Genomic DNA, 144179 nt, shown 5'->3' with positions numbered 1-144179 from the left:
AGATGGATGGTCGCTTTGAACTCAGCCGAGTGCTTCTACTCTCCAGCAGGTTCAGAGGAGAGCACAGGGCAGCAAGGCCATCATAATTCAGAGCAACAAGCCTCTGTTAAAGCCATACAGGAATTCAGTGGGGGACCGGATTTATTGTGATTCCCCACAGGTCACATGCAGAGCAAGGGAGGCTACTGATTATTCCAGAGGCAACATACATTTGGCAAGGCTAACTCATAGTTCAAAACAACATGGGAGGGAGGCTTCTGATGAAAGTGGTGGGGAGGGGATTTACCGTGACAACACCTAGCAGGTCAAATTACAGGGTCTTTTGTGGAGGTACTTCATGTATTTCTGGTTTCAATGTTTTAAAAGTGGAGGTGAACCATCCAATTTGATGAATTCCATACATTGCTATTATTCCGTCATTGCAAAGTTACGGTATTTCACATATCACCTGTCTGAATGACTGTTTGTCAACTGGTGTTCCTAGTGTCTCTTCCATTTGAACCAACAATTGACAGTCCGATTGTTAGAAATTAAAGTTTAACAACGGCAGTCTCCCAGAGGATCAGACACAATTTTCCACACAGATGTCCCATTCCCATCTGGTAGCTAATGAAACATACATCTTCTGTCTCTACTCCGTGACACCTGCTTATTGGAATCAGCCTGAGGATAGAACACAATGGCGGGAAGGAAATACACTGTCTGCGAAGTTGGACACCATGGAAATTGTGAGATTTTCTGATATATTACAAACATACTGTCAATCAATAACTAAGACTCCTGCTCCTGTGGGGAGAGAGAGCGCTGTTGTTGCAGTTTGTGACACAGAGATGAAATATACATTTGCAACGATAGAGGACAGTGATGGTGGGAGTGTTTTTGTTTATTTAACCTTTATTTAAGTAGGTCATTCCGTTAAGATCAAATTCTTATTTAAAATGATTGCCTCTCGTGAGGCCTAGTGTGTGGTGAAACTCCTAATGTGTCTTTAAGATAATAGTCTATAGAACTTGACATGCCAAACTAATGGTACAAAATGTATCTGAACTGTTCTGCTGATATTTAGTAGGGCACAATAACAAAGGGCAGTAGTAATCAGCTGTTTGTCAAAACTTCAACAGCTGTAATACAAATGTATCTCACTTAATATAAGGCTTAGAAAAGGCTTAAAAGACTACTTCTTATTTTTCCAAATCACGTAATACTTTTTTTCTCTGCCAAGAACACTGCTCTAAGATAGCCTCCAATACAGGAGCAGATTACATAGTTTCTCCCTCCCTTTCTCTCGGTTTCTATTTTTCACTCTCTCTCTTCCTCTCGCTCTCTCTGAACACGCTGATGGCTTTCTTGCACAATCCATCAGCTCCTCCAGCCAAGAGGGGTGACCAATCAACACAATTACTCCAGAGTTGCGCAATCCACTCAGTCTCTGTTACATTGTTGATGAACCCCCCCCCCAACTCACTGCTCCTGGAAACACAGTACCATCACGCAGCCCCATTTGGTCCCATGCGGGTCTGACGGGTTGGCCATTGAGTTCTCACAGACCCCTGCAGCATTTCAATTAGGCTCAAAAGTGGCTGGTTTTGTACTTTTAGTAGTTTCCTGTCTCTTAAGGCCACCAAGCTCCTGTTGGTAGCAACTATACCCATCCTCTCGTGGAGCTTTTGGTAAAGAAAATAAAATATGTAAGTCTAATAATCCATTGGATACTTCTTTACTTGAGTAAATACAACCAAACAAAGAGAGTATCTGAAGTGTTACAATCGAGTTTGCAGGGAAATAGCTGTTTATAAACACAGGAAATTTAAAAACTATTATGAAAAAAAGGAGAGGAACACATTTCTGACCGCCCCCACCCACAAAAACATTGCAGTTTATTTCATAAGCACGGAATTCCCGAAGATATAAACAACTTCTGCTCAAAATGTATTTCATATGTCAAAACTGCACTTTTGAAATAACTTGTTTATTGTCCTACTCCCTAGCAGTAAGCACAGTTGGAATGGAAGACAGGACTGGTGGAAGTGAGGAAACAGTATCGTATAGTGTTATTTTTATTACTATTTAAACCAGTGGTGGAAAAAATACCCAATTGTCAAACTTGAGTTAAAGTAAAGATACCCTAATAGAAAATTACTCAAGTAAAAGTGAAAGTCACCCAGTAAAATACTACTTGAGTAAAAGTCTAACAGTATTTGGTTTTAAATATACTTAAGTGTCAAAAGTAAATGTAATTGTTAAAATATACTTAACTATCAAAAGTAAAAGTATAAATCATTTGACAAATGAAATTGAATCATTTTACATTTTTGTCTTTTTTTTAAGGATAGCCAGGGGCATGCTCCAACACCCATTTACAAATGAAGCATTTGTGTTTAGTGACCCCACCAGATCAGAGGGAGTAGGGGATGACCAGGGATGTTCTCTTGAGAAGTGCATGAATTGGACCATTTTCCTGTCCTGCTAAGCATTCGAAATGTAACAAGTACTTTTCAGCGTCAGGGAAAATGTATGGAGTAAAAAGTAACATTTGTGAAAAATATAAATAGTAAAGTACAGATACCCCCCAAAAATACTTAAGTAGTACTTCAGTATTTTTACTTACAGTGCCTTTGGAAAGTATTCAGACCTCTACTTTTCCCACATTCTTTTAGATTGCAGACTTATTCTAAAATTGATTACATACATTTTTTCCTCATCGATCTACACACAATACCCCATAATGACAGAGCAAAAACAGGTTTTTAGAAATTCTTCTCATTTATATAACAAAAATAATTAAAAAATCGGAATTATAACATTTACATATGTTTTCAGACCCTTTCCTCAGTACTTTGTTGAAGCACCTTTGGCAGCGATTACAGGCTTGAGTCTTCTTGGGTATGAGGCTACAAGCTTGGCATAACTGTATTTGGGGAGTTTCTCCCATTCTTATCTGCAGATCCTCTCAAGCTCTGTCACGTTGAATGGTGTTGTGACTTTACTTTCATTATTAATCTGATGACTGTTATTTTTCTCATCAAATAAGTATGTTTAATTGTTACCATTAACTCATTACAAATTGGGGCACCACGAGAGCGGTTCTTTAAAGAGTTACCATTTCCCAAATTAAATTCTAAAGGTCTTTACCCATTACATCCATAAACAGTCATCTTATTAATCGTAACCTCGTATCATATCATCATTCTGAAGAGTCGTAACCTCCTGCATCTGCAAAAACCCCAGCCTTACTTATGACTCAGTACTACACAAATGAGTGTAATTATTTATTTACAAGCTAGGTAAATGGTAACAAAGGATAACAATACACACTTAATACATTAGAAACAAGTCCCTAGTGAACTGACACAATATAGTGGCTTGTTACAAAAGACATGGAGAGAGAGAGAGAGAGAGAGAGAGAGAGAGAGAGAGAGAGAGAGATAGAGAGATAGAGAGAGAGACTTAACGGTGGTACATTTTAGAAACTACTCTCACAGTAATCAAATACTCGGCCCACGAACCTCCGCCCGTTTGCTGTAAGAAATCATGAATGTATTTACGTGTAAATGTCTTGATTCTTCATGCATTTCTGTCAGAAAGGTTTTTGCAGCATGCTTGTAAGGCTTTGATTGTCCAAAAGGGGTTCACACCCATCTTCTACTGTTGCTCTCCTCTGCCATCGCCCGTCATCACGCGACCTGTCGTGTAGTCCTGAACAGAACTACAGAGCGAGCTCACGCTACTTTCGCTCTAGAAGACCTTTAAGTCTTTATTGAAGACTCATCTCTTCAGTAGGTCCTATGATTGAGTGTAGTTTAGCCCAGGCGTGTGAAGGGGAACGGAAATGCACTGGAGCGACAAACCGCCCTGGCTGTCTCTGCATTGCCGGCTCTGCATGGCCGATTCCTCTCTCCACCGGGATTCTCTGCCTCTAACCCTATTATGGGGCTGAGTCACTGGCATACAGGTGCTCTTCCATCCCGCACCTAGGAGGGGTCCATCACTTGAGTGGGTTGAGTCACTCAAGTGACTCAACCCACTCAAGTTGGTGGTTTGAAGATATGGTGTGGTGGTGTGGGGGCTGTGCTTTGACAAAGTGGGTGGGGTTATATCCTGCCTGGCCCTGCCCGGGGATATCGTTGGACAGGGCCACAGTGTCTCCCAACTCCTCCTGTCTCAACTTCCAGTATTTATGCTGCAATAGTTTATGTGTCGGGGGCTAGGGTCAGTCTGTTATATCTTGAGTATTTCTCCTGTCTTATCCAGTGTCCTGTGTGAATTTAAGTATGCTCCCTCTAATTCTCTCTCTTTCCCTCTCCCTCCTCTCCCGGTGGACCTGAGCCCTGGGACCATGTCTCAGGACTACCTGGCCTGATGACTCCTTGCTGTCCCCAGTCCACCTAGTTGTGCTGTTGCTCCAGTTTACACTGTTCTGACTGCGGCTATGGAACCCTGACCTGTTCACCAGACATGCTACCTTATCTCGGACCTGCTGTTTTTGACATTCTCTCTCTCTACCGCACCTGCTGTCTCTAACTCTGAATGCTCGGCTATGAAAAGCCAACTGACATTTACTCCTGAGGTGCTGACCTGTTGCACCCTCTATAACCACTGTGATTATTATTATTATTTGACACTGCTGGTCATCTTTGAATGTATGAACATCTTGGCCATATTCTGTTATAATCTCCACCCGGCACAGCCAGAAGAGGACTGGCCACCCCTCAGAGCCTAGTTCCTCTCTAGGTTTCTTCCTAGGTTCCTGCCTTTCTAGGGAATTTTTCCTAGCCACCGTGCTTCTACATCTGTATTGCTTGCTGTTTGGGGTTTTAGGCTGGGTTTCTGTACAGCACTTTGTGACATCAGCTGATATAAGACGGGCTTTATAAATACATTTGATTGATTGATTGATTCGTTGAAGATAGGCTAGCCAGCCATGTCGAAGTTTCTCAGTGGGGGGATGAGAGTAGCGTACTATGGTTAAAGAATAGTAGTAGAATAGTCCCACTTACATTTGCTTTTCTAGATACTTTACTTAGGACAGCTAATCAGCCATACCAGCGATAGTCCGGGAGGTAACTTTATCGTCTCTACCTCGTGTTGAGACTCAAAGTTTAAACCACTTAAAACATGAGCTGCAGCTCGAAGTCTTTCTGGTCTGATATGTTCATTCTTAACCCATCGTTTATACAGTTCGCTCAAAAGGGGCAGTTCGTGAGGCTGATACACTCTCTGACCTCACTCAAGGGGGCGGTGACAACCTACTTGTACAAAGTTAGAGAAACAATTTCCTCTTATAGTTTCTAAAATAACGTCCCTCTCTTGAGGTTAACAAAAACACTTACATAATTTTTGGACACTTCACTCACATAGTTGGTATACTTTCCAAGTTACAGTATTTCCTTCATAACATTTTTAATAACTTCACAAAATAACACCTGAAATGTAATTAGTGTTCTTTTAGGTCACCTCTGCCCATTCCCCATGTTCTATGCTAGAAATATTGTTCCAGTATTCGCTTTAGAACGTGTTAGAGTTTTGGCGGGAAAATATCTGTGTAGACAAAGGCACATTCCTTCAGTGAATTTGGAGATGAAGACAGCTGAATAATCTGTCCTTGATTTATGGACGAGCTTCAATGCCATACAACTCTCCTTCCGTGGCCTCCAACTGCTCTTAAATGCAAGTAAAACTAAATACATGCTCTTCAACCTCTGGCCGCACCTGCCAGCCCCGTCCAGCATCACTACTCTGGACGGTTCTGACTTATATGTGGACAACTACAAATACCTAGCTGTCTGGCTAGACTGTAAACTCTCCTTCCAGACTCACATTAAGCATCTCCAATCCAAAATTAAATCTAAAATCGACTTCCTATTTCGCAACAAAGCATCCTTCACTCATGCTGCCAAACTTAAAGTGGGGCAAAAAAATATTTAGTCAGCCACCAATTGTGCAAGTTCTCCCACTTAAAAAGATGAGAGAGGCTTGTAATTTTCATCGATAGGTACACTTCAACTATGACAGACAAAATAAGAAAAGAAAATCCAGAAAATCACATTGTAGGATTTATTATGAATTTATTTGCAAATTATGGTGGAAAATAAGTATTTGGTCAATAACAAAAGTTTATCTCAATACTTTGTTATATACTCTTTGTTGGCAACGACAGAGGTCAAACGTTTTCTGTAAGTCTTCACAAGGTTTTCACACACTGTTGCTGGTATTTTGGCCCATTCCTCCATGCAGATCTCCTCTAGAGCAGTGATGTTTTGGGGCTGTTGCTGGGCAACATGGACTTTCAACTCCTTCCAAAGATTTTCTATGGGGTTGAGATCTGGAGACTGGCTAGGCCACTCCAGGACCTTGAAATGCTTCTTACGAAGCCACTCCTTTGTTGCCCCGGCGGTGTGTTTGGGATCATTATCATGCTGAAAGACCCAGCCACGTTTCATCTTTAATGCCCTTGCTGATGGAAGGAGGTTTTCACTCAAAATCTCACGATACATAGCCCCATTCATTCTTTCCTTTACATGGATCAGTCGTCCTGGTCCCTTGGCAGAAAAACATCCCCAAAGCATGATGTTTCCAACCCCATGCTTCACAGTAGGTATGGTGTTATTTGGATGCAACTCAGCATTCTTTGTCCTCCAAACACGACGAGTTGAGTTTTTACCAAAAAGTTATATTTTGGTTTCATCTGACCATATGACATTCTCCCAATCTTCTTCTGGATCATCCAAATGCTCTCTAGCAAACTTCAGACGGGCCTGGACATGTACTGGCTTAAGCAGGGGGACACATCTGGCACTGCAGGATTTGAGTCCCTGGCGGCGTAGTGTGTTACTGATGGTAGGCTTTGTTACCTTGGTCCCAGCTCTCTGCAGGTCATTCACTAGGTCCCCCCGTGTGGTTCTGGGATTTTTGCTCACCGTTCTTGAGATCATTTTGACCCCACGGGGTGAGATCTTGCGTGGAGCCCCAGATCAAGGGAGATTATCAGTGGTCTTGTATGTCTTCCATTTCCTAATAATTGCTCCCACAGTTGATTTCTTCAAATCAAGCTGCTTACCTATTGCAAATTCAGTCTTCCCAGCCTGGTGCAGGTCTACAATTTTGTTTCTGGTGTCCTTTGACAGCTCTTTGGTCTTGGCCATAGTGGAGTTTGGAGTGTGACTGTTTGAGGTTGTGGACAGGTGTCTTTTATACTGATAAGTTCAAACAGGTTCCATTAATACAGGTAACGAGTGGAGGACAGAGGAGCCTCTTAAAGAAGAAGTTACAGGTCTGTGAGAGCCAGAAATCTTGCTTGTTTGTAGGTGACCAATTATTTTCCACCATAATTTGCAAATAAATTCATTAAAAATCCTACAATGTGATTTCCTGATTTTTTTTTATTCCCATTTTGTCTGTCATAGTTGAAGTGTACCTATGATGAACATTACAGGCTCTCTCAACTTAACCTTCTCAACCTCTTATTTTGAAAGCTCCCTGTTCCATTGCATGCCTTCCCTCCATTTAAAGGGATTTCAACCAGATTCCTTTCCCTATGGCTTCCACATGGTGTGAACAGTCTTTAGACATAGTTTCAGCCTTTTATTCTGAAAAATGAGCAAGCTACGGTCCGGTTGAAATATTATCGATTATTTATTGTAAAAACATCCTGAGGATTGATTATAAAAAACATTTGACATGTTTCTACGAACTTTAAGGATACTATTTGGAATTTTCGTCTGCCCCGTCGTGACCGCTCGAGCCTATGGATTACTGAACATAACGCGCCAAACAAATGGAGGTATTTTGGATATAAAAATAATCTTTATGGAACAAAAGGAACATTTATTGTGTAACTGGGAGTCTCGTGAGTGCAAACATCCGAAGATCATCAAAGGTAAGCGATTCATTTTATTGCTTTTCTGACTTTCATGACCAATCTACTTTGCTGCTAGCTGTTTGTTATGTTTTGTCTGCTGAGAGAGATGTCCTTACATAAACGCTTGGTTTGCTTTAGCTGTAAAGCTTTTTTTTAAATCTGACACGCCAGGTGGATTAACAACAACCTAAGTTGTGTTTTGCTATATTGCACTTGTGATTTCATAAAAATTAAATATTTTCAATAATTTAATTTGAATTTGGCGCTCTGCAATTCAGCGGATGTTGACGAAAATGATCCCGCTAACGGGATGGGCGCACCAAGAAGTTAAGCACCAGCTGTCAGAGCAGCTCTGTAAACACCCCATCCAACTACCTCATCCCCATACTGTATTTATTTATTTATTTATCTTGCTCATTCATCTTCTGCACATCTATCACTCCAGTGTTTAATTGTTATATTGTAATTACTTAGCCACCATGGCCTATTTATTGCCTTACCTCATTTGCACACACTGTATATAGTCTTTTTCAACTGTATTATTGACTGTATGTTTGTTTATTCCATGTGTAGCTCTGTGTTGTATGTGTCAAACTGATTTGCTTCCTCTTGGCCAGGTCGCAGTTGTAAATGAGAACTTGTTCTCAACTAACCTACCTGGTTAAATAAAGACGAAAAAAAAAGAATAATTACCACAGGGCACGAGCTGTCAACCCACACCAGTTCCCTTCTCCCCTTTCTGTGGGTGAGAGGTGAACTGGCTGAAGTTATTTATTAAGTTGATCTGACCTATTTGGATCATTAGAGGACAGTCATGACAATGGGGAGAGTTGCTGCACATATATTTTCAGGTGTCTCCAGAGATGTTTGATCAGGTTTAAGTCCTGGCTCTGGCTGTGCCACTCAAGGACATTCAGAGACTTGTCCTGAAGCCACTCCTGCGTCGTCTTGGCTGTGTGCTTAGAGTCGTTGTCCTGTTGGAAGGTGAACCTTCACCCCAGTCTGAGGTCCTGAGAGCTGGTTTTCATCAAGGATCTCTCTGTACTTAGCTCTGTTGATCTTTATCTTGATCCCAACTAATCTCCCAGTCCCTGCCGCTGAAAAACATCCCCACAGCATAATTCTGCCACCAGTGCTTCACCATAGCGATGGTGCCAGGTTTCCTCCAGACGTGATGCTTGGCTTCCAAGCGGGCAGTCATGTGCCTTTTACTGATGAGTGGTTTCTGTCTGGCCACTCAACCATAAATGCCTCACCTCACCTCCCTGACCAAGGCCCTTGTCCCCCGATTGATTAGTTTGGCCAGGTGGCCAGCTCTCTTGGTTCCAAACTTCTTCAATTTAAGAATGATGGAGGTCACTGTGTTCTTGGGGACCTTCAATGCTGCAGACATGTTTTGGTAATCTTCCCCAGATCTGTGCCTTGACACAATCCTGTCTCAGCGCTCCACAAACAATTCCTTCGACCTCATGGCTTGTTTTTTTCTCTGAGATGCACTGTCAACTGTGGGACCTTATCTAGTCAGGTGTGTGCCTTTCCAAATCATGCCCTTCCAAATTGAATTTACCACAGGTGGACTCCAATCAAGTTGTAGAAACATCTCAAGGATGGTCAATGGAAACAGGAGGTACCTGAGCTCAATTTCGAGTCTCAGAAAACTAATGTAAATAAGGTATTTCTGGTTTTAATTTGAATACATTTGCAAACATTTCTAAAAACCTGTTTTCGCTTTGATATTATTGGGTATTGTGTGTAGATTGCTGAGGATTTCTTTTTTTAAATCCTTTTTAGAATAAGGCTGTAATGTAACAAGATGTGGAAAAGATCAAGGGGTCTGAATACTTTCCGAAGGCACTGTAACACATCTCTGATTTTTACTATGCATTGCAGTATCTGTACCTTTGATACGCATATCAAACAGCATTTGTCCGATTTTAGCATGCAAATATTGGTGTTGCAAACAACCAAAAATGTGTTTTCGATGCATGTCAGGAGAGCCACTACACAGCACAACACAACACTAAAAAATATATAAATTACACTATAACGGTGACAAACGGTGCCGACACACTGTTTGGGCCTACTTAAAGCTGTCCCAATAGCAGAGCTTTCTTTTCAGCACCATGGAGTGAGTCCTTACCACTGCTACACCTGGCATCAGCGGAGCCTTGTCTGGCAGCGAAACAGTTAATTCAGCCTCATTTACTACCTAAAACATAGCTGATATGGCTGACTTACTCTAGTGACGCCCCACCCCGGATCCGGGAGCGTAATCATCGACTGACACTAATTAGCATAACGCAACAGACATAAATATTACTAGAAAATATTCCTATTCATGAAAATCACAAGTGAAATTTACTGAGACACATCTTAGCCTTTTGTTAATCATCCTGTCATCTCAGATTTTCAAAATATACTTTACAGCCAAAGCTAGACAAGCATTTGTGTAAGTTTATCGATAGGGTTAGGGTTAGGGTTAGGGTTAGGGTTAGGGTTAGGGTTAGGGTTAGGGTTAGGAGCATTTTGTCCAGCTAGCAGCAGGTAACTTGGTCACGGAAATCAGAAAAGCAATCAAATTAAATCGTTTACCTTTGATGAGCTTCGGATGTTTTCACTCACGAGACTCCCAGTTAGATAGCCAATGTTCATTTTTTCCCAACATTTTATTTTTGTAAGCGAAATAGCTCCGTTTGTTCTCCACGTTTGGCTGAGAAATCGACCGGAAATTACGGTCACGAAAACGGCGAAAAATATTCAAAATTAGCTCCATAAAATCGACAGAAACATGGCAAACGTTGTTTATAGTCAATCTTCATGGTGTTTTTCAAATATCTATTCGATAATATATCCACTGGGACAATTGCTTTTTCAGTAGGACCGATTGGAATAATGGCTACCTCTGTATTTTACGCGAGAGTCACTCTGAGAGCCATTAGGTGACCACTTACACAATGTAGCCGCTTACGGGTATTCTTCAACATAAATGCATAAAACTACGTCACAATGCTGTAGACACCTTGGGGAACACGTAGAAAAAGTAATCTGGTTGATAGCCCATTCACTGCTCAATAGGGACGCATTGGAACGCAGAGCTTTCAAAACACAAGGCACTTCCGGATTGGATTTTTCTCAGGCTTTCGCCTGTAATATCAGTTCTGTTATACTCACAGACAATATTTTTACAGTTTTGGAAACTTTAGAGTGTTTTCTATCTTAAGCTGTCAATTACATGCATATTCTAGCATCTTGTCCTAACAAAGTATCCCGTTTACTTTGGGTATGGTATTTTTCCAAAAATGAAAATACTGCCCCCTAGTCACAATTAATTAAACAAATGTGGTGTCTACTGACAATTGAGATGTAGAAACTATGGCATAAGGGGACGATGAGCAGATAAAAGGCAATCTGTAATTTCGACGGAAGTAGTCAATTTAACTATTTGTTCAGCACTTTTGAAATGTACAGCGACAGAATTCAGAACATGTGCCGTTTTTACAGTATTCTCCCTGTACACCAAGTACGAACTTTAGGATAAATAAAGGGGGCATATAAGCAGACAATGAAAGCTCTTACAATATTTGATGATCACAGTTTTGTCATGAAACTTTGTCATCAAAGTCTGGCATTCTCTGTGTTTATGTTATTTCAAGACAACTGGGATCTTGGGAAAAAAACAGGGTCAAATCATGAAGTCAGTGATATTCAGGTCGACACTCTAGAAAGAGACCTGAGTTCCCAACTTGGAATTCCGAGTTGGATGACTGTTCAAAATGTATTTTCACAGTCAGAGCAAATTTTTTTCTGAGTTCCCAGTCTTGACCTCCCTGAAGTCTGAGATTTCCCAGTTCAGAGTTTCTAGTTGTTTCGAACATGGCAGAAGTCCTGCTGAATAGCAGGCTAGTGAATGCTTTGCAACTCTTGCAGTTAGCCACTGATTCCTTCCAAACCACTCATTGTTGAATTATCGATTTCCAACTTGTTGAGTAATGTTTATGTCCAATGGGCGATAAGCACCAGTACATTTCACCTATCATTTCTCTTTATATTACAATGATTGAAAAGGATTTGCCAGTAGATTGTCTACGTCAGGGGTGTCAAAGTCAAATGGACGGAGGGCCAAATAAAAAAATCAGCTACAAGACGAGGGCCGGACTGTTCGAATGTTCATTGAAAAATTTTTAAATGACGCATATAGTCTAGTGAACCTAATTGAACCTACTGAAAACCTAACAAATATATTACAATATGATCAGATAAATAAAGCAATATTTTCTTATGGCTCTGTCAGTAATCTTTAATTTTCAACAGACACAAAAGACAAATTTCCTTTATATAAATATCCCCATAACATGAACATTAAATGAAAGAAACCGGTATTCAAGGCACCATCAGTAGACTATATTTTCTATTTTAGCAAAAGTGGGCTAAATTTACTTCAAAGAAAAAACAATAATAGCAATTTTCTATCATCCACTCAACTGAAATATTTTTAAAATATAATTGGATTGAAATACAAAAAAATAAAGTGCAAAAATCTATTAATCAAAAACAACACTTTGTTTAAGGAGAAGTAACATGCAGTGAAAACAAATATTAAATTTTAACTTTTAAACTTGAACTGAGTAAAAACTCTAAATATGTGATTGCACAGTAATGTTCACTTGTTTGAGGTTGAGGGTGATACTTGGTGGTGTCCCATCTTTTCCACAAGTTCATCAATGTTCGGGGTAAGGCTCTGAGCTGAAGAAATCCTCAGAATTGAGTGGAGGTGTTCAGCAGTAAGTCGACTTCTGTGTGATGTTTTGTTCAGGTTCATCAAAGAAAACAGTTGTTCACACAGGTATGTGCTGCCAAACATAGACAACGTTTGAGCAGCCTGGATGCGCAGCTGGGGCATTGTGCCGGGGAGGAAACGGGCGAACTCCGCAGCACCCACTGCCGCATATTTTGCCCTCAGTGCATCATTGCATTGGAGGTCAATCAACTCCATTTGGAGGTTTGGTGGTGAGCTTTCCACGTCAACAGCAAATGGGTTACCGAGCAGTTCCAACCTGCTTTTTTGTGCTTCAAAGTCAGCAAATCGGCGTCGAAAGTCAGCGGCAAGCATACCTATTTTATCAGCCAACTGTGTGCTCGGGAACGCACTGGTAGAGAGCTTCTCTTTCATGGTCTGGCAGCTGGGAAAGTGGCTCAAATTTTCTTTCCGCATCTGCGTCTCCCACAGAGTCAGTTTGGTTTTAAATGCCTTCACTGTACTGTACATATCAGAGATGACACGATCCCGACCCTGCAGCTGCAAGTTTATTGCATTCAGATGACTCGTAATGTCACACAGAAAAGCCATTTCACACAGAAACATTTCGTCTCGGAGTTGTGTTGTGTCTTTCCCTTTGCTGTCCAAGAACAGACAAATCTCCTCACGAAGCTCGAAACATCTTTGAAGCACCTTTCCCTGGCTTAGCCATCGCACCTCTGTGTGATAAGGCAAATCACCATGCTCCGTTTCTAACTCCGTCAGAAATGCCTTGAACTGGCGGTGATTCAAACCTTTGGCTCTGATAAAGTTAACTGTGCGCGTGATGATGCTCATTACATGCTCCATTTTCAAGGCTTTACCGCACAACGCTTCCTGGTGTATGATACAATGATAAGCTGTCAGCTCACCTGTCGCGTTTTCCTCTTGCATCTTTTCCCGTATCTTCGCCACCAGTCCGCTCCTGTGTCCACACATCGCAGGTGCTCCGTCGGTTGTCAAACCCACGAGTTTTTCCCAAGGCAGCTCCATCTCATTTACACATCTTGACACCTCTTCATACAAATCATGCCCCGTAGTTGTGCCATGCATAGGACGTAAAGCCAAAAACTCCTCTGTCACGCTTAGGTTGGAGTCCACTCCGCGGATGAAAATTGACAACTGGGCAATGTCAGAAATGTCGGTGCTCTCATCCACAGCCAAGGAATATGCAATAAAATCTTTTCCCTTTTTCACAAGCTGCTCTTTTAGATTGATGGACAACTGGTCTACTCTCTCGGCAATGGTGTTTCTGCTCAGACTCACATTTAAAAAGAGTTGCCTTTTTTCTGGGCAAACTTCGTCACAAACTTTAATCATGCAGTTTTTGATGAAATCCCCCTCCGTAAATGGCCGGGCTGATTTAGCGATCTCTTCTGCCAAAATAAAACTGGCCTTGACAGCAGCCTGGCCTTGTGATTTGGCTTTTTTGAACAGAGCCTGTCGAGATTTGAGGCCTCGTTTTAATTCCTCTGCCTTTTGTAGCCTTTGTTCCATGTCCATATTCTTGTTTTTGTCCGCGTGTTTCGTTTCATAATGTCGTCTCAGATTATACTCTTTCAGTACCGCCACACTTTCTCCACACAGAAGACACACAGGTTTTCCAGCTACCTTCGTGAACATATACTCCGACTCCCACCTTGTTTGAAACCCCCGGTTCTCAGTATCCACCTTCCGTTTTGCCATTTTTGATGGGTATCTGAAAGTTAATTTTACTGTGATGCTGACGACTGCTGTGCCAATAAATATTGAAATGAAGCAGCCTACTGCTCGGTGCGTCACCTTTGCATTGTGGGAAATGTAGTATTGGTGCGTGTAAAAGATCTGCGGGCTGCCGGCTTGCTGCGGGCCGGTTCTAATAATAAATCAAGATCATCCCAGGGGCCGTAAAAAACCTTCTTGCGGGCCGGATGTGGCCCGCGGGCCTTGACTCTGACATATGTGGTCTACGTCATTCATGATGAAGACTGCTTTTCTAGCTAAGATTTTGAAAGTATGATGTTGATATGATCAGTCCATTCAAAGCTACTGTAGATATAATGTGATTTGACGCCATTTTATTTGTGGCCAATGACCGTGAGCCTTCTTGGATGCGCACTTCTAATATAACTCTATGGAGCTTGAATTTTTGAGCTCTCCCCATAGATTTTACGGTGACGTAGTGTCCCCATGAGTGACAGAAAACTGAGCCAATCACGGCGGAACTAGAGAACATTACCAACTCCTATTCTCCACTGGCTGCCCCACCACCACAGAAAGCACTGAGCTAGGCTGAAACACCTGCATTTTGGAGCTGACTTACTCGAGAAAGCAAAAAAGAGACCATGCATGTATGTGTCTTTATTAACTCAAAAAAAATAAAAATGTTTTCTTTACATTGTTTACAAACTTATATAATGTACATATACATACTATATATATATACAGTGCCTTGCGAAAGTATTCAGCCCCCTTGAACTTTGCGACCTTTTGCCACATTTCAGGCTTCAAACATAAAGATATAAAACTGTATTTTTTTGTGAAGAATCAACAACAAGTGGGACACAATCATGAAGTGGAACGACATTTATTGGATATTTCAAACTTTTTTAACAAATCAAAAACTGGAAAATTGGGCGTGCAAAATTATTCAGCCCCCTTTAGTTAATACTTTGTAGCGCCACCTTTTGCTGCGATTACAGCTGTAAGTCGCTTGGGGTATGTCTCTATCAGTTTTGCACATCGAGAGACTGACATTTTTTCCCATTCCTCCTTGCAAAACAGCTTGAGCTTAGTGAGGTTGGATGGAGAGCATTTGTGAACAGCAGTTTTCAGTTCTTTCCACAGATTCTCGATTGGATTCAGGTCTGGACTTTGACTTGGCCATTCTAACACCTGGATATGTTTATTTTTGAACCATTCCATTGTAGATTTTGCTTTATGTTTTGGATCATTGTCTTGTTGGAAGACAAATCTCCGTCCCAGTCTCAGGTCTTTTGCAGACTCCATCAGGTTTTCTTCCAGAATGGTCCTGTATTTGGCTTCCCATCAATTTTAACCATCTTCCCTGTCCCTGCTGAAGAAAAGCAGGCCCAAACCATGATGCTGCCACCACCATGGTTGACAGTGGGGATGGTGTGTTCAGCTGTGTTGCTTTTACGCAAAACATAACGTTTTGCATTGTTGCCAAAAAGTTCAATTTTGGTTTCATCTGACCAGAGCACCTTCTTCCACATGTTTGGTGTGTCTCCCAGGTGGCTTGTGGCAAACTTTAAACAACACTTTTTATGGATATCTTTAAGAAATGGCTTTCTTCTTGCCACTCTTCCATAAAGGCCAGATTTGTGCAATATACGACTGATTGTTGTCCTATGGACAGAGTCTCCCACCTCAGCTGTAGATCTCTGCAGTTCATCCAGAGTGATCATGGGCCTCTTGGCTGCATCTCTGATCAGTCTTCTCCTTGTATGAGCTGAAAGTTTAGAGGGACGGCCAGGTCTTGGTAGATTTGCAGTGGTCTGATACTCCTTCCATTTCAATATTATCGCTTGCACAGTGCTCCTTGGGATGTTTAAAGCTTGGGAAATCTTTTTGTATCCAAATCCGGCTTTAAACTTCTTCACAACAGTATCTCGGACCTGCCTGGTGTGTTCCTTGTTCTTCATGATGCTCTCTGCGCTTTTAACGGACCTCTGAGACTATCACAGTGCAGGTGCATTTATACGGAGACTTGATTACACACAGGTGGATTGTATTTATCATCATTAGTCATTTAGGTCAACATTGGATCATTCAGATATCCTCACTGAACTTCTGGAGAGAGTTTGCTGCACTGAAAGTAAAGGGGCTGAATAATTTTGCACGCCCAATTTTTCAGTTTTTGAATTGTTAAAGAAGTTTGAAATATCCAATAAATGTCGTTCCACTTCATGATTGTGTCCCACTTGTTGTAGATTCTTCACAAAAAAATACAGTTTTATATCTTTATGTTTGAAGCCTGAAATGTGGCAAAAGGTCGCAAAGTTCAAGGGGGCCGAATACTTTCGCAAGGCACTGTATATATATATATATATATATATATATATATATATATATATATAATATATATATATATATATAATATATATATATAATATATATATATACTGTATATATATATACTGTATGTATATTTATATATTTAGCTAAACAGGCTCTGCCCCACCTGCCCTGAGTGACGGAACACATGGACCTACACATTTACACCAGCGTTAAGATTTCCTTTCACTGAAACTAAGGGGCCTAGCCCAAACCATGAAAAATAGCAGCAGACCATTATTCCTCCTCCACCAAACTTCACAGTTGGCACTAAGCATTAGGGCAGGTAGCGTTTTCCTGGCATCTGCCAAACCCAGATTCGACCGTCGGAATGCCAGCGTAACACGTTTCTACTGCTCCAGAGTCCAATGGCTGCAAGCTTTACACCACTCTAGCCGACGCTTGGCATTGCTCATGGTGATCTTAGGCTTGTGTGCGGCTGCTTGGCCATGGAAGCCCATTTCATGAAGCTCCTGACGAACAGTGATTGTGCTAACATTGCCCCCAGAGGCGCTTACGTACTCGGAGGTCCCATTCTGTGAGCTTGTGTGGCCTACCACTTCGCGGCTGAGCCGTTGTTGCTCCTAGGCATTTCCACTTCACAATGACAGCACGTACAGTTGACCGGGGCAGCTCTAGCAGGGCAGAAATTTGAAGAACTGACTTTTTGGAAAGGTGTCATCCTATGACGGTGCCACGTTGAAAGCCACTGAGCTCTTCAGTTAGGCCATTCTACTGCCCACTGTTTGTCTATGGAGATTGCATGGTGGTGTGTTCAATTTTATACACCTGTCAGCAATGGGTTTGGCTGAAATAGACAAATACACTAATATGTATTTTTACATATATAGGGTATGTATTGTATTGTCTTAAAATGTTTTTTAAAATAAATATTCACATGGGATACCACTTGGTGAAGGCCACAGGACTGAAAATGAATGAATGCAACAACCAATGTCACTAGCAAACACAGTCATGGTTGGGACTAGTAACTCTAAAATTCACAAAAAGGCAATATGCAAATAAGTCTAGAAACCCTGCAGCAGAGCTATTCATTTCTGATCCTGGAAGGACGAAACATTTCTGGTTTTGGAGTTCTGTATGGTTCGTCAAAGAAGTTCTTCAGAGACCCTAAAATGGTTCCCCTATGGCATTGCTCTCAAGAACATTATTTGGTTCCAACTTGCACCTTTATTTTTAAGGGTGTACCTCACTGCAGGCCTTAGGCTACTATGACTTTAAGACATTGGGGTCAATTAACATATTGATTTATTTTTTCAAAATGTTTTTTTTTTAGTTCCACATGTTTTTTTCCTGCCATGGAAATATTGTACTCAGTGTATAAGAAGGTTGTGGAACAAGTACTTGAATATGTGTCAGTAGATACAGAAACTCTACCATAAGCACACAGGAGGAAGGGAGGAAACCCGTGTGGAAATGAATGCACATTTCATACTATAGGTCAACCAGCAAAAATGCATGCAAAGGTTTTAGTAGCTGTCCTCTTGTTCGGGTCAACAGCTGTATTTTCCTATGAAGTAGCACTGTTGACACTGGTGGTTGACGGACCATAAAAACAATACAAACTAGTAGTCCCGAGATTTACATTACCTATTGAGTTTGGAAAGCACAATAATATCAATAACTCCCTGAGTAATGAAACAACAGTTGAGAAACAGTCAGGCTGTTTGGTAGAAACCAGCCTGACTGTTTCTCAAAGAATGGGATGGTCCTTTGACTGATGATTTATAGAGTCAGAGAGAGGAGAGCCCAGCACTTGGAATTGTTCCTTCTTCTTCTGCCTTAAAACGTTAAAAGTCTGATAGAAAAAAACATAAATGGACCGTCTCCACTAATGACAGTAAATGACAGTTAATAAAACCCAGAGATGACTGAAGTAGATTGGTCCGACACATTGGAACACCACTGCGAATGTGTATGTGTGTGTGTGTGTGTGTGTGTGTGTGTGTGTGTGTGTGTGTGTGTGTGTTTGTGCGTGTGTGCATGTGTTTATATGTCACCCATTGTCACCCTAAAAAGGGATATTAACATAAAATGATGGTGTGGCATGGTGTCCCAGTAAGCAAGTTGTCTAAAATTGAATGGGGAAAATGAAAGGATAGAATAGGAACTGAGTGAAAGGACAGATAGTTTCTGCTTAATTTCTATAAAAAAACAAGTTAGTGGATTGGGACTACCCCCAAGCTATAAAACTGCTGAGGATTACTTACATAGACACCCCCCCCCCCCCACTTTGTTTTTACACTGCTGCTACTCACAGTTTTTTGTCTATCCATTGTCACTTTACCCCAACCTACATGTACAAACTACCTCAACTAACATAAAGACTAATATTCCACAATTAGCTGTGAAATTATCAACTATTTTTTTTACTGATTAATAAATTCACTCCATCATAACTTACTCTAATCACATTATACCTCATTTCATGTAACATTTATTGACTTTCCTTCATTCTCCCTTTCTTTTTGGATACTGTAATATCTGACATTTGAAACACAAAGTACAAAGGAAGAAGTTCATTGGGTTTATGGATTAGAGACATGTTCAGTGCGTTTCAGGAGGGGTGTGTGGGTGCTTAGCAATTAGATAAAAGGTTGTAACGTCTACTCATTGAATATCAGTGGCTCCCAGGGGATAGCTCTCTCATTTTTCCCATTTCGTCCTTGTCTTCTGAATTTAAGTGTACACACATTCCTCAATAATGATATCAGTGCTATATGTTGCTCTCTCACAAAATTGAAGCTAGTAAAGTAATGAAAGAGTTTCGTGGCACAATTATGCTTAGGGGGCGTCAAGAGTTCACTATTAAGTGAGCTCCTAAAAAATGGATGTACCAATCCCGGATTTCCCCCCTTTTTTTTTTTATTCAGCCAAATGCTTAGTTCCTCTATTTGTTGTCATACAGTATGTTGTCATTTACACTATATATCCTTAAATATGTGGACACCCATTAAAATGTGTGGATTTGTCTATTTAAGCCACATGTACAAAATCAAGCACACAGCCATGCAATCTCGATAGACAAACATTGGCAGTATAATGGCCTAACTGAAGAGCTCAGTGACTTTGAACTTGGCACCTTCATAGGATGCCACCTTTCCAACAAGTAGGTTCGTCAAATTTCTGCCCTGCTAGAGCTACCCCGGTCAACTGTAAGTGCTGTTATTGTGAAGTGGAAACGTCTCGGAGCAACAACAGCTCAGTCGCTAAGTGGTAGGCCACACAAGCTTACAGAACGGGACCGGTAAGTGCGTAAGCGCATAGTGCGTAAAAATCATCTGTCCTCGGTTGCAACACTCACTACCGAGTTCCAAAGCTGCCTCTGGAAGCAACGTCAGCACAGGAGCTGTTCATTGGGAGCTTCATGAAATGGGTTTTCATGGCCGAGCATAAGCCTAAGCTCACCATGTGCAATGCCAAGCTGGATAGGTGTAAAGCTCGCCGCCATTCGATTCTGGAGCAGCGGAAACGCGTTCTCTGAAGTGATCATGAAAGATGGCGCCAGAGCGGATGGCTGCCGTTTTATGGGCTCTTAACAAACCCTGCCATTTTGTTAGTTTCTGGCATTGTTTGTAACTTATTTTGTACGTAATGCTATGGTCTATTAGGATCAAAAAGAGCTTCCGGACATCAGAACAGCGATTACTCACCTTGAACTGGACAAATAATTTTTCTTTAACGAGTCGGATGAGAGGGATTTACTCCAAACACCTGAAATGTGGCAAAAGGTCGCAAAGTTCAAAACTGTATTTTTTTGTGAAGAATCAACAACAAGTGGGACACAATCATGAAGTGGAACGACATTTATTGGATATTTCAAACTTTTTAAACAAATCAAAAACTGAAAAATTGGGCGTGCAAAATTATTCAGCCCCTTTACTTTCAGTGCAGCAAACTCTCTCCAGAAGTTCAGTGAGGATCTCTGAATGATCCAATGTTGACCTAAATGACTAATGATGATAAATACAATCCACCTGTGTGTAATCAAGTCTCCGTATAAATGCACCTGCACTGTGATAGTCTCATTGGTCCGTTAAAAGCGCAGAGAGCATCATGAAGAACAAGAAACACACCAGGCAGGTCCGAGATACTGTTGTGAAGAAGTTTAAAGCCGGATTTGGATACAAAAAGATTTCCCAAGCTTTAAACATCCCAAGGAGCACTGTGCAAGCGATAATATTGAAATGGAAGGAGTATCAGACCACTGCAAATCTACCAAGACCTGGCCGTCCCTCTAAACTTTCAGCTCATACAAGGAGAAGACTGATCAGAGATGCAGCCAAGAGGCCCATGATCACTCTGGATGAACTGCAGAGATCTACAGCTGAGGTGGGAGACTCTGTCCATAGGACAACAATCAGTCGTATATTGCACAAATCTGGCCTTTATGGAAGAGTGGCAAGAAGAAAGCCATTTCTTAAAGATATCCATAAAAAGTGTTGTTTAAAGTTTGCCACAAGCCACCTGGGAGACACACCAAACATATGGAAGAAGGTGCTCTGGTCAGATGAAACCAAAATTGAACGTTTTTGGCAACAATGCAAAACGTTATGTTTGGCGTAAAAGCAACATAGCTGAACACACCATCCCCACTGTCAAACATGGTGGTGGCAGCATCATGGTTTGGGCCTGCTTTTCTTCAGCAGGGACAGGGAAGATGGTTAAAATTGATGGGAAGATAGATGGAGCCAAATACAGGACCATTCTGGAAGAACCTGATGGAGTCTGCAAAAGACCTGAGACTGGGACGGAGATTTATCTTCCAACAAGACAATGATCCAAAACATAAAGCAAAATCTACAATGGAATGGTTCAAAAATAAACATATCCAGGTGTTAGAATGGCCAAGTCAAAAGTCCAGACCTGAATCCAATCGAGAATCTGTGAAAAGAACTGAAAACTGCTGTTCACAAATGCTCTCCATCCAACCTCACTGAGCTCGAGCTGTTTTGCAAGGAGGAATGGGAAAAAATTTCAGTCTCTCGATGTGCAAAACTGATAGAGACATACCCCAAGCGACTTACAGCTGTAATCGCAGCAAAAGGTGGCGCTACAAAGTATTAACTTAAGGGGGCTGAATAATTTTGCACGCCCAATTTTTCAGTTTTTGATTTGTTAAAAAAGTTTGAAATATCCAATAAATGTCGTTCCACTTCATGATTGTGTCCCACTTGTTGTTGATTCTTCACAAAAAAATACAGTTTTATATCTTTATGTTTGAAGCCTGAAATGTGGCAAAAGGTCGCAAAGTTCAAGGGGGCCGAATACTTTCGCAAGGCACTGTATATTTGTAAACAACAGCTGGTGCACAATATCTAAGGAAGTCTCGAGGTTTTGCTCGCCTGAGGTAGAGTATCTCATGATAAATTGTAGACCACACTATCTACCTAGCGAGTTTTCATCTATATTCTTCGTAGCCGTCTATTTACCACCACAAACCGATGCTGGCACTAAGACCGCACTCAATGAGCTGTATACAGCCATCAGGGCGGCAGGGTAGCCTAGTGGTTAGAGTGTTGGACTTGTAACCGAAAGGTTACAATTTCAAATCCCTGAACTGACAAGGTACAAATCTGTCATTCTGCCTTGAACAGGCAGTTAACCCCATGTTCCTAGGGTGTCATAGAAAATAAGAATTTGTTCTTAACTGTCTTGCCTAGTAAAATAATAAATATACAGCCATAAGCAAACAGCAAAATGCTCACCTGGAGGCAGTGTTCCTAGTGGCTGGGGAATTTAATGCAAGGAAACTTAAATCTGTTCTACCTCATTTCTATCAGCATGTTAAATGTCCAACCAGAGGGAAAAAACTCTAGACCACCTATACTCCACACACAGAAATGTGTACAAAGTTCTCCCTCACTGTCCATTTGGCAAATATGACCATAATTCTATCCTCCTGATTCCTGCTTACCAGCAAAAATTAAAGCAGGAAGCACTAGTGACTCTGTCAATAAAAAAGTGGTCAGATGAAGCAGATGCTAAGCTACAGGACTGTTTTGCTATCACAGATTGGAATATGTTTCGGGATTCTTCCAATGGCATTGAGGAAGGAGTACACCACATCAGTCAATAAGTGCATCGATGACGTCATCCCGTCAGTAACTGTACAGTGGTAGGCCTGATTACCGACAACGACAAGACGGCCTATTTGGAGGAGGTCAGAGACTTGGCCGTGATCAAGACAAAGGAGATGATTTTTGGACTACAGGAAAAGGAGGACCGAGCACTCCCCCATTCTCATCAACAGGGCTGTAGTGGAGCAGGCTGAGCGCTTCAAGCTCCTTGGTGTCAACATCACCAACAAACTAATATTGTCTAAGCACACCAATGCAGTTGTGAAGAGGGCACAGCAAAACATATTCTCCCTCAAGAGACAGAAAAGATTTGGCATGGGTCATCAGATCCCCAAAAGGTTCTACAGCTGCACCATCGAGAGCATCCCGACTGGTTGCATCACTGCCTGGTATGGCAACTGCTCGGTCTCCAACCACAAGGCACTACAGGGGTAGTGTGTATGGCCCAGTACATCACTGGGGCCAAGTTCCCTGCCATCCAGGACCTCTATACCAGGCAGTGTCAGAGGAAGGCCCTAAAAATTGTCAAAGACTCCAGCCACCCTAGTCATAGACTGTGTTCTCTGTTACCAAACGGCAAGCGGTACCGGAGCGCCAAGTCTAGGTCCAAGAGGCTTCTAAACAGCTTCTAAGACTCCTGAACATCTAATCAAATGGCTATCCAGACTATTTGCATTGCTCCCCCCCCCCCCTGTTTTACACTGCTGCTGCTCTCTGTTATTATCTATACAAAGACACTTTAATAACTCTACTTACATGTACATATTACCTCAATTACCAATTACTGTTCGTCGGGAGTTTCATGAAATGGGTTTTACCAATGCCCTGTGCACAAAGTGAGGTCAATACAGAAATGGTTTGTCGAGATCGGGATGGAAGAACTTGACTAGCCTGCACAGAGCCCTAAACTCAACCCCATCGAACACCATTGGGATGAATTGGAACGCCAACTGTGAGCCAGGCCTCATCGCCCAACATCAGTGCCCGACCTCACTAATGCTCTTGTGGCTGAATGGAAGCAAGACCCCGCAGCAATGTTCCAACATCTAGTGGAAAACCTTTCCAGAAGAGTAGAGGCTGTTATAGCAGCAAAGGGGGGACAAACTCCATATTAATGCACATGATTTTGGAATGAGATTTTCAATGAGCAGGTGTCCGCATACTTTTGGCCATGTAGTGTTTTACCATTGATCTGTACTTTAAAGGTTTTCATCATAGGCGTACACCGTGACACAATCTTTGGCCTCGTTATATCGAGTTGCACTCGCTGACCATATAACCCCTGTCATCACTTTTTCTGGTCCGACATGCTACAGTTTCGATGACGTAGTGTACTGTACGTCCCCCTAACAGGTTTCGCTGCCATTGAGGGGATATGGTTACACTTAGCCAGCCTGGTATGGCCTTGAATGACCTGCTATTCTGAGGTGCCCAAGAAAACAAGACATATTGCATATTGCTGTTTTAAGAGCACCTATCATCTGGAATGATGAATTGTAAAATTTCATTTTTGATCACTTTCCAGTACAGACGTGACAGAGCTTGTCTTGAGGTCTGTGTGTTGTGAGGGATGGTGGTTTTGTGTAATTCTCTCATAGAGCTAAGGATTTTCATAACTTCCGTAATAACGTACATTGCCTGTCTGTGACAACCCAAACTGTAAACAAATCCAGAAATTCCAAAGTCTCACCGTCAAACATAACAAATAGCCTATGACACTTATCATCTACTAAATCTAGATCATTAAAGAGATAGAGACTGATTGAGACATATGTGGAAAGAATCACTCTATTTTTACCAAAACCTTTAGGCCAAATCCTGTCAAACAAATTTTGGAGAAAAAAAATCTAATATTAATCCTCTCTCAGGGGGAGCACATATAACATATGCACCAGTATAGGCTCCTCAGAGGAGGAAGGGGAAGACCATCCTCAGTGACCATCCTCATAAAAATTTAAATTGTCAAACATTTAAAAAGTTATCATTTTTAGATAAAACTATACTAAATATATTCACGTCACTAAATAATGTATAAAAATACACTGTTTTGCAATGAAGGTCTTTAGTAGCCTCAACAGCACTTTGTAGGGTAGCACCATGGTGTAGCCGGAGGACAGCTACAGTAGCTTCCGTCCTCCTCTGGGTACAGTGACTTCAACACAAAACCTAGCAGGCTTATGGTTCTCACCCCTTTCCATAGACTTACACAGTAATTATGATAACTTCCGGATGACGTCCTCCAACCTACCAGAGCTCTTGCAGCATGAACTGACATGTTGTCCACCCAATCAAAGGATCAAAGAATGAATCTAGTACTGAAAGCATAATACACAGCTAGCTAGCACTGCATTACATAAAATGTGGTGAGAAGTTGACTCAAAGTGAGAGAAAGACAGTAGTTTAACAGTTTTGAACAAATACATTTCTTCCAAAATGAAGGAGAAGCAAGAGAGAAATAGAGAGAGATTGTCATTGTTTTCCACTTTCAGTTTCACTTTCTTACCTAGCAAATACAGAACTAGTTTAGCCTACTCAAAAACCCTGCTCAAACAGAGGGATGCTATGTTAGCTAGCTGGCTATGACTTTCCAACACAACACTGGAACTCTTCTAAGTCAAGGTAAGCTTTTGGTTTTACTAATTTATTGCCGAGGGGCCTGCCGGTGTAAGTGCTAAACTGCTTACTGAATGTACACTGTAATGTTACTGCATGATTGTAGCGGGTTTAATAACTTGTTAGTTCTATTAGCTATGTTGACTACGACGTTACTTTAGCTAATATGGTGACAACAATGTAGGCTGTGTGTAGCGGTTATGATATGGTTTGGCTTGGAAAGGTTTTTTCACCTGTTCACATACAGCTGATGTGTTATGCATTGAAATCCACAAGCCAAGGGAAAAGGTGAGAGGAGGAGAGCGCATAGATGCGAGAAGGAATACAACGTGGCTGCTATGAAAGAGAACTGTGTTTACACTTGATCAGGGGTGTATTCATTCCGCCGATTCTGTTGAAAACCTTTTCTTAATTGGAACCAAACAGAACGAAAAGGGCATAAACACACATAAATGTTTGTGTTTATGTTAGACTAATAATTACAGCCTAGATCAACTAGATGCAGGCAAGAGTCTGAAGGTGGTATGAATGTGTCACTGTCTGTCCATTTGCCACTGTCTGTCACCTCAAATGTTTCTCTCGACCTCTGTGCACCTACAATGTAAACTTTCCTTCATAGGCTAGGTTGTAGCAAACTCATGATGCATATATGGAACATTTGAGTATTATGTAGTAGCCTAAACGTATCGCTGTTACATTGAACTGGGTGAATGGAATATGAATGACAGTCATTCAATATGCTGTAATAGAAATAAGGCCCTGCTCATAAAATAATTGTCCTCCCTCATATTAAATGGTGTAGACCTCCTTATTGTGGTTAGACATGACAGCAATAGCAGTTGAACATAGCTCAAACCTGTTTCTGGACATCTAAAACAAAATTGCAGTAGATTGTGCATATAATTACAAGGTACAGGCATGTAGAGGATGATAACAGTGATTATATGGAAATTATTAGCTTGGTGTTTTTGGCTGTAATAGAGTGAAGTAATGTTTATACAGTATGTTGTGTGTTCATGCTACAATGCTATGTGGCCTGTAATCCAAGAGATTAGACTGCCCACCCCAACTCACGCCCTGACCATACTAAATAAAGACAAAACAAAGGAAATAAAGGTCAGAACGTGACAGTCATGTAATGTTCTGGGAGATATTCACACACGGACCTCCCTGATGAGACGCAAGTTAATCACAGTATGCAATATAATATTACTCTTATCATTGGTCTTCAGAAAGAAAAGGAAGGCAACATGAGTGGATCTGCTCCACTGGCCAAAATCAGGTAAATAATAGAGAGTGAATAAATAAGCAAGACATTTTCATCACATTCTGGAAACCTGAAACCTGAAAAATCAGGTCTGGCAAAAACAGGCAAGAAATATGATTCAAATCCTAGTATTATCATGAAGTGGTTTAATACTTTATGATTAGCTGTTTTAGTGGATAACAGAGAATTAAAGAGTGATATAAAGAACAGGATTGTAATTTATATGTATTCATTTTCTCCTCTAGGCAATATACTGTGATTTTCTTTCTTCTCAAATCACCATTACATTTATTAGCCTTTCTATTTTGCTTAGTAGGTCTCTTGCTCTTCTTCCTGGCAAAGAAAAATGTAAAACTGGTAATGTTGATTAAAGAGTTTAATATCTCAGGAGCGCTCCGAGGTAAAAAAAATAAATAAATAATCATAATTAGAGCTACCAAGCTAGATACGAATCATAATTAGTGTCAAAACATGGTTTCACATTGCTTGTGGCTCTCTCTTCCTGAGATCCAAAAGTAGTCCGCCTCCAACCAATCACAGGCTCTGCAAAGACAGCACCACAGCAAACTGTTGAAGATAAACTAAACTCAGCAAAAAAAGAAATGTCCTCTCACTGTCAACTGTGTTTATTTTCAGCAAACTTAACATGTGTAAATATTTGTATGAACATAACAAGATTCAACAACTGAGACATAAACTGAACAAGTTCCACAGACATGTGACCTTCAGAAATGGAATAATGTGTTCCTGAACAAAGGGGGGGGGGGGGGGGGGGGGGGGGTCAAAATCAAAAGTAACAGTAAGTATCTGTTGTGGCCACCAGCTGCATTAAGTACTGCAGTGCATCTCCTCCTCATGGACTGTACCCAATTTGCCAGTTCTTGCTGTGTTAGACCACTCTTCCACCAAGGCACCTGCAAGTTCCCTGACATTTCTGTGGGGGAATGGCCCTAGCCCTCACCCTCCGATCCAACAGGTCCCAGACGTGCTCAATGGGATTGAGATCCGGGCTCTTCGCTGGCCATGGCAGAACACTGACATTCCAGTCATGCAGGAAATCACACACAAAAAGAGAAGTACGGCTGGTGGCATTGTCATGTTGGATGTCAGGATGAGCGTGCAGGAAGGGTACCTCACAGCGTTGAGATTGCCTGCAATGACAACAAGCTCAGTCCGATGATGCTGTGCCACACCGCCCCAGACCATGACGGACCCTCTACCTCCAAATTGATCCCGCTCCAGAGTACAGGCATCGGTGTAACGCTCATTCCTTCAATGATAAACGTGAATCCGACCATCACCCCTGGTGAGACAAAACCGTGACTCATCAGTGAAGAGCACTTTTTGCCAGTCCTGCCTGGTCCAGCGGTGGTGGGTTTGTGCCCATAGGCGACGTTGTTGCCGGTGATATCTGGTGAGGACAACTCTCAGTCCAGCCTCTCTCAGCCTATTGCGGAAAGTCTGAGCACTGATGGAGGGATTTTGCGTTCCTGGTGTAACTTGGGTAGTTGGTGTTGCCATCCTGTACCTATCATGCAGGTGTGTTGTTCGGAGGTACCAATCCTGTGCAGGTGTTGTTACACATGGTCTGCCACTGCGAGGACGATCAGCTGTCCATCCTGTCTCCCTGTAGCGCTGTCTTAGGCGTCTCACAGTACGGACATTGCAATTTATTGCCCTGGCCACATCTGGAGTCCTCATGCCTCCTTGCAGCATGCCTAAGGCACGTTCACGCAGATGAGCAGGGACCCTGGGCATCTTTCTTTTGTTGTTTTTCAGAGTCAGTAGAAAGGCCTCTTTAGTGTCCTAAGTTTTCATAACTGTGACCTTAATTGCCTACCGTCTGCAAGCTGTTAGTGTCTTAACGACCGTTCCACAGGTGTATGTTCATTAATTGTTTATGGTTCATTGAACAAGCATGGGAAACCGTGTTTAAACCCTTTACAATGAAGATCTATGAAGTTATTTGGATTTTTACGAATTATCTTTGAAAGACGAGGTCCTGAAAAAGGGACATTTTTTTTTTTGAAGAGTTGTCTTACTCACAGTTTGAAGCATGTGGGTAATATTAGCCTTTAGAGAAAAAAAAGATCAAATGAATTCCTTGAGCTCCGACACAGACATATTTAGAAAACACGCTGGAGTGCCATCAGTTTACAGCTTTTAGAATCTTAACACAAGACATTGAGCATGACTTCCATGAAGGCTATGTTTGCATGAGTGTGGCATGTTCTCTTGACCATATTGTGTCACAAATACACTGCAGTTCTCTTGACAGCTCTTAATGTACGGGAAGCGTGTTACTGTTATTTTACAACAAACAATCATCAACAAACAATCATTGTTTAATGTACAGTCTGGGCCTGCTGTGACTCAATGTGATGTGCGTTAACTGAGGACAATACACTAACACAACAACATAGCATTGAGTGTACTTTGTCCTGATCTCACATTTCTCAATTGCACTCTATTGGGGATAACTCAAAGGGTCAGAATTAAACCACAAAAGTGCACCACCATAGGGAATACTGAGGAGACTAAATGTATGTCAGGAAAATCATAGATAATATGTTTCGAATAAAAATAATTATCACATGTTTTATTACAACATGGCCAAGTGTAAAACCAGTGGAATTTGTGAAATTGCTTTATCCGACATTGGTTACATGTTGGGGTTGCTTGAGACAGTTAGAGCTCACGGAATCAAACAAACACTTAAAAACAGCCAACAGAAGCAGCATCTGTCTAATTTCTAAAGATGTACAGTTTTATGGATGTTTTACAAACCCAGAGTCCACAAACAGTTGTTGATTATATTCAAGTTGGGTATCCCCCTCTACTCACATTTCATAGACAAGGCGAGGGCTTTCCCTCTGCCGTCTCTGCCCTGTGTAAATGAATAGCCTACTGGTGAACTCTCGCAAAATAGCAACATGGTCAAGGGAAAGATGAAGCAGTTTTAAATCTGGCTTTTCTTTTTTGGTTCGGGCTCATTACATTTCTGTGATGTCGGACCGGGGCTCAGGCTTCAGCTCATCGGGCTTGGGTCATACCGGACTCGAATTTTCAGGCCCAGAACTCTAAATTGCCACCCCCCAAAATCGCCTCTTAATGGAAAAGATGCAGATATTCAAAATCAAATAGTTGTCTGTACGTGGCTTAATTTTGATCAGATTTAGGTAAATAAAATCACATGAGCCTAATGAGGGATCAGAATTGTTTGAATACCAACTTTTCTACCTAGCTACCGTCTTACATAAATCGTATGCAGACAGACCAATAGATAGGGTCTATACAATGGTTAATTTCCCTTACCTATGTAAAACTATATAAGGAAATATACCATGAGATTCCATCTATAGTATGGTTATGGAAAAAATGTAAGGAGCCATGAGTCTTTGATGTAAACAAAACCTCGACAAATGGCCAACGGATACTCGGCAGAGTCTCATCACAGACCATTATTATAATACTATATGATGTTACTACAGAGATGCCATAGTAATACCTCGAATCAAAACCATCCCCACAAGACCAGCTGGTCTTTATTCTCTGATGAGACACATGGCAGAAATGGCGATTTAATTCCAGTCCCATTCTTTCAAACTCAGCAGTACCATTGGAGAGGAAAGTCTAGAAAGTTCAGTTAATGGAAATCTTTCCAGACAATGGGAGAGTTTCCAGGATATATTTGATATCTGACATTTGTTTATTTCACACGAAAATTCATTAATAAGAACTCCAGATGAATGAAATTTAATATCCACTTAATTTATCCCGTACGCATGCAGCTCCCTAAAGCCAATGTTCCTTGTAATTAGCTGTTCCTCTGTCTATCACACAGAGCATTGATCCATTACCTGCTTTCAAATTGAGCGGCAACGTTTTATTTTAATTAGGAAAAACAGCTTAATAAGCACACGGAGAGAGAGAGTACAGGTGAGAGATAGGGAGAGACAGAAATTGAGCGAGAGAGAGAGAGAGCAAGAGAGAGAAAGAGAGAGGAAATGAGATTAAATGAAATGAAGCTCAGTTGTTTATCCGCGTTAGTTGCTAACAAAGTGAGTCGGTTAATTGCTTTCAGAAAGTCACCAAGCCGGAGATAGGAGGCAGAACATTCAGCAGTCCTCAGGACTCAGTCACCGAGTGTCCCTTCATAAATGACTGTGAAAGAAAACGTTGAACATCAATTGCTCTGAGCAGACGCGGAATATGAAATGCTTTACAACAACACAACTATAACTCCTCTCGTGTTTAAGTGGAATACTTGTAACCATGTCTCCACCATTACTAGGAGAGGGGATACCTAGTCAGTTGTACAACTGAAATGTGTCTTCCACATTTAACCCAATCCATCTGAATCAGCAAGGTGTGGGGGGCTGCCATAATCAACATCCACAGAACAGTGAGTTAACTGCCTTGCTCAGAATGACAGAGTTTCACCTTGTCCGCTCAGAGATTTGATCCAGCAACCATTCAGTTACTGACCCAGTGCTCTAACCACTAGACTGCCTGCCGCCCCTCGTTAGACCACGTAGCTTGGGCCGATGCCCCTCTTCTACTCAACACCACTCAGCAGCGAGAGTATTCTGTTGACTAAACACAAGTCCATGCTAACTTCATAATAAAACAACGAGGTGCATAATACCTTCATAAGGAAAAAAATGAGAGGCATAAAAACTTCATAGGGAAATAAGGAGAGGCATAATAACTTAATGTTAAAATAATATTTTGTAGTCATACCATGATGCTTTAATTATATCTGACAGGTTTGATAATGCCAGTGTTCAATATATACCGTACATTCACGCACACACAACGGTTTGCAAATGCATACACGCATAGTATATACAAACACTCACATTTGTCTTCATGCAACAGGAGTAAACTCTGAAATTCTTACTTATGGGTCCTTTTCCAACAATGCACAGTTAAACAGAAAAATACTAAGAAGTAAATCAAATACAAAATAGAAATAGTGGAATAGTAGGAATAAATACACAGTGAATAATGAATAACAATAACGAGTAAAAATAACATGGCTATGTAAAGGGAGTACTAGGGGTACGAGCAATTTAAGTTTACATACACTCAATTAGTATTTGGTAGCATTGCCTTTAAATTTTTAACTTGGGTCAAACGTTTCGGGTAGCCTTCCACAAGCTTCCCACAATAAGTTGGGTGAATTTTGGCCCATTCCTCCTGACAGAGCTGGTGTAACTGAGTCAGTTTGTAGGCCTCCTTGCTCGCACACGCCTTTTCAGTTCTGCCCACAAATTTTCTATAGGATTGAGGTCAGGGCTTTGTGATGGCCACTCCAATACTTTGACTTTGTTGTCCTTAAGCCATTTTGCCACAACTTTGGAAAACCCATTTGCAACCAAGCTTTAACTTCCTGACTGAGGTCTTGAAAAGTTGCTTCAATTTATCCACATAATTTCCCCCCCTCATGATGTCATCTATTTTGTGAAGTGCACCAGTCCTTCCTGCAGCAAAGCACCCCCACAACATGATGCTGCCACCCCCGTGCTTCACGGTTGGGATGGTGTTCTTCGGCTTGCAAGCGTCCCCCTTTTTCCTGCAAACATAACGATGGTCATTATGGCCAAACAGTTCTTTTGTTTCATCAGACCAGAAGACATTTCCCCAAAAAGTACGATCTTTGTCCCCGTGTGCAGTTGAAAACCATGGTCTGGCTTTTTTATGGTTGTTTTGTAGCAGTGGCTTCTTCCTTGCTAAGTGGACTTTCAGGTTATGTCGATATAGGAGTCGTTTTACAGTGGATATAGATACTTTTGTACTCGTTTCCTCCAGCATCTTCACAAGGTCCTTTGCTGTTGTTCTGGGATTGATTTGTATTTTTCGCACCAAAGTACGTTCATCCATAGGAGACAGAACGCGTCTCCTTCCTGAGGGGTATGATGGCTGCGTGGTCCCATAGTGTTTATACTTACGTACTATTGTTTGTACAGATGAACATGGTACATTCAGGAGTTTGGAAATTGCTCCCATGGATGAACCAGACTTGTGGAGGTCAAAATATTTTTGAGGTCTTGGCTGATTTCTTTTGATTTCCCCATGATGTCAAGCAAAGAGGCACGGAGTTTGAAAGTAGGCCTTGAAATACATCCACAGGTACACCTCCAATTGACTCAAATGATGTCAATTAGCCTATCAGAAGCTTCCAAAGTCATGACATCGTTTTCTGGAATTTTCCAAGCAGGCACAGTCAATTTAGTGTATGTAAACTTCTGACCCACTGGAATTGTGATACAGTGAATTATAAATTAAATTATCTGCCTGTAAACAAGTGTTGGAAAAATGACTTGTGTCATGCACAAAGTAGATGTCCTAACCGACTTGCCAAAACTATAGTTTGTTAACAAGAAATTTGTGGAGTGGTTGAAAAACGAGCTTTAATGACTCCAACCTAAGTGTATGTAAACTTCCGACTTCAACTGTAATAGACTGAGCTGTAGCTGCAGCGTATGTGGTATGTGCCTGGAGTCTTTGACCATGTTTTAGGCCTTCCTCAGACACCGCCTGGTATGGAGAGCCTGGATGACAGGGTGGCCAGTCAGGAATTCCAGGATCCAATTGCAGAGGGAGGTTTTCAGACCTAGGGTCCTGAGCTTGTTGATAAGCTTGGAGAGGACTATGGTGTTGAATGCTGAGTTGTAGTCAATGAACAGCATTCTTACAGCATTTTACCTGCTGTAAGAAGAGAGCCTGATCCAGAGTAAGCAGAACGTCCAGAGTTGCCGACTTGTTTGAGTAGACATTTTTTTCCAACTCGAGGTTAGTGATCGCTGTTCTGATGTGCAGAAGCTGTTTTTGGTCATAGTAAATGATGGCGGAGACATTATGTCCAAAAAAAAGTTAAGATCAGCGAAAACACATCATTGATTTTTTATTTCCTCTGGTGGAGATGCAGAATTGAGATTTGAAAAAAATATCCAAAATAATTGGTCCGGTTTGACAAACACAGACACACACATACACACACACGGCTGCCCTCCACTGCAGCGCCATCTCATTTGGCCTTCTTTCTCTTTATGTCTCTGTTCCTCCTCTCGGTTCCTCTTCTCTCTTCCGTCTTCTCTTTTCCTCCCCTGTTCCTCCTCCTCCTCTGTTCCTCCCAGCTGAATGATCTCAGGACACTTAAAATTTCTCAGGATGAAAATATCTCCCTACTCACTGAGGCTTGGCGACGGACGATGTCTAGAGAGCTATCTGCTGACTGCTGCTCCACTTTATTTGGGGATTTATTTACAAACTTCCATAAAAAGTCTTCTTCTTCTTTTGAGAGTTGTCCATGATGCCGTTTCTCAAATCAATGCCATGGAGAGTCATTGCTCTTTGTGTGACGACCAGGAACGATCCAAGAAACACAGAGGTCACATCCATGGAAAGTTACAACAAACTTGTTTTGCGTCCAAAATGACACCCTATTCCCTACAAAGTGAACTACTTTTTAAGAAAGCCATTTGGTATAATAGGATGCCCAACAGCGAATAGTGTGTAATTCCGGTCTCACCCTTAGTTCTCTGATCTGGAGCATCCACAGATCAGATCAGCTCCAACCCCATGACCCCTACAGCAGCAGCAATCAGGGATAAGGGCTGCAGGTGTGACTCCTGACCTATAAGTCTTGAAGCCATACTGTATGTGTGACGTCTCTCAAGGATTATGACTTATCATGGCATCTGCTGAGTTGTTTGAGTTTTAACACAACAATACTTCTAGAACAGCAGTAAGTCAATCACCACCATCCAGGTTTATGATTATCTACAGTCCAGTCAGACCAGCAGCCTCAGCAGATGGATGGAATCTATTACTGATTATTGACTGTCCGGTAAAGATATGGTTGATGCCCACACTCTGTTACAGCACCCTGTGGTTGTGATTAACTACGGCAGCTAAAACATATGGCCTATAAATACAATCTCCACCTTGGGGACCAATAACTCTGCTAACTGTGCTATGGGTAGAATCTCTGCTCTCAAACTTAATCTCTTCTTGCCAGTCAGCGACTGTGAGTCTAATAACCAATATGCCAACACAGCACACCATAACCTGCGTGATCATCATTATTGATCCCTCCCTCTGCAGGTGTACCATTAAAGATTGTTGTTTACTAGACCATGTCCTATGTATTGGGGCAGGACAAAGTAGAGCTGCCAGGGTGGGGTGTGGCACTCAATGTGTGTGTCCCAAATGGCACTCTACTCCCTATTTATATAGTTCATTACTTTTGACCCTATGGGTCCTGGTCAAAAGTAATGCAATAGGGTCAAAAGTAATGCACTACAAAGTGAATAGGGTGATATTTGGACCAATGAGAGATTCTGAACAGAAGCTTGCACAACGCTTTCGAGTGTGCCAAAATTCAGCAACAAGACAGCCAAAAAAGACTCACATCTGCCAAGCAGCCCTGTTTCTTTGTCCAGCAGTGCGGCAATGCTTTTTTGGAATAATTTGCACTTGGGTAATGAAGGTGTTTTAGTTGGGGGGGCCTAAGGCAGGGTTTCACAACCCTCTCCTTTGGGACTACCATATATTTCACATACAGTGCCCACTGTAATTATTGGGACAGTAGAGCATTTTCTCTTTTTTTGGCTCTATACTCGAAAAATGACATATGGAATTGTTTTAAGATGATCATTCTATGAATAATTTTTTTGGGGAATAGGGTGTTATTTGGGACGCAGGCAAAGACCCCACTCTTTTACATGCATTTTTGCTACTAAAGCCCATAGAAACGCATTGAATAAAACATCATTAAATCATTTACACATTTAAAGTAGTAAAAAGTTAAGGATTTGGTCCCATATTCATACCACGCAATGACAACATCAAGCTTTTGACTCTACAAATTTGTTGGATTCATTTACTGTTTGTTTTGTTTGTGATTCAGATTATTTTGTGCCCAATAGAAATGAATGGTAAATAAGGTATTGTGTCATTTCGGAGTCACTTTTATTGTAAGTAGGAATATGATTACAAATAATCCTGAAATAATTGTGAATAATTGAGAAAGTGAGTGAGAAAGTTAAAGACGCACAAATATAGAGTATAAAGCCAAAAGAAGAAACAATGCTTCACTGTCCCAATAATGAATGTAGTTGTTACAGCCCTGACCTGGCACACCTGATTCAATTAGTCAACTAATCATCAGGGCCTTGGCCAGTTGATTCAGGTGTGCCAGTTTAAGGCTACAACAAATACATATCATGTGAAATCTCTGGTGGTTCTCGAGGAGAAGGTTGGGAAGTACTGGACTAAGGCTTGCTTGTAAAAGACTGGGGTCTTTGCCTGTGTCCCAAATTACACCCTATTCCCTATATAGTACGGGCTCTGGTCAAAAATAATGCACAATATAAGGAATAGGGTACCATTTGGGACTCAGACCTTGTGTTAACAGTTTATCTATCTATGTGGGCCCTAACTCTGCTGTGAGGCCTGCACAGGCCCCTGGAGGCTCCATCAGAGGGATCTAACTCCTTTCAAAGACACTGCTCTTCATCAATGTCAGATGTTTAGGTTCACTAAACAGGCCTGAATCTCTGGGAGAAATACAGGCTTCCCATAGAAACATGCATGCTAGCATCTATAAATATAATTTCTATATTAATGAAAGATGCCATGTTGATTCCAGAGTCTGTGGGTCTTGTGTGTTAAACAGTATGGCCATTTAGTGTGTGTGTTTAGGTTTTGGTCTGCATAAGATGATGCTGAACATACTTTTTGGCACAGATGTGTCATTAAAGAGGAAAAGGCTTCCAGAGATTGGCACATTTGAGATGAGAGATTAATGAGATGATTTGTGGACAGGCAGGCAGGCAGGCAGGCAGGCAGGCAGGCAGGCAGGCAGGCAGGCAGGCAGGCAGGCAGGCAAGTGTGTGTGTGTGTGTGTGTGTGTGTGTGTGCGTGCGTGCGTGTTTGCGCAAAACAGCCCAATTATACAACTGTTTTTGTTACAGATCTCAATTCCGGCATCTCTACCAGAGGAAGTGAAAAGTAAATGATGTTGACCACTTCAGCAGGTGATCCCTGTAATTGCATGGATGCCTCATGGGTACCTCTGCCTCTACCTCTCCTCCTGATTATGCCAGTTGTTTACCAGGGTTTGACAGAATGCCCCAGGCAGAAGGATGTGTTTACTAGTTTATACCAACTGCAGAGAATTTGGGAAGCTTTCTGGGAAACTAAGGGCAACTGACTCTGTCATGTTGCCATTTTGGTTCTTTGAAACTCCATGAGAGTTCTGTTCCACTAGCTGGCTAGTGGTTCAGTTCTAGTGTGTTTTTCCAGTTACTCAGGGCCTATTGAACACCATCAAGTGTTATTTTGCATTGCTTGTTCTGTCTGGGTTTTTGTAGTTTTAATGACTTTTATTTGAAGTTATTAACTTTTGTTTCAGATCCATATTAATCTCGAATGATGGAAAAGCTGAACGTGCACATGAAACTAAATACAAACAGTATTAGAGTATTCATGAATTATCTTAGTTTCTTTTGTTGTTTGCTTTTAATTTACAACAGTATACAAACCCACACAGTCCGGACTCCTGGAGTAGAAAATGACAGATTGCGATTCTGTGGAGAAATGATCAATTCATAATGGATATTATGAGTAGCTTTTAGCTGAAAGCAATCCATTACGTAGTGAAGGCCCAATGACAAATCTAATGTCACTTTATAGCACCTCATTGACAAACACACAAAAAGGCCTCCTTTTCAAATGCTGCCCCTGTTACTGTGCTACTTGGTGCCAGCCATTTATTTCATTCATTTTCTAAAGGTCCTTCTCCTCTCCTGCTAAAGCTACCAGTCATCTAAATTCCTTGATGGACAAAGTAAATGGATTACATAAGCGGCAGAATTGAATATGTTTTTAGTTTCTCAGACTCTGAGACTAACGATGACAGAGTGAATTCCCTGTTCTGCTGTAACCATTCACTGTTTGAGATGTAAGAGGAAAATAGGGGGAAATGGATTTAAATGAATTGTAATCTGTCCTCAAACATGTAGTCTCCAGTTTGTCGACTCCAAGTCAAAATCAAGTACAAGTACACGCCTCTGCCTCTCTTCTCATGTCCTCTCCTGTTCACTCCTCTCATGCCCTGTCTTCTATCTTTTCTCTCATGCCCTCTCCTCTCATGTCCTCTCCTCTTATTCTCTCCGGGTCCTTTCTTGTCCTCTCCAGTCCTCTCTCGTCCTCTCCTGTCCTCCCTCCTCTCGTCCCACAGTAGATCAAAGGAGACCATCAGACTGCAACTCTAGCACAGCCACCTTCACCATCTCCACCCCCGATCAATGGAGAATCCATTTCTGCGCGGTGCAAATTGTTCTCCAATCTCAGAGATGAAGCAGTCAGCATGTTGATGGTGTCGTGAAGCATTGTTATTGTAGAGTACATGGTAAGATGCCTAGTCACTTGTGTTTTGATTGTTGGGTAAAAATGCTAGATGTTCTTTTTGCAGTATGAAACAGTCTAACTGCTCGCTAGCACTCTGTTTGAATGATCCAATTCATATGTACATGTTGGATACAGACAATCTGTCATTCAGAACCAATGGTGTTCAAACAGCAGTTTTCTTTAGAACCTACAGGTAATGCAACACAAGATCTAATAACATATATTTTCTTTGATCAGACATGTTTTTGAGAAACCATATGGTAAATCTTTGAACTGATGTCTAATTTTGTATTGGGTGAGTCAGTTAAGTCTACGATCCAAACATTTACATTTTACCAGGTAAATTGAGCGAGAACACATTTTAATTTACAGCTATGACCTGGGGGAATAGTTACCAGAGAGAGGAAGGGGGGTGAATGAGCCAATTGGAAGCTGGGGATAACTGGGTGGCCATATTGGGAATTTAGCCAGGACACTAGGGTTAACACTACTACTCTTACAATAAGTACCATGGGACCTCCAGTGACCACAGTGAGTCAGGTCACCCATTTGGCATCCCATCCAAAAGACAGTACACTACACAGGGCAATGACCCCAATTACTGCTCTGGGGAATTGCTTCCTACTGGGCCTCCAACATCACATCCAGCAGCATCTGGTCTCCCATCCAGGCACCAAACATGCTAGGCTTCAGAGGTACGCCAGCAGTGAGATGCAGGGTGGCATACTGCCTGCAAAAAAACGATATGATGTTATTGTAACAGCTTTATTTGCATTCACATTTTTTTTATCACTTTGGTATTATTTTCACAAGTGTGTGGTCAAATTTCACAACTCTCAGAATAAACTCATAACATTGAGCACATATTCAACTGACTAATAAGTACAACACCCAAAATCACAGAGTAACTTTTTCACCAAACCTAATTAGTGTTTAATCTAGAAATACCTTTCATATGAAGTAATTGCCTTTCACAATGCACTGCTCACAATACTTTTCGTATGATTCTCTTGTCATTTGCTTAAATACATTTGACCATCACTTAAAACTTCTTAAGGTATAGTCGGCAGCATTTTCACTGTTGGATAAATAGCATGCCCAATTTCAACTTCCTGCTACTCATGCCAGGAATATAAGATATGCATATTATTAGTAGATTTGGATAGAAAACACTCTGAAGTTTCTAAAAGTGTTTGAATCATGTCTGTGAGTATAACATAACTTATGTAGCAGGCAAAACCCCGAAGACTAACTGTTCAGAATTGTTTGTTTTTTGGTCTCTGTCTGTTCACCATGTTCTAATTGGCAAATTATATTTCTTAGGAACCTGTTTTCAGTTCCTACCGCTTCCACTGGATGTCACCAGTCTTTGGAATTTGTTTGAGGTTATTAATTTGTGCAATGAAGAAGTAGGCCATCTAGGAACTGGGTAACACTGTTGAGAGTGAGCAAGACGTGAAAAGTAGCATGGTTTGTTGTCTTCCTGTATTGAACACAGATAGACCCGTCTACAATTTGATCGATTATTAATGTTTAAAAATACCTAGAGTTGTATTACAAAAGTAGTTTTAAATATTTTGGCAAAGTTTAAAGGCAACTTTTGAAATATTTTGTAGTGATGTTACGTTTTTTGGAAGCTGTTTTTTTCTGGATCAAACGTGTCAAATAAATTGACATTTTGATATATATGGACGGAATTAATAGAACAAAAGGAACAATTGTGATGTTTATGGGACATATTGGAGTGCCAACAAAATAAGCTTGTCAAAGGTAATGCATGTTTTATATTTTATTTCTGCGTTTTGTGTAGCGCCTGCACGGTTGAAATATGCTACCCTCTTTGTTTACTATCGTGCTATCATCAGATAATAGCTTCTTAAAAAAGAAAAAGAGGGAAACGAGGCGGTCTTCTGGTCAGACTCCGGAGACGGGCACACCGTGCACCACTCCATAGCATTCTTCTTGCCAATGTCCAGTCTCTTGACAACAAGGTTAATGAAATCCGAGCAAAGGTAGCATTCCAGAGGGACATCAGAGACTGTAACGTTCTTTGCTTCACGGAAACGTGGCTCACTGGAGAGACGCTATCCGAGGCGGTGCAGCCAACGGGTATCTCCACGCATTGCGCAGACAGAAACAAACATCTTTCTGGTAAGAAGAGGGGCGGGGGCGTATGCCTTATGGCTAACGTGACATGGTGTGATGAAAGAAACATACAGGAACTCAAATCCTTCTGTTCACCTGATTTAGAATTCCTCACAATCAAATGTAGACCGCATTATCTACCAAGAGAATTCTCTTCGATTATAATCACAGCCGTATATATCCCCCCCCAAGCAGACACATCGATGGCTCTGAATGAACTTTATTTGACTCTTTGCAAACTGGAAACCATTTATCCGGAGGCTGCATTCATTGTAGCTGGGGATTTTAACAAGGCTAATCTGAAAACAAGACTCCCTAAATTTTATCAGCATATCGATTGCGCAACCAGGGGTGGAAAGACCTTGGATCATTGTTACTCTAACTTCCGCGACGCATATAAGGCCCTGCCCCGCCCCCCTTTCGGAAAAGCTGACCACGACTCCATTTTGTTGATCCCTGCCTACAGACAGAAACTAAAACAAGAGGCTCCCACGCTGAGGTCTGTCCAACGCTGGTCCGACCAAGCTGACTCCACACTCCAAGACTGCTTCCATCACGTGGACTGGGACATGTTTCGTATTACGTCAGACAACAACATTGACGAATACGCTGATTCGGTGTGCGAGTTCATTAGAACGTGCGTTGAAGATGTCGTTCCCATAGCAACGATTAAAACATTCCCTAACCAGAAACCGTGGATTGATGGCAGCATTCGCGTGAAACTGAAAGCGCAAACCACTGCTTTTAATCAGGGCAAGGTGTCTGGTAACATGACCGAATACAAACAGTGCAGCTATTCCCTCCGCAAGGCTATCAAACAAGCTAAGCGTCAGTACAGAGACAAAGTAGAATCTCAATTCAACGGCTCAGACACAAGAGGCATGTGGCAGGGTCTACAGTCAATCACGGACTACAGGAAGAAATCCAGCCCAGTCACAGACCAGGATGTCCTGCTCCCAGGCAGACTAAATAACTTTTTTGCCCGCTTTGAGGACAATACAGTGCCACTGACACGGCCTGCAACGAAAACATGCGGTCTCTCCTTCACTGCAGCCGAGGTGAGTAAGACATTTAAACGTGTTAACCCTCGCAAGGCTGCAGGCCCAGACGGCATCCCCAGCCGCGCCCTCAGAGCATGCGCAGACCAGCTGGCCGGTGTGTTTACGGACATATTCAATCAATCCCTATACCAGTCTGCTGTTCCCACATGCTTCAAGAGGGCCACCATTGTTCCTGTTCCCAAGAAAGCTAAGGTAACTGAGCTAAACGACTACCGCCCGGTAGCACTCACTTCCGTCATCATGAAGTGCTTTGAGAGACTAGTCAAGGACCATATCACCTCCACCCTACCTGACACCCTAGACCCACTCCAATTTGCTTACCGCCCAAATAGGTCCACAGACGATGCAATCTCAACCACACTGCACACTGCCCTAACCCATCTGGACAAGAGGAATACCTATGTGAGAATGCTGTTCATCGACTACAGCTCGGCATTCAACACCATAGTACCCTCCAAGCTCGTCATCAAGCTCGAGACCCTGGGTCTCGACCCCGCCCTGTGCAACTGGGTACTGGACTTCCTGACGGGCCGCCCCCAGGTGGTGAGGGTAGGCAACAACATCTCCTCCCCGCTGATCCTCAACACTGGGGCCCCACAAGGGTGCGTTCTGAGCCCTCTCCTGTACTCCCTGTTCACCCACGACTGCGTGGCCACGCACGCCTCCAACTCAATCATCAAGTTTGCGGACGACACAACAGTGGTATGCTTGATTACCAACAACGACGAGACGGCCTACAGGAAGGAGGTGAGGGCCCTCGGAGTGTGGTGTCAGGAAAATAACCTCACACTCAACGTCAACAAAACTAAGGAGATGATTGTGGACTTCAGGAAACAGCAGAGGGAACACCCCCCTATCCACATCGATGGAACAGTAGTGGAGAGGGTAGCAAGTTTTAAGTTCCTCGGCATACACATCACAGACAAACTGAATTGGTCCACTCACACAGACAGCATTGTGAAGAAGGCGCAGCAGCGCCTCTTCAACCTCAGGAGGCTGAAGAAATTTGGCTTGTCACCAAAAGCACTCACAAACTTCTACAGATGCACAATCGAGAGCATCCTGGCGGGCTGTATCACCGCCTGGTACGGCAACTGCTCCGCCCTCAACCGTAAGGCTCTCCAGAGGGTAGTGAGGTCTGCACAACGCATCACCGGGGGCAAACTACCTGCCCTCCAGGACACCTATACCACCCGATGTCACAGGAAGGCCATAAAGATCATCAAGGATATCAACCACCCGAGCCACTGCCTGTTCACCCCGCTATCATCCAGAAAGCGAGGTCAGTACAGGTGCATCAAAGCTGGGACCGAGAGACTGAAAAACAGCTTCTATCTCAAGGCCATCAGACTGTTAAACAGCCACCACTAACATTGAGTGGCTGCTGCCAACACACTGACACTGACTCAACTCCAGCCACTTTAATAATGGAAATTGATGGGAAATGATGTAAATATATCACTAGCCACTTTAAACAATGCTACCTTATATAATGTTACTTACCCTACATTATTCATCTCATATGCATACGTATATACTGTACTCTATATCATCGACTGTATCCTAATGTAATACATGTATCACTAGCCACTTTAACTATGCCACTTTGTTTACATACTCATCTCATATGTATATACTGTACTCGATACCATCTACTGTATCTTGCCTATGCTGCTCTGTACCATCACTCATTCATATATCCTTATGTACATGTTCTTTATCCCCTTACACTGTGTACAAGACAGTAGTTTTGGAATTGTTAGTTAGATTACTTGTTATTACTGCATTGTCGGAACTAGAAGCACAAGCATTTCGCTACACTCGCATTAACATCTGCTAACCATGTGTATGTGACAAATAAAATTTGATTTGATTTGATTTGATTTTATGCTTTCGCAGCAAAGCCTTTTAAAAATCTGACATGTTGCCTGGATTCACAATGAGTGTAGCTTTAATTGAGTATCTGACATGTGTGATTTAATGAAAGTTTGATTTTTATATCACGCAACCGTCCCCTATCCTAAAGTTAATCCAACTGCGCTTAATGGTTAATTACTTAACAGTTTGGTAAACCTATAGATTTTAAACTGGTTTGTCTACTATAAATTCTATGGATTTTGAGAACTATAGAAATAAAACATGTGTTTGTAAAGTATAAACATCTAAATTACATGTATGATACATGTGGCATGGTCCGCAGACAATCACGGACTACAAAAAGAAAACCAGACACGTCACGGACAAAGACGTCTTTCTTCAAGACAAACTAAACAACTTCTTTGCACACTTTGATGATAATACTGTGCCACTGAAGCGGCCCACTACAGAGGACTGTGGGCTCTCCTTCTCCATGGCCAACGTGAGTAAGACATTTAAATGTGTTAACCCTCGCAAGGCTGCCTGCCCAGATAGCCACATCCTCAGAGCGTCCTCAGAGCTTCCCTATCCCAGTCTGCTGTCCTCACATGCTTCAAGATGGCCACCATTGTTCCTGTACCCAAGAAGGCAAAGGTAACTGAACTAAATGACTATCACCCCGTAGCACTCACTTCTGTCATCATGAAGTGCTTTGAGAGACAAGTCAAGGATCATATCACCTCCAACTTACCGGTCACCCTAGACCCACTTCAATTTGCGTAACACCCCAATAGATCCACAGATGATGCCATCACACTGCACACTGCCCTATCCCATCTGGACAAGAAGAATACCTACAGTTGAAGTCGGAAGTTTACATACACTTAGGTGTCATTAAAACTAGTTTTTCAACCACTCCACAAATTTCTTGTGAACCAACTATAGTTTTGGCAAGTCGGTTAGAACATCTACTTTGTGCATGACACAAGTCATTTTTCCAACAATTGTTTACAGACAGATTATTTCACTTATAATTCACTGTATCTGTTTCAGTTTCATATTTAAATGCATTCATTTGCCATTTTGCAATCTTCCCAGTGGATGCGATGTTCAGGTGCACATGAACACTTTCTACACTGACGAGAAAGAAGTTTGTTTTTTCCCATATTGTAATTTGTCATGTGTTTGAAGTTTGTGTCTCAGAGCTTCATGTTTTGTATGTCATGTCCGTGTGTAATGGGAATCCACATGGATTCTGCTTATGTTCTGTTTTTACATGTCTAATGGTTAACTCTATGTTGATCCAGCTCTGTACATTCACATGAGCTCAGACTTAATTCGTCTTACACATGTCTAATAATTAACCCCATGTTGATTCTGTTTCACTACTTCTGGGAAAACAGTATAGATACTGGAAAATCACCAGCTGACTGGAAATTCTCTAACAATGGTTGTCCTTCTTGAAGGTTCTCCCATCTCCACAGAGGAACTTTGGACCTCTGTCAGAGTGACCATCGGGTTCTTGGTCACCACCCTGACCAAGGCCCTCATCCTCCGATTGCTCAGTTTGGCCGGGCGACCAGCTCTAGGAATAGTCTTGGTGGCTCTAAACTTCTTCCACTTAAGAATGATGGAGGCCACTGTATTATTGGGTATTTCAATGCTGCAGACATGTTTTGGTACCCTTCCCCAGAACTGTGCCTCGACACAATCCTGTCTCGGAGCTCTAAGGACAATTCCTTCGACCTCATGGCTTGGTTTTTGCTCTGACATGCACTGTCAACTGTGGGATCTTATATAGACAGGTGTGTGCCTTTCCAAATCATGTCCAATAAATTGAATTTACCACAGGTGGACTAGAATCAAGTTGTAGAAACATCTCAAGGGGGATCAATGGAAACTAGATGCACATGAGCTCAATTTCGAGTTTTATAGCAAGGGATCTGAATACTTACGTAAATAAGGTATTTATGTTTTTAATTTGTAATGAAAAAAAACAACTATTTTCACTTTTTCATTATGGGGTATTGTGTGTAGATTGATGAGGGACATTTTTTATTTCATCCATTTTAGAATAAGGCTGTAACACAACAAAATGTGGAAGAACGAAGGGGTCTGAATACTTTCCGAATGCATTGAATATTCAAACCTGTATTTTGAGAGTCTGTTCATTTTGTAAATACCTTTGTAGATTATGTAAATATGAATTGGATTTCGTCATTGTGGGTGGCAGGTAGCCTAGTGGTTAGAGTGTTAGGCCAGTAACTGAAAGGTTGGTGGATCGAATCCCTGAGGTGATAAGGTAAACAAATCTGTCGTTCTGCTCCTGAACAAGGCAGTTAACCCCACTGTTCCTAGGCCATCATTGTAAATAAGAATTTGTTCTTAACTGACTTGTCTGGTTAAATAAAAATTCACCGGGAACCACCTTTCACTATTGAACTGGACACTCTTTTGCACCTAAACCTGCTGCCTCCTGCTACTTACTGCCCTTAAGGCTGCTCCAACATCCGTTCCCTGCGACACAGATCCAATAACAGGGAATGGTGCGTGTTGTCTTCATCTGCTCTTTTTGTTTCTGGAGGCTGCAAGTGACTTTCACTTCCTCTCTATCTCTTGGGCAGCAGGGTCAATCAAGTAGGCGGGATTAGCACAAAGACACACCTGGTCCAGAAGGCCAGCCCAAGGCGGTTCAGGGCTCAACCTCCTTGTTTTTGTTCTAAGTGAAAACACTACACAAGAAGTGGGACGGCATAGGCTTGCCCAAGACCTGCGGATTTCAACTTTATTATTATGCTTTAATAGTTGTATTGTTCTTAGTTTCAATTTGTGTTGCTGTTCCTGTCCATTAGTTCTGTATTTGGACAGGTTCTCTGTTTTGTGTGGACACCAGGAAGAATAGCTGGGGTTCAGAATAAAAATCACAAATTCATGGTAGAGATTGTTAATCATAGTTAACAAAATATTAAATGTACTACCACCTTACCATGACTCTGTCCTCTGTCTATGGAAAATTACCTCTTCATCTTGGACAAACTTTATATTGGTTTATAGCGGTCAATATGCTACATTCTTGATGTGTGTCTATGAGAAAGGGGAAAGGGATAAACCTAGTCAATTGTACAACTAAATGCATTCTCCAGAAATGTGTCTTGCGCTTTTAACCTAACCCCCCTCTCTGGATCAGAGAGGTGGGGAGGGGGGGGGGGGGGCTGCTTTAAGAGCAGCCTACCAGAAGGAATGTAGCTGCAGTATGGTATGGGGATGTTTTCAGTAAACACAGTGTCATTGAACCTGGCCTATTTTATAGAGCACATAGCACACAGTTATGGACACAGTTATGGACCATGAAGTCAGAACTCTAATCACCATGACCCAACAGATAATAGATAAAAGCCCCACTCTCAGAAAGCCATGAAGTCAATAATCTAATGACTTGGAGCTAAAGCATTCAGCTCAGCAGCCTGCTGTGAGCGGATTGTGTGCCTGCCAGACGTAGCCCTTCGTCCATCAACCCCTCTTCCCCAGCCATAAGCCCAGCCCAGGCACATGCAGGCATTCACCCTGATAGGCATGCAAACCTGTACCCCCTGATGGCTGTGGTCCATCACATTTACAACACACAGAGAGGCTTACTCTCAGGGAGCAAACTGGGCAAATTTGAGTGGCTGGGCCTCCCTTTCACTCCCCCCCCAACACACACACACACACACACACACACACCCCACACCCCTCTCTCTTCAAGTATAAATGGTGCTTCAGAAAGTGCCCGCCTTGCATTTTGATTCTGGAGCAGAAAGAGGCAGAAATCACCCAGTGGCCAGAGTGTTTCACATTGATGTTCGGTAGTAAACAGCCGGTGGCATGATATACATATATAACATATGTACGTATATATAACTGTATGGGCTGTGACTGTCACCGCGTGGGCTGCCGTGATACCTTATCCCCGATGGACAGAGAGAAGGCGGGAGAGGAGGAGAGAGGATCATTGCGTGTGTGTTTGTGTGTATCAGAGAGACACAGAAGGACAGTCAGGCAGAAGAATAGGCAGGCAGACAGGGTTTCACAGTATCTCTCTTTCCCTTTTGGTTATCAGAGCTGAATGTTATCCAAGCCCCATTACCAATAACAAAGCTATTCATCCATATTCCTCAACACACAAACCCTACGGAGTCCTTTCAGCCCTCTCTGGCACAGTGGCAAGAAAACAACATGATTTAACTTATTTCCCTGGTCAACCTCCTTCATTATTCTTAGCCTCAGATTCCATTAAGCCAAGAGGAAATCAATAGGACAAGGCTGTCTTTAATTTTATCCAAGGCACTGGTCCCAGCTAACCCTCCACTCAGCAGCAGGTCCCACAGTTGTTTTCAACACATTTTCACAGCGGTCATCAACAGTTCAGTACTAGTGGACTCTTAGAAACCAAAAACCAAAAATACAAGTAGTTCTAATTGTTAAATAGCCATATAATCTTAGATAAACTCTGTGAAAGACAAAATGAGCAAATGAGAGAGTTGGAAAAAGGGACAAAGAGAGCGAGATAGACAGACAGACGGGATTAATTATTGTCTCCCTGAAGTGTGCATGCTGAGCAGACAGAGAAGCCAGAGATGATGGTATTCCCTCTGTTCTGAAAAGTGGCAACAACAGGGCCTCTGGGAGGAAGTTCATGTGGAGCTGTTAAGGTGATGAGAACATCCTGTCTGCACCCAAATGGCACCGTATTCCCTTTATAGTGCACTACTTTTGACTGAGGCGTATAGGGCTTTGATCAAAAGTAATGCACTATAAAGGGTGCCATTTGGAACGTAGCCTCTGTTAATGTGAGAAGGTCTTAACTGCTAATCTTGGAACAGAAACCTGAGATGCCTCTCTGGACTTTAAAACGCCTAAAACACCTGTGATTGACAGGTCCAGAATCGATATTAAACTGGTGAACTAGGGAAAGATTAACGTCAATACGTTAAGAGAGCATTGGCTTGGTGCCAATTGTCATAGCCGTTTTTCTTTCCTTATCTCCTTTCCTACATGACCACCGATCCTGTCGGGGATAAGTTAGGATAAGGAGAAAGCCCCGATAATCCCTGAAGACGTTTTAGATCTCTAATCAGGAAACAAAAGAGTACACAGTTAAAGAACTACAGCATATAATACTGCTGACATACACTGCTGTTCAAAAGTGTAAGGCAATATAATGCCAGAATGGTAAACCAACCCACCAGATATAGAAACTCTGTATTGTTATTATTATATAGTATCTCCAAGGGTACTTCCACATTCATCAGAATAGCCATGAAAATGCAATAGCAGTGTTGACTAAGCTGAACACCTACAGACCACATTAACCAACTGAAATATCAGCATTCTTGCATTATGAAGAGGGAAATGTGTTCTATTCAGTGAGGACCATAACATTTTAGCTGAAATACATATTGTATAACTGTCTCTGTAAATGGTGTTACAGCTATTCCATCTCATACCAGTGCTCAATTGCTAGGGAGGTACAGTTGAGGTTGGAAGTTTACACACACTTAGGTTGGAGTCATTAAAACTTGTTTTCAACCACTCCACAAATTTCTTGTCAACCAACTATAGTTTTGGCAAGTCGGTTAGGACATCTACTTTGTGCATGACACAAGTCATTTTTCCAACTATTGTTTACAGACAGATTATTTCACTTATAATTCACTGTATCACAATTCTAGTGGGTCAGAAGTTTACATACACTAAGTTGACTGTGTCTTTAAACAGCTTGGAAAATTCCAGAAAATGATGTCATGGCTTTAGAAGCTTCTGACAGGCTAATTGACATCATTTGAATCAATTAGAGGTGTACCTGTGGATGTATTTCAAGGCCTACCTCCAAACTCTGCCTCTTTGCTTGACATCATGGGAAAATCAAAAGAAATCAGCCAAGACCTCAGAAAGACAATTGTGGATCTCCACAAGTCTGATTCATCCTTGGGAGCAATTTGTTCATCTGTACATACAATAGTACGCAAGAATAAACACCATGGGACCACGCAGCCATCATACCGCTCAGGAATGACACGCGTTTTGTCTCCTAGAGATGAACGTACTTTGGTGCGAAAAGTGCAAATCAATCCCAGAACAACAGCAAAGGACCTTGTGAAGATGCTGGAAGAAACAGGCACAAAAGTATCTATATCCCACAGTAAAACGAGTCCTATATCAACATAACTTGAAAGTCCGCTCCGCAAGGAAGAAGCCACTGCTCCAAAACCGCTGTAAAAAAGCCAGACTACGGTTTGCAACTGCACATGGAGACAAAGATAGTACTTTTTGGAGAAATGTCCTCTGGTCTGATGAAACAAAAATAGAACTGTTTGGCCATAATGACCATCGTTATGTTTGGAGGAAAAAGGGGGAGGCTTGCAAGCCGAAGAACACCATCCCAACCGTGAAGCACGGGGGTGGCAGCATCATGTTGTGGGGGTGCTTTGCTGCAGGAGGGACTGGTGCACTTCACAAAATAGATGGCATCATGAGGACGGAAGATGATGTGGATATATTGAAGCAACATCTCAAGATATCAGTCAGGAAGATAAAGCATGGTTGCAAATTGGTCTTCCAAATGGACAATGCCCCAAAGGGTACTTCCAAAATTGTGGCAAAGTGGCTTAAGGACAACAAATTCAAGGTATTGGAGTGGCCATCACAAAGCCCTGGCCTCAATCCAAAATCAAATTTGGGAGCAGAACTGAAAAAGCGTGTGCGAGCAAGGAGGTCTACAAATCTGACTTCGTTACACCAGCTCTGTCAGGAGGAATGGGCCAAAATTCACCCAACTTATTGTGGGAAGCTTATGGAAGGCTACCAAAACGTTTGACCCAAGTTAAACAATTTAAAGGCAATGCTACCAAATACTAATTGAGTGCATGTAAACTTCTGACCCACTGGGAATGTGATGAAAGAAATAAAAGCTGAAAAAAATAATTCTCTCTACTATTATTCTGACATTTCACATTCTTAAAATAATGTGTTGATCCTAACTGACCTAAAACAGTGATTTTTTTACTAGGATTAAATGTCAGGAATTGTGAAAAACAGAGTTTAAATGTTTTTGGCTAAGGTGTATGTAAACTTCCGACGTCAACTGTATCTGATATTGGCAGAACGCTTAAATTCTTGTTCATCTAACTGCACTGTCCAATTTACAGTAGCTATTACAGTGAAAGAATATCATGCTATTGTTTGAGGAGAGTGCACAATTTTTAAAATGAAAAGTTATTAATAAACAAATTAGGCACATTTGGGCAGTCTTGATCGAAAATGTTGAACATAAATGCAATGGTTCATCGGATCAGTCTAAAGCTTCGCACATACACTGCTGCTGTTTAGTGGCCAAAATCTAAATTGCACCTGGGCTGGAATAATGCATTATGGCCATTCTCTTGCATTTCAAAGATGATGGTACATCAAAAATACAAATATCTTTTACCAGATCTATTGTGTTAGATTATCCTACATTCCGTTCACATTTCCACAAACCTCAAAGTGTTTCCTTTCAAATGGTACCAAGAATATGCATATCCTTGCATTATGCCACCCTAGAGCCTAATGCATCACCAGTTTGAAAAATAAATGTAGCTTCTGTTACTGATGAGCAAGGATACCAATCAGTCTTGATGGGATTAATTTTTACATCTATGCATTGCATACATGTATTCTATGGTTTCAAACACAGGCCAAATTCCGCCATTGATCCTCTTCAACTCTTGACAATGTTTCCACTCCATTTAACTAAATGACAGATCAAGAGGCACATGCAGTGCTCTATTAAACCCTTATTAAAAAGTTAATCTTTGGAGGAAATATGTGACATTTTCCTCCCATGTTCTCACCTGAGGTACTTTCCACTTGGCAACGCTCAGTGTTCTAAAGCAGACAAACCTTCACTTTTTTTAACGCCCAAAATATTAAATCTAGCGTGATGCCAAGTGGAAAGTCTACTAACCAGTAAAATCCAGTTTAGGATATGTAGTGATAGGCTTTTAGATGATTTATTTCTGAACATTGTTCATATTACCTGAATATTGTGGAGTTTCTTGGCAGATAGAGATAGAGGGAATAATCCCTACTGAAAACATAGATGGATCCCAAGACAAATTTGAACTAAACCATTTTTAGATCAGAAAGCTATTCCCCGCAAAATGGTCTGTCGACAACACATAAGACGCATGGACATGATAATGTCCTGAGTGATTTGTTCGAAAAAACTATTTGACAAAAATAGGGATTTGTTGCATAACAGTATCTGCTCTCATTAACGCCCATTCTGGACATTAAGGCATAATTGTTTGTTTTTAGGTTGACCCTTGAATGAAAGCTTACTCGTGTTTTATATCCTCTACTCATATTGGGCCAAATTTGTGAATGAATTTAAGCCTGCCCACCCAAAAGGAAATTAAAAAGTATGTGTTAATACTGAGAGGGAACCGCCAGAGCAGAGCTTGAACCAGCAACCCTGTAATTATGGTGCAAATGCACTGCCACCTGCCATGAAACTTCAGACCTCTTGGCAGAGGCAGTAAGTACACAGTCACATAAGGAGGTTGCTGTCTATATAGCATCTCTCTATATATTTTTACCAGGTCATTTGGACATTATCCGAAGTAGTGGAGGTCAACCCTGAAAAGTTTAATGCATAAACCTTGCCACAAAACCAACAAAGAAATCCATGCGTTTTCTGCGGTGCCAGAGCCATTTTCCTAGTGCGTTATTCTTGAGCTATATATTTTTGTTTGCCAGTATATCTGCCAATTCATACAGTCAAACTGTGTTTAGGAGAGAGCCTCTGTAGCCTATACGGCATTGCGCGCAGATCAGTGAGGTTTGACAGGAGCAAAAAGAGGGACGATTGCCCGCCCCCTCCGTACTTTTCAAGCAGACAGTTAAGGGGAAAAACAGAGAAACAAAGAGAAAGCGAGACTGTACTGCAAGTGGACGGATGTGACAAAACCATTATCATACAATTTCATCCAATTGGTTTCATAATTGAAAACGCACCGGTTTGCAAATGGAATTTTAATCCTTGATAACTTCTCCACTAATCATGTAGCCTAACAACACTTGGCCGAATTTAGTAAATGTATTTTGGCATGGTGTTGCTCGTTTTCGTGTGCCACAGCTCCATGTGATTAGAAACCTGCTATGGAGGACCTCTTTAGTCAAAATGAATCTGACCACTGACGATGCGACTCATTTATGGGGAAATTATTCCTTATTGGAACAATACAACGCGACAGTGGGGACACCGTGGTTGTCAGAGTCGCCTGGTGAGGTGGACCTTACCCGTGCCATCCCGCTCGGCTTCGTCCTGGGGGCTTTCATCGTGTTCGCCATTGTGGGCAACATCCTCGTCATTCTGGCGGTGATGACCAATAGGCACCTGCGGACCCCGACCAACTACTTCATTATAAACCTGGCCATCGCTGACCTGCTGCTGGGCACCACAGTGCTGCCAGTGTCTGCCACCCTGGAGATTCTTAACTACTGGGTGTTCGGCCGGATCTTCTGTGACATCTGGGCGGCAGTGGATGTTTTGTGCTGCACGGCGTCCATCATGAGCCTGTGCGTAATTTCTATCGACCGTTACATCGGGGTGAGCCATCCGCTGCAGTACCCGAGCATAGTGACCGAGAAGCGGGCACTGCTGGCCATGCTTGGGGTGTGGGTGCTCTCGGTGGTCATCTCCATTGGACCCCTCCTCGGGTGGAAGCAGCCGCCGTCGCCGGACAACACTGTGTGCCTCATCACCGAGGAACCGTTTTACGCACTATTTTCCTCCCTCGGTTCCTTCTATATACCACTGGTGGTTATCTTGTCCATGTATTTTAGGGTTTATGTAGTCGCCAAACGGACCACCAAGAACTTGGAGGCCGGGGTGATGAGGGAGAGGATGAACACGAGTGAGCTCACGCTCAGGATCCACAAGGGATCTCAGGTGCAGGATGACAGCAGCAGCACTGGGAAGGGCCGTGCAAATCAGGCAAGGAGCTCCCTGACGGTGAAACTTCTGAAATTCTCCCGGGAGAAGAAAGCAGCTAAAACGTTGGGAGTCGTGGTTGGCATGTTTACGCTTTGTTGGCTGCCGTTCTTCCTTGCGTTACCCATTGGTAGGTATATATATATATATTTTTAAACATATTTTATTGACACCTTTCTAAACGAATATCCAAGACACAGCAGGCCAGCAGTTTTAATTAAATACTATAATAAACCTAATAATATGCTAATATAGCCAACAATAAAAACAACGCTCAATATGTGATAAGACACATTATAAAATATTATGGTAAATTAATATACATGTTGGTGCCATATTCAATTTAACAAGCCATAATAGGCACAAACCATAATCTACCCACACCCAAAACAGAATAGTGGTGCAGGGGGTGCTGGAGGCGAAATGCAAAACTGGAGAAAGTCTCAGTGCACTTTCAGTCAGATGCAAATCTATTTTATTTACCAACTGTTGAAAAGTGTCTGAGAAGCTTTTTCATTAATATCTGGAAGTAAATCTAAGTGGTCCTTCAGTTCCATAAATTCCATCTCCAGACAGTGGCATATATATGATAATATTCACCCATTGAATTACTGCCCTGATTTATCAGCATGATGGTGGAGGCCTGTAGGGGCTTGTTGGGGCTGGTGGAGTCTGGTAGGGTCTATGGGGGCCTGTAGGGGCCAAAACCAGACTTCACTGACTGATAGCAGTAAAGAGCCCACTACCACCGTCACGGCTGTAGAGAAAACATCTCAGAGGAAATTAAACAAAATATGTTGTGGAGAGGGGACTCGTGCTACTGGGCACGTTGTGGTGAGGGACAGAGCAGTGCAGACCGACGAGGGAGGCTAAGAAAACATGCCTCTTTATTTACTGTTGTTGTTTTCAGAGTAGAGCTCGCTGTCAATCCCGTTCTCTTGGGCCTCTCTCTAAGAGGTCTGGTCCAGTATGGTACTGTATTAGTTACTGGTACTGTATTGTACCTCTTATAACCCACCATAAACCAAAAAGCACTTAAATTCCGTATACATGCATTGGCTTGGGACAGTTGTGAAGGCATGCACTAAACCAAATCATGCAGATATTCCTTAGAAAGTATGTAGAGCACCTGAATTGTGAATGAGTTTGTACTTATCCATAGTGGGTTTTTTTTTAAATCAAATTGAATGATATTTGGTGGAAACCAGTTCAAAGTAGAGTGACCCAAAGATGAAAAATGACTGTAGCTGGTACTGTACATTGAGAAAGTTTGATCATAAAGTTACTGATCCCCTCCCCCCATGTCAAAGACTTGGATTTAGGAGGCAGGCATTGTCAAGGATTTACTTCCGGCTTTATGCAACATCACATAAAGCCGGAAATTTAATACGGCAATGGTAGCATCTTATCTGAACTAATTTAAATATGTACCACCTTAAAACCGTCATCTCATGTGCCCCTACCCCTTGCTTTGGCTTTGTTTACAAACCTTAAGCTAGCTACTAGTAGCTAGCTCAAGCAGAAGGTACGACCAAAGATACTGCTAACCTTTCATCTGTGGTATGACTGTTAGCTACAGTAGCAAGCTACTTACCAGCATGCCGGCAAAAGCACACTGTGTCGTAACTAGTGTAAAATGAGTGTAAAATGAACCTTACATAGTGTAACATTAACCTTAAACTATTTCCCAAAGAGTGAAGACATCCAACAGCAGTGGTTGCTTTTCATTTCTTAGCTAGCTTACGAGATGACTGAAAATTACGGTCATGGCACGCGTGTGCAGTGCACATTTCGGTGTGAAGTTGCTTTATCAATTTGGGGAGAACATTCGATGGGTCTTGCCAGGAAGCTAATCCTGAAGACGGATGCATCATTGACAGTGGATCTGGCAAGCACAGACCATAATGTAAGTATCAGAGTTTGATGAGTGTGACACAGTAGCCAACATTTTGGGTGGGATCACGTTAGATAATGCAACTGTGGCTGTGACTGCTTTGACTTGTGAACTGTATATTTTCTGTAACAAACCTGATAGTCACCATATGGTTTTTGTTCCTTCATCCCTAATACTCCAACATTGAGTCTTAGAGCTGCCAGCACACAGCTGACACAAAATAATGTTGTCCACAAAAGGGGTTGTGTGTGTGTGTGTGTGTGTGTGTGTGTGTGTGTGTGTGTGTGTGTGTGTGTGTGTGTGTGTGTGTGTGTGTGTGTGTGTGTACTATTTGTAATTTACCCCTGAAAATCATATTTTGCCATTCCATTGTGTTTACATTTTTTTTTTTAAATTACAGTTGATGTAGCTTGTGTCATTGGGACTAATCATGATGATGAGGGGGAATATTATTTCACTTTCCATCTCCTTTTGTCTTTCCAATTTCATCAAGCTGTAATGATAGACATTTTGGAAAAATCAACATCTCTCTGTCTGCACAGCTTCCCAGGCAACTGCAGCAGGAATGATGTGATACAAAATCATCTTTCCCAAGGCAAAGAAGGGGGGAAATGCTGTGAAGCCTGTGAAGAAAGACCCAATATACTGTAAGTCATAGTTATTCATTTCAATTCTGCATCAATTGAGCATTTCGGGAACAAAAAAAGTCAAATTAGAAACATTGAAAAGTTTCACAAAAAAGTACAGAACCAAATATTGCATATTTAAAATTGAATACATCAAAAACTCCAGGAAACACATTGTAGAATGACTAGATCACTACATCACTGAATTGAAGCATCATCTCAGAACAGTAAGTAAAAGGAATTAAATTCACTTCCCACTTAACATTTCCCCTTTCAAAAATATTACAGGCTATGTTGACAGGCTCCTGCTGGATCTCCTCTTCAACGACATCACCCTTGATAAAAACACAACAAAACACTCTCGCTCGTGATACAGCCCGGGATCGAACCAGGGTCTGTAATGACGCCTCTAGCACTGCAATGCAGTGCCTTAGACCACTGCGCCACTCAGGATTTACTTTGTTTAGTTTTTTTATTCAAGCATTCAGACGGGAGATGAGTGTTACAAATTGTATAAATAAATGGGTCCTGGGACACTGTATTGCGTGCGGCTGGGTGACTATATTAGGCTTATGGCTGAAGTTTTGTATTTTTATGTCAAATTATTTCTCACCTTTATTTCTCATGATTGTTCATGTTGCTCAATATTTTGGCCATGCTGGCCTATCGTAAAATATTGAAATAAATGTCTGATCAATATACTCAATTACGAACATATTGTCATTTCTAATGCTAATTGTCCGGTACACTTATTGTATGCTGTTTTCGTGTACATTCCCTTATATCTAAGCTTCTAAGGTGATTCAGGCTTTACAACATCTTGTGAAGAAGTGTATCAGTTAACTCTATTCTGTAATTAGTTACAAAATAATCAAAATCTTTGTCTGATATCCAACAGTCCAGAGCATTTTGCAGATAAAATGCGTCGTTAAGGCATGCTATTTAGGCTCAGAATGACATGTGGCCCGTTGTTTACCTTCTTACCTGGCAATGACCACAAGGGCATTTCAAAGAGCTCAGTTAAGGTGAGCTCATAAATATAAGCTCCCCGCTAACTCAGCCTGTTCTTTCAGGCTTCCTGATAGTTAGAGATGAGAGAAAAGGTCAAATGTATTTTAATAGCATAAAAATATTATGGGTGATGTTTTGGTCATTCAATGGCTATTTTTACTTGGGAAATAGAATGACTGTGTGGGACCTTTAAGTTGTTTACAGCAGCCATGTGGGAACGTGCTTGGTGACAGGCCAAGTTCTTAGGCCTCCCCTCGCCACTACACACACACGCGTGCACCACATACAAACACACACACAGGAACATACTGTACGCAGGCAGGCGCAACCTCACACACACATTCTCTTTCTCTATACGTCCAGGATATTACTATGAATTTGCATAGTATGTATTCCTATCTGGGATGAGGTCGCTGGTCACCGAGCAAGGTCGGGCAGCAGGTGATTCCCCCAATCGCTCCATGGAACGTTAAATTAGACAGCAGAAGAATGGAACTCTAGGAACATTCTGGGGTTGTATTCTGTTGATCGTCAGGGCTCCTTGGAGAGGGAGGAGGGGGATGTGAGAATTTGGATGACCCTGGACTGTTTATTTAAGACCAATCAAAAGAAAACCAAGGGTTCATTTTTGCAAACTCTTGAAAAACGTTTTGTCTCAAAATCTTCATCAGCCAATTAAAATCATCTACGTAGTTGCAAGTGATATAACGCTACAAGTAAGCTTTTCCCATGAGATAACCTGACACACTTAGCCCTATGCTAACAAGACCAGCTGGCCATGATTATTTCCTATGACAAATTCCACATCAGTCAATCTTAGACTATATATCCACGATCCAATGTCATTAAAAAAAAGTCAACTTAGCCACCATATGTTAAACCTCCAAATTCAAAGTATAATTTTTGTTGTTGTAACAAGTCAAATGTCCCAATGTTGCATGATGCATCCTTGACTACGCTACTACTAACATTAGACAATATTCAAAAGGCGCGTTGTTGCACATATGACAAAAAAAGTGTAATACACTGTTTATTAAGGGACAATACAATACAGCGCATCATGCTACTTAACAGTACAACCTTATCCCACCTTACCGCTTACTTTAATCTGAACTGCAAGAGGTGTGAATCCAAGCATAACTGTGGCCCGTTTCAGGAAGCTAGGTGTATGTCGCATGTCACTACTTCACAGGAGAGGCATTTGAAAATACTAATACAATTGTTCAATTACAAGTCTAGTTGGTTTGACCACGGAAAAAGCAAGGAACCTTCCCGCCATGATTGGCTGAGATAATGGCTGGGCTGGACATGCTGAGAGATGAGTTCGGATTGGTCTGTCATGTGGCATGCATCTGTCTATAACTTGAGCTGCTCAGTATGTGTAGATAATCCTTACAACCATGGCTTTTTTAAAAGATAACTTTAGCCATGGAGGACTGCAAAAGTTTTGCTACTGCTCTCAACAACATTGCTGCCCTGAATCTAGCAGGTGCTATCGACAAAGACCAGTGGGAAAAAGTTGTGATGGACTACTTTCTGCACACAGTCAGTGTGAAAACAAACAAGCTGTACAAACAAAACAGAAATGGCGCAGGACGTCTTAGTTAAACGGGTTCCAGTCTGCTGTGAAGTGTTCATCCAGCTATATGGGTAAGAGTCTAGCTATATTTCCAGATATTATAAGTTTATAATTTTGTCAGAAATGAATGTATGGTGGTTAGCTATAACAATCTGTTTGTGATGCTAGCTAGTGCTGTATGGGTTGGGATTGTGGTTAATTGTTTAGCTAGCTAGCTACATGTCTAATGAAAAGACTCCACTTCACCAGATGATTACATTACCCATCAAGTTAGCCAGGTGTGTCTGGGGGTGATTACGGCCGTCTATTGTATTTCATGAACATGTGTACATGTCTAGACAATAGTGACCCATCCACTTAGCTAGATGTGTCTGGGGGGGTGGTTATAGCATTTCTTTCACATGACTCATCAATTTAGACGTGTGTCTGGGTAAGCGTCATCTAATCAAATATTTTTGTCTGGATACTTTCTATTTTTGATATTGCTACTATGCAAGTAACCATTCGTCTGTACCGTTTACACCTTCTGTATCCTGTGCATGTGACAAATACATTTGGATTTGATTTGATGTAGTGTGTGTTTACCAGAGAAGGCAATGTGAAGAACAACATGACCTGCACCACATTCAGATTAGGGTATAGGCGAAGGACTAGATAGTGTATTTTTACCTGGAGTTTTTCTTTTGTAGGCTACTACTTTCACCACTTTTAGTCTTGAACTCTTGTTTACTACACTACCTTATTCACTCTGTTTAGCACATGGCCTCACGTGAATCCTTAAAGAGATGGGTGGGGCTAAGGCTTAAGAGGGTGTGAACATTGCTGGATAGGTGTAGACAAAGAAGAGCTCTCCACTAGGTGTACCAAAACATTCAAAGGCAATTTTCTCAAAAGTGGCGTTACAAGTTTATCAACTTTCAAAGCAGAATTACTTTCCCATTATTCCTCGACTGCAGTGTATGATGTGTAATTTTGTAGCTTTAAATCTATACTTTTATCCAATGTAAAAAAACAAATGTTGCAACATAAGACCGAATAGAGGTGGTCACATGCATCCATATTGTTGACATACCCACACAATTTTTTTTAAATATCCAGTATATTATGACAATCTCATAGGCTTTTCCTCACCCATGCTTCCTCTATTCTTCCTATCCCATAGTTTGAAAATGGAGGGTTAAGGATGGGTTGTCGTTCAAAAAAGAAAATAAGCTCCTGATCCTAATAAGCTCCTGCTTCTTTTCTGAGCCCTGCTTAAATGTCTTGCTCATTGGCTCAATGTCTAAGCCCCAGTAATAGGAGCCTGATAGGAGCAGACAGACAGACACGCACGCACACACCACACTCACACACACATCCTCTCCCTCCCAGCCCTGCTCCCACAGCCTTCTTCAGCCTCAGTCAACCCACTGTGGGGGATTTCCTGTGAGCCGCTTATTTCACCTAACCGTCCCCCCAACGCATACAATATCTGTCCAATGTTATGTCTGAGTACATTCAGGCGGATAACATATAACAAAGCAAACACTATCATGTAGGAACTATTTTCCTTTATTTGCAATCAGTGAAAGCCTTACCATGTTGATTTAAATTAGTTGATACACTCTACGTTAGCATTCCAGAACACGTCAATACACTCTAGCAGCTGTTATACGCTGACTGCACTGACTGCTTTCTAATTTTACAGAATAAAATATTGACTTTTCACTACGTTCAGACCACATAATAGGGCAACAATATATGATTATACAGATATACTAATCACAATATTTCACATTGTTCGTCTGCATAATTGAAATCTAACATTAATTTTGCATAAGACAAAGTCTACTTGATCAATAGTTACGTTGCGCTCTTATTAAAGGGATACTTCAGGATTTTGGCAATGAGGCCCTTTATATACTTCCTCAGCATTTTTATGACACTGTGTGCAGTTTGAAGGAAGTTGCTAACTAGTGCTAGCGAAATTGCTAACTAGCGTTAATGCTATTACTTCCAGTCATTGCGCTAAAGCTAGTTAGCATTGGCTTGCGAAACTACATCTAACTTCCTTCATACTGGACACAGAGACAAAAAAATGGTATACATTACTTCCCCTGACTCTGAGGAAATAGTTAAATGGCCTCAATTTAAAAATCCCGAAGTATCTCTTTAACCAAGTGGGAATTTACAACATACAACTTGGACAAATCTACTTGAACTTCTCTCCAACTGGTAATTACTAGTGGGAACGTCGTACAAAGATTGTGGGTAAATGAAGATGGTTCACTCAGGCTGTTTACCATTGAAAAAAAATGTCAGTTCCAGTCTACTTAACGGGGTGGGCCTCCCATAGACACCAATGCAATAGCAGCTGGGTCTGGTCTACTTAGTTCATTGACTTTCATTGAACCAGAAAAAAACAGCGAGTGGAGTGTCTGGCTTCCTCTTCCGTTTCTGACTCATCTATCATCCTGAGCTCCCACTTAACCCACATGATGGGTAGCCTAGTGGTTAAAGCATTTGACTAGTATCCGGAAGGTTGCAAGTTCAAATCCCCGAGCTGACAAGATACAAATCTGTCATTCTGCCCCTGAACAAGCAGTTAACCCACTGTTCCTAGGCTGTAATTGAAAATAATAATTTGTTCTTAACTGACTTGCCTAGTTAAACAAAGGTAAAATTAAAACAATTGTTGATCTCTGATGTCACCTACCAAGGAAATGACCTTGATAACAGAATTTTTGGCAGTTAAATGCAACAACAAATCTCTTAAACTGAGTTTAAATTGGTTTTACTAGAAAAACATTTGCCTAAAGCATGGCTGTAGCTAGGTACTGTCTACCTACCTAGGTAAATTTGTACGGTCTGGTCACTGTGAAAACATTTAGGTTTGTGCCTTATTTATATTAGGCTAAATATTGTTCTAAATGTAATCTCTGTGCCTGTGCACATGTATGCATATTCAATTAGCCTACACTAATGTTGACGTTATGCTGGCACAGTTCAACTGTAGTTCAAACTGTACAATAGAGTATAATTTAGTATATGTTTGGTCTTAGAGCCAATACCATGTGGAGCCTGAGGTTCTTCCTGCAGTGGATTCTAGTTGGAAGGAAACATAATTCCTTTGCCTGCATGCGTCATTGAAGCAGAACTGTATCCTGTGAACTGTATCCCTCTCGATGAATTGGACCTTATGCTGGAACAAGCAGCAGGCCTAGATGACTCAAGAGGAGCTGCATGGCAGTTTGATCATGACAACACCCCTCCCATAATTTGCTGATCAACAGATGTCTATACTTTACATCTCAGACACACACAATGTATTCCCTGAACTTTAATACACGGATCACACTATTTTCTTACTCTATGTTTCTTTGTGAATGGCAATTTCATCATGACCACTTCTCTCATCGTCTGCTGATCACTAGTTCTCTGCACTTTACTACTCCTGAGACACACTGAACTGTACTATATTGTTCATACTGTATTTGTTTTGTATGTTAGTTTTACCACATAACATTCTTGTTGAATATGTAGTTCTGGTTTTGAATCAAAATTAAATAGTTTACACTCCCCTATGTTAGAATGACAAATAAACATTATTTGAATATATCTGAATTTCTAACATCTGTTTGATGCTACAGAGCCCTGTACAGCATACATGCATATCTTCTGTGGGTACATAAAGGGAGACAAATGTAGAGGTTTGATAGAAAATATCCCTATATATTTTAAGGTGGTTCTGCATTGGTCTTATGTTCAGCCACACTGTCCTTCGGTAGACTGGCAATGGTGTTTGGTATGGTGGGCAGGGTAAGCTGAGACTCTTTGTGCTTGTGGCGAATGGTCTTGTCCTGTATGTGGTGTACCGGCCAGCTGGATAAGACTCTGAAGGAAGTGGTGATTGCAGGGCTCGTAGACCTTCTTAACCACCAACTTCCTTAACCTCTTGCAGAAGATTTGCTGATGGAAAGACATGGTTCTGGTGTTACAATTTTACACTCAGTTGGGGAAAGGGCATAGTGAAACACTCTTTTGTTGGTGAAGGCATCAACCAGTCAACAAAGTTAATTGGGGGAATGCAGAAGGTGTGGAATGTCTTAGGAGGACAATTCTTACACAGTATGTATTGGTGTGTTTGGGAAATTGAGGAGTAATGGCACATCAATCACTATCATACAATACAATACATTTCCTGTCTTTAAGCACAAACCTGCACAACCAAAACTCCCTTCATCATCTCAAAGACCTGTCTGTAAACCTCACCCAGCTCATTGACTTTCAAAGATCATTCTTGTCAATAGTATCCCTTGGCGGGGGATTTCTGTACACGTCTTTGTATTACACTACTGTTCAAAAGTTTGGGGTCACTTAGAAATGTCCTTGTTTATGAAAGAAAAGCACATTTTGTCCATTAAAATAACATCAAATTGATCAGAAATACAGTGTAGACATTGTCAATGTTGTAAATGACCAATAAATAGTACCTGTAAACATCAGTCTCAATGTCAACCGTGAAGAGGCGTCTCCGGGATGCTGGGCTTCTAGGCAGAGTTCCTCTGTCCAGTGTCTGTGTTATTTTGCCCATCTTAATCTTTAATTTTTATTGGCCAGTCTGAGATATGGCTTCTTCTTTGCAACTCTGCCTAGAAGGCCAGCATCCCAGAGTCGCCTCTTCACTGTTGACATTGAGACTGGTGTTTTGCAGGTACTATTTAAAGAAGCTGTGACTTGTGAGGCGTCTGTTTCTCAAACTAGACACTAATGTACTTGTCCTCTTGCTCAGTTGTGCACCGGGGCCTCCCAGTCCTCTTTCTATTCTGGTTAGAGCCACTTTGAGCTGTTCTGTGAAAGGAGTTGTACACAGCGTTGTACGAGATCTTCAGTACATTGGCAATTTTTCGTATGGAATAGTCTTAATTTCTCAGAACAAGAATAGACTGACGAGTTTCAGAAGAAAGTGCTTTGCTTCTGGCCATCTTGAGCCTGTAATCCAACTCACAAATGCTGATGCTCCAGATACTCAAATAGTCTAAAGAAGGCCAGTTTTATTGCTTCTTTAAACAGCACACCAGTTTTCAGCTATGCTAACATCATTGCAAAAAAGGTTTTCTAATGATCAAATAGCCTTTTAAAAGAATAACCTTGGATTAACCAACACAACATGCCATTGGAACACAGGAGTGATGGTTGCGGACAATGGGCCTCTGTACGCCTATGTAGATATTCCATTAAATAAATCAGCTGTTTCCAGCTACAATAGTCATTTACAACATGAACAATGTTGACACTGTATTTCTGATCAATTTGATGTTATTTTAATGGACAATAAATGTGATTTTCTTTCAAAAACAAGGACATTTCTAAGTGATTTGGTAGTGTATGTTTTGAGACTGCAGAGAGAAGAATTAGGTGGTTGTGTCAGAACTGTTGTAGTCTTGATGTTATACCTTTCAGTGTCCCTTGCTGGTTTCTGACCCACAACTACAAGGTGTGTCCGCTCGCTCATGCTTGTGTATTTTTATGTGGAGAAAATGTAAAAAGAGAAAAAGGGGTAGACTAAATTGATTACATGGTCTGGAAAGCACATTGTGGTCCACAGGCTACCTCTAACCACTTGTAACCTCATAACACAGACACAAACCCGTACAAACGCTAGCCAATTTATGTTAATACTATGCTTACTGTAAATAGAGCTTGCAAATATTTTTGCCAATTTACCTTCACCTTGTGCAGAGCTAGGGGCTGGAAGCACATGCTGGTGGAATCAGATTCTGTACCACCTACAACAAAACACACAATTTAACCAATTGATCTTTATTTGACTGGCCATCTTAGCACACCTAACATGGAAATGTCAATGTTGTCACCATGCTTTTAGCTAGCTAGCATCACTAAATTGTCAGTAAGATTGCTAGCCAGCTGATAACTAACCAACCATAGATTATTTATATACATTCATTATTGCTACCAACACACAGACTGAGTTAGCTGTATCAGCAAATATATGTTTCAGTAATGGTGTGATTTTCAGACAAGAGTCGAATAGATGGCTACCACATTGAGCTACTCTTATTTGCTAATGTTAGCTAGCTTACGTTAGCTAACATTTGTCAAAGATAGAACAAACAAATATGTTTGCTATGCTGAAGGTAGCTACCAGACTATAAGTGACCATGACATAGGCAAAATTGATTGACAGTCTGTATCCCAAAGATTTTCAGAGTTCCACTCAGGACTGTAAGCTAGCTAACTTAGTCCAGCTAGGCTAGCAAGCTAGCTAACGTTAGGTTATCTCTAATAGCAAATCTTCAGTTTTATTGTGAAGAAAAAAATGTATGGTATCTCTTCTCAGCTGGCATCAAAATAGATTCTCCATCAGTTCAGCCTGAAAATCCCTCTAGTAATCTTTGTTCACATCGGGGTAAATCTCTGGTATGTAGAACGGTGAAAGATAACTCATTTTTTCACTTGTTTGAAATTAACACAGCCAGGCAAAGAACAGCACACAGGCATGATGAGAAGCATTAAAAGAAATGTAAAAAAATAAAAAATCCCTAGAGAAGTTCTGAGATTACTGTGTGTTGTTCAGCCGAAGTAAACAATGCCATCTAAATCCAAGTTTGTGGGCACGCCTCATCTACCTAGCAGGGCAGTATCTGCATTTACTATCAATGCTGAACTTTGTGGTTTATTATGAGCATACAAATACACAGGCAGTCTGTTCTCGCTCTGCGCTCGTTCTAGCTTGTAGTGTGGATAATTGTTATGTTTATGACAAAAAGGTAACATTGTTAATATTGTCATGACCACATGCAGTGGCAGGGGGAAATGTCTTGTCTCATCATGGTACTGTCTTTGATGACCCTAAAAAGTTTCAAGTTGATAGGCCATTGTGAAGTGGATTTACAACTCGGCCATTATAACTGGAGCATCTCTTAACTAATCCCTTAAATGTTCTAAAACGGTAAATTAAGAGCTGTACTATGGGCCTACATACCAAATGTTGCGTTATCTGTAGTTATGTTTCATGATAATAGGTTTTTCAAAGGTTTTCCAAAAGAAAAATCTATCCTGGCAGACCATATGGTTCATTGATGCATATGTGTTCAGCATAAAGTAAGAAAGACACCTACTTACAAAGTCTAGGTCAAATGGGGCGGCAGATATGAGGGTTTAAGTGAGACTGCTATAACAGCGCCACCTATAGGCCAATCTCTGTCATCTCTGTCAAGTTACTCATGGCCTCTAGTTTCTGTGTGCCAAATTAGAAGAAAAGTGACCAATCTATGCTTCAATTATTTGGCTTCGCTGTGAACCCCTAATAAATTCAACAGTCGGACAATGGATGAAGACACTCCAAGTATTTAATTTTTAAAAAATCATTCAGATATTGACTGAATTGTAGCACATATGATTGTACTGGCAAGGACAAATAGTGAATTGAGTTCAGGCATTTGTGGAAATTCAGGTATTCAATTTATTGTACATTTTTACTTTTTTTCTTATATGAAAATGTTCTTAATATATCAGGTATTTTTTGTATACATTAATGAAATAAAGAAAATAAGAAAATAATATGTGCTGGTGTCACGTTCTGACCTTAGTGGGGTGGGCAGTCTGTCTGTTTTTCTATGTTTGTTTTGAGTTTGGCCTAGTATGGTTCTCAATCAGAGGCAGCTGTCAATTGTTGTCCCCGATTGAGAATCATACTTAGGTAGCCTGGGTTTTACTTTTGGTTTGTGGGTGTTTGTTTCTGTGTGAGTGTTTGGGCCACATCGTTTATTGTTTTGTTCCAGTGTTCAGTTTGTTTATTAAAAAGACATGAACACTTACCACGCTGCACCTTGGTCCTCCTCTATATCTCCAGATGACATCCGTTACAGCTGGGTGTATTTGCATACATTAAAACATTAATCTAATAAGGGTAGAACAGGGCTACAACTCTGCGCTCTCTCTAGGCCTATCTGCGCTCAACTGCGGTGTCTAGACTGCATCATTAATTATTCATTACTGTTGTCATGTTCACTTGCATAATTCAACAAGTGTGTCAAGCGAAGTATAACCATGTGATTTCATATCAAAATCCTTGTCTCTAGATTACACCTATCTGTACATATCGTTTGTGAGATTAGACATATCACCGCAATCCAAGTGTTCATTTTCAGGAAGTTGCGTTCACTTCAGCGAATCTAATTTGTACATTCATCAACTATATTAAATCAGACTTTTTTTCAATTGTACACAAAAAAAATCAACACCCGTCAAAGGAAAGTTATTTCATCTCTTTCTTGTGATGAAACTGTCGAGACGGTGCGTTAAATCCCTGACACAGCATTGGTGTTTTTATAGATGCAATGGAAAGCCAATGTATTCCACTGTTTGCCAGGCCATTACAAACGTTTCAGCGGTCGTTACGTTAACAGGAAAAAACGAATGGCACAAGCAGGGGTTGGAATATAAATTATTTTCCAATCGTTTCTTTCTGAACGGAACCATTTTTTTTTATTTCCATTCCACTGTTCCAAACAGCTTAATAATTCTCTGAACCGTTTCGAACCCCCCAAAAACGAATGGTTTATATCGTTCCTTTCCGTTCATTTTTAAACCTCTGAAATTAAAGTTGTTGTTAACACATAGCTTGACATTAAATTACTTCACCAGTATCCGTGTGGATAGAGAAGCTTGCTTTGGAGTGGGTGAGCGATTTCATCTGTATAGGAAAGTCATTAAGAGCACATTGTATTTTACCGTAACAGCATGGTTTAATCATTATGAAAGAAACAAACTGTGCTGCCAGTCAAAACAAATCAAATTGTATTGGTCGCATTCACATGTTTAGCAGATGTTATTGTGGGTGTAGCGAAATTATTGTGTTCCTAGCTCCAACAGTGCAGTAATATCTAACAAAGCGCAGCAATAAACACAAATCTAAAAGTAAAATAAGGTAATTCTAGGACAGGCAATGTCGGAGTCCGGAGTATAAATATATTTATATATATATACGAACAAAAATATAAACGCAACATGCAGCAATTTCATTGATTTTACTGAGTTACAGTTCATGTGAAGAAATCAGTCAATTGAAATAAATTCATTAGGACTTAATCTATGGATTACACATGACTGGGAATACAGATATGCATCTGTTGGTCACAGATACCTTTAAAAAATGGGCCTCGGGATATTGTCACGTTATGTTTGCGCATTCAAATTGCGATCGATAAAATGCATTTGTGTATGTATGCCTGTAGTTTTTGCATGCCTTTACCATAACCCCACCGGCACCATGGGGCAACATTAACATCAGCACACCGCTTGTCCACTCGACGCCAAACACGTGGTCTGCGGTTGTGAGGCAGGTTGAACATACTGCCAAATTCTCAAAAAAGTCATTGGAGGTTATGTTAGAGAAGTAAACATTAAAATATCTGGCAAAAGCTCTGGTGGATTGCACGCTCCCTCAAAACTCTGTCCAATTGCATGCTCCCTCAAAAACTTGAGACATCTGTGACATTGTGTTGTGTGACAAAACTGCACATTATAGAGTGGCTTTTTATTGTCCACAACACAAGGTGCACCTATGTGATGATTATGCTGTTTAATCAGATGCTTGATATTCCACACCTCTCAGGTGGATGGATTATCTTGACAAAGGACATGTAAAGTAATTTGTGCACATCGTTTGAGAGAAATAAGCTTCTTGTGCATATGGAGAATTTCTGAATATCTTGTTTCAGCTCATGAAACATGGGACCAACACTTTACATGTTGCGTTTATATTTTTTGTTCAGTACACATACATATATATATATATATATATATATATATATATATATATATATATATATATATATATATGACGGGCTGTATAAACATTATGTGGATAGAATATATAGTCACAGTGTAGTGCGTGAGATGCAACTGAAATTTTGCGGGTGAGGAGAGAGGATGGAGGAAGCTTGCCTTGAAGCCCTGGGCATCTTGATATGACATGAATTATCAGAATTATGCCCACAGAATTAAACCTACGGAGGAGCGGCTTCTATTGAGGAACTTTGAAAGTCTTTGAACTTGAGAGTTGGTTTAACTTTGGACCAGAGCAAACGTCAAGTATTTTCCTGTATTTGGCTCCATTCATTGTTCCTTCTATCCTGCCACCACCATCCTTCATGGTAGGGATGGTGTTAGATGGGTGATGAGTCAGGCCAAAGAGTTAAGTTTTTGTCTCAGCAGACCACAGATTATTTTGCCTTATGCTCTCCGTCTTTTACATGCCTTTTTACAAACACCAGTTGTGTTGTCAAGTGCCTTTTTCTCAAGAGTGGCTTTCGTCTGACCACTCTCCCATAAAGCCCATATTGGTGAAGTGCTGTAGAGACTGTTGTCCTCCGGCAGGTTCTTTCACCTCAGCCAATTAACTCTTTAGCTCTGTACAATATTTTCACACTATCTTTTAAAAAATCTGCAAGCTCTGTTAAGTTGGTTGTTGATCATTGCTCGACAGTCATTTTCAAGTCTTGCCATAGATTCAAGCCAATTTAAGTCAGAACTGTAACTAGGCACTCAGGAACATTCAATGCTGTCTTGGTAAGCAACTCCAGTGTATATTTGGCCTTGTGTTTTAAGTCATTGTCCTGCTGAAAGGTGAAATTGTCTTCCAGTGTCTGTTTGAAAGCAGACTGAACCAGGTTTTCCTCGTGCTTAGCTCAATTCCATTTATTTTTATACAAAGAAAACTCCCTAGTCCTTGCTGATGACAAGCATACCCATAACATGATGCAGCCACCAACATGCTTGAAAATATGAAGAGTGGTACTCAGTGATGTGTTGTGTTGGATTTGCCCCAAACATAACGCTCTGTGTTCTGGACATAAAGTTAATTGCTTTGCAACATTTTTTGCAGCTTTACTTTAGTGCCTTATTGAAAACCGGATTAATGTTTTGGAATATTTTTTAAATTCTATACAGACTTCCTTTTTTCACTATTTTTCCACCTTTTTTCACTAATTTAGGTTAGTATTGTGGAGTAACTACAATGTTGTTGATGCATCCTCAAATTTTCTCCTATCACAGCCATTAAACTCTGTTTTAAAGTCACCATTGGTCTCATGGTGAAATCCCTGAGCGGTTTCCTTCCTCTCCGGCAACTGAGTTAAGAAGGATGCCTGTCTCTTTGTAGTGACTGGGTGTATTGATACACCATCCAAAGTGTAATTAATATCTTCACCATGCTCAAGGGGATATTCAATGACTACTTTTTATTTTACCCCTCTAACGAAAGTTGCCCTTCTTTGCGAAGCATTGGAAAACCTCCCTGGTCTTTGTGGTTTAATCTTTGTTTGAAATTCACTGCTCGATTGAGTGACCTTACAGATAATTGTATGTATGTGTGGGATACAGTCATTCAAAAATCATGTTAAACACTTTTATTCCATGCAACTTATGTGACTTGTTAAGCAAATGTTTACTACTGAACATACTTAGGCCTGCCATAACAAATACTTATTGACTCAAGACATTTCAGCTTTTCATTTTTTTATTAATTTGTACACATTTCTAAAAACATAATTCCATATTGGCATTGTGGGGTATTGTGTGTAGGCCAGTGATGCAATAATACATTTAAAGAATCAGGCTGTAACACAACAAAATGTGGAAAAAGTCAAGCAGTGTGAATACTTTCTGAAGGCACTGTATATATTACCACTCGTTTATTACTGTAAGTATTTATATATCCCTGCTACCAGTCACTTTTCATCCCTGTTTACATGTACTGTATATCTGCCTATCATGCCAACACTGTCACGATGGCACCCACCCACCCACACAACAAATCCACCCATTACTTATGCTGCTGCCGTACTGTTTATTATTATTAATCCTGCTACCAGTCACTTTCTCCTAATCCCCGCCTACAGGTACACACAGTATCTACCTCAAATACTCCAGCATTCTTTTTAGAACTTATCAATAGCCAAGTGAATTTAATCTTGTTTATAGACTACGTTTTGCATGTCCATGTCTAGACTGCAATTTACAGTAGGCCTAGCCCCTATATTAGTCGGAATGCTGTAGCTTATGTTTAACAATGTATTTCCATATTGAAGCAACGCAATTGTAACATTGTGGACTGTAAAAAAAAATCTAAATATTGGGCAGGTTATTTAACCAACTTGGCTATAATTGACTAACATTCAAATTAGAGTTGATGACAATGCAATACATAAAAGACTAAATACTCAACTTGAAGTAACAACATTTTTAGCCATGGAGCATGTTCTGATTGGTCAGTGAGAAGCCAAGCCATGACACACCCACTACTTGTTTATTCATCAAAACCCAGTCACTGCCAGCTACTGCACCCATCATTTTGGTTGTGAAAATATAAAAAATATAACGCTACCATCAGCACTATGATTTACCTTTGCGTTAGGTTTGTTAAAATCGAGCACAGTATGTAAAAAATGTCACCTCTCAATCGCTCTAATACACAACAATACATGTCTTTAAACACAATCCTGCACAACCTAAACCTCCCTCATCCTCATCTCAAATACCTGTCTGTAAACCTCCCTCAGCTCATTGACCGATCAGTAGCCCTTAGCAGTGGGACTTTTCTAGACATGTCTTTGTATTGTGTTTTGAGAATCTGCAGAGAAGAAGAATGAGATGGTTGTGTCGTTACTGTTGTAGTCTTGATGCCATACCTTTCAGTATCCCTTTCCGGTTTTTGTCCCACAATGTTGTTGTGCTCCATAATGGCAAGTTGTGTCCACTCCCTCATGCGTGTGTACCTAAAATACAACCGCTTTAGGGTATATTTCAGCAGGGCACTGTGGAAGGACTCCAGGTAAACCAAGTTTTACAAAGAGAAAAGGGGGTAGACTAAATTGATGACATGGTCTGGAAGGTACTCTATGGTTCACAGGCTCTCTCTAACCACCTGTAACCACATATCACAAACCCATACACACACTACCCAATTCATGTAAAATTGAGCTCTCTTAGCTGTCAGGTCATACATATTTTTGCCAACTTACCTTCACCTTGTGCAGAGCTAGGGGTTGGAAGCACATTCTGATGGAATAAGATTCTGTATGACCTACAACAAAATACACAACAATATACAATTTAACCAATTGATCTCTATTAGACTGGCTAGCTTAGCACACCTAAGATGGACATTTCAATATTGCCAGCTTGCTGTTAACAAGATTGCTAGCCAACTGAGAACCAACTAACCAATCATAGACGATTTAAACAAATTCCTCATTGCTACCAACACACAAACAGAGAGTGAGTTAGCTTTCTCGGCCATTCTATTTTTAGTAGCAGTGTTTTCAAGGTAAGAGTGGAATAGATGACTACCAGATTGCGCTACTCTTATTTGCTAACATTAGCTAGCTCAACGTTAGAATGAACAAACATTTTTTTTTACTCTGCTGAAGTTAGCATTGGCAAAATTGATTGACAGTGTGCATCCAAAAGACCGCTATATGATTTTGTTGACGTCTTTCAGAGTTCAATACAGGACTGTATCTAGTTGGTCCAGCTAGGCTAGCTAACGTTAGGTTACTTCTAATAGAAAATCTTTCATTTTGTTATGAAAGAAAAAAATAGATGGTTTCGCATCACTTCTCAGCTGGCGTCGAAATGGATTCCTCATCAATTCAGATTAAAAATCCCTTTGATCATCTTTAGTCACTGTAAACATAATTCTTGATAGCAGCAAGCAGGTTAGCTTTTTTAGTCATGAATCTTGTTCTGGACGCCGCTCTGCATAGTGGTCACTAGTTAGCACAGCCACAAAGACAAAACATCAGATTTTTAACATAACCTTAACCACCATAACGCCTAACCTTAAATTAAGACCAAAAAGCTAATTTAAAAAAAAATGAATTTGTACAATATAGCCAATTTTGAATTAATTGCTGCCTTATTTAGGGGGGACTCATTCAGTTCTACGGGCAGCATCATGGGAAATATCAGCTCGGTAGAATGGTGAATGATAACTCCTTTTGCACTTGTTTGTAATTAGCACAGCCAGGCACAGAACATCACACGGGCATGATGACAAACGTTAATGAAAAACAAATGTAAAAAAAAATATATTGCCTAGAGAAATTCTGAGATTTCTGTGTGTTGTTCGTTTGAAGTAAACAATGCCATATAAATCTAAGTTTGTGGGTACACCCCATCTACCTAGTGGGGCGGTATCTAGATTCGCTATGAATGCCAGACTTTGTGGTTCACTATGAGCACGTGAATACACAGAAAGTCAAAACTTCCTGATTCTACCAGTTAAATTAAAATGCACTCTTTCCAACTTGTGGTTTGGGTCATTTTTATGTATGACAAAAATGCAATGTTGTTAATATAGTAATGACTATGTGCAGTGGCAGAGCCAGGGTGAATTTTCCTTTAAAGCTAAAGATCACAAATTCCTGAAACCTGGATTCATCAATTACAAATATTTAATTTTCTATGCATTCCAACACCTAGCTGGACAGCAAGATTAGCATGGATTCTCAAACAATTTTATTATATAGGCTAATGAGTGCAGCTGGTTTGTGCACTCACTCCGGTTAGTGTCAAGCATCGCAGGTGAGAGGGAATCTCATAGGCTAATGAGCTGAGAGTGGACACTAGGAGCTACGCCTTAGGAATGAAAACACTGAGTTGAAAATCACAGACAGGAAGTATGGAATAAGTGGGCTGTGTATTTGTGTGTGTGTGTGTGCGTATGCCTGTGTGTGTGTGCACTCGCATACATGCTTGTCTGTATTGTGTGTGTGTGTGTTGGGTTTACACAGTGGCTGTGTGTATTGGTCCAGGCACTGACCCATGGTCATGGCCCCCAGGGGCCTCTCTCTGTGTGTAGGGCCCAGTCCTGAGGGAGAGGCAGACAGGCACACAGCTGTGTTGGCCCGGGCAAATGCCAGCTTTACGGCCCCTCTGAGGCTCTGTGCAGGAAGCAAAGCTTCCCAGTACACACTGGTCCCCCTCTCAGTCCCAGTACACTGCTCCTTTCATTTGGCACAAAATCTTTAGCTCAGGCCAAGGTGGCACAGGTAGACAGGGCTGGAGAGAAAGAGAGGAAGAGATAGACCAGCCACCAGCAATTCTCTCTGTGTGGCAAGGAAGACATGGCTGCAGTGTTTACAGTGAGGCTTGTGTCGCAGGTGGCACAATTGCATTTGCAATTAAGGTAATGTGTGTTTTGGTCTGACAGACTGAGATTGAGAGTGAGAAAGAGAGATGGGGGAGAGAGAGAGAGGGATAATGTTATCTGTACGTGTCTTGGCCTCCTGTACAGTAGATGAATGGCCCAGTGCTTAGTGGTTGGTATTTTCACATGCTATTTTCTCCCCTAGACATCAACCCTAAATGGTATTACGTAACCTAGAATTGATGCAGAGTAGGACTGCTTGAGATGCAGAATAGGTTGGGATTTAATATCTCTCCTCATCTCTCTCCTGCTCCCAGGAGCCCTCCAGACAGGCAGATTAATACCACTCAGAGCTAATTGTCTAGTGGATGCCATGTATCTGGGACTGGGAGCATACAGTACTATGGAAACAGACATTATGTCTGGGCCCAAAGTTGGATCTGGGGTAAGAGTTGGACTGGATTCCCTTGATAGGGTCCAGTCTGGGGTAAAATATGAATTGGGTCCTACCACTGTACACTTTCTCAGAGTCCAGATCCTACAGTAGCTATACAGTAGCTATTACAGTGAAATAATACCATGCTATTGTTTGAGGAGAGTGCACAGTTTTGAACTTTAAAAGTTATTAATAAACCAATTAGACACATTTGGGCAGTCTTGAAACAACATTTTGAACAGAAAAGCAATGGTTCATTGGCTCAGTCTAAAACTTTGCACCTGCACTGCTGCCATCTAGTGGCCAAAATCTAAATTGTACCAAGGCTGGAATAATACATGATGTCCTTTCTCTTGCACTTCAAAGACTTGCACTTTCTTTCAAATGGTATCAAGAATATGTGTATCCTTGCTTCAGGTCCTGAGCTAGAGGCAGTTAGATTTGGGTTTATCATTTTAGGCGAAAATGGAAAAAATGGGTCCGATCCTTAAATGTTTGATAACACAATCTATAAACCACCTGCTTATTTTTTCATAGCTTTGTAGAATTTTGTGTAACTATATACTCTAAATGCTTCACTCAGTTGTAGTTCGAAGACAAGTGTTACCACTAACAGATGCCCTTGCCTTGATATTGCACTGTAAAAAATATCTAGTCGTTTGAACTAATCATTATTAAGTAAGCGGTTCCACAGCCATTGATTTTTTTACTAAACTTTTTGGTCCAAGTGTTACCTGAACTCAAAACAATTTGTGCCCAAACTTAGTTCCAACTTGAGAAAACATAAAATGTGTTTGCTGGAATTGTCTCATATGTTTAACTAGAAATTAATATTTTCTAGGCTGTGGAACTAGTTACACACACATTCACACAAAGTGCTTTTAACATACAATGTTTTCAACTTACATATGACACATGTTGACATAAACTGATTAAACAAAACATTAAGAACACCTTTTCTTTCAATGACATGGAAAGGTGAATCCAGGTGAAAGCTATGATCCATTATTGATGTCACTTGTTAAATTCTCTTCAATCAGAATGAGACAGGTTAAAGAAGGATTTGTAAGCCTTGAGACAGTTGAGACGTGGATTGTGTATGTGTGCCATTCAGAGGGTTAATGGGCAAGACAAAAGATTGAAATGCCTTTGAATAGAGTATGGTAGTAGGTGCCAGGCGCACCAGTTTGTGTCAAGAACTGCAACGCTACTGGGTTTTTCATGCTTAACAGTTTACCGTGTGTATCAAGAATGGTCCACCACCCTAAGGACATCCAGTAACTTGACACAACTGTGGGAACCATTGGAGTCAACATCCCTGTGGAACGCTTTCGAGGTTGCAACTCAATTTTAGGAAGGTGTTCCTAATGTTTTGATATAACCAGTGGACATGATAGCAACTATTTTTGTCATTTTAAGAAGGAACATTAAAACAGAGTAATATGCCCCACCAACATTGGACAACTACACAGAAAATCCTCAAATTGCTATAATAAGTAAATGAAATCAATGATAAGAGAATAGTCAGATTAACTGGTAAATGACAGACATGGTGACGTGGCAGGAAGGTCAGAATTCCATAAACCAAGAGGTTGTGAGATAAAACCATGTTCAATAATTACTGTATAAATGACGATGCACAAAGTAAACGTGTCAAATATGTACAGTACCAGTCAAAAGTTTGGACACACCTATTCATTCAAGGGTTTTTCTTTATTTGTACTATTTTCTACATTGTAGAATAATAGTGAAGACATCAAAACTATGAAATAACACATATGGAATCATGTAGTAACCAAAAAAATGTTAAACAAATCAAATATATTTTAGATTCTTCAAATAGCCACCCTTTCCCTTGATGACAGCTTTGTAAACTCTTGGCATTCTTTCAACTAGCTTCACCTGGATTGCTTTTTCAACAGTCTTGAAGGAGTTCCCACTTATGCTGAGCACTTGTTGGCTGCTTTTCCTTCACTCTGCGGTCCAACTCATCCCAAACTATCTCAATTGGGTTGAGGTTGGGTGATTGTGGAGACCAGATCATCTGATGCAGCACTCCATCACTCTCCTTCTTGGTCAAATAGCTCTTACACAGCCTGGAGGTGTGTTGGGTCATTGTCCTGTTGATTAACAAATGATAGTCCCACTAAGTACAAACCAGATGGGAAGGAGTGTCGCTGCAGAATGCTGAGGTAGCCATGCTGGTTAAGTGTGCCTTGAATTCTAAATAAATCACAGACAGTGTCACCAGCAAAGCAACCCCACACCATCACACCACCTCCTCCATGCTTCACGGTAGAACAACATATGCAGAGATCATCTGTTCACCTACTCTGCATCTCACAAAGACATAGTGGTTGGGACCAAAATCTCAAATTTGGATTCATCATACCAAAGGACAGATTTCCACCAGTCTAATGTCCATTGCTCATGTTTCTTGGCCCAAGCAAGTCTCTTCTTCTTATTGGAGTCGTTTAGTAGTGGTCTCTTTACAGCAATTCAACCATGAAGGCCTAATTCGCGCAGTCTCCTCTGAACAGTTGATGTTGATGTGTCTGTTACTTGAACTCTGTGAAGCATTTATTTGGGCTTTAATTTGTGAGGGTGGTAACTAATGAACTTATCCTCTACAGCAGAGGTAACTCTGGGTCTTCTTTTCCTGTGGTGGTCCTCATGAGAGCCAGTTTCATCATAGTGCTTGATCGTTTTTGAAACTGCACTCAAGAAACTTTAAAAATTCTTGAAATGTTCTGCATTGACTGACTTTCATGTCTTAAAGTAATGGACTGTCGTTTCTCTTTGCTTATTTGAGCTGTTCTTTCTATAGTATGGACTGGTGTTTTACCAAATAGGGCTTAATTGAGATGCATTCCAGGTGACTAATTAATGAAGCTGGTTGAGAGAATGCCAAGAGTGTGCAAAGCTGTCATCAAGGTAAAGGGTGGCTACTTTGAAGAATCTCAAATGTAAAATATGTTTAACACTTTTTTAGTTGCTTTTTGGTTGCTACATGATTCCATGTGTTATTTCACAGTTTTGATGTCTTCGCTATTATTCTACAATGTAGAAAATAGGAAAAAATACTTAAAAACCCTGGAATGAATAGGTGTCCAAACTTTTGACTGGTGTTGAATGTTGAAAACATTGTATGTTAAAAGCGCCGTTGTTGTGTGTAGCCAGTTGCCTTTTTTCTTAAGATGCCCAAATAATCATTTAAGTTGAATGAACATATGATACAAGTTGAGCAAACATACTTGTAAGTTTGGGCCAGCAATGTTATATTGTTCAGGGAACACATGGCCCGATAAATTGAGTTAACATAAAAAGACTGTGGAACCAGTTACTTAATAATAATTTGTTGAAACAACTAGATGATTTGTTTTACAGTGTGGTGTCCTGGAAGAGGTTACCCTACATTTTTCTCTAGGAGCAGAGGTCTCCATCTGGCTTGGCAGATATTATGTCCTAACAGAGGTAATTTCACTCACGATTGCCTGGGATTATAGAGCATCCACAATCTCGCCAGGAATGTGTAACTAATTTGGGCCATTCTTCTCTTTAGAGACCAAGTGTGGCTTACATACAAACACACATGTTCACACACACACAGAAATACACAGCACAGCTATTCCATACCTTCCAGTTTGTGATTCATAACTCGGTGTTATCATTCCTAAGTCGTAGCTCTTTGCGCATAGCCCTGTGAAATATGGGTGCTAAGGGGGCTGCAGCAGTACCTGAAAAATCGGAATAAATGTTTTTATTGAAAAATATACATATAAAAAAATAAAAAAAAATTGCACAAAAGTAGTGCACTGGGCCTTTACTAGTCCTGTATTAGAGGACCAATATAGTCGTCTGTAGCACACCAGTGCACAGTGGGGAGTGTGACACAACATAACACAGACCAGCTGCACTCATTAGCTTACATAAAAAAGTGTTTGATGAGAATCCATGCTATTTAGTAAGGAAATGCATGTGGTCTCTCTTTCGCACTTCTTCTCCCACACCCTCTCTCTCCTATCCCTTAATCCCTCGCCCATTCTATTTCTATCTGTTTCCTTCCCACCAGTGCTGGAATCTTCTAGGTTTAGTGTACTGGTACTGACATCAACTTGAGACTGCAGATTTGCTATCTCAAGTGGAAAGCACTCTTTGGGCAGAGAGAGCCACCCCTGGTAGGCATGACTGGGTCCAAGAGCAAGGCTAAGACGTTTATTAGGTTATGTAGCCTAGGGCACATACCAATTACTATTTTTGAAGAGTTGCATCTCGTCCGGAACGCATCTGTCTTTCATCGGAATGTTGGGTCATCCCACGCCCTCGTAGTGCTGTTGTGTCTGTTCCAAGTGGCTAGGACGATGTCCACCAGCCAGGGCTGCTAGTCACATACCTGGGACTAGTGTGGGGTTATTGTCAGGATAAATGAAAATCAAGCAGTACCCCAACCTTACAGGGTGGTAAGTAATTGGAAACTAATAATTTCATTCAATACAATTCTACTCTCCTGCAAATCAAAAAGGTGTTCATCTGTGCAGTTTTTTGGTCTTTTAGATATACTAATATTCTCAATTCCAGAGCATTTCAAAAACTCCCATAGGCCTTTTTCCCATGATATCATGGCACTTATTTCTTTAAAAAATGCAATGTTATGATTGGCCTAACATGAACCCATGTCATCCATTAAACTGTATATGTGGGCGCCAGACTAACTTTTTCCCCTGGTGGCACTGGTGCCATTAACATTTTCAGATGGTGGCACCAGCCCATGATTCGGTTACACCAACATTTTGTCACAGCGTCACACAATAGAAAATGTTTGTAATAATGTTACACACTCTTAGAAAAAAGGGTTCTTCAGCTGTCCCCATAAGATAAGCCTTTTGTGTTCCATGTAGAACCCTTTGTGGAAAGGTTTCTAAATGGAATCCAAAAAGGTTCTAACTGGAACCAAAAAGGGATATTTTATGGGGACAGACAAAGAACCATTTTAAGTTCTAGATAGCACCTTGTTTTGTAAATGTAAAGTCATTCACAGTGCTATTGGTATGGAATGATTCAAGAAATAAGGTGTTTCATCTAACATTTCCAAGCAGGAACGCATGATAAAGATATTTTGATGTGCAACATCTAAACCAGTACATTTTTGGGTTGACAATTAGGCCATTGTGTCACACCCTGATCTGTTTCACCTGTCTTTGTGCTTGTCTCCACCCCTCTCCAGGTGTCACCTATCTTTCTCATTATCCCCAGTATATTTATACCTGTGTTCTCCGTTTGCCTGTTGCCAGTTTGTCTGGTCAGGTCTTACCAGTATGTTTCCCCTCTCCCTGCTTTCTCATGTTCTGTTTCCCCGGTTCTGACCATTCTGCCTGCCCTGACCCTGTCCTGCTGTTCGGTACCTGCCTGACTCTGACCCGTTGTGCACAAATATCAATAGGCTAATTCACTTGGGGCTAATAACTGTGGAAAGGGAAACTTGAAACCAAAACAGGCAACTGTTTTTTTTGTGTGTGATTGAATTAGGAAATTTGCGCATTTTTCTTTACCTCCCCTTCTCTCCATCTAGGCTACTCAGAGCACACAGGGACAAACAGGGGCAGGGCAAACACTTTCATGCAGGATCAGGATGCTACTGTTTGACTAAATCATGGTTTTAGCTGCCCCACAATTATAACCACCCCACCCGTAGCACGCACTCCAGCAGGTGTATCTCACTGATCATCCCTAAAGCCAACACCTCATTTGGCCGCCTTTCGTTCCAGTTCTCTGCTGCCTGTGACTGGAACGAATTGCAAAAATCGCTGAAGTTGGAGACTTTTATCTCCCTCACCAACTTCAAACATCTGCTATCTGAGCAGCTAACCGATCGCTGCAGCTGTACATAGTCTATCGGTAAATAGCCCACCCAATTTTACCTACCTCATCCCCATACTGTTTTTAGTTATTTACTTTTTTGCTCTTTTGCACACCAATATCTCTACCTGTACATGACCATCTGATAATTTATCACTCCAGTGTTAATCTGCAAAATTGTAACTATTCGCCTCCCTCCTCATGCCTTTTGCACACAATGTATATTAGACTCTCTTTTTTTCTACTGTGTTATTGACTTGTTAATTGTTTACTCCATGTGTAACTCTGTGTTGTCTGTTCACACTGCTATGCTTTATCTTGGCCAGGTCGCAGTTGCAAATGAGAACTTGTTCTCAACTAGCCTACCTGGTTAAATAAAGGTGAAATAAAAAATAAATAAAAAAATTACATTTTGAGCAAAGTGACCAGCTAATTTCCAACTCAAGTTTGTCTACTAGCTCACGTTTGTTGCCGATACTTTAGGGCTTATTTGGCCTAGGGCTTATTTGACACATTATCTGAAAGGATTTGAGGGATGGTTTAAGAGGTTAAGACAGCTTCATGTTCCTCTGTGTCCACATCACTGAGGACTTATCATTGTCCTCTCACACCAGCACAGTCATAAAGGCATGGTAGTGCCTCTTCTGTCTCAAGAAGCTGAAACAATTTGGCATGGCCCCTCAGATCCTTAGGAACTTTTACAGCTGCGCCATCGACAGCATCCTGGCTGGTTGTAATCACTGTATGTTATGGCAACTGCACCGCCTTCGACTGGAAGGCCCTACAGAGGGTGGTGCAGATGGCCCAGTGGATCACTGGGAGTGAGCTCCCATGTACATGCCAGACGGCATCAGAGAAAGGCCCGAAACATTGCCAAAGACTTCATCCACCCGAGACATAGACTGTTCTCCATGCCCCTGTCCAGCAGATGGTACTGGTGCATTAAGGCTCAGACCAAAACTCCTAAACAGCTTCTTTCCCCTGGCCATAAGACTGTTAAATGGCTAACAAATACTGCTCCCCCCACACCCGCTACTAAAATGATTAATGATTAGATTTATTACTACCACTATGCTGCTGTTCATTGATTGCCATTAGTACCTATCTCATTATCTTGCTGCCGGATAACTATTACTTCTGTTTACATGTACAGTGCCTTCAGAAATTATTCACACCATTTGACCTTTTCCACATTTTGTTGTTACAGCTGACCACAGTCAAATTCCACATGGTGACTAGGCTTGTCCATGCTCTGATGCTGCTGATGGTCATTAGTAGCCTACCAAACCTGCTAACTGCCTCGTGCTCAGCACTCTATTGTCCCTTTAATCACTCTGACGTCATTGCAAATGTGTTCTGAAATCGAATCAAATACTTCATGAGAGCCCATGAGCTCATGAAGCGCAACAATCTATAGGCTATGCAATTGCGTGAGAGAACTGTTTTGATGACCTCTATTAAAAAATAGGAGGATAACATCAGCTTTCTATAGGCTAGGCCTACTATATTTATTTCTCAACTTTCCTAATATTAAGCACATTGCTTCTCTTTACAACCGGAGTATATCCAACCTGAATGGCATGAAAATGAACCAAGGGAAAAACATCTTCCATTCGCTATTTAAGTGCATACAGTAGATTACGTGTTTTTTCCCCGTGCCACTGTTTTGAGACTGGACTATTATCATGGACCTTTCTAAATCAAAACACATTTCACACATATACTAAATAATATATGTAAAGACAAGATTAAATCAAGGATAATCAGATGGATGACAATATTAGCCTATCACTTGTGAATGATGCCCATCTTGTGTGCAGTAAGGCAAGAAACGGTGCATGCCTTTTTTTGCAACTTTTTCAAAATCATAGTAACACACCTCCTGTAGCCTAGCTCATGGACTTTAATGTTTGATAAGGTTAGCATCACTAAAGTGGCCAAATAGCTTCTTAAAAGTAAGCATATTAATCTGCTTTACAATGGGTGTAGAGCCTAACTGGCATACATGGGCAGCGCACAAGTTTTAAGTTAGGGGAAGATCATTTTCACCATAATAATGCACATTTATATTAAAAGCATTACATGCATAATCGCATTTGCGGTCACTTTTGAGAATGGTGTTTTCCCATTTTGGAACATTTGCACATACAGCCTTGTGCGCATTGCTGAACTTATAATGTGAAGAAATAGCCTAATAGTTTATCAACATGTTAAGCTAAAAGTTTTGATCTGTTACGTCAACCTCATTGCTTAAAAACATTTTTTGATGCTAGTGGTTGTATTCATTTGGGATCTATCGCATCCCACAACTGTCCCAGACTACATTTGGAATATTTATTTATTAAACAGGTAAACTTTTGCACTTATGGGGGATAGTAGAATGACATAGGCTAGTGCTTTTGCTGTTCGTTAGGCCTGCTTCAATATGCACCTCAGAATTGGATAAGGACGTGCGCAGTCGCTTCCCCGATGTGTCTGTCTTCACTTGTAGCCTGTGAGAAAGACCTGATTACATGACAGGCATTGGCTAATAAGATTTGAGCTATCCGAGAGAGCCATGTGAGTTAGACGGGCTGAATATAATAATTATAATTCCCTTCTCCCGAAGCACAAGGGCACAACGGCCACTGCCCGCCAAAGGAATGGATTTTTTTTAGGGTGCATTACAGTCACACTAAGAGGATGCCGCCGGGAAATTTGAGGCATTATCAAATGCTTATCAAATTGTGAATGAGAGACTGATAAAGTGTGTGCAGCCTGCGCAAAGAAAACAAAGCCTAGCTCATGCCTTTTATGCAACTCGTTTTCAAATCATCATTAGAGTTGCATCATGCAACCTTAGAATGTATTAAAAGTCCAAACATATAGCCCAATGTTTGTATCACATTTAAAGTTGCCTAAATAACTGTAAATTAAGCATATGGGAGGACCTGTTTCTTTGTTAACCACTCAACACAGAATAGCCACATGTGCACACTCCCTAAAATCGTTTGGAGAAGATATACTTTATTTTTTATTCAGCTATGTTCAATTGTATTCTTCATACTATACATTAATATAAAATAATGCTACGGAATTCTAAGCAAATCTTGTCTGTTAAATTAACTAATGTAGCCCATAGCCATATGGAAAAGCCAGATCAGGGCCTAACATAAGGGCAACTCCGAGTATGCTATTCTGTCATTTATTCTCACAGCTAAACGCTCCCCTCACCTTTTCCCTTCGCTACTGGAGTTCAGTGCACAACACATCAGCTGTCTAACTAGGCAAAAAAAACTTTCCGAGCAAAACCTTCATATCATAATCGCTACACACAGCCTACATCATTATCAGCATATTATAACATCATAGTCAGCATATTATAACATCATAGTCAAAATAGCTACCAGAACTAATGCGTTAGTAAACCCATTACAACGATGCAGTACAGTGTACAGTCAGCAAGGAGCTTAGCAGTTAAATATGACCATGACTTGGAAGAGTTCCAGTGTTGGATAGCCATAGCCAACTAGCTAACATAGCATCCCTATCTGTTTGAGCAGACTAAACTAGCTAGCTGCATTCACTAGCTAAGTAAGGGAAAGTGAAAAAATACATATAGCTAGCGCTCTCTCGCGCACGCTTCATTTTTCAAGAAATTGATTTGTTCAAAACTGTTCAACTATTGTCTTTCTCACTCTGAGTCGACTACTCATGACATTTTATGCACTGCAGTGCTAGCTAGCTGTAGATTATTATTTCAGTACTAGATTCATTCTCTGATCCTTTGATTGGGTGTTCAACATGTCAGTTCATGCCACAAGAGCTCTGATAGGTTGGAGTACATGCTCTGGAAGTTGTCATAATAACTATGTTAGTCTGAATTGAAGTCAATGTACCCAGAAGAGGACGGAAACTAGCTGTCCTCCGGCTACACCATGGTGCTACCCTACAGAGTGCTGTTGAGGCTACTGTAGACCTTCATTGCAAAACAGTGTGTTTGAATCAATTATTTGGTGACATGTTGGATTATAGCTTGAAATTTGTTCATGTTACCATACTACAACTTATTGATTACTTTGCATGTATGTTGGGGTCAATGGAGGGTGGATAAGAACTAGGTGTATGGAAAGTTACTGAGTGAGACAATGGGGGGAGGCAGGAAGTTTACATTCTGTTCCTGACTAGCAACAGAGATGTGTTGGCTATCTAGACGTGCAAGGAGGTGACTCCTCCTAGGAGGAGGGTATAAATATATGTGCTTGTGTAAATATGTGTTTGTCTTTTGCAGCTGTTTGACCCAGTGGGTGAATAAACTTGGTTTGAGGTTTTACTAGTTGTCCGTGAGTTATTTACTCTGTTTGTCAAAACTAAACTCATGTGACTATATTTAGTATAGTTTGATCTAAAAAGGATAACGAAGGTTTCACTATTTAAATGTTTCAGAAATTCACTGAGGATTATGGTCCTCCCCTGAGGAGCCACCACTCAAGTGCAATAATAGCGTTTAACATAATTTCTGAATGACTACCTCATTTCTGTAGCCCACACATACAATTACCTTTAAGCTCCCTCAGTTGAGCAGTGAATTTAAAACACATATTCAAACACAAAGACCAGGGAGGTTTTCCAATGCCTCGCAAAGAAGGGCAACTTTCGTTAGAGGGGTAAAATAAAAAGTAGTCATTGAATATCCCCTTGAGCATGGTGAAGATATTAATTACACTTTGGATGGTGTATCAATACACCCAGTTACTACAAAGATACACGCGTCCTTCCTAACTCAATTGCTGGAGAGGAAGGAAACCGCTCAGGGATTTCACCATAAGGCCAATGGTGACTTTAAAACAGTTAGAGTTTAATAGTTCTTATAGGAGACAACTGAGGATGGATCAACATTGCAGTTACTCCACAATACTAACCTAAGAGTAAAAAGAAGGAAGCCTGTACAGAATAAAGATATTCCAAAACATGCATGCTATTTGCACCAAGCCACTTGACACTGCAAAACATGTGGCAAAGAGCAATTCATCTTTTTGTCCTGAATACAAAGTGTTATGTTTTGGTCAAATCCAATACAACACATTGCTGAGAACCGCTTTACATATTTTCAAGCATAGTCATAGACTGCATCATGTTATGGGTATGCTTGTTATCATTAAAATCCTAGAGGAACACCTGGTACAGTCTGCTTTCCACCAGACACTGGGAGATGAATTCACTTTTTAGCAGGACAATAAACTAAAACACAAGGCCAAATCTACACTAGAGTTGCTTACAAAGAAGACAGTGAATGTTCCTGAGTGGCCACGTTACAGTTTTGACTTAATCCTACTTGTAAATCTATGGCAAGACATGAAAATTATTGTCTAGCAATGATCAACAACCAATTTGACTGAGCTTAAAGATTTTTGCAAAGAAAAAGTGGCAAATGTTGCGCAATCCAGGTGTTTGAAAGCTCTTAGAGACTTACCAGAAAGACTCACAGTTGTAAACGCTGCCAAAGGTGCTTCCTCAAAATCAATTTAAGCCATTTAGAATTCAGGCTGTAACAAAACAAAATGTGGAATAAGTCAAGGGGTATGAATACCTTCTGAAGGCACTGTATATATTACTACTAGTTTATTAACATAAGTATATCTATATCCCTGCTACCAGTCACTTTTCATCCCTGTTTACATGTACAGTACCAGTCAAAGGTTTGGACACACCTATTCATTTAAGGGTTTTTCTTTATTTGTACTATTGTCTACATTGAAGAGTAATAGTGAAGACATCAAAACTATGAAATAACACATATGGAATCATGTAGTAAACAAAAGTGTTAACAAATCAAAATATATTTTATATTCTTCAAAGTAGTCGCCCTTTACCTTGATGACAGCTTTGTACAGTCTTTGCATTCTCTCAACCAGCTTCACCTGGAATGATTTTCAAACAGTCCTGAAGGAGTTCCCACATATGCTGAGCACTTGTTGGCTGCTTTTCCTTCACTCTGCGGTCCAACTCATCCTAAACCATCTCAATTGAGTTGAGGTCAGGTGATTGTGGAGGCCAGGTCATCTGATGCAGCACTCCATCACTCTCCTTGGTCAAATAGCCCTTACATAGCCTGGAGGTGTGTTGGGTCATTGTCCTGTTGAAAAACAAATGATAGTGGGACTAAGTGCAAACCAGATGGGATGGCATATCGCTGCAGAATGCTGTGGTAGCCATGCTGGTTACGTGGGCCTTGAATCCCTCTGTGACAGGGGGAGTGGAAACTTACTGTGTGCAACAGTGAGTGGCAATTGATGGCAAGCTGTTAAAACATTTCTAGCATGTCTGGGTAACAGGTTTGACGTGTTACGCTCAGTTTTCCACCACAGAACACCAGAAAATGGCCACAAATATTACAACCAGCTTACCTGCTTTTACTGGTTTTTCGTTTTTTTTATAATTGTTTTTTAAATTGATTTAGAAAATATTATTTTAAAAGGAATATAAAAATGTATAATCTTTATCTGTTCCTGTCCCCCCCAGGGTCTTTCAATCCAGACTTCCGCCCTCCTGAGACACTGTTCAAGGTGATCTTCTGGCTGGGCTACTTCAACTCCTGTCTCAACCCCATAATCTACCCCTGCTACAGCCGAGAGTTCAAACTGGCATTCATACGCATCCTCAGGTTGGTCTATTACTTTACTACCTATCATATTACTGTACTCCTTAATTCCTCTGCATCTTCAGATTGGTCTTTCATATTACAATTTACTCTGAGAGTGGCCAAGTATTATTCGTAGTAGCCCTTTGTGTGTCTAAAGTTCTGTACATTGTGGTTGTTGTTCTGAGCCATGTAGAAGCCAAATTCAAATGTCCACTTTTACCCTAAATGTACAATAAAGCGTTTTAATTTGGACTTAATCCTTCCCCCACCTCTCCATCCTCAGATGCCAGTGCCACCATAGGAGACGCCCAGGCTGGCATGGCTACAACTACCGTACCTCCCACTTCAATTCCGCCAGCCACTCACGAAAGAACTCGGCTGAGTCTGGTCACTCACAGAAGAACCCTGCCTGTCTCAACGGGAGCCAGCGCACCCTGTCCTCCTCAGCCAGCCCCAGTCCGAGCTACATGCTGGCTTGCCCAGAGGGGGAGGCCCTCTACACCTGCTGGGCCTCCGCCGCCTCCAGGTCCCCCTCCTTGCTGCCTGGGAGTCCTGCTAGCTGCCAACTGGGAACACTGAGGGGGGGTGTGGGGAGTGGAGGGACGTCTTACAGGGAGTCTGGTCAGGGGGTGTTCTTGTTCCCCTGTGGGGGGCAGAACGGGGAGTGTGGAGGGGACATACCTGAGGATAAGGTGTGACTCTCTGGTAGTCTTACAGACCCATGAGTTGTTGTTGAATGATTCCTGATGGGGATTTGAATCATGTTTAGTCCTGGACTGATGATGGGGAGTGATGTATGGTTCCATTCACTGTCAGTGGTTCATGTCAAGTGATCCTCGAACGGTCAATGGTTTCGTATTGTTGGTATGGGAAATGGTTGACGATGCCCTCTGCTGTATGTTAGCCAGCTTTACTGAGCATCAGGATCAATCCAGCATCTGTTAAATCAAACTATCACTATCACTGTCAGAGGAAAACGACTACAGATGAGGCTGTACTGCATTTCTCATAAACCACAAACTGTATACTATGGATTTGACAGAAACAAAGTCATGAAACCTTGGGACTACGTGTGGAACTGCACCCTAAACTGTCATCCTTCCTCTTTCAGTTTATCCTGATCTGTGAATGCCTCTTCTCTGCTGGGTCTGTGGTCAGTCAGAGAATGGGGTTGTGTTACATGTAAAGATCTGATGATCACTTTTCTGTTACTGTCACTTGATATCTGTATGGAATGTTTGTGTAAATAAAGTATAACCTGGTAATTTAGTGTACTCATCAGGAATCTAGTGGTTGCAAAAGATAAAGGAGAAAAAAAAGAATGTGGCGGGAACATAGAGGGTGTGCTTTGATTTAAGAGGAGATTATAAAGCCACTGCTACTGTTACACGCACTACCCCATCTATGAAAAATGTGATACACTCCATAAATAAATGTATTTTCAAACATTACTCAGTCATTCATATGTCAAAGATACTGTATATAGCATACTTAGATTAAGGGCTTGATTCAAGCAGTAGCGTGGAAGAACTGTGTTGTAGCACGCTTGACATTTGAGATCATTTCCAATTGAGCCGACATTTGCAGCGGTTACTGTGAATGCAGTCTTGCGAGCGTGATAATGTTGCCTTTAATTGTAAATCGGGCTACAGCGCAGATCCATCGCGGTACGGATTGAATCGAGCCCTTAACACTTCAACTGTCGTATGCCAATGGCCACTGATTTTCCATTTTGCAAATAAATAAAACAAATGTCTATATTGTACAATATGTGTGTCTCAGTGTGCCTATACCGTTTTTCTTCTTCTATGGTAGGCCTATCACAATTGGACTTTAAGGAGAAAACAAGTGCATCCATGGGAAATATGGGAGTTTTTTTTTTTACCTCTACTGGATCGGTGGGTTGAGCTAACGTAGGCTAATGTGATTAGACATATCTCATATTGCAGAAAGCTTAAATTCTTGTTAATCTAACTTTACTGTCCAATTTACACTAGCTATTATAGTGAAATAATATCATGCTATTGTTTGAGGAGAGTGCACAGTTATGAACTTGAAAATGTATTAATAAACCAATTAGGCACACTTGGGCAGTCTTGATACAACATTTTGAACAGAAATTCAATGGTTCATCGGATCAGTCTATAACTTTGCAATACACTGCTGCCAACTAGTGGCCAAAATCTAAGTTGCGCCTCGGCTGGCATAATACATTATGGCCTTTCTCTTGCATTTCAAAGATGGTACAAAAAACGTTTTTTTCTTTGTATTATCTTTTACCAGATCTAATGTGTTATATTCTTCTACAGTAATTTAACATTTCCACAAACTACAAAGAGTTTCCTTTCAAATTGTATCAAGAATATGCATATCCTTGCTTCAGGTCCTGAGCCACAGGCAGTTAGATTTGGGTATGTCATTTTAGGCAAAAATAAAAAAATAGGGAACGGATCCTTAAGATGAAATGCTCCGGAGTTAAGAATATTGGTAGTCTATATATACACATAGACCAAAAAGCTGAACAGATAAACACATTTTGGATTTGCAGGAGGAGGGAATTGCATTGAATCAAATGATTAATTTCCAATGAGGGAGGGGTGCCGCTAATAATAAACATTTTGTTTATTTATTATTCCTTTGGCCATATTGTGTAGGCCCTTTTGCAATGTTTGAATTGCCATGGTAACTGTCCTTATTCCATCAGCTTCCCAGCTAGCGCATTGAGTTCCTTGAAGGTTGTGGGAACATACGTTTTTGGTTTCCCATTGGTTCTGGGAACGAAGCCATAAGTTCTCTGGCCGGTAAAACTGAAGAAAAACATAACGTCCTGAGAATTGAAGTGTTCTGGGAACTTACATTTTTTTGGTTGCAGGGAGGTTCTAAGAACGTTTTACTATAGTTTCCTGAATGTTCCCTGGGAGGTTTCATTATAGTTTCTCGATTGTTAAGACACTTTTAATGAAACTGGGGTCGACTTTCCACCATAACCTAATGAGCACAACAGCATTATTTTTTTGCATAAACTAAGTCATTACTCATTGCTTTCACACAATGCAAATGCTAAGCACAGTTTTGCAAAACAGTAAACACCATTCTCAAAAGACACAAAAGTCAGTTGAGTAAATCAAGTAAAACAAAATTAAAACATCTGCTCACACAGCTGACACAAATTACTCAAAAAAATGTGAGCCTCGTCTGCATGTGTGCGAAACATCTTTGCAAGAATGGCCCAAGTAAGAGGCCGAGGTCAAGGACAAAGGAGGGGTAGAGGGGCCCATAGAGGAAGATAGTTCAGCTCTCAGTTTCTTAGGGCTAGGCGTCCCGATGGGACACCTGTCGACAACTTCTGGTGAAATTGGAGGGCGCGCAATTCAAATAAATAATCATAGAAATTCTGGATATTAAACATTTAGGTACATACAGTATTTAGTAAGCCACCAATTGTGCAAGTTCTCCCACTTAAAAAGATGAGAGAGGCCTGTAATTTTCATCATAGGTACACTTCAACTATGACAGACAAAATGAGAAAAAAGATCCAGAAAATCACATTGTAGGATTTTTAATGAATTTATTTGCAAATTATGGTGGAAAATAAGTATTTGGTCAATAACAAAAGTTTCTCAATACTTTGTTATATACCCTTTGTTGGCAATGACAGAGGTCAAACGTTTTCTGTAAGTCTGTAAGGTTTTCACGCACTGTTGCTGGTATTTTGGCCCATTCCTCCATGCAGATCTCCTCTAGAGCAGTGATGTTTTGGGGCTGTTGCTGGGCAACACGGACTTTTAACTCCCTCCAAAGATTTTCTACGTGGTTGAGATCTGGAGACTGGCTAGGCCACTCCAGGACCTTGAAATGCTTCTTACGAAGCCACTCCTTCGTTGCCCGGGCGGTGTGTTTGGGATCATTGTCATGCTGAAAGACCCAGCCACGTTTCATCTTCAATGCCCTTGCTGATGGAAGGAGGTTTTCACTCAAAATCTCACGATACATGGCCCCATTCATTCTTTCCTTTACACGGATCAGTCGTCCTGGTCCCGTTGCAGAAAAACAGCCCCAAAGCATGATGTTTCCACCCCCATGCTTCACAGTAGGTATGGTGTTCTTTGGATGCAACTCAGCATTCTTTGTCCTCCAAACACGACGAGTTTAGTTTTTGCCAAAAAGTTATATTTTGGTTTCATCTGACCATATGACATTCTCCAAATCTTCTTCTGGATCATCCAGATGCTCTCTAGCAAACTTCAGACGGGCCTGGACATGTACTGACTTAAGCAGGGGGACACGTCTGGCACTGCAGGATTTGAGTCCCTGGCAGCGCAGTGTTACTGATGGCAGGCTTTGTTACTTTGGTTCCAGCTCTCTGCAGGTCATTCACTAGGTCCCCCCATGTGGTTCTGGGATTTTTGCTCACTGTTCTTGTGATCATTTTGACCCCACGGGGTGAGATCTTGCGTGGAGCCCCAGATCTAGGTAGATTATCAGTGGTCTTGTATGTCTTCCATTTCCTAATAATTGCTCCCACAGTTGATTTCTTCAAACCAAGCTGCTTACCTATTGCAGATTCAGTCTTCCCAGCCTGGTGCAGGTCTACAATGTTGTTTCTGGTGTCCTTTGACAGCTCTTTGGTCTTAGCCATAGTGGAGTTTGGAGTGTGACTGTTTGAGGTTGTGGACAGGTGTCTTTTATATTGATAACAAGTTCAAACAGGTGCCATTAATACAGGTAACGAGTGGAGGACAGAGGAGCCTCTTAAAGAAGAAGTTACAGGTCTGGGAGAGCCAGAAATCTTGCTTGTTTGTAGGTGACCAAATACTTATTTTCCACCATAATTTGCAAATAAATTCATTAAAAATCCTACAATGTGATTTTCTGCATTTTTTTCCTTCATTTTGTCTGTCATAGTTGAAGTGTACCTATGATGAAAATGACAGGCCTCTCTCATATTTTTAAGTGGGAGAACTTGCACAATTGGTGGCTGACTAAATACTTTTTGGCTCCACTGTACAAGTATCTTATATCGGTTAAAAGCTTAAATTCTTGTTAATCTAACTGAATTGTCCGATTTACAATAAGCTTTACAGCAAAAACATGCCATGCGATTGTTTGAGGATGGTGCCCCACATCAAAATATTTTTTAACCAGCACAGGCTTCGTAAAATCACAAATAGCGATTAAATATTCACTTATTTTTGAAAATCTTCCTCTGATTTGCAATCCAAAGGGTTACAGCTACAACATGTATGGTCATTTTGTTAGATAAAATCCTTCTTTATATCCCAAAAAATCTGTTTAGTTTACGCCATCGATTTGAGTAATCCACTCGTTCAACATGCAGAGAAAGGAATCCAAAGAGCTACCGCTAAACTTTGTTTCAACAAGTCAAAATAATTTATAATAATTATTATTAATAATAATTAAATAATCCTCAGGTACCCTAAAATGTAATTAAACTATAATATTTCATATGGAAAGAAGTATGGAGGCAGGGTAGCATAGTGGTTAGAGTGTTGGACTAGTAACCGAAAGGTTGCAAGTTCAAATCCCCGAGCTGACAAGGTACAAATCTGTCGTTCTGCCTCTGAACAGGCAGTTAACCCACTATTCCTAGGCCGTCATTGAAAATAAGAATTTGTTCTTAACTGACTAGTTAACTAAAGGTTTAAAAAAAGTAGGAAAGTAAAATGTCAGGTGCATGTCTTCTTTGTCGTGCGCCCACATACTGATTTCCGACTGACTCCCAGTGGCAAAACTCACATTTCTTCCTTGTTTGGGAAGAAACAAAGAATCAATCTGGGAGTGAGAATTGCATATGACCAGCTTTCCATTGTAAGAGCATGGGATCTCAAATCTCATACATTATTTTAACATTTCTACAAACTTCAGTGTTTTCTATCCAATGGTACCAATTATATACATATTCTGGCTTCTGGGCCTGAGTAACATGAAGTTTACTTTTTAGGGAAAAAAAGAATACAGTCCATGCTGTGATATTATATTTTCTTGCCTTTTATGGTCATACCATAATTATAGTATCAACAAATGGCACAGACATAATGGCACTGAAGATTTTCATCTGGATCATCACAACTAGCTAACCAGCAATCCCGGATGACTACTCCTGGCTAGCGTTTCCATCCCAGAGCAAGCACCAATTAGCTTGAAGCTAGCCCGGCCAGGGCTCCTGTGCTACCACCGAAGTATACTCCTGGGCTACAATACCCGGACCCCTTCTACAGCCGGTAGGAGGCATGGAACCCCGCAGATCCCCTACGACTGGAATACCGACATAATCTGTCCGAGGACTCCCAACAGGCCCCTCAGGCGTGACACCCGCTGAAGGCCCATTATGCTAACCAGCTAGGCCTGCTGGCTACCTAGAGCTACTTGGAACCCTACTAATTCCACGACTGGTCTATCGACGTCACCGCACGAAGAGACAAAAACAGACTCACCCCCATCGCGACGTCCCCCAAAGGCTAACTTTCTAGCCCCTGCTATCTGCTTGCTTGCTTACCCGGTCTGCTAACTCTTGCTAACTGCTTGCTTGCCCCAGTCTACAAACTGCTAGCTGCCGGCTCTGGCCTGCTAACTGCTAGCTTACTTGCCCGGTCTGCCCGGTCTGCTAGATGCCGGCTCCGGCCTGCTAACCCGGTCTGCTAACTGCTTGCTAACCCAGCCTGCTAACTGCTAGCTTGCCCCAGTCTACAAACTGCTAGCTGCCGGCTCTGGCCTGCTAACTGCTAGCTTACTTGCCCGGTCTGCCCGGTCTGCTAGATGCCGGCTCCGGCCTGCTAACTGCTAGCTTACCTGCCCGGTCTGTAACTGCTAGCCCATGCTAACTGCTTGCTTGCTAACCCGGCCTGCTAACTGCTCCGATCTACTAGCTGCTAGCTTGTTAGCCTGCTAACTGTCTGAATCGCTGTGTCCCCAGCCAGCCCAACCACTCACTGGACTCATATGTTCACTTGGCTACGCATGCCTCTCTCTAATATCGATATGCCTTGTCCATTACTGTCCTGGTTAGTGATTACTGTCTTATTTCACTGTAGAGCCTCTGGCCCTGCTCAATATGCCTTAACCAACCATGTTGTTCCACCTCCTACATATGCGATGACATCACCTGGTTTAAACATCTCTAGAGACTGTATCTCTCTCTTCATTACTCAATGCCTATGTTTACCTCCAATGTACTCACATCCTACCTTACCTTTGTCTGTACACTATGCCTTGAATCTATGCTATTGTGCCCAGAAACCTGCTCCTTTTACTCTCTGTTCTGAACGTGCTAGACGGCCAGTTCGTATAGTCTTTAGCCGTACCCTTATCCTACTTCTCCTCTGTTCCTCTGGTGATGTGGAGGTTAATCCAGGTCCTGCAGTGCCGAGCTCCACTCCCACCCCCTAGGTGCTCTCATTTGTTGACTTCTGTAAACGTAAAAGCCTTGGTTTTATGCATGTTAACATTAGAAGCCTACTCCCTAAGTTTGTTTTACTCACTGCTTTAGCACACTCTGCCAACCCAGATGTCTTAGCTGTGTCTGAATCCTGGCTTAGGAAAACCACCAAAAACCCTGAAATCTCCATCGCTAACTATAACGTTTTCCGCCAATATAGAACTGCCAAAGGGGGCTGTGATGCAATCTACTGCAAAGATAGCCTGCAGAGTTCTGTCCTACTATCCAGGTCTGTACCCAAACAATTTGAGCTTCTAAATTCACCTTTCCAGAAACAAGTCTCTCACTGTTGCCGCTTGCTATAGACCTCCCTCTGCCCCCAGCTGTGCCCTCGATACCATATGTGAATTGATTGCCCCCCATCTATCTTCTGAGCTCGTGCTACTAGATGACCTAAACTGGGACATGCTTAACACCCCGGCCATCCTACAAACTAAGCTTGATGCCCTCAATCTCACACAAATTATAAATGAACCTACCAAGTACAACCCCAAATCAGTAAACACGGGCACCCTCATAGATGTCATCCTAACTAATTCGCCCTCCAAATACACCACTGCTGTTTTCAATCAAGATCTCAGCAATCACTGCCTCTTGCCTGCATTCGTAATGGGTCGCGACCAAACGACCACCCCTCATCACTGAAACACTTCTGCGAGCAGGCCTTTCTAATCGACCTGGCCGGGGTATCTTGGAATGACATTGACCTTATCCCGTCAGTAGATGATGCCTGGCTATTCTTTAAAAGCGCCTTCCTCACCATCTTAAATAAGCATGCCCCTCTCAAAAAAGGTAGAACTAGGAATAGATATAGTCCTTGGTTCATTCCAGACCTGTCTGCCCTTGACCAGCACAAAAACATCCTGTGGCGTTCTGCATTAGCATCGAATAGCCCCCGTGACATGCAACTTTTCAGGGAAGTTAGGGATAAATATACACAGGCAGTTAGAAAAGCTAAGGCAAGCTTTTTCAAACAAAAATTTGCATCCTGTAGTACTAACTCAAAAAAGTTCTGGGACACTGTAAAGTCCATGGGGAATAAGAGCACCTCCTCCCAGCTGCCCACTGCTCTGAGGCTAGGAAACACTGTCACCACCAATAAATAATAAACTCTAATTGAGAATTTCAATAAGAATTTCTCTACGGCTGGCCATGCTTTCCACCTGCCTACCCCTACCCCGGTCAACTGCCCGGCACCCTCCACAGCAACCCGCCAAAGCCCCCACCATTTCTCCTTTACCCAAATCCAGATAGCTGATGTTCTGAAAGAGCTGCAAAATCTGGACCCCTACAAATCAGCCGGGCTAGACAATCTGGACCCTCTCTTTCTAAAATTATCTGCCGAAATTGTTGCAACCCCTATTACTAGCCTGTTCAACCTCTCTTTCATATCGTCTGAGATTCCCAAATATTGGAAAGCTTCCCCGGTCACCCCCCTCTTCAAAGGGGGTGACACTCTAGACCCAAACTGCTACAGACCTATATCTATCCTACCCTGTCTTTCTAAGGTCTTCGAAAGCCAAATTAACAAACAGATTACTGACCACTTCGAATCCCACCATACCTTCTCCGCTATGCAATCTGTTTTCAGAGCTGGTCATGGGTGCACCTCAGCCACGCTCAAGGTTCTAAACAACATCATAACCGACATCGATAAGATACATTACTGTGCAGCCATATTCATCGACCTGGCCAAGGCTTTCGACTCTGTCAATCACAACATTCTTATTGGCAGACTCGACAGCCTTGGTTTCTCAAATGATTGCCTCGCCTGGTTTACCAACTACTTCTCTGATAGTGCTGTGTGTCAAATCGGAGGGCCTGTTGTCCCATAGAGACCTCTGACAGTCTCTATGGGTGTGCCACAGGGTTCAATTCTCGGGCCGACTCTCTTTTCTGTATACATCAATGATGTTGCTCTTGCTGCTGGTGATTCTCTGATCCACCTCTACGCAGACGACACCATTCTGTATACTTCTGGCCCCTCCTTGGACACTATGTTAACTAACCTCCAGACGAGCTTCAATGCCATACAACTCTCCTTCCGTGGCCTCCAACTGCTCTTACACACAAGTAATACTAAGTGCATGCTATTCAATCGATCACTGCCCGCACCTGCTCACCAGTCCAGCATCACTACTCTGGACGGCTCTGACTTAGAATACGTGGACAACTACAAATACTTGGGTGTCTGGTTAGACTGTAAACTCTCCTTCCAGACTCACATTAAGCGTCTCCAATCCAAAATTAAATCTGGAATCGGCTTCCTACATCGCAACAAAGCATCCTTCACTCATGCTGCCAAACATACCCTCGTAAAACTGACCATCCTACCGATCCTCGACTTCGGTGATGTCATCTATAAAATAGCGTCCAACACTCTACTCAACAAACTGGATGCAGTCTATCACAGTGCCATCCGTTTTGTCACCAAAGCCCCATACACTACCCACCATTGCGACCTGTACGCTCTCGTTGGTTGGCCCTCGCGTCATACTCACTGGCTACAGGTTATCTACAAGTCTCTGCTAGGTAAAGCCCCGCCATATCTCAGCTCAGTGATCACCATAGCAGCACCCACTCGTAGCACGCGCTCCAGCAGGTATATCTCACTGGTCACCCCCAAAGCCAATTCCTCCTTTGGTCGTCTTTCCTTCTAGTTCTCTGCTGCCCATGACTGGAACGAATTGCAAAAATCTCTGAAGCTGGAGACTCACATCTCCCTCACTAGCTTTAAGCACCAGCTGTCAGAGCAGCTTACAGATCACTGCACCTGTACATAGCCCATCTGTAAACAGCCCATCTATCTACCTACCTCATCCCCATATTGGTATCTATTTATTTATTTTGCTCCTTTGCACCCCAGTATCTCTACCTGCACATTCATCTTCTGCCGATCTACCATTCCAGTGTTTAATTGCTATATTGTAATTACTTCGCCACCATGGCCTATTTATTTCCTTAACTTACCTCATTTGCACTCACTGTATATAAACTTTTTGTTTTCATTTGTTCACTGTATTATTGATTGTATGTTTTGTTTATTCCATGTGTAACTCTGTGTTGTTGTATGTGTCGAATTGCTAAGCTTTGTCTTGGCCAGGTCGCAGCTGTAAATGAGAACTTGTTCTCAACTAGCCTACCTGGTTAAATAAAGGTGAAATAAAAATAAAATAAAACATAAAAAATGGTTAACCACGTTAGTGTATATGGATTGTTGTAGTTAGTATTTATTGGGTCATTGTGTAGCGATTGATTGAATTAGCTTTTCATTAAATAACAAGTTGCATGCTTTGACGGAGGTAGTTGATTTTGTGTCATGTATTTAATGTTGAGTCTTAATGCATTTTGCAAATTAAATCTCATTTTGGCGTGTTTCAGTTTGGGGCTGCATGTTAATTGTTTTGAAAAAGTGAACTCTGTTTGGATACGTGCTCAAGCAATCGAAACTGTAACATTCTGATAATGGAAATTATAGGTTATCTGGAGGTTTTTTAATAACTTCCTTAACTTTCACTGAATGTTTCAATACGACTTTTAATAACACTGCTAGCTTGTTTTGGGTTAACTTTTTGGAACTCCAAGCACCAATGGGACACATGAAAATGAATTTCCTTCGGCATTAATCATACAAACACATTTCTTTTTATTATGATACGGCATTAGTGAGATTCAAACCTTCTGTTTTCTGTCCATGGAATTTGTCCAATGAGCCAGAGTATGGGAGTATGTTTTTGTAGGCATACAAAGCTATTCATTTTAAGCAGCCATGGAACGCACTTCCAGACACTATTAGGACTGCAGAGTCTTTGTCCTTCTTTAAGGCACAGCTCAAGGCCACGCTGTTCAGAAAAGCTTTCATGGACTTCTGCGAATTCAGTTCTTATGACACCTGTATATAGCTTTGTTTGTTTTCTGTGTTTTGGATTGTTTTTATTTTTATTTATTTTTATTTTTTAGCGCCTTTAGTGTGAGAAAAGCGTGTTACAAATTAAATGTATAATTATTTAGTCTATAACAGACCCCATTTCAAAGGGCTCATTAAGATCAGGTTTGGCCTATTAGTGGGCACAGGCAACACACCTGAACACACTCAAAAAGATAAATAGAGTTTTGTTGATGCTGAGAATGGAATGTACACTGAACAAAAATATAAAACGCAACAATTTCAAATATTTTACTGAGTTACAATTCATATAAGGAAATCGGTCAATTAAAATAAATTCATTAGGCCCTAATCTATGGATTTCACATGACTGGGAATACAGATATGCATCTGTTTGTCACAGATACCTTAAAAAAAAGAGGTAGAGGGGTGGATCAGAAAACCAGGCAGTATCTGGTGTGACCACCATTTGCGCCATGCAGCGCGACACATCTCCTTCACATTGAGTTGATCAGGCTGTGGATTGTGGCCTCTGGAATGTTTTCACACTCCTCTTCAATGGCTGTGCGAAGTTGCTGGATATTGGCGGGAACTGGAACACGCTGTCGTACATGTTGATCCAGAGCATCCCAAACCAGCTCAGTGGGTGACATCTGGTGAGTATGCAGGCCATTGAAGATCTGGGACATTTTCAGCCTCCAGGAATTGTGTACAGATCCTTGTGACATGGGTGTATTATGCTGAAGCATGAGGTGATGGAGGCGGATGAATGGCACGACAATGGGCCTCAGGATCACTTCATGGTATCTCTGTGCATTCAACTTGCCCTCGATAAAATGCAATTGTGTTCATTGTCCTTAGCTTATGCCTGCCACAATGGGGCACTCTGTTCACAACGTTGACATTTGCAAACCGCTCACCCACACAATACCATACACTTGGTCTGCGGTTGTGAGGCCGTTTGGACGTAATTGCCAATTTCTCTAAAACAATGTTGGAGGCAGCTTATCAAATCAAATCAAATGTATTTATATAGCCCTTCTTACATCAGCTGATATCTCAAAGTGCTGTACAGAAACTCAGCCTAAAACTCCAAACAGCAAGCCATGCAGGTGTAGAAGCACGGTGGCTAGGAAAAACTCCCTAGAAAGGCCAGAACCTAGGAAGAAACCGAGAGAGGAACCAGGCTATGAGGGGTGGCCAATACTCTTCTGGCTGTGCCGGGTGGAGATTATCACAGAACATTGCCAAGATGTTCAAATGTTCATAAATGACCAGCATGGTCAAATAATAATAATCACAGTAGTTGTTGAGGCTGCAACAAGTCAGCACCTCAGGAGTAAATGTTAGCTGGCTTTTCATAGCCGATCATTTAAGAAGAGTCGGCTCAGCAAAAAGAGGAAGATGTGAAGAGGGCAAGGGAGGAGTATAAGAAGAGGTGGGATACAGATATTTAGAGAGTGGGTAAAGAGCTTGGAAAGAAGAGAGAAAGAGAGAGAGAGAGAGAGAAAGAGAGAAAGAGAGAAAGAGAGAGAGAGAGAGAGAGAGAGAGAGAGAGAGAGAGAGAGAGAGAGAGAGAGAGAGAGAGAGAGAGAGAGAGAGAGAGAGAGAGAGAAGGAGAGAGAGAGAAGGAGAGAGAAGGAGAGGATGAAGGAGAGAGACAAATGGGTGGATCGGATGAGAAAGGATATGGGGGAGAGGAGTTGGAGTGAAGCTTTAAGGATGAGAAATTAAAAGGAGGAAATGATCAAGAAGAGGAAGAAGTCATCTGGGAAATGAAAAGGGTCAGACACTTAACATAAAGAGATCATTCAAAATAGCTAAACACTCAGATTTGTCCTTATGTTGGCAGCAGTCTATGGGCCAGAAGAGACTGAGATCCACACTTATAGAATAAAGATGCAGGTACCTCTATGGCCACTATTCACTAACATTAGCAATAGGACAGCTGAGACTAAATGGACCCTATGTCTTGTTTGGATGCATAAACCACCTTAAAGTAGTGACGTTATACTATAACCTCTACTGGGTGCTTCAAAAGGTTCCTCAAATGGTAGGGAATTACATGACATGAGCATATTGCGATGCAGAACCCGGGCCCTGCCTGTACCCCTCTCTGGTTTGACCTCATAGACAGGGCTGTCATCAGCTTTCCTGGTTACCACCACATGTATTTGGTCCTCCCAGTGTGATCTTAGCTTTCCCGGCCCCCCACGTTCTGACATGTTCCTCACCAGTACACGATCCCCTGAGACCAGAACCAAACTAATTTTCTTCCGATCGTAGTAGGCTTTTCCCTTTGCTGTTGATTTCTCCATGTTTCTACTGGCGATGTCATAGGCTTCAGCCATCTGTTGCTGCCACTTCTTAGCATAAACCTGGTATGATTTCTCCTGTTCCTTTATCTGTAACCCAAAGACAAGGTCAACAGGTAGCAGTGGAGCCCTTCTGGAGCCAAATTGCAGGAAATACGGTGAGAACCCAGTAGCATCACTGATGGTACAATTATATGCATGAATGACCTTGTTCAGATAATCACCCCAGTTGGCCTTTTTCTCTTCATCTAGTGTGCGCAACATTGACAACAGTGTACGGTTAAATCTGTCCACCAGATTCCCCTGTGGATAATATTGAGAGGTTCTGGAATTGGCTATTCCCGTATAGTTCTGCAAGGCTCTGAATAAACGATTTTCAAACTCTCTTCCCTGATCCATGATGGGTTTTTGACAAAAAGCCAAACTTTGGGAAGAAATCATCGAAAATATTTTTTTGCTGCAGTTTTCCCTGACATATTTCTGGTGGGGTAGGCTTGTGCAAATTTAGTAAAATTATCTAAAATAACAAAAATGTACTCGTGGCCCCCTCTGCTTTTCTCCAAATGCACATAGTCAATTGAAATCATCTCAAAAGGAGCTGTAGCTCGTACATGTTGCATTGGGGCCCTAGTTATTACACTGGGTTTCTTTTGTTTGATACACTTACACACTTTGGTGATAAAGTGTTCAATGTCATGTTGCATGCACGGCCAATAAAAGTGTTCTTGTGCTAAGTTCAACACTCTTTCTGTTCCTAGATGGGCCATTTCAGTGTGTAAGTACTTGTAAATCAGTGTTCTATACTGACTTGGTACCACAACTTGTGTCCTTTTTGCTGTTTTCCTTTGTAATAATCCATCTGGTGAAACATGGAGTCTGTTCGTTCCACTCTTGCAGTAACTGTTTGACTGTATGACTCTTGTTGACATACTGCTGGTTTAGGCTTCGTCCTTTGACTTTTCAGTTCCAAGATTCTCGATACAGCCGGATCCTTTAACTGAGCCTGCATGAGATCGTGTGGAGACAGTCGGTCTCTAACTGTTCCCCCCCCCACCATGACAGCTCATCTTGCACTGATGGCCTTAGTGTGACCGTGGATGTCCACGTTACACAGTCATTCTGTTGTGTCTGAACATTATTGAGTGTTGCTTTAACCATTTCAAGTGAGTGTTTCTCTCTGCATTCTTCCATGTAATGTTCAGCATGCAAAGGAGAGCGTGACAGAAAGTCTGCGTCAGTGTTTACCTTTCCAGGATGATACTTCAGTGTGAAATTAAAGTCAGACAGCTCTGTCACCCAGCGATGACCGGTGGCATTCAGTCTTGCTGTAGTTAGTACATATGTCAAGGGGTTATTATCACTGTGCACTCTCACAGAGGGAGCATAAAATAGGTTCTCGGAACCGCTCAGTCACTGCCCATTTGAGGGCCAAGAATTCCAGTTTCCCTGAGTGAAGGTGATAGTTTCTCTCTGCTTGAGTCAGGGTGCGGGAGCCATATCCAATGACTCTCAGTTTTCCACATTGTCGTTGGTATAACACCCCTCCCGATCCCTCTTCGGAGGCATCAACTTGCAGGATAAAAGGGTTCTTGAAATCTGGGTAAGCAAGCACAAGTGGATTAGTCAACACACTCACCAAGTGTTCTAATGCTCTCTGGTGAGCACCCTCCCGTATAACTTTCTGGTGGGGCAGAGCCTGTCCCGACTGCATAGCTACCTTGGTCCTTCGCTTCCCGGATGCTGGGGTCTCTGACTTCACTGCTAGTAAGTCAGAGACATTTAGCATGTTGTGAAAAGTTCTGTACATAACCCCTATAGTACCCTAGAAACCCCAGTAGTTTCCTCAGCTCTCTCACGTTTGTTGGTGGCCTGTTGACCAGTTCTTGCACTGCTACAATTTCTTTAACATCCATTCTGTAACCCTCAGCAGAAAGGATTTTTCCTAAATAACGGACCTCATTCTTGAATAGGTCACACTTATCAGCCCTGAGTTTAATACCCCATTTATTTTGCTGCCTGAGAACCTGACGGACATCTTCCACATGTTGTTCAAATGACTGACTAAAAATAAGAACGTCATCCAAACATGGTATACAGATTCTATCTATTTTACCCTCTAAACCTTCCTCCAGGCTTCGTTGGAAGGCAGAGGGACTGTTTGATAAGCCAAAGGGAATTTTATTCCATTCATATAAGGCCCAAGGGGTGCTGAAGGCAGTGTATTGTCTGGACTCCTCTCCCACAAATCTTTGGTGGTCTGCCTTTCCTTGATCTAAAACTGTAAACCATGAGTTTCCTCCCAAACCATAAAGTATTTCCTGTAAAAGGGGGATGGGATGCCTGTCCAGAACAGTCTTCTTGTTCAATCCCCTGTAATCAACACAAAGGCTTAAACTCCCACCCTTTTCCCATACGCAGACCAAAGGTGATGCGTATGATGAAGTTCACTTCCTGGCAAAGTTTTTGTTCAGGAGACACTGAAGGTGGCTTTTCACCTCAGCATACAAGGGGCGTTGCACACCGTTGTATCTCTTTGCCACTGGTATGTTATCCGGCAATGTTATCTCCATTCTGAGATTTTCAATACACCCTAAGTCCATGTCATCTTTGGTGAAAACAGCTGATTCCTCTCTGAGCATCCGTTGGACTAATTCTTGTTGCTCTTGGCTCAAGCGCTCAACCTCTACAGGTGGGTCCCACCACTCTATTTGACCGTTGTCCGGGCCAGGATCCGGTGGGGATCTGTCTTGAACCTGTGCTACAGTAACCTTTTCTCCACTGGGCACAGGAATCGGGTGACACGCTTCTACGCTTTGTAATGTCCCTATCACTGTTTGTCTTGGTAAGGTAATGTCATGTTTGATAGTATTCACTACTGCAATTAGTATTCACTACTGTATTGACTACTGACTTTGTAGGTCCAGGCACCAGATCACTCTCACGTCCAGGTCAAATAACACAATTTCATCATCGAAGGGAGCTCCTCTTGGGATACAGGGATGAATCCATTTTGTTTGTCCACCTGGAATGACAATGTCACATCTGCCTGCCTTAAGCAAGCATTCCTCCGTGTACTCTGAGTGCTGAAGCAGATTGAGTAAAGCCTTTGCCTTTCCCTGTCCTAGCTTAAGTGCACTTCTAAGCATCTTTACTGTAAACATCATCTCTGAGGGCTCCTTGTTACTTTTTGTTACTATTTCTTCAATTACATTAAACCCAATGATTGGTTTCTCCAGTCTTCCATTTGTGATTAATATCGGAACCCTCAACTATTTTCCTGCAATGACCTCAGCTTTGGAATCAAGCAAATTAAAGCAAATGTCCATCAAACCCAGAAAGGGAATTTCAGTGCCATTGGCTGCCCTTAGATCCAGTTTCTCTGTATTTGTGTGTGTGGCAAATTACGTTTTCTCCATTCCTCACTTATGATGGATACCTCAGCCCGTGTCCCATAGTGCTAGAGTCTTTACACTCTCCATATAACACCACACTTGACATTTTTTTACCAATGACCTGTGCTATATTACAATGTCCTGTGGTAGCTGGGGTAGTTGGCCCCCACTCTCTCTGTGTCATGGGACAAGGGAAGTTGTGGTCAGTCTTGCGGGCAGTCTTACATGTAGGTTGGTGCTTTTTCCAATGATCCTGTTGACACACTTTGGAACAATAGGCAGATTTATGACACAATGAACACAACTTCAACTCTGCGATTCTCTCTACCTTTGCACTGCAGCCACTGCAACACTGGATGGAACTAGATGTATCTGAGGTCACTCCCCGTTCCATGGTTGTGACCCCCCCAGGCTTTTCCAGATGGATGTGCGTTGCCCCTGATCCTACATCCTACTGCCCAATGGCTATCACTGCCACATGTGTAGCAATGATTACAAGTCTGTTGACCAGTCTCATAACAACTTTTGCATTTTCTTTTCTCCCTGTTGGTTGGACTTGGTTTTCTGTTGGAGCGATTCCTAACTGAACTGTCACCCTGGCCCTGCACTGACTGTACTAATGAGGGAACCTGACAGGTCAGTTCTTTGATTGCTTCATTGCTCGCATCAATTTTACTCAGGAGAGGATTATATTTATTTTGTTTTTGGACTGTGGTCTGTGAGGGCTCTGCCTGTGCACATTCCTCTCCGCTATTCCCGTTATCCTCACTCTGTACTGCGTTCACTCGTGTGGGTGTGAACTTACGGGAAATCCTGGTCTTTTGCATGCGTTCGCTTTCATTGCCCTGGGCAATTTGCATTTTCTCAAGCAACAGTTCATCACTGGTGTTAATATTCTGGAGATGCACTCTCATCTCTGCCCTGACATTACAATTTGTTTATTCTGTAACAATGGCCTGCAGGCATTGGCTCTTGACTAACTCTGTTCCATATTTCAGTCCTGATTGGGCACGAGCTGAGGCTGATAACACCTGCCTCAGGTCAAAGACTAGGGGACTAGGAGGTCCAAGGCAGACTCTCCTGGCTCTTGTGTTGCTTTAGTCAACTTGTGATACAGTTCAGTGGCATCCTTCTCTGCATAATGTGTCCTCAAGATTTGCCTTAGTGTGTAGAGTGTCATGTCTGTTTACCCCTCCAGGTAACTCCTAATCTTAAGCCCTGGGCTCACAGCTCTGATTACTGCTTCTATGATTTCTAATTCATGGTACTCTTTTCTCTGTCCATTTTCAATTTGATGTTCTAGGCTGCTGAAACTGAGCTTATCTTTTTGATTCTGATCTCCGATCTGTCCATGAATTTTAAAGTCTTTATATCTGGACATACTCACTCCATTCTCTCTCTGTGGCGGGTGCCTTTCTGGAGCTGAGACCACTTCTCTGCTGGGCTGAGGAGCCCCTCCCTCTTCTTTTCGTTCTGCCGCAGCTCCCAGCTCCCGTCTCTCCGCTGGGTTCGCTGTCCACTTGCCTCATTGGCGCCGACTGGCTGAGACTTGTAGGCAGACTTTTGACAGCATCCTCAGAGTCTGTTATTCCTTTGATTTCGTCTTTCAGTTGAAGCAGCCAAGACATTCCCTCATCCTCTGATTCCATTAAATCCTCCTTCTCACAGTAATCTTCCATCAATTTTCGCCGCAAAGCTCTTTCCTTTCACTTCAGAGTCATCTACACCTCCTATTCCATAACGTACACACAAGTGCCGTAAATTGTCCTCAGTTAAAGTCCATAAACTCTGTTCGATTTCATCCAACAACGTTTCCCTCTCTCGACTCATATTGTCCTACTCACGTGGCAACAACGACAATGCAGGCAATGGCAACATAGCTACACTCCGTTAGGTGGTTAGCCTGCTAACGTTAGCTAGCTAGCTACTCTCCCAATGTCTCTCACTCATTGTCTGTTCCAGGAATATGGGCCGGTGCTCACATGAAAATAAATCTCAGCGGTGCCTTATCATATAAACTACAGCGCGAAAAGTACGGTTTACTTCACTTTTAATCATGTCAGCACAGGTAACAGCCGTGTACAGTCTTTCTTTAGTTTTACATTCTTACTCTTTCCAATTCACTTAAACTATATTTCTTTATTTCCCATGGGCTGCACCAGAGTACCCCCTAGTGGCTGGCATACAACTGTATTACAACTGCCCCTTACACTAGCATAGCGGTTGTCACATCACAGAAACTTCAAATACTGATGACTGACACTGTATCAATCATCATGCGTGTTTCATGTTGTGTATTTTGGTGGTCATATTCAGTGGCGTAAAGTAATTAAGTAAAAATACTTTAAAGTACTACTTAAGTAGTTTAAGTAGTACTTAAGTAGTTTTTTCTTAAAGAAAATGCTGTACTTTTTAATCCATACATTTTCCCTGACACCCAAAAGTACTCGTTACCTTTTGAATGCTTAGCAGGAGAAAAAAATGGTCCAATTCGCACACTTATCAAGAGAACATCCCTAGTCATCCCTACTGCCTCTGACCTGGTGGAGTCACTTTAATAAATTATGTCTAAGTGTTGGAGTGTGACACTGGTTATCCGTAAATGAAAAATACAAGAAAATTGTGCCATCTTTAATATAAGGAATTTTAAATTAGTCATACTTTTATTTCTACTTTTGATACTTAAGTATATTTTAGCAACTACATTGTAACGCCCAACGCAGGAGATGAGAAGCAGGCACAGGGAGTGAACCATTTAATATAGACGGACATGCAGTGGAACAAGAACAGAGTCTGAACATAAACACGACCCTGCAAACAATGCTACACCAGGGAACAACACAGAGGAGCAGACATATACGCAGGGGAAATCAACACAGTGAGGGAGTCCAGGTGGGTCCACTGAGCACAGCTGCGCGTAATGATGGTAACAGGAAGGCATGATGACAGGTAGCCTGGCGCCCTCGAGCGCCAGGGAGGAGGAGCGGGAGCAGGCGTGACATACATTTACTTTGATACTGAAGTACATTTAAAACCAAATACTTTTAGACTTTTACTCAAGTAGTATTTTACTGGGTGACTTTCACTTTTACTTGAGTAATTTTCTATGAAGGTATATTTAATTTTACTGCAGTATGAGAATTGAGTACTTTTTCCACCACTGGTCATATTTAGAACTACAGCTCCCTAGAGCACTCTAGTTTACAAATTCAGTTTGAATTCGCCCACGCTAGCCTGTTGTTGGGTGGGATCTGTAGTTGCAGAGCCTGCTGCTGCCTGTTCTGAATGCTGAGGATGACCAGTGGTGACGTTCGCCACCAGGTGGACATTCACTGAAAAGCACGACTCGGAACTAGTCATCAGTACAGCCATTGTCATCAAGCCTTGGAACTTTAGTTGTTTTTATCTCAACTACCTTTCTGTATCAGGTTTCTAAACCAAGGTTATCTTTTTCATCGATACTGACTTGGGACCCTATCACTGAATAAGATGGACCAGATCCCTATATTAAATATATGGCTCTGGGAGAAACCGCCATAAGCAATACTATTACAATGTGCAGTGCACCTTATTCCGTCATCAATGTGCAGTACAACAACATTCCGTCATTGCATTGGCAATATAATGACAAGTTGGCATGACTGACATGTAGTCTACATACATCCTCTATGGGGCCTTTCTGTGCTGCAATCAGGTAGGCCCATGTGTAGAGGATGAGAATTAGGCTCTTTTGGCAGTGAGCCACTGAACGTTGGATGAGAAACATTTTGTTCTTTCAAAAGAAGGAGAAAGCCACACCTTTCTAGAGTTTCTAGAGGCTCTTGTCAGTTCTTCACTGTTCCACATTGCTTCACCACCATGGCATTCTCTGGGAAGTACAAGCTCGAAAGTCAGGAAAACTCAGGAGTTTCTAGAGGCAATTGGTAAGTCAAAGCACTCAACAATATTTTGAATTAGGGCATTGCAGAGAACATTGTTGTTAACCTCAAAATCTCATCAATACTTCCCAACTAATCCTAACCCTAAACATAACCCTACCCTACCTTAGCTCAACCTAACCCTAGATAGGCAGGCAGATAGACAGAGACAGACAGATAGATAGACACAGTAGATGGATAGATATTATTGATCAATTCTAACCATACCATTCTGTACTCTTCCCCTGGGTTTTGCCAAATCCAAGACAGACATCAAGGTGATAACAGAGGTGCATCGGGAGGGGGTTGATTTCACCTGGTCTCAGGTGATCCCAAACTGGACCTGGACTAACAAATTCACCATCGGTAGTGTGAGTTAGAGACCATGAGACGCTCCAAATTCACGGTGAGGAAATTTATGAACGAGTGAATGTTTGAATCTGCTTATTAAAATCATTGAATATCAGCTAAAGTATTCTAGAAGTTGTCATTTCAAAGATCCGGACTCTTTTTGTCCTTCTTAGACCACCGTCACCATGGAAGGTGGCAAGATTGCTATTCCGTTCCCCCAGTACCGTTTTACTGCTGAGATCAGTGGGGAGAAGCTTATCATGGTAAGAGCAAGTGGCCGAGACAGAGAGAAAGAGAGTGACTAAGTTAGTAAGAGATTGAATGAAAGAGAGATACATATATATATATATATACATATATATATATACATATATATATACATACATACATACATACATACATACATACATACATACATACATACATACATACATACATACATACATACATACATACATACATACATACATACATACATACATACATACATACATACATATGTATGTATATATATATATACAGTGAAGCTGTGTCCGAATACCCATATCCCATTTTAAATAGTAGGCTTTTTGGGTATGTGAAAATATAAGGTTTTATAGTATTTTTGCGATCCTGGCTATATGAGTGATGTTACTATTCCCACCAAATAGGTGTTTGCCTTTCACGCCAGTGACCAGGATTTGCTTCCCTTCCCTGCCGTTTGCTACATTGGTGTCAGAAGTGGGATGGTGCCCGTAAGCCCATCGGAGAGGCATGTACACACCAGGAACTTGGTATAGAGGGCTACACTCCCTCCAATAAAGGGGGTAATGTAACAACCTTAACTCAACATCTAGAGACCCCGTCAAAAGGTTTGGATCCTTTGGTGTAATGGTTAAAGTTAGAATCCTTAGATGCTACATACATTTTTGGACTTATAAATTCATTATACACTACCGGTCAAAAGTTTTAGAACACCTTCTCATTCAAGGGTTTTTCTTTATTTTTACTATTTTCTACATTGTAGAATAATAGTGAAGACATCAACACTATGAAATAACACATATGTAGTAATTCAAAAAGTGTTAAACAAATCAAAATATATTTTACATTTGAGATTCTTCAAATAGCCACCCTTTCCCTTGATGACAGCTTTGCAAACTCTTGGCATTTTCTCAACCGGCTTCACCTAGAATGCTTTTCCAACAGTCTTTAAGGAGCTCCCACATATGATGAGCACTTGTTGGCTGCTTTTCCTTCATTCTGCGGTCCAACTCATCACAAACTATCTCAATTTGGTTGTGGTTGGGTGACTGTGGAGTCCAGGTCATCTGATGCAGCATTCCTTCACTCTCCTTCTTGGTCAAATAGCCATTACACAGCCTGGAGGTGTGTTGGGTCATTGTCCTGTTGAAAAACAAATGAAAGTCCCGCTAAGCCCAAACCAGATGGGATGGTATATTGATGTAGAATGCTGTGGTAGCCATGGTGGTTAAGTGTGCCTTGAATTCTAAATACATTACAGACAGTGTCACCAGCAAAGTACCCCCACACAATAACACCTCCTCCTCCATGCTTTACGGTGGAAAATAAAAATGCAGACATCATCCGTTCACCCACACCACGTTTAACAAAGACATAGCGGTTGGAACCAAAAATCTCAAATTTTGACTCCAGACCAAAGGACACATTTCCACCGGTCTAATGTCCATTGCTCAAGTGTCCTGGCCCAAGCAAGTCTCTTCTTCTTATTGGTGTCCTTTAGTAGTGGTTTCTTGGCAGGAAATCGACCTTGAAGGCCTGATTAACACAGTCTCCTCTGAACAGTTGATGTTGAGATGTGTCTGTTACTTGAACTCTTTGAAGCATTTATTTGGGCTGCAATTTCTGAGGCTGGTAACTCTAATGAACTTATCCTCTGCAGCACTGGTAACTCTGGGTCTTCCTTTCCTGCAGCGGTCCTCATGAGAGCCTGTTTCATCATAGCGCTTGATGGTTTTTGCGACTGCACTTTCAAAGTTCTTGAAATGTTCCATATTGACTGACCTTCATGTCTTAAAGTAATGAAGGACTGTTGTTTCTCTTTGCTTATTTGAGCTGTTCTTGCCATAATATTGACTTGGTCTTTTACCAAATAGGGCTATCTTCTGTGTACCAACTCTACCTTTCAGAACACAACATATTGGCTCAAACACATTACAATTCCACAAATTCCACTGTACATTATTTCCACAAATTAACGTTTAAGAAGGAACACCTGTTAATTGAAATGCATTCCAGGTGACTACCTCATGAAGCTGCTTGAGAGAATGCCAAGAGTGTGCAAAGCTGTAATCAAGGCAAAGGGTGGCTACTTTGAAGAATAACAAATATAAAATATATTTTGATTTGTTTAACACATTTTTGGTTACTATATGATGTCATATGTGTTCTTTTATAGTTTTGATGTCTTCACTATTATTCGACAATGTAGAAAATAGTACAAATAAAGAAAATCCCTTGTTTTAAAACTTTTGACTGGTAGTGCATATACCTTATGAAGGCCTCAAGAGCATAGATCAGCTGTTCTACCCTATCAGACCGCAAAATATAAGCTTGTTTTACGCCAACGTTTGTAAACCATGTAAACAAACACTATATAGCCTCAAAACATGGTTAAAACCATAGTTTTGATATCATGGATGGTTAGTCCTTGCATCCATGTCTCTGTCTATGAATTTGAGAGTGGTTAAACTTCTCCCATCCAGGGACGGACTGGGAGTAAAAAAGGGCCCTGGACTGATCCAGATCGCCCCACCAGAACCGGCCCCCGTGCACGCACGTACACACACGACCAGCCCCTAATACAACCACCTAGCTGCATCACAACCATTGATCACTACTGCAGAGCTACTTTTAAAAGGCTGCAGAAAACACACACAAACGCTGCACGTTGTTAGAAAACTTCTACAGAACACACACTGAATTTGTCATGATTGAACTACCTCACATCACATGAAGCCTAGAGTGAAAATGAGATTCAACAATATCCACAATACTCACTGAGACATAGAACGGTCTAAGTGCTGCTCAGGGTCAGCTGGCTGGCTTTGAGTGGTGGGAGTACACCTTCTAAAAAACAGTGGTTGAACACCTCTCCAAAAATAGAATGTAACCTATAAGAGAGCAGCACAAGCCATCATGAGTCTTGACTGAACTACATCACAGCAACTGAAGCCCAGAGTGAAAAAGAGATGCTATAATATTCACAATACTCACTGAAATATAGAACTGTCTAACTGCTGCTAAGAGTCAGCTGGCTGTCTTCACTCTGTCAAAGTACTGGACAAGACACAGAAATGTAGGAGTAAAATAATGGTAAGTAAGCAAGTTATAGGAAATATGCCGCAAGTACCTTATTGGAGGAGCAATTTTTATCAACAGCACGCTTTTCTCTGCAACTCCATCGATCACCATGCCAAAACAAACAACATCCTCTCTGGGCAGCTTTAAAAAGAACGTAAAAATATGTTTGCTGTCTTCTGTGCCCATATGAATAACCCCTATGATGTAACTGGAATGATGAGATAGAGGTTCTTCTCCTCTGTTTTTGTTTTATTATTTGACTGCCGTACTGTGTTCGATCTTGTCTAGCCATCTCGTCTCAAGAGGACCACAATGGAAATAAGGCCCAGACTTTATTGTGTGTGTAATGGGTGCGTGCTGGTGGCAGGGAAGTCAGGTTCAGGAGAATGAACTTGGTATAAACAGAGTTGTTTAATAAGTGCTCACAAAACTCCAAAAGCCAAAATAATAAAAGGGGGTACAAAACCCGTCGCACACCAGAAAATAACTTGCACATAACATACAATCAAACAATCACGAAGAGGACATGAGGGGAAACAGATGGGATTGGAACCAGGTGTGAAGAAAGACAAGACAAAACCAATGGAAAGTGAAAAATGGATCAGCGATGGATAGAAGGTTGGTGACGTAAACCGCAGAACACCGCCCGAAGGGACCGACTTCGGCGGAAGTCGTGACAGTGTGTTATCCTCAATGATTTTATTAATGTGCATGTATGGCTTTTTCAAGTTTTATGTGTGCTTCTTTTTTAAAATGGTCGAATTAATAAACTAAACTAAAGTATCCAGGGCCATTAGGATGTCCTTCTCGGTGGCCATCAGCATGAAGGCCTCTAGGTATTTTTGTGCGAGAGTGCTCCTGAGTCTGTTCTTGATATACTTTAAGGTAGAGAAACTTCGCTTGCTCTACTTGGGTAACTGAGAGGGTGAGTAGGAACTTGTATCCAAGGTCAAGGATATGGTACGCATCAGTCAGCAGGTTGTACCGTCTCAGCATCTGGTAACAACACAGTGGACTATCTTTGCAGGATGAGCAGCATGTATTCTTCATTTCCACCTCATCTTCATTTCCATTTTGGCCATCCTCCACTGTCCTGGTCATGTATTCCTCCAATCCTGAAATGTTCAGTCTTTTCCACTGTACAGTGAGGCTTCTCAGCTCACACTGCAAATTGTCAACTGTTGCTTGGCTATCAAATCAAAGCAAACATTTGCTGAAGCTCTTGAAGGGCTGTCTGGAAGACCATTGGATGTTATTTGTGAGAAGTTTCTAGGGCCCAGAAGGGTTAGGTCAGCATATAGAGTGCCATGAGACAGAATTCACCTGTGGATACCATCTGTGACTGTATCCATAATTTGATTGTGGACTTGAACTTTATAGGCACTCTACTCTCTGCCTCTGCCAAAGCTTCATCTTGAGCCATCTATCCAGACATGACTTTCTTCTTTCTTGCCCTTTTCCGTGGCAGAGTGGCTTACACCTCCTCCAGTTTTTTGTCCTCATCCTGTTCTTTGATCTTTTTATTTGCAAACTGAACAAATGTGTCTGTAGCTGCCTTAATGGTGTCAAAGTCTCTTGACATACCTTTCAGGGTTTCCTGTGTAGCCACAACCATTTGATGGGCAGACAGGAAGTCCATCCCACTTGTCTGCAGGTATTTGAACAGTGGTGACGTGTTCTGAAATATCCAAAGAAATATTTGAGCTATCAGTATCGTCTTATACCGGAGAAGAGCCTCGGTAAGTCCTCTTTCCTTCACCAGAACAGTTGTCTTCATGTTGACCTGTCCTTGTATGGCTGATAGTGTGAGGAGCACTTCAACATAGAGACCCTGGTCTGGTTTTCCAAAGGATCCAAAGACCTTCTTCAAAGCACTATCCTTAGCCCACCAGCGTGTTTCTCCGATTGGAGACAGGCATCTGTGTTGCGTGTCATGGCTCTTCTTCTCCCACACATCCATCCTTTGGTAGGGTTCACGGAGTAAGACAACAATGTTGTTAAGGAGAGCAAACAGCGACCCACTTGCTAAGACAATTTCAGTTGTGTCGGACAAAACCAGATTAAGGACATGTGCATAGCACCATACAGTGCCTTGCAAAAGTATTAATTCCCCTTGGCATTTTACCTATTTTGTTGCATTACAACCTGTAATTTAAATCGATTTTTTATTTGGATTTCAGTTAATGGACATACACAAAATAGTCCAAACTGGTGAAGTGAAATAAAAATAAAAAAACTTGTTTTAAAAAATGAATAAATAAATTAAAACCTGAAAAGTGGTGTGTATTCCCCCCCATTTCATATGAAGCCCCTAAATAAGATCTGGTGCAACCAATTACCTTCAGAAGTCACATTATTAGTTAAATAAAGTCCACCTGTGTGCAATCTAAGTGTCACATGATCTGTCACATGATCTCCGTATGTATACACCTGTTCTGAAAGGCCCCAGAGTCTGCAACACCACTAAGTAACGGGCACCACCAAGCAAGCGGAACCATGAAGACCAAGGAGCTCTCCAAACAGGTCAGGGACAAAGTTTTGGAGAAGTACAGATCAGGGTTGGGTTCTAAAAAAATATCAGAAACTTTGAACATCCCACGGCGCACCATTAAATCCACTATTAAAAAAATTAAAGCATATGGCACCACAACAAATTTGCCAAGAGAGGGCCGCCCACCAAAACTCACAGACCAGGCAAGGAGGGCATTGATCATAGAAGCAACAAAGGGACCAAAGATAACCCTGAACGAGCTGCAAAGCTCCACAGCGGAGATTGGAGTATCTGTCCATAGGACTACCTTAAGCCGTACACTCCACAGAGCTGGGATTTAAGGAAGAGTGGCCAGAAAAAAGCCATTGCTCAAAGAAAAAAATAAGCAAACACATTTGGTTTTCGACAAAAGGCATGTGGGAGACTCCCCAAACATATGGAAGAAAGTACTCTGATCAGATGAGACTAAAATGCTATGTCTGGCACAAACCCAACAAACACCTCTCATCATCCCGAGAACACCATCCCCCCAGTGAAGCATGGTGGTGGCAGCATCATGCTGTGGGGATGCTTTTCATCGGCAGAGACTGGGACGGATGTTCACCTTCCAGCAGGACAATGACCCTAACCATACTGCTAAAGCAACACTGGAGTGGTTTAAGGGGAAACATTTAAATGTCTTGGAATGGCTTAGTCAAAGCCCAGACCTCAATCCAATTGAGAATATGTGGTATGACATAAAGATCGCTGTACACCAGCGGAACCCATCCAATTTGAAGGAGCTGGAGCAAATCCCAGTGACTAAATGTTCCAAGCTTATAGAGACATACCCCAAGAGACTTGCAGCTGTAATTGCTGCCAAAGATGTCTCTACAAAATATTGGCTTGGGGGGTGGTGAATAGTTATGCATGATTAAGTTCTGTTTTTTGTCTAATTTCTTGTTTGTTTCACAACAAAATATATTTTGCATCTTCAAAGCGGTAGGCTTGTTGTGTAAATCAAATGATACAAACCCCCAAACAATCTATCTTAATTCCAGGATATAGGGCAACAAAATAGAAAAAATACCAAGGGGGCTGAATACTTTCGCAAGCCACTATATATGTACAAACTACCTCGATTAACCTGTAACCCCGCACACTAACTGGGTACCAGTACCCCCTGTATATGGCCTCGTTATTGTTATGTAATCTTATTGTGTTATACAGTATATATTTTTTTTACTTTACTTTATTAGTAAATATTTTCTTTACTCTATTTCAAATCAAAATCAAATCAAATTTTATTAGTCACAAACACATGGTTAGCAGATGTTAATGCGAGTGTAGTGAAATGCTTGTGCTTCTAGTTCTGACAGAGCAGTAATATTTAACAAGTAATCTAACACTTCCCCTACAACTACCTAATACACACAAATCTAAAGAGATTAATGAGAATATGTACATATAAATACATGGATGAACGATGGCCAGCAGCATAGGCAAGGTGCAATAGATGGTATAAAATACAGTATACACATATGATATGAGAAATGTAAGATAAACATTATTAAAGTGCCCTTATTTAAAGTGGCATTGTTTAAAGTGACTCGTGATCCATTTATTAAAGTGGCCAGTGATTGGGTTTCAATGTAGGCAGCAGCCTCTCTGAGTTAGTGATTGCTTTTTAGCAGTCTGATGGCCTTGAGATAGAAGCTGTTTTTCAGTCTCTCGGTCACAGCTTTGATGCACCTATACTGACCTCGCCATCTGGATGGTAGCGGGGTGAACAGGCAGTGGCCCGGATGGTGGTTGTCCTTGAGGATCTTTTCGGCCATCCTGTGACATCGGGTGCTGTAGGTGTCATGGAGGGCAGGTAGTTTGCCCCCGGTGATGCGTTGTGCAGACCACAACACCCTCTGGAGAGCCTTGCGGTTGAGGGCGGTGCAGTTGCCGTACAAGGCTGTGATACAGCCTGACAGGATACACTCGATTGTGCATCTGTAAAAGTTTGTCAGGGTTTTGGGTGACAAGCCACATTTTGCAGCCTCTTGAGGTTGAAGAGGCACTGTTGCGCCTTCTTCACCACACTGTCTGTGTGGGTGGACCATGTGGTGAAGAAGGCACAACAGCATTGAGGTCAAGGGCTTGTAAGTAAGCATTTTATGGTACACCTGTTGTATTTGGCGCATGTGACAAATACAATTTGATTTGATTTGGGATTGTGCAAGAACCTCTGGCAAGAGACAGGTCGGTAATGTCTCCTCACAACCAGTAGGGGGAGACATCTGGCCACTGTTCCTCTACCACTGAAACAACTGAGATCCTTTACAAAATGAAATAAATAATACTTTATCCTCTACACCAGGCCTGGGCAATTATTTTCCACGGAAGAACATATTAGAATATATTTTTTTGCCATCGCGGGTCAGGATCAAATTACATTACTGTGTTGACCAATATATCTCCTGTAAATCACATCCAGATATGCTACTTATTTTACTCTTTTAACATGCACTGAAATGAACCACGTCCATGGTCTCCTTTTGGTAGGTATTTTCATTATTAAACATGCAATGAACTACACGGAGGGAAAAGTACACTGTGCATTCAGCACCACGGACAGAACTCTTGTTAACGGGTATGCACAAAAACACAAGACAGAGAGCGAGAGCTCAACATTACATTTAAACTACTCAATCAGCGTGAGGAGTGAAGTCTCTGATGGACATTGACTATAGCAGTGAAGTCAGGTATAGTTTCTTATGTCGCTATGCTCAGGATTGCTGAGAGGTGAGAGCCAGTAAGAGATTATCTGTGCCTTGACTTGTTAAATTCATCACTCAAAATGTCTGTTCACATACATAGGTTGACCCAAAGAGTACTAACATCTTCTGAGCATGTCTCCTAATCTTTGGAAAGTTTTGTTCATGGAGAGATGCATAGAACCTCGTCAGTGACATTGTTTTGAATAGCTCTCCAATCACTGTATCAGACTGAAGATCGATAAGCTCAAGTTGCAGGTCAGTGCGAGCGTTTTCCACATTGAAGTTGAAAGGAGAGGAATCCAACAGCATGTCATTTTCCAACACTTTGAAATCCTCAGAACGACGAGGAAACTCGCCATTCAAAGCACGCAGCAGCGATGTATACTTCTCCCCGCTGGTCATCTGATAGGGAACAGACTAGTAGTGTCGGAAGGTGGGTGAGATTGTTGGCTTCTACTTAGTGGTCAGGAGGAGTAATTTCCCTTGAAGGCTTTGTGCAAAAAGGCCCTTCCTTGTAGTATTTAATTCAGTTCATTCATGAGGGCCATAAGGGCCATGATGTCCATGATGAAGGAAAAAAAATCAGCCAACCATTCTTAATCTTGCAGTTGAGGGAAATCCACATATTTTCCTTTCATTTGCAAAAAGGCAGGAATCTCTGATTTCAGGTCCCACACCCTTCTAAGCATCTTCCCCAAACTCACCCATGTCACATTTGTGCAGTAGGGGAGATCTGCATGACCCGACTCTTGTCTCTTCCAACAGTGAGACAAACTGCCTATAGATTTGCCTGTAGATTTTGCTCTTATGAAGTTTACCACTTAAGTGACTGCATCCACAACATGGCTCATTTTCAGATCACGTTTACAGAGCACCTCCTGATGAATAATGCAATGCAGGAAAATTATCTGGGTTCAGCTCAGCTACTTGATCTTGTATCCTTTTCAAAAGGCCAACTTTTTTCCTGTCAAGTTTTGGCACCCATTAGTGGTCACATTGGATAACTTTTTAAAACTCAGTCCCAGCTTTGCTTAACCTCCTCCAATAAATCTTTCCCTGTAGTGCTCTTCATTGACTGCACGGAAGCAAGCTCCTCTGTAATTTCAAAGTATACCTCGTAGGACTATCAATAAAACTGTGCCATGTCACGTTCATCACTGCTCTCATCCAGGATCAATGAGAAATATGTAAATCCTTTACCTTGTCTTTCAACTGTTGTTCCACATTCTCTGCGATGTCCTCAACACGCCGTGTCACTGTTCATCTTGAAAGGGAAACATTTTCAAACAACTCTTTCTTGACGGGGCAAAGTATTGCTGCATAGTCAATTAAACATTCTTTAATGAATTCGCCCTCAGCGAATGGTTGCTATGTTTAGCAATTCTGTGGGACAGTACATACCTAGCTCTCGCAATTCCGTCATTTGCTTAATGCAGTTTTGTGAAAAGTCCTTGCTGCTTTTGCAACTGAGAAAGCAACTCCTTCGATGCACCTGCCCTCTGCTCAAAGACAGCAATGGTCTATTTGCACACAAAGCACACAGCTTTCCCTGATACCTTAATAAATAAATATTTTAATGTCCACTCTTGCTGGAACACCCTGCATTCATTGTATACTTTCCTTTTCTTTGAAATCTTTGAAAAACTCATTTTTTTTGTGCAATTTCTAGCGAGCTACTATTTATAACTGTGACGTGGGTGTCAGCCTGTCAGTCAATGCCTGTCCTCGTGCAGTTGTTATTTAAACGTGCCTTCAAAATAAATGCCCCACAAGCGGTGGGAGTTATATCATTACACAAAGGCGAGTATTCATTAGCCTTTTAATTTGAATAACAAATACAGTACGTTTTTCAGAACTTTACTATCGCAAATTCTTTATGTGATCTGAGCATGATTCCTCCGGCCTTATAGAATCAGGTTGCGGGCCGCATACAGCCCCGGGTCGGCCTTTGCCCTGCTCTACACAGTGCTACCAGATTACTTAAAGACATTAAGAGGAAAAGCCAGATCTATTTGCCACTGAAATGTGTTTGGGTCAGAAGTTTACATTCACTCAATTAGTATTTGGTAGCATTGCCTTTAAATTGTTTAACTTGGGTCAAACATTTCAGGTAGCCTTCCACAAGCTTCCCACAATAAGTTGCGTGAATTTTGACCCATTTCTCTTGACAGAGCGGGTGTAACTGATTCAGGTGTGTAGGCCTCAATGCTCGCACACACTTTCAGTTCTGCCAACACATTTTCTATAGGATTGAAGTCGGGGCTTTGTGATGGCCACTCCAAAACCTTGACTTTGTTGTACTTAAGCCATTTTGTCACAACTTTGGAAGTATGCTTGGGGTCATTGTCCATTTGGAAGACCTTTTTGCGACCAAGCTTTCACTTGACTGATGTCTTGAGATGTTGCTTCAATATATCCACATAATTTTCCTGCCTCATGATGCCAACTATTTTGTGAAGTGCACCAGTTCCCCCTGCAGCAAAGCACCCCAACAACATGATGCTGTCACCCCCGTGCTTCACGGTTGCGATGGTGTTCTTAGGCTTGCAAGCCTCCCCATTTTTCCTCCAAACATAACAATGGTCATTATGGCCAAACATTTCTATTTTTGTTTCATCAGACCAGAGGACATTTCTCCAAAAAGTACGATATTTGCCCCCATGTGCAGTTGCAAATCGTAGCCTGGCTTTTTTATGGTGGTTTTGGAGCAGTGGCTTCTTCCTTGCTGAGCGGCGTTTCAGGTTATGTCGATATAGGACTCGTTTTACTGTGGATATAGATACGTTTGTACCTGTTTCCTCCAGCATCTTCACAAGGTCCACTGGAATTGTGATACAATGAATAATAAGTTAAATGTTCTGTCTGTTAACAATTGTTGCAAACATGACTTGTCTAAACTATCATTTCTTAACAATAAATTGTGGTGTGGTTGAAAAACGAGTTTTATTGACTCCAACCTAAGTGCATAGAAACTTAAGACTTTAACTGTAAGTCTACATGTATATCTACATAGCTCTACGATCAAAATCATTTGAAAAATGGCTACTTCCAAGTACATACAGCTCATCCGGGAAAGAATCACATTTAATTTTAAGTTACAGCCTTATTCTAAAATGGATTAAATAGTTTTTTTTTTACAATTTTTGCATATTTATAAAAAAGAAACAACTGACATATCACATTTACATAAGTATTCAGACCCTTTAGTCAGTACTTTCTTGAAGCACCTTTGGCAGAGATTACAGCCATGAGTCTCTTGGGTATAATGCTACAAACTTGGCACCTGTATTTGGGAAGTTTCTCCCATTCTCCTCTGAAGATCCTCTCAAGCTCGGTCAGGTTGGATGGAGAGCGTCGCTGCACAGCTATTTTCAGGTCTCTCCAGAGATGTTAGATCGGGTTCAAATAAAATAAAATAAAAAGTTATTTGTCACGTGCTGAATACAACAGGAATACAACATTCACCTTAACGTGAAATGCTTACTTAAAAGCCCTTAACCAACAATACTGTTCAATAAATAGAGTTAAGAAAATATTTATTTATTAAATAAACTGAAGTAAAAAATAAAATAAAAAGTAACACAATAAAATAACAATACAGAGGCTATATGCAGGGGGTACCGATGGGGGGGTCAATGTAAATAGAGTTTTTGACAATTTTTTGAGCTTCCTCTGAGACACCCTAGTATACAGGTCCTGGAAGGCAGGAAGCTTGGCCCCAGTAATGTTCTGGGCCATGCGCACTACCCTCTGTAGCGCCTGAAGGTCGGTGATGCAACAGATCAGGATGCTATCGATGGTGCAGCTATAGAACATTTTGAGAATCTGGGGATCCATGCCAAATCCCTTCAGTCTCCTGAGGGGGGAAAGGTGCTGTTGTGCCCTCTTCACGACTGTCTTGGTGTGTTTGGACCATGATAGTTTGTTGGTGATGTGGACACCAAGGATCCTGAAACTCTCGACCCGCTCCACTACAGCTCCGTCGATGTGAATGGGGGCGTGTGCGTTCCTCCTTTTCCTGTAGTCCGTGATCAGCTCCTTTGTCTTGCTCAGGGAGAGGTTGTTGTCCTGGTACCACACTGCCAGGTCTCTGATGTCCTCCTTATAGGCTCTCTCATTGTTGTCGGTGATCAGGCCTACCACTGTTGTGTCATCAGCAAACTTAAAGATTTTGTTGGAGTCGTGCTTGGCCATGCAGTCGTGGGTGAACAGAAAGTACAGGAGGGGACTAAGCACACACCCCTGAGGTGCCCCCTTGTTGAGGATCAGCGTTGCAGATGTTTTATTGCATACCCTTACCACCTGGAGACGGACCGTCAGGAAGTTTAGGATCCAGTTGTAGAGGGAGGTGTTTAGTCCCAGGGTCCTTAGCTTAGACCCTCTCTGCCCATTCATCGCCATTTACCCATTGTTGTCTTAGCTCTCCCAATCAACACCTGTGATTGCTTTATGCCTCTCTCTAATGTCAATATGCTTTGTATACTGTTGTTTAGGGTAGCTCTCATTCTTTTATTTTACTACGGAGCCCCTAGTCCCGCTCAACATGCCTTAGATAGCTCCTTTGTCAAAACCCCACACATGCGGAGACCTCACCTAGCCGTACCCTCATCCTACTCCTCTTCTGTTCCTCTGGTGATGTAGAGGTTAACCCAGGCCCTGTGTGTCCCCAGGCACTTTCATTTGTTGACTTCTGTAACCGTAAAAGCCTTGGGATCATGCATGTTAACATCAGAAGCCTCCTCCCTAAGTTTGCTTTATTCACTGCTTTAGCACAATCTGCCAACCCTGATGTCCTAGTCATGTCTAATCCTAATCCTGGTTTAGGAAGGCCACCAAAAATCCTGAAATTTCGATCCCCAACATTTTCCTTCAAGATAGAACTGCTAAAGGGGGCGGAGTTGCAATCTACTGCAGAGATAGCCTGTAGAGTTCTGTCATACAATCCAGGTCTATGCCAAAACAGTTTGAGCTTCTACTTTTCATAATCCATCTCTCCAGAAATAAGTCTCTCACTGTTGCCGCTTGTTATAGACCCCCTCAGCTCCTAGCTGTGCCCTGGACACCATATGTGAATTGATTGCCTACCATCTATCGTCAGAGTTCGTACTGTTAGGGGACCTAACCTGGGATATGCATAACACCCCGGCCGTACTACAATCTAAGATAGATGCCTTCAATCTCACACAAATTATCAAGGAACCTACCAGGTACAACCCTAAATCTGTAAACATGGGCACCCTCATAGATATCATCCTGACCAACTTTCCCTCTAAATACACCTCTGCTGTTTTCAACCAGGATCTCAGCGATCACTGCCTGCATCTGTTATGGGTCTGCGGTAAAATGACCACCCCTCATCACTATCAAACGCTTCCTAGAATACTGAAGCGAGCAGGCCCTTCTAATCGACCTGGCCCGGGTATCCAGGAAGGATATTGACCTCATCCCGTCTGTAGAGGATGCCTGGATGTTCTTTAAAAGTGCTTTCCTCACCATCTTAAATAAGCATGTCCCTTTCAAAAAACTTAGAATTAAGAATAGATATAGCCCTTGATTCACTGCCATTGACCAGCATAAAAACATCCTGTGGCATACTGCACTAGCATGGAATAGTCCCCGCGATATGCAACTTTTCAGGAAAGTCAGGAACCAATATACACAGTCAGTTAGGAAAGCAAAGGCTAGCTTTTTAAAACAGAAATTTGCATCCTGCAGAACTAATTCCAAAAAGTTTTGGGACACTGTAAAGTCCATGGAGAATAAGAGCACCTCCTCCCAGCTGCCCACTGCACTGAGGCTAGGAAACACTGTCACTACCGATAAATCACCCCCCCCACAGCAACTATCCCGAGCCCCCCCTCCTGCTTCTCCTTTACCCAAATCCAAACAGCTGATGTTCTGAAAGAGCTGCAAAATCTGGATCCATACAAATCAGCGTGGCTAGACAATCTGGACCCTCTATTCCTAAAATTATTCTCTGCCATTGCTGCAACCCCTATTACTAGTCTGTTCAACCTCTCTTTTGTATCGTCTGCGATTCCTAAAGATTGGAAAGCGGCCGCGGTCATCCCCCTCTTCAAAGGGGGAGACACTCTAGACCCAAACTGTTACAGACCTATATCAATCCTGCCCTGCCTTTCTAAAAATCTTCGAAAGCTAAGTAAACAAACAGATCACCGACCATTTCGAATCCCACCGTACCTTCTCCGCTATGCAATCCGGTTTTCGAGCTGGTCACGGGTGCACCTCAGCCACGCTCAAGGTCCTAAACGATATCATAACCGCCATCGATAAAAGACAGTACTGTGCAGCCGTCTTCATCGACCAGGCTAAGGCTTTCGACTTTCGACAATCACCGTATTCTTATCGGCAGACTCAACAGCCTTGGTTTCTCTATTGTCTGCCTCGCCTGGTTCACTAACTACTTCTCAGATAGAGTTCAGTGTGTCATATCGGAGGGCCTGTTGTCCGGACCTCTGGCAGTCTCTATGGGGGTGCCACAGGGTTCAATTCTCAGGCCGACTCTTTTCTCTGTATATATCAATAATGTTGCTCTTGCTGCAGGTGATTCTTTGATCCACCTCTACGCAGACGACATCATTCTGTATACATCTGTCCCTTCTTTGGACACTGTGTTAACAAACCTCCAAACAAGCTTCAATACCATACAACACTCCTTCCAAGGCCTCCAACTTCTTTTAACCTCTCTGGGATATTCGGGAAGCAAGCGTCCCACCTCAACAACTGCCAGTGAAAGTGCAGGGCGCCAAATTCAACAAAAATCCCATAATTAAAATTCCTCAAACATACAAGTATTTCACACCATTTTAAAGATAAACTTGTTGTAAATGCAGCCACAGTGTCCGATTTCAAAAAGGCTTTACGACGTAAAGCGGACATAAATCTTCCTAGAAAATGTTCCTATTCATGAAAATCACAAATGAAATATATTGAGACACAGCTTAGCCTTTTGTTAATCACACTGTCATCTCAGATTTTCAAAATATGCTTTACAGCCAACGCTAGCCAAGCATTTCTGTAAGTTTATCATGGCATAATGCTATGCTAGGCTCTGCTACCAGCAGGCAACATTTTCCCGAAAATAAGAAAAGCAATCAAATTAAATAATTTACCTTTGAAGAACTTAGGATGTTTTAACTCAGGAGACTCGCAGTTAGATAGCAGATGTTCCTTTTTTCCAAAATATTATTTTTGTAAGCGAAATAGCTCCGTTTGTTCTTCACGTTTGGCTGAGAAATCAACCGGAAAATGCAGTCACTAAAACAACAAACTTTTTTCCAAATTAGCTCCATAATATCGACAGAAACATGGCAAACGTTGTTTAGAATCAATCCTCAAGGTGTTTTTCACATATCTATTCGATAAAATATCCACCGGGACAATTGGTTTCTCATAAGAAGCGAATGGAAAAATGGCTACTTGTGTACTTTACGCAAGATTTTCTGCGGGAGCCATCATGTGACCACTTGCTCAATGTGGTCCCTTACGGCTGGCTATTCTTCAACATAAATGCGTAAAAAGACGTCACAATGCTGTAGACACCTTGGGGAATACGTAGAAAGCGTAAGCTCATTCGTAGCTCATTCACAGCCATATAAGGAGTCATTGGCATGCAGGGCTTTCAAAAAATGGGGCACTTCCTGGTGGATTTTTATCTGGGTTTCACATGTAACATCAGTTCTGTTGCACTCACAGACAATATCTTCGCAGTTTTGGAAACGTCAGAGTGTTTTCTATCCAAAGCTGTCAATTATATGCATATTCTAGCATCTTGTCCTGACAAAATATCCCGTTTAAAACGGGAACGTTTTTTATCCAAAAATGAAAATACTGCCCCCTAGTTATAAAAGGTTATCTAGTGGAAGCCTTAGGGAGTGCAATATGACCCCATAGACACTGTATATTCTATAGGCAATGGCTTGAAAAACTACAAACCTCAGATTTCCCACTTCCGGGTTGGATTTTTCTCACGTTTTTGCCTGCCATATGAGTTCTGTTATACTCACAGACATCATTCAAACCGTTTTAGAAACTTCAGAGTGTTTTCTATCCAAATCTACTAATTATATGCAAATTCTAGCTTTTAGGACTGAGTAGCAGTAAACCCAGTTTACCTCGGGCACATTTTATCCAAGCTACTCAATACTGCCCCCCAGTCCCAAAGCAGTTAAACGCTAGTAAAACTAAATGCATGCTCTTCAACTGATCGCTGCCCACACCCGCCCGCCGGACTAGCATCACTACTCTGGACGGTTCTGACTTAGAATATGTGGACAACTATAAATACCTAGGTGTCTGGCTAGACTGTAAACTCTCTTTCCAGACTCATAATTAGCATCTCCAATCCAAAATTTAATTTAGAATCGGCTTCCTAATTCACAACAAAGCCTCCTTCATTCATGCTGCCAAACATACCCTCGTAAAACTGACTATCCTACCGATCCTTGACTTTGGCGATGTCATTTACAAAATAGACTCCAACACTCTACTCAGTAAATTAAATTTTTTTACTAAACATATTACATTTTCATGAAATCACAAGTGCAATATAGCAAAACACAGCTTAGCTTGTTGCTAATCCACCTGGTGTGTCAGATTTCAATAAAGCTTTTCGGCGAAAGCATAACAAGCGTTTATGTAAGAACATCTCTCTCAGTAGACAAAATATTACAAACAGCTAGCAGCCAAGTAGATTGGTCACGAAAGTCAGAAAAGCAATAAATTAAATCCCTTACCTTTGATGATCTTCGGATGTTTGCACTTACGAGACTCCCAGTTACACAATAAATGTTCCTTTTGTTCCATAAAGGTTATTTTTATTTCCAAAATACCTCCATTTGTTTGGCGCGTTATGTTCAGAAATCCACAGGCTCAAGCTGTTACGACATAGCAGACGAAAATTTCAAAAAGTATCCGTAAAGTGCGTAGAAATATGTCAATTTTTTTAATAATCAATCCTCAGGATGTTTTTACAATATAAAATCGATAATATATCAACCGGAATGTAGCTTCTTCCATAGGAGAGAGAGAGAAAATGGCTGTTGCGCATGAAAAACTCTGCTGGCACCCAGCCATCCACTGACACGATGGGTTCTTCCTCGCTCATTTTTCAAAATAAAAGCCTGAAACTATGTCTAAAGACTGTTCACATCTTGAGGAAGCCATAGGAAAAGGAATCTGGTTGATATCCCTTTAAATGGAAGCAAGGCATCCAATGGAACAGAGAGCTTTCAGGAAAAACAGCTTTCAGGTTTTCGCCTGCAATATCAGTTCTGTTATACTCACAGACAATATTTTGACAGTTTTGGAATCTTTAGAGTGTTTTCTATATGCATATTCTGGTTTCTGGGCCTAGGAAATAGGCCATTTCAAATAGGTACGTTGTTTTAGCCAAAAATTAAAATATACTACCCACCACTGCGACCTGTATGCTCTCATTAGCTGGTCCTCGCTACATATTCGTCACCAAACCCACTGGGTCCAGGGCATATATAAGTCTTTGCTAGGTAAAGCTCCGCCTTATCTCAGCTCACTGGTCACCATAGCAACACCCACCTGTAGCACTCACTCCAGCAGGTATATTTCACTGGTCATCCCCAAAGCAAACATCTCCTTTGGCTGCCTTTCCTTCCAGTTCTCTACTGCCAATGACTGGAACGAATTGCAAAAATCCCTGAAGTTGGAGACTTATATCTCCCTCACTAACTTTAAGCATCAGCTGTCAGAGCAGTTTACTGATCGCTGCAGCTGTACACAGCCCATCAGTAAATAGCTCATCCAACTACCTACCTCATCCCCATATTTGTTTTTGTTTTTCTGCTCTTTTGTACACCAGTATTTCTACTTGCACATCCTCATCTGCACATCTATCACTCCTGTGTTAATTGCTCAATTGTAATTACTTTGCCGCTATATGGACTATTTATTGCCTTACCTCTTTACCTTATTTGCACACACTGTATACATATATTTCTATTGTGTTATTGACTGTATGTTTGTTTATCACATGTGTAACTCTGTGGTGTTTTTTTTGTTTCACTGCTTTGCTTTATCTTGGCCAGGTCACGGTTGTAAATGAACTTGTTCTCAACTGGCCAACCTGGTTAAATAAAGGTGAAATAAATCAAATCAAATAGTGATAAGCTTTGTGGGCACTATGGTGTTGAATGCTGAGCTGTAGTCAATGAACAGCATTCTCACATAGGTGTTCCTTTTGTCCAGGTGGGAAAGGGCAGTGTGGAGTGCAATTGAGATTGCGTCATCTGTGGATCTGTATGCAATTATGGAGGCGGTCTAGGGTTTTTGGGATTATGGTGTTGATGTGAGCCATGAACACTCTTTCAAAGCACTTCATGGCTACCGATATCAATGCTATGGGGCGGTAGTCATTTAGGCAGGTTATCTTTTGCTTTCTTGGGCACAGGGACTATGGTGGTCTGCTTGAAACATGTAGCTATTACAGACTAGGTCAGGCAGAGGTTGAAAATAACAGTGAAGAAATTTGTACACGTCCTGGTAATCCGTCTGGCCTGGCGGCCTTGTGAATGTTGACTTGTTTAAAGATTTTGTTCACATCGGCTACCGAGAGCGTTATCACACAGTCATCCAGAAAAACTAGTGCTCTTGTGTATGCTTCAGTGTTGCTTGCCTTGAAGTGAGCATAAAAGGCATTTAGTTTATCTGGTAGGCTTGCATCACTGGGCAGCTTGCGTATGGGTTTCCCTTTGTAGTCCGTAATAGTTTTCATGCCCTGCCATATCAGACGAGCATCAGAGCCGGTGTAGTAGGATTCAATCTTAGTCCAGTATTGACGCTTTGCCTGTTTGATGGTTTGTCTGAGGCCATAGCGGGATTTCTTATAAGAGGACAGATTAGTGTCCCGCTCCTTGAAAGCGGCAGCTCTAGCCTTTAGTTCGGTGCGGATGTTGCCTGTAATCCATGGCTTTTGTTTCAGATATGTATATTCGGTCGTCGATTCACTTCAAATCAAATCAAATCAAATCTAATTTTATTTGTCATATACACATGGTTAGCAGATGTTAGTGCGAGTGTAGCGAAATGCTTGTGCTTCTAGTTCCGACAATGCAGTAATAACCAACAAGTAATCTAGCTAACAATTCCAAAACTACTACCTTATAGACACAAGTGTAAGGGGATAAAGAATATGTACATAAAGATATATGAATGAGTGATGGTACAGAGCGGCATAGGCAAGATACAGTGGATGGTATTGAGTGCAGTATATACATATGAGATGAGTATGTAAACAAAGTGGCATAGTTAAAGTGGCTAGTGATACATGTATTACATAAGGATGCAGTAGATGATATAGAGTACAGTATATACATATACATATGAGATGAGTAATGTAGGGAACATTATATTAGGTAGCATTGTTTAAAGTGGCTAGTGATATATTTTACATAATTTCCCATCAATTCCCATTATTAAAGTGGCTGGAGTTGAGTCAGTGTGTTGGCAGCAGCCACTCAATGTTAGTGGTGGCTGTTTAACAGTCTGATGGCCTTGAGATAGAAGCTGTTTTTCAGTCTCTCGGTCCCAGCTTTGATGCACCTGTACTGACCTCGCCTTCTGGATGATAGCGGGGTGAACAGGCAGTGGCTCGGGTGGTTGCTGTCCTTGATGATCTTTATGGCCTTCCTGTGACATCGGGTGGTGTAGGTGTCCTGGAGGGCAGGTAGTTTGCCCCCGGTGATGCGTTGTGCAGACCTCACTACCCTCTGGAGAGCCTTACGGTTGTGGGCGGAGCAGTTGCCGTACCAGGCGGTGATACAGCCCAACAGGATGCTCTCGATTGTGCATCTGTAGAAGTTTGTGAGTGCTTTTGGTGATAAGCCGAATTTCTTCAGCCTCCTGAGGTTGAAGAGGCGCTGCTGCGCCTTCTTCACGATGCTGTCTGTGTGGGTGGACCAATTCAGTTTGTCTGTGATGTGTACGCCGAGGAACATAAAACTTACTACCCTCTCCACTACTGTTCCATCGATGTGGATAGGGGGGTGTTCCCTCTGCTGTTTCCTGAAGTCCACAATCATTTCCTTAGTTTTGTTGACGTTGAGTGTGAGGTTATTTTCCTGACACCACACTCCGAGGGCCCTCACCTCCTCCCTGTAGGCCGTCTCGTCGTTGTTGGTAATCAAGCCTACCACTGTTGTGTCGTCCGCAAACTTGATGATTGAGTTGGAGGCGTGCGTGGCCACGCAGTCGTGGGTGAACAGGGAGTACAGGAGAGGGCTCAGAACGCACCCTTGTGGGGCCCCAGTGTTGAGGATCAGCGGGGTGGAGATGTTGTTCCCTACCCTCACCACCTGGGGGCGGCCCGTCAGGAAGTCCAGTACCCAGTTGCACAGGGCGGGGTCGAGACCCAGGGTCTCGAGCTTGATGACGAGCTTCGAGGGTACTATGGTGTTAAATGCCGAGCTGTAGTCGATGAACAGCATTCTCACATAGGTATTCCTCTTGTCCAGATGGGTTAGGGCAGTGTGCAGTGTGGTTGAGATTGCATCGTCTGTGGACCTATATGGGCGGTAAGCAAATTGGAGTGGGTCTACGGTGTCAGGTAGGGTGGAGGTGATATGGCCCTTGACGGGCTAAAAAGTTATTTAGTCTGCCTGGGAGCAAGACATCCTGGTCCGTGACGGTGCTGGTTCTCTTTTTGTAATCCGTGATTGACTGTAGACCCTGCCACATACCTCTTGTGTCTGAGCCGTTGAATTGAGATTCTACTTTGTCTCTATACTGACGCTTAGCTTGTTTGATTGCCTTGCGGAGGGAATAGTTACACTGTTTGTATTCGGTCATGTTTCCATTCACCTTGCCCTGATTAAAAGCAGTGGTTCGCGCTTTCAGTTTCACGCGAATGCTGCCATCAATCCACGGTTTCTGGTTTGGGAATGTTTTAATCGTTGCTATGGGAACGACATCTTCAACGCACGTTCTAATGAACTCGCACACCGAATCAGCGTATTCGTCAATGTTGTCGTCTGACGCAATACAGAACATATCCCAGTCCACGTGATGGAAGCAGTCTTGGAGTGTGGAATCAGATTGGTTGGACCAGCGTTGAACAGACCTCAGCGCGGGAGCTTCTTGTTTAGTTTCTGTCTGTAGGCAGGGATCAACAAAATGGAGTCGTGGTCAGCTTTTCCGAAAGGACGGCGGGGCAGGGCCTTATATGCGTCGCGGAAGTTGGAATAGCAATGATCCAAGGTTTTTCCCGCCCTGGTTGCGCAATCGATATGCTGATAAAATTTAGGGAGTCTTGTTTTCAGATTAGCCTTGTTAAAATCCCCAGCTACAATGAATGCAGCTTCCGGATATATGGATTCCAGTTTGCAAAGAGTCAAATAAAGTTTGTTCAGAGCCATCGATGTGTCTGCTTGGGGGAGAATATTCACGGCTGTGATTATAATCGAAGAGAATTCCCTTGGTAGATAATGCGGTCTACATTTGACTGCGAGGAATCAGGTGAACAGAAGGACTTGAGTTCCTGTATGTTGTTTTGGCCACACCACGTCACGTTAACCATAAAAAAAAACTTATTGATGAAGCCGGTGACTGAGGTAGTGTACTCCTCAATGCCATTGGATGAATCCCGGAACATATTCTAGGCTGTGCTAGCAAAACAGTCCTGTAGCGTTGCATACGTGTTATCTGACCTCTTCTGTATTGAGCTAGTCACTGGTACTTCCTGCTTTAGTTTTTGCTTGCAAGCAGGAATCAGGAGGATAAAATGATGTTCAGATTTGCCTAATGGAGGGGGAGGGACAGCTTTGTATGCGTCTCTGTGTGTGGAGTAAAGGTGGTCTAGAGTTTTTTTCCCCCTATGGTAGCACGTGACATGCTGGTAGAAATTAGTGAAACAGATTTAAGTATGCCTGCATTAAAGTCCCCGGCCACTAGGAGCACCGCTTCTGGTTGAACGTTTTCTTGTTTGCTTATGTTCTTATACAGCTCGTTGAGTGCTGTCTTAGTGTCAGCATCGATTTGTTGTATAGATAGACGGCAACGAAAAACATAGATGAAAACTCCTGAGTGGCGCAGTCGTCTAAGGCACTGCATCTCAGTGCAAGAGGCGTCACTACAGCCCCTGGTTCAAATACAGTCTGTATCACACCTGCCCGTGATTGGGAGTCCCGTCCCATAGGGCGGTGGGTTTTTCCGAGGTAGGACGTCGTTGTAAATAAGAATTTTTGGCTTGGCTTATCATGAGGTATTCTACCTCACAACCTCCTTAATATTAGACATCATGCACCAGCTGCTATTGACAAATAGACACACACCACCACCCCTCTTCTTACCAGATGTAGCTGTGTTGTCTCCATGGAGTCGACAGAAAGGGGATGTTGTATAGCACACTGTATTACTTATACAACTAATATAAGGACAGGACATGAGACAGGAGTAGAAATGAACGTGGGCATTGTTTAATGTGTTTCACAGGAAGAACACTCCAAGCATTTCAACATAGGTAAGCAAGGGGGGGTTACAGGTGCCCTAAAGGGACACAACTAGAATATCAATACACAACATATTCCTCTCCCTTTACTTTTGATGACTCAAAAGGAAAAAGGCAATTTTCACTGTTTTGCCTAATGTTTTCTTTTTAACATAAGTTCTCAATGTAAATAAATGTACTTTTCAGAATAACCTTTTCTAAACTAGGGAAAGAGGGTAGACTGCCTCAGTTCCAAGACTTAACCCTGGTGTGTATTCTGCCCCATTGTCTGAGGTTAGTCTGAACTAAATAGTAAACCTGTCAGGGGGCCGTCTTTCTCTTGCAGGGTAATGACGACGTACAAGTGAGTCTACAGTCACATTGTTTCTGAGTCTGAGTGGTGATGGTGTATGCCCAAACTGGGGTGCAACAGTACCCTGAGTAGGCCCTCTGGCTGGTTTAGGTGAGTCTGGAGCACTTTCCACATTTGTAGGTTGCTGCAATGGATGATCAGGTGATGGCTCGTAGTCATGGTAGGTCTCCAGTAGCTGATCTTGGTTTGTCAATTGACAGAAGTCATCTCTGAGGTTGGTTCCTGGCAACAGTTGATCCATGTGTCTCCTCCAGATGTTTTCCAGTGTGTCTACTGTGTAGGACACAGGCCCTGTTTGTGCAACCACTGTGGCTGGTATCCACTTTGGACCTTTGCAGTAGTTTCGAGCAAGAACTCTCTCTCCAGCTATGAAGCTTCTGTCTCTTACTTTGCTCTGTCTCTCCACCTGTGCTCTCTGTTGTGTCTGTACAACTGTACAAAGTCTCAGGAGGTCGAGTCGCGTGCGAAGCTGTCTTTTCATCATGGCTGACGCGGGTGCCACTTTGGTTGTAGCGTGGGGAGTGTTTCTGTAGGTTAACCTTTCTGATCTCCCCATCCCGGATCCGGGATCGTGAATACAGACTCAAGCTCATTACCATAACGCAACGTTAACTATTCATGAAAATCGCAAATGAAATGAAATAAATATGCTAGCTCTCAAGCTTAGCCTTTTGTTAACAACACTGTCATCTCAGATTTTCAAAATATGCTTCTCAACCATTGCAAAACAAGCATTTGTGTAACAGTACTGATGGCTAACGTAGCATTTAGCATTAGCATTCAGCTGGCAACATTTACACAAAAAAACAGAAAAGCATTCAAATAAAATCATTTACCTTTGAAGAACTTCAGATGTTTTCAATGAGGAGACTCTCAGATAGCAAATGTTCAGTTTTTCCTGAAAGATTATTTGTTTAGGACAAATCGCTCCGTTTTCTGCGTCACGTTTAGCTATGAAAAAACCCCTGTATCCAGGATTGTGTAAATCTATCAGCAAGCTCATTAGCATAACACAACGTTAACTATTCATGAAAATCGCAAATGAAATGAAATAAATATGCCATCTCTCAAGCTTAGCCTTTTGTAAACAACACTGCCATCTCAGATTTTCAAAATATGCTTCTCAACCATAGGAAAACAATCATTTGTGTAAAAGTAGCTAGCTAGCGTTAGCATTTAGCGTTAGCATTTAGCGTTAGCATTTAGCGTTAGCATTAGCGTTAGCATCCAGCACGCAACATTTCAACAAAAACATAAAAGCCTTCAAATAAAATAATTTACCTTTGAAGAACTTCTGATGTTTTCAATGAGGATACTCTCAGTTAGATAGCAGATGCTCAGTTTTTCCAAAAAAGATTCTTTGTGTATTAGAAATAGCTCCGTTTTATACATCACATTTGGCTACCAAAAAAACCCCGAAAATTCAGTCCTCAAAACGCGAACTTTTTTCCAAAATAACTCCATAATATCGACTGAAAACATGGCAAACGTTGTTTAGAATCAATCATCAAGGTGTTTTTCACATATCTCTTCATTGATACATCGTTCTTGGACACATGGTTTCTCCCCTGAATCAAATGGTAAAGTAAAAGCAGCTGGCAATTGCGCACCGAATTCCACGCAGGACACCAGGCGGACACTTGGAAAATGTAGTCTCTTATGGTCAATCTTCCAATGATATGCCTACAAATACGTCACAATGCTGCTAAGACCTTGGGCGAACGACAGAAAGTGTAGGCTCATTCCTTGCGCAATCACAGCCATATAAGGAGACAATGGAAAACAGAGCTTCAGAAATTCTGCTAATTCCTGGTTGATGCATCATCTTGGTTTCGCCTGTAGAATGAGTTCTGGGGCACTTACAGACAAAATCTTTGCAGATTCTGAAACTTCAGAGTGTTTTCTTTCCCAAACTGTCAAGAATATGCATAGTCGAGCATCTTTTCGTGACAAAATATCGCGCTTAAAACGGGAACATTTTTTATCCAAAAATGAAATAGCGCCCCTAGAGATCTAACAGGTTAACAGGAAGGTGTGTTGGCGCCTACTGAGAAAGCCCTTCCTTTGTGATGGTTTTAAAGCTTGCTTCATCGTTGGGACAAACCTTTCAGCGAGGCCGTTTGTTGCAGGGTGATACAGCGCTGACTTGATGTGCTGAATTCCATTTGCTTCCATGAATGACCGGAACTCTTCAGATACCAGTTGGTGGCCATTATCAGGTAAGCAAGGGGGGTTACAGGTGCCCTAAAGGGACAAAACTAGAATATCAATACACAAGTTGCGTTGGCAATCCGAAGCGACTGAAGATTGACCGTAACTCTTCGATGGTTCTCTTCACTGAGGTGCTCTTCATCACTGTGAACTCAGGCCATTTGCTGTGTGTGTGTCAACTACGACCAAGAACATACGATCCTCCAGTGGACCTGTATAGTCTATGTGGACTCGCAGCCAAGGCTCCTCTGGAAAGTCCCATGGGTGTAGTGGCGCTAGTTGAGGCATGTTCTTCATCTTTTGACATGCAGAACATGACTTGACCTCGATAGCTGTCTTCGATAGCTGTGTCCAAACCTGGCCACCAAAAGTAGCTGCGTGCCATCTCCTTCATTCGCATCATGCCACAGTGCCCTGAATGGAGTTCTTCAAGCACCTGCCTTCTCAGTGGTGGTGGTATGATGACTCGAAAACCCCATAGCAAGAATCCAAACTGAACTGTGAGCTCGTTTCTCCTCACTAGGTAAGGTTGTAGGCTGTCGGAAAGCTCTCCTCCTTTTCCACGAGTGACAATGTCCACGACCTCAAACATCACTGGATCAGTGTGGGTGAACCTTTTCACTTGGACAGATGTAAATGGGGCGTTCGTCACTTCCTTGAAGTAGTAGATTTCAGCCTGGGTGTGCTCAGTGTGTGCGACAGGTAAGGGAAGCCTTGGGATGCCGTCTGCATTGCAGTGCTGCTCAGACCTTCTGTACTTGACATCGTACTGGTGAGCAGATAACAATAATGCCCATCGCTGCAAGCAACGGAATGCCGATGTGGGGACCAAAGATTGAGGTGAGGGGTCCATGGTCCATCAGCAGTGTGAATCGTCGGCCAAACAGAACTGATTACATCTCTTAACTCCAAACACAATGGTGAGTTCTTCATGCTCTATCTGTGCATAATTGCTCTCGGCTTTACTTAAGGTCCATGATGCGAAAGCAATTGGCCTTTCTTCACCTGATGACATGATGTGTGAGACAACCACACCAATGACATAAGGCGATGCATCACATGCCATCTGTAATGGCAAGTTGAGGTTGAATTGGGTTGGGGCCTCTGACTGAGCAAAGGCTGTTTTCACTTTCTTGAAGGCCTCCTCACATCTGTCTGTCCACTTCCACTGTTTGGTTTTGTTCAAAAGTTCATGCAGTGGCTTTAACATGTTAGTTAGGTTTGGCACAAACTTTGGGTAGTATGTCAGTAGTCCTAAGAATGATCTCAGCTGGCTGATGTTCTGTGGAGCTTCCGCAACGGCCTTCATCTTCGATGGCGCCTTGTGGAGCCCCGAACTGTCGATGACGTGGCCCAGGCGCTCAACAGAGGGCCGGAAAAACTTGCATTTGTCCTTCTGGACCCTCAGTCAGTACTCCTCCAATCTCTTTAGTGTAGCGTTCAGGTTTCTCAGGTGCTCCTACTCGTCTTTGCCGGTGATGATCATCGAGATAACATTGGACCGCAGTGAGCCCGCTCAGTATCTGGTCCACAGCTCTCTGAAACAAGGCCGGAGCTGAGGTGATACCAAAAGGAAGCCTCCGGTACCTGTACAGTCCTACGGTCAACTGTTCTTGTGACTCTTGGTCCACATGCATCTGTAGATAGACTAATGTCAGGCCTATCTTACTGAATTTTTGTCCTCGAGCTAAACCAGAAAAGAGGTCGTCAATGAGGGGTAGTGGATATATTTCAGCAGCACTGGGTTAATGATGACTTTGAAATCACCACAGAGTCTGAGTAATCCATATTTTTTTATGACTGGAACCACGGGTGTGGCCCTTTCACTAACATTCACTGGATCCAATACGCCACTCTCGACTAGTCTGTTTAGCTCAATTTCAACTTTTGGTTTTATGGCGTATGAGACAGGTCTAGCTTTGAAGAATTTTGGCTTGCTGTCTTGTTTCAAGGTCAGTTCAACTGTTATGTCCTTCATACTGCCAGGTTCTTCCCCTTCAGGGGGTTCTTCCCCTTCCCCTTCATACTGCAAAGATTCTTCCCCTTCAGACAGTGTATCACTTTGTTCATCCTCTATGTGCTCCATCTTATGCACTTTCTTTTCTTTTCCCCTTCAGGAAGGGTTCTTCCCCTTCCCCTTCATACTGCAAAGATTCTTCCCCTTCAGACAGTGTATCACTTTGTTCATCCTCTATGTGCTCCATCTTATGCACTTTCTTTTTGTACTCCCTGAAGTCGCTTTTCCTTTGTTCAGTACTTTTGTTTGATTGTCTCTTTTTGTTTTTACATGTACGTTCGATGTGACCCTTTTTTCAACCACCTTTGCAGTCTAAGTCTTTGCACCAACACTCCTCTGCTTGGTGACCTGGTTTCCCACCTCCTGCCTTGTCTACGGAGTTTAAAAAAAACATCTTATGCACTTGGGTCGATGCACTTAGCTGTGCGTCTTTATTTGCCATTTCCATTGACATACTCACTTCTATTGCTCTCTGCGATGTTAAGTTACTCTCAGTAAAAAGGCACTTCTGAATTGCCTCGCTGCGCATGCCACACACTAACCTATCACGTATAGTGTCACTCATTGATCTCCCAAATTCACAGTGTTCAGATAACTGTTTCAATACAGCCATAAACTGTGAGATTGATTCCCCCTCCTCTTGATTTCTCTTATGAAACCTGAATCTCTCTGTGATTATCAGTGGTTTGGGAGAATGTCCTTTTAAGGTAGCCACAATTTCATCATATGATTTATCACCAGGTTTTTCAGGCGTTACTAGTCTGCGCAGTAGATTGAATGTTTCCCCCCCATAACAGTCAAAAATGTTGGCACAACGACTTCTGCTTTAATTCCATTTGCCAACACAAAGTACTCAAAACGTTCTGTGTAAGAACTCCATTGTTCCACAGATTCATCAAATGTCCCTATATTTCCAACCAATGCAGACATTTTCGGTTTATTTTTCTTTCTCACATTTTTCAGACGGTCCCTTACTTTCAGACCCTTTTTTTCTTCTTTTAACTCATGATGACTTCACTTTCTCCTGCAGCGAAACTCTTCCTATCAATCAAGGTTCTCGTTCCTGTGATATCAAATGCTAGCTAGCATCACTCGACTGGCTTGCTCCACGTTTTGTTTGGGTCTTTCTACAGCAAAAAAAAATTACGAATTTAACTCAAACTTTCTGCCGAAGATAATGAGCACAAACGTGAGAACGTTTCTTCCTCGTCCCCAGTTTTGTTGTATAGCACACTGTATTACTTATACAACTATTGCAAGGACAGGACATGAGACAGGAGTAGAAATTAACGTGGGCATTGTTTAATGCGTTTCACAGGAAGAACATTCCAAGCATTTCAATGTAGGTAAGCAAGGGGGGGTTACAGGTGCCCTAAAGGGACAAAACTAGAATATCAATACACAAAAAAAATTCTACTTAAATTCTGTTTCCCCTGATGAACGGAAGTGGGAACTCCACTCAGGCGTCTTTTTATGCATGCTCTGTTAGGTTTTAAGGCTGTAAATCCCATTGTCAAATCAGACAAAGCCATTACCATCAAGTGCTCAACACTAGCCACTTGATGTTACACTCAGAAGTATATCCAGTCAACACAATGTTTTATCCTACTGGTAATTAGTATTTGACTATATCAGATTATGTGGAAAGCAGGCACATTTTTCTTTGTTGGAGCTAGCTTGATTTGTGATCCAATTTAACCATAAGTGTTTTTGCAAGGTGGGAAGGAAGGGAACACACAATGACAATTGCCACGGCAACAGTGGGTCCTCCTGGCTACTGACAAACTGCACTGAGTCCAGTAAATAGAAACTATTAGAACCACAGTCCTCTGTCGATCAGTGTCTTCTACTCCTGCTAAAACAATTTAGTAGAATACATCGAAAAACAGACATAGCTCAGATTGATTGTGCTGAGATAAAAGCACTAGAGTATCCAATGATATAACTTTCTATAAACCAGAGGTATAGAACAGGGCTTTATTCCAGGGGAAACACCTGGCCTTAGATCATGAAAGTCTTTTTGACAAGTTATGCATTTCTCCAGTCAAATATCATTTCTTTCATTTTTACATTTAGCAGACACTCTTATCCACAGCTTCTGCATACATTTTCATACTGGTCCCCCGTGGAAATCAAACCCACAACTCTGGCATTTTAAGTGCCATGCTCTACCGACTGAGCCACACACAATATGGCTTTGTGATTTATGATTTGTGCTTGGCAGTGGTTTCATTGTGGGGTGTTTGACATGAAAAATAAGACTGTGTGGTGAGTGAAAGATGTTTTCAATATCCCTCGCAGTCAGAATAGTCCTTCACTCACTTTTTTGCAAAGTGTGGTCCCAAACTGAACAAATACACATTCAGAAGAAATCAACTCACGTATGTCTAGACTGGAGGAAGTACGAAGCATAATCATGAATTAGTATCTGAAAGAATAGAAGCTAAATGACTGAAGGTTATGAAAATATATAATTTGCTCGGAGTTTGAAGGTATGATGGATCTGGATCGATCTCACGTTGATCAACTAGGACCTCATCAGAGACTGTGATTCTACAGTATGTAACACACCATTGGACCATTGGTAATCTGTCCATCACTAGAGTTGCAGTAATGGACAAACAGGTTTAACAACCAAGTTCTGTTCTGTGATGTTTCAGAGGGACCAGAGGAGCCACATCAGCATGGTAGGAGATCAAACATGCCTGTATTTCTAGCCATGTCCCTGTTTGTACAGTGAACTTCATCTCCCTCCATGGCTCAAAAAGCGTCTCAGACTCTAAAATCTAGGTCCGTCCCTGTCCGTATAATGCTATTCATCATGCTCTGTACAGGCCCATGCCTGGAGGAGTCACCATCAGCATCAGCCCAGTGGAACTCTGGTATCGCTCTCTCTCCACCTCTCCCCCGGCTCTAGCAGTTAAGAGTGTTGGGCCAGTAACTGAAAGTTCACTGGTTTGAATCCCTGAGCTGACTAGGTGAAAATTCTGTTGACGTGCCCTTGAGCAAGGCACTTTACCTTAGTTGCTCTGGATAAGAGTGTCTATTCTAATTGACTTAAATGTATTGGAATGAATATTGTCTTAGAGGCAGAACTGAGCAACTTCTGCTAGATTGGCCAGGTGCAAAGTGACACTTTTGTAAAAATACATGAAAACAAAAATGTGCTTTTAGGTCTACATTTAAGATTAGGGTTAACAATGGGATTAAGGTTAGAGTTAAGGTTAGGTTAAAAATCTGATTTTATGACCTGGCGCCTGTCCCAGCAAGTGACCACTCTGCAGAGCTGCATCCAGAACAAGACTCATTATTTTTTTTTAAACGCTAACCTGTGGCTCACAGCTTAAAAGAGAAAAGGAGGGAGCGGCTGGGAAAGGAGGGAGTGTTGGTCATAAAACCCTCCCGAAAGAGCAATTGGCAGTAGACACGTTAGGACACTACTAGTAAACCCATTTCCCAGCAGAGAGACAGTGCTCTAAATATCTATGGAATGTTTGGAGGAAACAATATCATACAGATAGTTGGAAAACATCACTGATGCCATCACTCATTTATTATAGTTAAATGGCAACCGGTATCCTAAACAAAACGTGTTAAACTGTAAAGGATGTGCTGAATAATTACCTTACTTTGACAGGCTGGCCTTTTAAAATATATATAGTACCAGTCAAAAGTTTAGACACTACTCATCCCAAGGTTTTTCTTTATTTTGAAAATGTTCTACATTGTAGAAGACATCAACACTATGTGAAGACATCAAAACTATGAAATAACACATAGGGAATCATGTAGGAACAAATTTGAGATTCTTCAAAGTGGCCATGCTTTGCCTTGATGACAGCTTTGCACACTCTTGGCATTCTCTCAACCAGCCTCATACGGTAGTCACCTGGAATGCATTTCAACTAACAGGTGTACCTTCTTAAAAATGTGTAGAATTTCTTTCCTTCTTAATGTGTTTGAGCCAATCAGTTGTGTTGTGACAAGGGGTGGTATACAGATGATAGCCCTATTTGGTAAAAGACCAAGTCCATATTATGTTAAGAACAGCTCAAATAAGCAAAGAGAAATGACAGTCCATCATTACTTTAAGACATGAAGGTCAGTCAATACGTAACATTTCAAGAACTTTGAAAGTTTCTTCAAGTGCAGTCGCAAACTGTATCAAGCGCTGTGATGAAACTGGCTCTCATGAGGACCGCTACAGGAAAGGAAGACCCAGAGTTACCAGTGCTGCAGAGGATAAGTACATTAAAGTTACCAGCCTCAGAAATTGCAGCCCAAATAAATGCTTCACAGAGTTCAAGTAACAGACACATCTCAAAATCAACTGTTCAGAGGAGGCTGCGTGAATCAGGCCTTCATGGTCAAATTTCTGCAAAGAAACCACTACTAAAGGACACCAAGAAAAAGAAGAGACTTGGTTTGGGATGAGTTGGACCGCAGAGTGAAGGAAAAGCAGCCAACAAGTGCTCAGCATACGTGCGAACTCCTTCAAGTCTGTTGGAAAAGCATTCCTCATGAAGCTGGTTGAGAGAATGCCAAGAGTGTACAAGGCTGTCATCAAGGCAAAGGGTGGTTACTTCAAAGATTTCTAAGGCATTTTTTGGTTACCACATGATTCCAAATGTGTTATTTCATAGTTTTGATGTATTAACTATTATTCTACAATGTAGAAAATAGTCAAATAAATAAAAACCCTTAAATGAGTAGGTGTGTAAACTTTTGACTGGTACTGTATATTTTTTGGGAGAAACATATCAGAAGGAGATTTGGTGAACTAAGCAAAGCAGACAAAACTGAGAAGCAAACAAAAATACACACTTTATGAAGAAATGAAGGCAATAAGGGCGTTTGATAGCATGAGTGGCTCTCATCTCTGGATTACAGTGAAGAGCCCTATAGTATAGGGGCTAAACTCCATTCAGGTTGAGCTGAGAGATTGAGATCCGTCTCCCCTGAGCTTCTAAATGTTAGATGCATTATTAGAAAGCTTAAAAAGCCATTAAAATCTAGACTATATTTATAAAGGTCAAGTTGAGACGGTTATCAGAGCCATAGGAAATTAATGGGATCTGCAACTTAGCAGGTTACTCCTCCACATGACAATCAGGGAAAGACATTGTTCAGTTTCCACCCAATATTTATAAGGTTAGCTTCAGCATGGTGCTTGATAACTGTTAGGGACCAATACATCCTTTTTGTAATCAGGCCACACTGTTCAAACATGGTCATGGAAAACAACAGGAAACTATTTCCATTTAAACTAAAGTTTATTTCAAAACAATAGTCTTTGAGGAATGACCAAAATTATATCCACACTTAACAGACTGAGAAATACATAACTGAAGGTCAGGTATGAGAAATAAAGAGGAAGTAAATAAGCAGGAAATAAGGAAAGTTTGTGTGCCCCTTCATACTACGGCCAATCAGCTTCTGAAATGAATTGAATTAGGCAAATATGAGGTTTGTAAATCCTGAAACCAATTATATCTACGCTTAGTGCCAACCTATTGATTCTGAAAGTAAACAAGAAAATAGATACTTGTGCAATAGTCCAACTTGTCATGGCACAGTGTGTGTGTGTGCACGTGTGTGTGTGTGAGCAGGTGTGCGTGCATGCGCGTGCGCATTGAGTGTGAGGATACACAGTAAATGTATTTTAAAGTCAAGAAGCAGAGGACGAAAGAAGGGGACTACTTTGTGTGTCAGGCACATAGCCTACCGTAATCCTAAACGGAGAGATGAAACCCCAATGTGGCAAGTCCATCTGTTAAGCCAGTTATGGAAAACTTGCTTTGACAGCTGCAGGATATTGTGATTCTGTAAAGGGTTTCCATCCGATTGAAACATGCCATTGTGTAATGAGGCTCACGTCTGTCTGTCATACTTAGGTCTGTCTGGGAACCAGCATGTGTGGTATTTGTCTGTCAAAAGTCTGTCAGTAACCAAGCTGAGCCATATGGTCCACAGTTTTGGGGCCAAAATGACAGCAGCAGCAACCCAGCATGTTTGTGGACTTCTGTGATATGTTCAACGTTAGGCTTACTGTACACCTTACAGACATTGTGACACTATGCTAACATGATTAGCATAATTATGAACCCATGGGACTCCATTAAAAAACATAAGATTTACACACAGATAAGTCTGCTTTTACCTGGTACATGTAGTATGTTTATTCGAAAGACTCTTGTCTGCAGTCCCTGTGCACTGTAAATAAACCAGAGGAGAGGTTGGGAGTGACGCACACAGCTTATTGGCTAAAGGAGAAATTATCTCCTGCTGTCTGAATCATTAGGCTGTATTCTAACTGTGCTGTGGGACTGGAACAGAAGGCCATTGCCTATGGTAAAAGGCTAAAGGTTACCTACCGGAGTGACCCTCTTTATTCACGATTATATAACAAGCTAGGCAGCCAATGAACACTCCACTCCCTCACTCATTCTGTTTGAAGAGAAAAAGACTGCGAATGCTTTCCATTTGGAATAAACAACTAATGCTCTATGGAGTGGTTGAATGATACTATTATCTGTCATCTAAATTACTAGCATGCTCCCTATTGAAACCAGGTGATGCCTAAAAGAAAGTTGGTGCCGGGGATTAATAACCTCTCTCCGTCTCAAATCATCATTTATTTATTAGAGCACTCACCTACCAACAGAAAAAGTCATACACGTTCTGGCCGACTGACAGAGAGGAAGTTCATGAAAATAGTGACTCATCTGTGTTCCATCAAAATAAACACTGAGGAGTTTTATTACAAAAGTTTATTCTTCAACAACACTGTTGGGAGATTTACTGTACAACACATTCATGCTGTGAGCTTCCACTGCCTTCAGGTCAGCCTTCAGAGGTGGCACCCAAAGAGTGAGAGGGGAAGGTTGGAGGAGGTTCCTAGGGTGAAGGCATGGTAACGACATGTTGGGGACTAACTGAAACTGAAAAACGATTGCGCCAAAGCATCCAAACCAAAAGGGAATGTATGGCTTTGAGATACAACTCTTTCTCAGACATTGGTCATATCTGAACAAACTTTTAAAAACGCAATACTATGTTGAGTTGTAAAAGTAGCAACATTTGTGTATGTTTGGAGGTATGACATTTGCTGCAACAAACTTTGGTTTGTTGAAACGGCATATTTCATTTTATTCTTCCTCATTGTCCAATATCTCCCCAGATGAGTTATGTAGGTTACAATTGACTTGATCTGTATATTACATTGTGGCTCAACGCCAGAAGAGGTCCCTTGCCTCTGTCTCTAGACAACTGGGTCCGTATCCATCTCCGGGTAGGAGTGCTGATCTGAGATCATTTTAGCATTTTAGTTCATAACGAATAAGATTGTATAGACAGATCCTAGCTCAGCACTCCTTCTCTGAGACGCTTTGTGGATACGGCCCAACTCAGAGTTCAGCCTCTCTCAGATGTTCTCAACATGCAGCGGCTGGGGAACACACCACGGGGACAGATGCCTGTGGTTCTGATCACTAATGAACAGGTGAAGCATTTAATTAATCATCGCTTTAACCTTTACGTACATGCATGTAGAGCTGGGCGATATGCAGAATAAATCCAGATCATGATAAATTGCCAGAATTTGTGCGATGATGTTAAATAGAATGATACGTTTATGACATTACCTTAAACTTTACCACATCTTTTTTAAACCAGGGGTCTCCAACAGGTCGATCACGAGAATCCCAACTATGAGTAGCTCTTCAAACAATTCTGAAGTATGCTATATACAACTTCCCCCAAAACATTCTCAATTAAATGTTAACCGCAAAGCTGGCTTACCTGGCAGAAGTATATCATAAGTAAGTATATACTGTCATTTGTATGATATACTTTGTCATGAATTGAGAAGCAGCAGTACAGAACCATTTTTAGACCGGCACATTAGCCCGGCACATTCCTCAGTCACCAGATGCGCAATTAAAGAGGAATTACAATCAAACATCTAAATTTCTTCCACACCTAAAAAAAAAAAAGTCTTATGTGATTTAAACTCAGAACATCCAATGTTGTTTCTCTATGAACAATAGGAATTTTAAAAGTGAAAAATAAAGCAATGTAATTTAGGAAAATCTAAAACAGAATTTTTGTGAAAAAAAATCTGATTAAGGGCCCCACTTAGAGTAGTTTATTAACCATTATTGTACCAGGTATATTGACAAAAAACATAAGGAACTACTTTCTCTTGTACACTAAGGACCCAAGGAAGAGCTGCAGGTGAGAGGAGAAAATCATGTGTCTATTTGAAACCAATCATTTATTGTGTAACTGGTGACATAATATTTTTTTTTTTTTAAACGTAGCTCTCATGCTAGAAAAGGTTGAGGATCCCTGCTTAAACTATTACTACTAGTTTGATGGTTGTAGCCATCAAATGTTCCATTAACAATCACCCATATTAGCAAACTCATTTCAAACTTCACATTTCTCTAGTATAGGCTACTTATCCTAATGGACGAAATGCCTGCGATAAGTGATCGATTTGGTCGGTGTCGATCATTTTTGGTTGATTGTCCCAACTCTACGTGTATGTAATTCAACAAGGACTAAAGGAGGTCCTACAGGACTATTCACAGGGAAAGTACAATGTATTACTGTACCATTCCTAGAATCACATCTGTTTTTAAAACGTCTGATAAATAATTAGGCTGCATATTGTGTAACTGGTATCTGACTATACAGTATAAAATTAGGTAGTTGACGGTTCTCCTTTCAAATCTACCTCAGGGGTGTAATTAAAGTAAATGATGAAAGTTATGTTATTACCGCAGGTGGTTTTCCTCTTAAATCTCCACAGGTTGTGTTCTAATTCTGGACTTTCAACCACCAACACAT

At 41.6% G+C, this 144179-nt stretch overlaps 1 protein-coding gene, 2 long non-coding RNA genes and 1 pseudogene across 5 annotated transcripts; 3 read left to right on the top strand and 1 right to left on the bottom strand.

Annotated features, from left to right (window-relative positions):
• The first annotated feature begins 52376 nt into the window (after nt 1–52376).
• LOC100136712 (alpha-1B adrenoceptor) lies at nt 52377–87068 on the top strand. The gene is given in 3 exon segments (NM_001124675.1): nt 52377–53319; nt 86250–86391; nt 86654–87068. Coding segments are annotated over 3 exon segments (1500 nt in total).
• Nucleotides 53378–56415, top strand: LOC149978251 (uncharacterized). The gene is made up of 2 exons (XR_016486243.1): nt 53378–55730; nt 55998–56415. It is a non-coding gene; the product is annotated as an uncharacterized LOC149978251 (long non-coding RNA).
• LOC149978250 (uncharacterized) lies at nt 59833–133035 on the bottom strand. 3 transcript variants are annotated; one of them, XR_016486240.1, is made up of 6 exons: nt 132380–133033; nt 131935–131996; nt 71328–71389; nt 70995–71081; nt 64006–64067; nt 59833–62247 (listed from the first exon to the last, which is right to left on the bottom strand). It is a non-coding gene; the product is annotated as an uncharacterized LOC149978250 (long non-coding RNA). The 3 variants fall into 3 exon arrangements; XR_016486241.1 differs by lacking the exon at nt 64006–64067 and having other exon boundaries at nt 132380–133035; XR_016486242.1 differs by lacking the exons at nt 131935–131996; nt 132380–133033 and adding an exon at nt 77529–82037.
• LOC110487697 (gastrotropin-like) lies at nt 107278–108466 on the top strand (annotated as a pseudogene).
• Nucleotides 133036–144179: the final 11144 nt, after the last annotated feature.

The sequence above is a fragment of the Oncorhynchus mykiss genome, chromosome 14 (assembly GCF_057628025.1).
Source record: "Oncorhynchus mykiss isolate SJ-2025 chromosome 14, ASM5762802v1, whole genome shotgun sequence".
NCBI lineage: Eukaryota > Metazoa > Chordata > Actinopteri > Salmoniformes > Salmonidae > Oncorhynchus > Oncorhynchus mykiss.
Note: the sequence above shows the minus strand (reverse complement) of the source record. Positions and strands in the feature narration are given on the sequence as shown.